Source organism: Carcharhinus amblyrhynchos, chromosome 31 (genome assembly GCF_965287045.1).
Source record: "Carcharhinus amblyrhynchos chromosome 31, sCarAmb.v2.hapA, whole genome shotgun sequence".
Taxonomy (NCBI): domain Eukaryota; kingdom Metazoa; phylum Chordata; class Chondrichthyes; order Carcharhiniformes; family Carcharhinidae; genus Carcharhinus; species Carcharhinus amblyrhynchos.
In genome coordinates, this window is record NC_137354.1 from 6,442,918 (window position 1) to 6,587,096 (window position 144,179).

Genomic DNA, 144,179 nt, shown 5'->3' on the forward strand with positions numbered 1-144,179 from the left:
AAATGTACCCTCTCCAGCAAAGTTAAGGCTAGTTGTCTGAGGTTATTGTCCTAATCTAATTCCTGGAATTGTACTCATCACTCTTCCTCTGTGGAGAGCCAAGTGGGTACGCACAACTGGCTGAGGGATGATAACAGACAGCAACCTGGTGACCTGTCAATGTCCGTGGGAGCGAGTTGGCCTCCTGCGCAGTTACAGGTCTAAAATAAAGTAAGGCTCATAACTTCCAAGAAGAGAACTATTAAAGCCAAGTTCCTGCCTCTGATCGGCGTCTCTGCCTGTTTTCGTGCAAGAGGCCAAGACACAAGAGGACTCAACTGTGTTTCCTTCCATATCCAAATAGCCCTGCAGAATCCCTATCCATGCACACCCACGAGGAATGGTCTAACCCTAACCCCAACTTGAATAAACACTTTTGGTGGAGGGGGCAAGCGGTCAGCAATTGAAAATGAAAACAGAGAAATATCAAAGTAATTCTGCTGTTTTCTTGAAATATTTTCGGTCTTTGGGATGCTCCAGAGCAGTACTGAGGGGGTGCTGCACATTTAGAGGCGCTGTCTTTCAGAGGAGATCCTAAACCGAGGCCTTGTCTGGCCTCTCAGGCGGCTGTAGAAGAGCCACCATCTAGAACAAGAATAAGGAAATTTTTCTTGTTGTCTTGACCAACATTCATGTCTCAGTAAACATCACTTCAGATAATCTGGTCATTACCACACTGCTGTTTGTGGGATCTTGCTGCGTGCAAATGATTGCTATCTTTCCTACATTACCAGAGTGCCTGCACTTCATAAGTACTCCATTGGCTGGAAAGTGTTTGGGGATTTCCTGGTTATGAAGGGCACTGGGGAGATGCGTGTCTTTCTTATTTATGTAGAAAGGTTCCTAACAGTCTCACAGAGGCACACAGATCACGGAATGAGACTACAGGTTTCTGCTGTGAGGTTATTTCACAAGGTAAAATCAGTCGGGCATTAAGTTTAAAATTTGGCAAATCATGTTGCAGCTTTATAGAATCTTAGTTAGGTTGCACTTGGAATATAGTGTTCAATTCTGGGCGCCACACTACCAGAAGGATGTGGAGGCTTTGGCGAGGGTACAGAAAAGATTCACCAGGATGTTGCCTGGTATGGAGGGCATTAGCTATGAGGAGAGGTTGGAGAAACTTAGTTTGTTCTCACTGGAACAACAGAGGTTGAGGGGTGACCTGGTAGAAGTCTACAAGATTATGAGAGGCACGGACAGAGTGGATAGTCAGAGGCTTTTTCCCAGGGTGGAAGAGTCAATTACTAGGGGACACAGGTTTAAGGTGCGAGGGGCAAGGTTTAAAGGAGATGTATGAGGCAGGTTTTTTACACAGAGAGTGGTGAGTGCCTGGAACTTGATGTTGGGGGAGGAGTGGAAGCGGATATGATAGTGACTTTTAAGAGGGGTTTTGATAAATACATGAATAGGATGGGAATGGAGGGGTATGGTCCTCGGAAGGGTAAGGAGTTTTAGTTCAGACTGACAGCATGGTCAGTGCAGGCTTGGAGGGCTGAAGGACCTGTTCCTGTTCTGCAATTTTCTTTATTCTTTATAACACAGGCAGATATGGACAAAGGCCATTCAGGATAAATAATTCAGGAGAAATTTACAGTACCTTACATTATTACCCTAGAATGTTTACCTTAATCATTCAGAATCTCTTCCGACTGAAGATCACTTTATGTACAGAGGGCTTTCCAACATCACTCCTACATCTGTGGTTGGAAGCCTTTTTCCCTAAAGCCCAAGTCATGAAGACATCCTCTGTGACAGCGATTGTATTATCCCACCTCCCTCTCTCTGTCCCTCCTACTTCCCTCCCTCTGTCCCTCCTTCCTTCTGTCCCTCCCTCTCTCCTTCATTCCCTCTCTCCCTCACTCTCTCTGTCCCTCCCTCCCTCTGTCCATTCTTCTGTCCCTTCCTCCCTCTGCCCCTCCCTCTCTTCCTCCCTCCCTCTGTCCCTCCCTTTCTCCCTCCCTCCTTCTGTCCCTGCCTTCCTCCCTCACTCTCTCTGTCCCTCCGTCCCTCTGCCCCTCCATCCTTGTATCCCAACCTATCTGTCTGTACCCAGCACATCTCCACCAGGGAAGCCCTCCAAAGATCTATCATCTGTCCGTTCCTTTCCTTGATATATATGCTGCTCCTTGGCAAAACCATCCATCTGTCGACACGGTGATGGATTCCATTAGAACGCCAGTGACAAATAGCTCAAATCCCCACCGCTTTTCTTGCCAACTGCTTCTCTGTGTGCCTGTCTGACACCCAGCCTCAGATGAGTCACAATTTTCTTCAGCTCAGTCTACACCCTCACAATGAACTGCATGCTTCTTTTCCAGGTACTCTCTCAGGGTAAACTGTACAGTTTGGGTCCTCTTTAATGACTGTGCCAGGGCGGTATGGTGGCACGGTGGTTAGCACTGCTGCCTCACAGTGCCAGAGACCCGGGTTCGATTCCGGCCTTGGGGTCACTGTCTGTGTGGAGTTTGCACTTTCTCCCCATGCCTGCCTGGGTTTCTTTAGGGTGCTCCAGTTTCCTCCCACAGTTCAAAGATGTGCAGGTTAGATGGATGGGCCATGCTAAATTGCCCCTTAGTGTCCCAAGATGTGTAGGATTAGCGGGGTAAATACTTGGGGTTATGGGGAACAGGTCTGGGTGGGATTGCCCCTTACAACCAGGAGGATTACGTGGGGTTACAAAGGTAGGGCCTGCCCGGGTGGGATTGTTTTTGGTGCAGACTCGATGGGCCGAATGGCCTCCTTCTGCACTGTAGGGATTCTATGACCCAATGAATCAGTGCAAGGAAATTCAAATTAACTGTGAGCAACCATCGTTGGGATCATTTAGTTCCACTTTCACTATCTTACCTGCCTCTAGCTCTATCTAGACCCCTCCACTGCCTACATCCTCATACAGACATTTCCTACTCTCACCTTGCCGATCTTTCATTCTCTCTCTTTTAGGGATGCCCACTGTGGCTAAATGTACTTCTGGAGGTTCATCACATGACCAGTCTCCACATTCCAGCCATTGGTTGGCCAACACATCCATCGTTGTGCTGTCCTATACCAATTGGAAAGCAAAGAAACTCACCACTCATTCGGAAGGTGCTCGGATGGCAGTAAATCTTTATCTCTCTGGTAAAGAGAAATAGTCAGAGAAAATATTTTAAATCTTTTCTAATATCCCGATGATTTTTATGTAAGGGTCACGCACAGCAGTGCCCCGAAGATTGATCTTAAATTCCTGGGGATGCCAGGAAGGCATTGGCAACCTTACTCATTGTGCAAGTTCCAACATGTCCACAGCTTTATTGTTCAAATTACACAGAGATCTCTTTCACCCTGGATCCATGCTGATCTTCACTCAATGCACTAGATTAAAAACCTGCTATAACTCTCCAATCTCCTTCAGTCATAGAGTCATAGAATCCTACAGTGCAGAAGGAGGCCATTTGACCACAATCCCACCCAGATCCTATCTCATAACCACTTGCATTTATCCTGCTAGTCTGTCTGACACTGAAGGGCAATTTAGCATGGCCAATCCCCCTAACTTGCACATCTTTGGACTGTGGGAGGAAACCAGAGCACTCAGAGGAAACCCATCCAGACACAGGGGGAACATACAAACTCCCCACAGACAGTGACTCAAACTGGGAATTGAACCCAGGTCCCTGGCGTTGTGAGGCAGCAGTGCTAACCACTGTGCCACTGTGCTGCCCAGTCTGATATTGACTTCCAAACACTCCATTGGTCTAACTGCTGATCAAATCATTCTCCTCCAGTACCCCTTCATAAGACAATATTATTTTTTCTCTTCCTATTGACCAATGTTAAAGTTTAAAGTTGTATGTCTGCGATTGCTTAACTGGGATGGTGCACGTTTCAAAGCTCTGAAATTGGCCTGAAGTTTAAGTTTATTTATTAGTGTCACAAGTAGGCTAACATTAACACTGCAAGGAAGTTACTGTGAAAATCTCCTAGTCACCACATTCTGGCACCAGTCTGGGTGCACCAAGGGAGAATTTAGCATGGCCAAGGCACCTAATCAGCATGCCTTTTGGACTGTGGGAGGAAACCGGAGAACCTGGAGGAAACCCATGCAGACACGGGGAGAAGGTGCAGACTTGGCACAGACAGTGACCCAAGCCGGGAATCGAACCCAGGTCCCTGGCCCTGTGAGGCAGCAGCGCTGACCACTGGATCACTGTGTGGAAAGGTCTTTAGTTGCCATGGTGCTTTTATCTTGGAATTCTATCTTTGAACTTTTGTATTTTTAAAACCTATCTCTTCAAATAAATTTTCAGGTCACCTTGCCTTATTCCTTGGGCTATTTCACAATGTTCGAAAGACTATATAAATTCAGTTGTGATAACTGTAATAAGTTTGCAGAGACAGAAGTCTCTTTGCCAAAATCCCTTTATTTACAATCTCTAACAACAGTCCACAGAGTGCTCGCAGTCAGCAGTCTACCTCCAGGGCTGTCAGAGGAACTGGCACTCATGGTTAAGTACAAGACAAAGACTCCCTGATTGGCCTATTAATTGGATCCTTAATCAGGGATTTATCAGTCCAAAAGGCCCATCTCAATGGCCTGATTGAAGTCATTACAATAATTATGGTTTAACTTGAAGTATTGTTCTGGATTTTGCCTTTCTATGGTGCTTATTATTTTATATATGCACCTATGGGGTTATCTCTCAGTTGCCAACATTTAAGGGTGAAGAGCCCAACTTTCCCCATCTTTCCTCATATCTGAATTGTATGGATCAGTCTTGAGTGTCTGTCTCGAGGACTTGAATGTTTCTTATGTGTACCCATGACCAAAGCTGGACACAACACTCTAGATGCTACTGATCATTATTTCATAGAATCCCTACAGTGCCAGAAGGAAGCCATTGGGCCCATTGTGTCTGCACCGACCCTTACGCAGGCTTATCACATAACCACATGTATTTACCCCACTAATATACCAAACCTTGGGCTAATAAGGGGCAACTTAGCATGGCCAATCAATGGAACCTGCACATCTTTGGAGCGAAAATCGGAGCACCCGGAGGAAACCCACGCTGATGCAGGGGACAACACGCAAACTCCACACAGCCAAGGCTGGAATTGAACCGTGGCTGTGAGGTAGCGGTGCTAACCACTGTGCCACCCACACCCTGTACAATTTTAAACGCAGCATCCACTAGGAAAACTGGCCTTTTGTGCTGCTCTCAAATCATTTTGGCAACAATCACTGAAGTGAAAAAGCCCTTTACATTTGCAGAGGGAATTTCTGAACTCGATTGTGACGAAGAAGACACATTGGGATAGTAGAACAAATGAACATCTTCCTTATTTCGAAGAGTGTGGCAGAACTCGGTAAGATTGGGAAGAGTTTCCGAGCATTGCACAAATTAATATTGCGCTGTTGAGTCCTGATGAACACATGGCCCCTTTGCCAAGAATTGCAAGTGCTTTTGGCACTGAGTGACAGTTGGATCAGAATTTCTATAAACTTCAGCTAAAATTGGTCAATTAGCAAATCTTGCCACCACAATTCATTTAGCATTCATTTAGCAAGCCACTCTGTACAAAAACAACGGATAGCAACGAACAGAAACATATACTTTGCACAGAAGGCATTAGAATTCTAATGTGCAACTGATGCCGGGGGAAAATTGGCAGCGAGGATTGGCTGCATTTAGAACATTAAAGGAGAATGATGCTGTGGGGATATTTTGGCCCTGGAGGGAGTGCAGAGGAGGTTTACTAGGCTGATACCGGAGTTGAGGGGATTGAGCTATGAGGAGAGGCTGAATAAACTAGGCTTGTACTCGTTAGAGTTTAGAAGAATGAGGGGAGATCTCATTGAGACGTATAAGATGATGAATGGGATGGATAGGATAGAGGTGGAGAGACTCTTCCCGCTCAAAAAAGACAGTAGGACTAGGGGGCACAGCCTCAAGATAAAGGGGAGGCGGTTTAGAACGGAGTTGAGGAGGAACTTCTTCACTCAAAGGGTGGTGAATCTCTGGAATTCTCTGCCCGTTGAAGTGGTGGAGGCTGCCTCGCTAAATATTTTTAAGAAGCGGGTTGATGGGTTCTTGATAAGAGAGGGGATTAAGGGTTATGGGGAGAGGGCGGGAAAGTGGAACTGAGCCACAACAGATCAGCCATGATCTTATTGAATGGCGGGGCAGGCTCGAAGGGCTAGATGGCCTACTCCTGCTCCTATTTCTTATGTTCTTATGTTCTTATGGGATCTGAAAGGCTGACATGTCATTTTACGTATCCTGCAACTTCCATATTTGAAAAAATTGTACCAGGAGAAAATAATCCTTACAGAAGGTCTCCTTTGCAAAACCTAGGAGACAAACACTTTAATCCAACACTCGAGAGGAACACTCCATCAATGTCAGCAACAGGCAGAAAGATGCATGTAGGGCAACTCGCTGATGTTGGCTGCCATGATGTCAATTTTTTTTACAGGACTAAGGTTCAATCTATCTAAGAACATTTGAAAATAGGGAAAGGTAAAAGGCTACTTGGTCCATGCCAGTAGACTGCATGGTTAGAATTGTCAAGATCGTGTAACCATAGGATCCTACAGTGCAGAAGGAGGCCATTTGGCCCATCAAGTTTGCGCCAATGACAATCCCACCCAGACTCTATCACCACAACCCCGTGCATTTACCCTAACTAGTCCCCCGGACACTAAGGGACAATTTAGCACGCCAAATCCACTTAACCTGCGCATTTTTGGACAGTGGGGAGAAACCAGAGCACCCGGTTTGTTCCATTTTCCTGCCTTCTCCCCATAACTCTGCACATTCTCTCTTTCTAGATAACTGTCTAATTCCTGTTACTTCAATTGAAACTGCCTCCAGCACCCTCTCAGGAAATGGACTCAAGACCACAACCATCTGCTGAATGAAAAACGTTCTTCCTCGTGTTGCTTTCGCTTCTTTATATTGAGTCGATTTTGTGCTCGAGTCTCTGGGGCGGGACGTGAACCTCCTAACCTCTGACTGAGGCAAGAATGCTTATCCCCTGAGTCACTGCTGACACAAAACTACTTCCCAGTCATTGCCATCACTTAGAACAATGAGGTACCACAAGGCGTTCTGGATGTGCAGAAATTTAACAAATGTTAAATGGGGCAGAATGGTGGTACAGTGGTTAGCACTGCTGCCAAGGACCTCGGTTCAACTCCTGGCTTGAGTCACTGTCCGTGTGGAGTTTGCACATTCTCCCTGTGTCAGTGTGGGTTTTCTCCAGGTGCTCCGGTTTCCTTCCACAGCCCAAAGACGTGCGGGTTAGGTGGATTGGCCATGCGTTAGTGTCAGAGGGACTAGTTAGGGTAAATGCATGGGGTTATGGGGATAGGGCCTGGGTGGGATTGTGATTGGTGCAGACATGATGGGCTGAATGGCCTCCTTCCGCACTGTAGGGATTCTATGATTGGAGTTTTGATGTAAGCCGACTTGTGACTAAAAAAAAAACCTTTAGCTTTAATTTTATTTCTACTTGGTGAACATCGATGGAGAGTGAGTCTGCAGGTATACACCAATGCAATGTAGTAATGTGAAACTCAGTTACTGGTCACTGTAACCATTGGAGAGCAGTTGTAAAATAGTTATGCTGCTTGACTGGTAATCCAGAGGCTTGGACTAATGTGATGGAACACTCTCATTTGCCCGCCAGGGTGCAGCTTCAACAACACTCAACAAACTGGACACCGCTCAGGGCAAAGTTACCTGCTTGATACCCTCTGCCACAGGCGCACGTTGGCAGCAGTGTGTACCATCTGCAAGGTGCACTGCAGCCACAGATCAAGGCTCCTTCGCCAACGCCTTCCAAACCAATGATCACGATCTGTGTAAGAAGAAGGGCAGCAGATGCAGGAGAACACTGCCAACTGCAAGTTCCCCTCCAAACCACACGCCATCCTGACTTGTAACTATATCGCCATTGCTTCACTGTCACTGGGTCAGAATCCCGGAATTCTCTTCCAAGTTACACTCTGGGTGCTCCTTTAACAGATGCAATGCAGCAGTTCAGGAAGACGGCTTCCCATCACCTTCTCAAGAACACTTAGGAATGGGCAGTAAATGCAGGCCTATCCAGTGATGCCCACATCCCTTGAATGACTTTAAAAACATGACTTGAGAAAAGAATTCAAATTCCACATGGCATTTGTGTATTGTCTCCAGCCAGGATAGTTAGTGAGATTTTGCAAGCCCAGGCAAGTCATGGGGGTTACAGATAGTGTGACATGAACCCAAGATCCTGGTTGAGGCCGTCCTCATGTGTGCGGAACTTGGCTATCAGTCTCTGCTCACTGACTCTGTGTTGCCGTGTGTCGTGAACGCTGCCTTGGAGAACGCTTACGCGAAGATCAGAGCCTAAATGCCAGTGACTGCTGAAGTGTTCCCCGACTGGAAGGGAACAGTTTTGCCTGGTGATTGTCGAGCGGTGTTCATTCATTCATTGTCGTAGTGTCTGCACGGTCTTCATTTCCAGTCGGGGAACACTTCAGCAGTCACGGGTATTCAGCCTCTGATCTTCGCGTAAGCGTTCTCCAAGGCATCCTTCACGACACACGGCAACACATAGTCAGTGAGCAGAGACTGATAGCCAAGTTCCGCACACATGAGGACAGCCTCAACCGGGATCTTGGGTTCATGTCACACTATCTGTAACCCCCATGATCTTGCCTGGGCTTGCAACATCTCACTAACTGTCCTGTCTGGAGACAATACACATCTCTTTAACCTGTGCTTAACCCTCTCTCATTGTCTGTATCTTTAAGACTTGATTACCTGTAAAGACTCACATTCCAATCATTATCTTGTAAATTGAGTTTGTCTTTATATGCCCTGTTTGTGATCACAAGTCCTCACTCACCTGATGAAGGAGCTTCAGACTCCGAAAGCTGCCAAATAAATCTGTTGGGCTTTAACCTAGTGTTGTGAGACTTGTTACTGTGCTTACCCCAGTCCAACGCCGGCATCTCCACATCATAACTAATAAATTGCCATAAAGACCCATCTGAGTCACCAATGCTGCTTAGGGAAGAAAATCAGTTATCTTCACCTAGAATCATAGAGTCCCTACAGTGCCGAAGGAGCCATTTGGCCCAATGAGTCTGCACTGACCACAATCTCACCCAGGCCCTATCCCTGTAACGCCATGCACTTACCATAGCTAACCCTCCTGACACCAAGAGACAACTTAGCATGGCCAATCCACCTAACCTGCACATCTTTGTGGGAGGAAATCAAAGCACCCGGAGGAAACCCATGCAGACATTGCTTTGATTTTTGGTGTGATTTATTATTGTCGCATATATTAACACACAGTGAAAATTGTTTCTTGCGCGCTATATAAAACATACCGTTCATAGGGAAGAAAACGAGAGCGTGCAGAATGTAGTGTTACAGTCAAAGCTAGGGTGTAGAGAAAGATCAACTTAATGCAAGGTAAGTCCATTCAAAAGTCTGACTGCAGCAGGGAAGCTGTTCTTGAGTCTGTTGGTACGTGACCTCAAACCTTTGTATCTTTTTCCCAAAGGAAGAAGGTGGAAGGGAGAATGTCCGGGGTGTGTGGGGTCCTTAATCATACTGGCTGCTTTGCCAAAGCAGTATGGAGTGTAAACAGAATTGGTGGATGGGAGGCTGGTTTGCGTGATGGGGAGAATGTGCAAAAACTCAATACCGACAGTTACCCAAGGCTGGAATCGAACCTGGGTTCCTGGCACTGTGAGACGGTAGTGCTAACCACCATGCCGCCTGGTGTGGTCTAGATGTGACTCCAGGCCCATGATGATGTGATTGATTCTTAACTTCCCCCTCAGTGTGTGAAATCGCCCAGCAAGCCAGACTGTGATGACAATAAATACTGACCTTACCAAAGATACTTACATCTTCTGAATATGCAGCCATTTTTCACAGCAGCAGCCCCTACTCCTGACCTTAGGGCAGAGGGAAGGTCACTGACGAAGCAGATGAAGGTGTTTGAGCTCATCAGGCCCCAGGGGGACTCCTGCAGTGATATTCTGGGGCTCTGATAACTAACTTCCAACAACAATAACCATCTGTCTTCCTTTGTGTTGAATCAGACTCCAGCCACTGGAGAGTTTCAGCATTGAGCTGGGTTTTAGGAGGGCTCTTTGGTGCCAAACTCTGATTGAATGCTGTCTTGATGTCTTAGTCATCCCTCCTCTGGCATTCAGCTCCTGCGTCTGTATTTAGATCAAAGCTGCATCAAGGTCATCTTTTTCTCCTTGGTGTTATGAAGTCAGTGAGAAACATTGGCTTGGAAAAGAGAACTCTCTTGCTTTTCTTCAAGTAGCATCACAAAATCTTTAATATCTATTTGAGCAGAGACAAATCTGAAACCTTCTGCCCCTGCAGTGCACCTCCAAATTTACTCCCTCATTAGCAGCTTTGCCTTCAGATGCCGAGGGCTTCAGTGGAATTTAACCTCTCTTTTCCTTCAACCTCAAAGGCACGGCACGATGGCACAGTGATTAGCACTGCTGCCTCACAGTGCCAGAGACCTGGGTTTGATTCCTGGCTTGGGTCACTATCGGTGCGGAGTTTGCACGTTCTCTGTGTGGGTTTCCTCGAGGTGTTCTGGTTTCCTCCCAAAGGCGTGCTGGTCAGGTGCATCGACCTGGACAAGTGCCATAGTGTGGTGACTAGGGAAATTTCACAGTAATTTCATAGTAGTTTTAATGTAAGCCTTACTTGTGGCTAATAAATAACCTTTACTTTACAGTCTTTTCTCCTTAAAAACCACTTCTTTGACCAAGCCCTAATATCTCCTTGTGTGGAGATGCCAGCGTTGGACTGGAGTGGGCACAGTAAGTGGGCTCAGGTTAAAGTGCAACAGGTTTATTTGGTAGCACAAGCTTTCGAAGCGCTGCTCCTTCATCAGGTGAGTGCCGGGGGCAGTGCTCCGAAAGCTCGTGCTGGTGTTGTGAGACTCCTTACTATCTCCTTGTGTGGCTTGGACTAGATTCATTTAATACATCTGTGAAGCACCTTGGGGATGTTTTACTGCATTAAAGGCACCATATAAATGCAAGTTGTTGCTGTGGATGTTGGGACAGAAGGTGATTTCAAACATAGGATTTATAGGATTTTCATTCGGGGCTGAAGAAATGCGCTGAAAAGGCAGATAAGGCACTAAGATACAGATCAGCCACACCCACAGAGCAGAAGGAGGCCATTTGGCCCATTCAGTCTGCACTGACTTACTGACAGAGCATCTTACCCGGCCCACATGCCCATAAACCAACCCCCCCCCCCCCCCCCCACCACCACCACCACCACCACACATAACCCTCAGCCCTGCACATTTCCTTTTGCTGGTTCCCTTAACCTACACATCCTGAGACACTAAGGGATAAAATGTAGCATGGCCAATCCACTTAACCTACACATCTTTGGATTGTGGGAGATAACCAGAGCACCCAGAGGAAGCCCACGCAGACACGGGGAGAATGTGCAGACTCCACACAGATAGTGACCCAAGCCAGGAATCAAACCCGGGTCCCTGGCGCTGTGAGGCAGCAGTGCTAACCCACTGTGCCACCCAGATTCATCCAAGATGTATCGACTTGAATGGCGGAGCAGGTTTGAAGGTCTAATTAGCCCACTCGTATTTCTAATAGGCAGGGAGACAGTTCTGTGTATAGGGCAATCCCTGGGCCGCGGCACTTCATCAGTAATGCACCCGAGTGTATGAACTCAAATGCTGCAGCGAGACTCCCTCTTAATTGGGTGACCAAACTGCCCACAACTGAGGCAAGCGAACACATGGGTAAAATTCAGAGTCCCACCCTTTGCGGGAACTGTCCTGGGTGGGGATGGATAACTCATCGGACCTTTTAAAGATCCGATGACCTCAGGCGTGAAGTTCCTTTATCGGGGACGGGGAGCGACCAGGAAATCCTGCCCTCAAATATTCTTCCTTTTGCAAGACAAACTCAGCATCTCAATCAGTGTCGATGGATTTTCGTGTGGCGCAGGGAGAATATTTCAAACAGCTTCAGGCAGAACATCTTAATTTTTTTTTCTCCCTGCCAATTTTCTCTGGCAATTTAAAATATCTTAATAATAGATTCCAGTAAACATCAATCTGAAAACACTAATGGAGCTCCAGGAATTAAGTTGGCTCAACGATTACTGGGGATCTGAAGGTGGCTACAGGCAGCGCTTGGCTCCATTGGAGTCAGACAGATATATTAAACAGATTTTATTGTGCTGAAATGTTGGAAATTGCGCAGAATTAATTAATGTTGACACCGCGATGGTCAGGAAGATACTTTTGCAGATGTTATGCATTTGCCTGAGGGCTGATGGGGTTTGCAGGCAGTCGATGACCTTCGTTCACTGAAGAAATCAACATGGAGACAACACTATTACGAATGTCATATTGTGATCCTTATCTGAGGGAATGGGTTGGCACAGTGTTTATAATACTGGGCTAGCAACTCAAGAGACTGGGAGCCCAGACAGCAAATATAATTCAATAAATCTGATAAAGTGGAGCAACTCCTCCAGTAAAAATCGAAAGTTGCTGCCGTCATAATGAAAAACCCAAGTGGAAAACCAATCAAAAAAAGTAAAGTTTATTTATTAGTCACAAGTAAGGCTTACATTAACACTGCAATGATATTACTGTGAAATTTCCCGAGTCACCACACTCTGGCACCTGTTTGGGTCAATGCACCCTAACTAGCACCTCTTTCAGAATGTGGGAGGAAACCGGAGCACCTGGAGGAAACCCACGCAGACACTGGGAGAACGTGCAAACTCCACACACAATGACCCAAGCTGAGAATCAAACCCAGGTCCCTATGCTACTGTGCCGCCCTGAAAATCACTTTCGGGGAAGGGAACCTCCCCCTCAACTTGATCTTGCATAATCATGGCTCCAGTCCCGAGCTACTTGGTTGATGAATGATCTCACAAGGGGGACTAGAAAACTCATAAATTGTCCTAAAACCAAAAGAGAAAATGCTGGAAAATCTCAGCAGGTCTGACAGCATCTGTAAGGAGAGAAAAGAGCTGACATTGAGTCCAGATGACTCTTTGTCAAAGCTTTGGTCATCTGGACTCGAGACGTCAGCTCTTTTCTCTCCTTACAGATGCTGCCAGGCCTGCTGAGATTTTCCAGCGTATTCTCTTTTGGTTTCAGATTCCAGCATCCGCATAAATGTGTCATAAATTGTCCTCCTGACTCATGGATATGGCCATGACACATTCTCAGAACAAATAAAGAATAACATCTGCCATCTGGCACATCAAAACATGATAACTATTTGAGTACAAACTTGTTCAAAAAAACTGAAGGCCAACTATGACTGTCTTTCAAAGAAAACAATTCTCAGGGATGCGCTGCCACAGGCCACCTGTTGCCCATCCCTGGTAGCCCCAGGGATGAACCTTCTTGGAACCACTGAAGACGCTGGCACAGTGGTAAGCACTGCTGCCCCACAGCGCAGGAACCCGGGTTCGATTCCTGGCTTGGGTCGTTGTCTGTGTGGAGTCTGCACATTCCCCATGTTTGTGTGGGTTTCCTCCCACAGTCTGAAAGATGTGCTGGTTAGGTGCATTGGCCATGCAAACAGGAGCATGGAGACTAGGGGATTATTGTCATTATTTATGGAATTCACTGCCCAGTGACGCAGTTGCGGCTACCTCATTGAATGTTTTTAAGGCAAGAATAGGTAAATTTTTGAACAGTAAAGGAATTAAGGGTGAGCAGACAGCTAAGTGGAGCTGAGTCCACAAAAAGATCAGCCAGAGTCGACAGACCAGATGGTCTACTCCTGCTCCTAGTTCTAATTACAATGTTAATGCATTTCAGTAAGAAATGAACCTTAAAACTTGAAGACTGTGAAGGTCCTCCCACAAAAGTTGGCCAGCTATCTGGGTGCCAGTGTACAGCATTAACATCTGAAGGAACGGGAGTTTAATGAGCATACTCTTCAGAGGTTTAATCTCTCTCCTTTGTTTTCTGAGGTGGAGTTTAGTGGGGTGAGGGAAGTGGCTGAATGGCAGGAGCAGAATCACTTGAAGGCAATTCAATATGTTCACAAAACAAGCCTGAGGCACAGTACTTTCACCTTTCCAGAGCAGTTCAGCTATAACTTCAAAATTAACACACTTAGACCATAACTATTTTTTATCCTCAAATAGCCGGTAATGGGGGAAGGGTCACCAGAGCCACTGGGAATGGCAGAGGAGTGGGCAGCTCCTCAGCGCAACACGCGATTGGTACACTGTTGCAGTGGTCCTGGGTCTGCCCAATTTCTCCTGCCACATTCTCAGACCGCAGGACCTTCTCTTGGACAGTTTTCTTTAAATGTATCCCTCCCCCTCTACTATTCTTTTGCAACTAAGGGCAGCACGGTGGCACAGCGGTTAGCACTGCTGCCTCACAACACCAGGGAACCAGGTTTGATTCCCAGCTTGGGTCACTATCTATGCAGAGTCTGCACGTTCACCCTGTGTCTGCGTGGGTTTCCTCCAGGTGCTCCGGTTTCCGAAAGATATGACGATTAGGTAAATCATAAATAGAATCCCTACAGTGCAGAAGGAGGTCATTCAGTCCATCGAGTCTGTACCGACCAAAATTCCGCCCAGGTCCTATCCCCATAGCCCCACATATTTACCCTGCTAATCCCCCTGACACTTCGAGTCAATTTAGCACGACCAATCCACCTAACCTGCACATCTTTGGACTGTGGGAGGAAACTGGGGCACCTGGAGAAAACCCACACAGTCACAAGGAGAAGGTGCAAACTCCACACAAACAGTCACCCAAGGCCGGAATCAAACCCGGGTCCCTGGCTTTATGAGGCAGCTGTGCCACCATACCGCCCTAAATAGTTCCATTGGCAGTGCTAAATTCTCCCTCAACGTACCCGAACAGGCACCGGAGTGTGGCGACTAGGGGGTTTTCACACTAACTTCATTGCAGTGTTAATGTAAGCCTAATAAAAATAAACTTTAAACTCTCTGGTCGCACCTTACGTGCTATTACCACATTAATTTGCTTTGTACCATCACTCCTTTTGCTATTTAATCAGTTCTACCTCGCATAAATCAGAGCATTTTCTCTCCTGCCCTCCCCCACTCTACCCTTATTCAAAAGCTCTCCGTATCGGATATCTTCTGATTCTTTTGGATACTGACTCGGTTTTATGCCCTGTGGCTGCTGCTTGACTTCCTGTGTGTTTTCAAGCGTTGTCTGTTTTTTTTTAAAAAAAACTTCCTATTTCCAGCCTCCGCATTATTCTTTTTTTGTTTCCACCACTTTTCCCTTGGCTGCTGACAAGAGCGGCAGTGATGACAATAATTATCTCCAATTCGTATGAACTTATCGAACTGCTGAGGGAGGCAGTGTGGCAGCTAGTAACAGCCGCAGAGAGCTCATTTATTTTAAATGCTCCAGCAGATGGTGGCTTGGTTGCAAATTGGATCTAATGATGCATTTAAAATGTAGAATTGCATCGAGAGTTGGTTCTGCAAGAGTGGCCCCTGGCGCTATGAAACCACCCCACTGATATCACAAGGTGGGTTCCATGGCAGCTAGAATGGCATCTATGGCGGTGATTCTTCTACCATAGGGGGATGTGGGCATTGCTGGCAAAGTCAGCATGTGGGCAGCATGGCAGCACAATGGTTAGCACTGCTGCTTCACAGCTCCAGGGACATGGGTTCAACTCCCGGCTTGGGTGACTGTCTGTGTGGAGTTTGCACATTCTCCCCGTGTGTGCGTGGGTTTCCTCCGGGTGCTCCGGTTTCTTCCCACAGTCCAAAGGTGTGCGGGTTAGGTTGACTGGCCATGCTAAATTGCCCCTTAGTGTCCTAAGATGCGTAGGTTAGAGGGATTAGCAGGTAAAATATGTAGGGAAATGGGGGTAGGGCCTGGGTGGGATTGTGGTCGGTGCAGATCCGATGGGCCAAAGGGCCTCTTTCTGCATGGTAGGGTTTCTATGATTTGTTGTCCATCTCTAAGTACACCTGAACTGAACATTTTAGAAGTCTGGAGTTACATGCAGGCCAGACTGGGTAAGGGCAGCACGGTGGCTCAGTGGTTAGCACTTCTGCCTCACAGCACCAGGCATTCAGTTTCAATTCCGGCCTCAGGTCACTGTCTGTGCGGAGTTTGCACGTTCTCCCCGTGTCTGCATGGGTTTCCTCCCACAGTCCAAAGAGGTGCGGGTTAGGTTGATTGGCCATGCTAAATTTCCCCTTAGTGTCAGGGGGATCAGCAGGGTATATATGTCAGACTATGGGGATAGGGCCTGGATGGGACTGCAGTCAGTGCAGACTCAATGGGCTGAATGGCCTCCTTCTGCGCCATGCGGGGTCTTTATGATTCCCTTCCCTAAAGGGCATTAGTGATTTGGATGGATCATTATGACAATCAATGACAATTTCATGGTCACCAGTGCTGAGATTAGCTTTATATTCCAGGTTTTAATTGAATTTAAACTGCACCAGATGCCAATGGTGGGATTTGAACCCATGTCCTCAGAGCATTAGTCTGGAGCCTCTAGATTACTAGTTCAGTGATATTACCACTGCTTTCATCCCTTCTGATTTGGAATTAAACTTTCCATTCTCAGGCCACCAAAAATCAATAACAACTTGTGTTTCTATAATACTTTTAAAATGGTAACGCATCCCAAGGCACTTTGTGAGAGTGTTATCAGAGAGGGTTGGGGGCAGAGATATTAGGTCAGGTGGCCTAAAGCTTGGTCAGAGGTAAATTTTAAGGAGAATCTTTAAGGAAGAGAAAGAGGTAGCGAGGCCGGGAGGTTTAAGGAAGGACTGCCAGAGGTCAGGGCCTAGGCAGCTGAAAACAGAAGGGCCAAAGGTGGAGTGATCAAAATACAGTGTGCATAACAGGTCAAAATGGGAGAATTACCAGGGACTTGGAGTCTCATAGGGCTGCAGGAGGTTACAAGAGATTGTGAGTGGTTAAATCGTGGATAGAGTCTTATACGTCTAGAGCGCAGAAAAAGGCCACTTTGTCTGCACTGGTCAAAGACACTAGGATCCGAAAACAAGCTTGAGAAATGCTACAACTGAGGCATTGCTGGGGCAGAAGCAACACAGCAAAGGTCACATTTCAGGAGCCAGTTTGGAAGCAACAAGTCAGCAGCCTGTGTGTGGCAGCCGTGACCACTTACCCTTGTGGCATTGCATTTGCACTCTCTCTTCCTTGACAATCTCGCTAGATTTTTTTTTCTTAATAAATGAGGATCAAAAAAGCAGGTTTTTGAGTCCAATTTCTATTTAATATTCATAAATCCAACCACCGGAAAGGCAGAGGGAGGAATTGCTCCAAAAGGATAATGTTCTAACTGTAACCAAGGATCCCCTGGATCCCAGTAGACCCAAGGGATCCATCCATTCTAGTCGAAAAAGGTAAGACACTGTCTACTCAATTAGCATTCATATTTCCTAACCATTTTGTCCAGGTGAAATTATATGAGCTTCGAGGTTTGGAATGGGCTATCCTTGGCAGTAAAATTTATTTATTAGTCACAAGTAAGGCTTACATTAACACCGCAATGAAGTTACTGTGAAAATCATCTAGTTACCACACTCCAGCACCTGTTCAGGTACATGGTGGGAGAATTTAGCATGGCCAATGGACCTAAGCAGCACATCTTTTGGACTGTGGGAGAAAACCGGAGCACGCGGAGGAAACCCACGCAGACACGGGGAGAACATGCAAACTCCACACAGACAGTGACTCAAGCCGGGAATCAAACCCGAGTCCCTGACCCTGTGAGGCAGCAGTACTAACCACTGTGCCACCATATCGATGAATAAAGCCTCAATCAATGCACCAAGATTGGATACTACCTTCAGCTTGAGTTTCAAATTTTTTGTGTCACGCAATGTGAAACACAAAAGGACTACGCTGTATGACTATGCAGTGAAACTCCATGTCTATAATTCCTGGTCTTATGGGAACTGTGTTATTAGAACCCTTTATGGGGCTTTGTCAGGGTGGTAGTTGTGGTGGGGGGGTGGGGAGGGCAATGGGTAAATAATATGCACCATTTAAATAATTTTATTTTTCCTCCAGGGAATCTGCAGTACTGTACAGGGCTGAGTTCATCTTTCCAAATAGTTTCCTTGTACATTGTCCTGGATTTTTACAATTGTGTCTGATGTAGGACAAGGAAAAGGAAAAAAAATCCCCAAACAGACTATATTCTGCAGGGAATTACATTGGGCTTTGCTTGTCTGCAGTGATTTATTTGCTACATGATAACCACATCTGCCCGACTCCACTATTAACGTATCACAAACCTGCTGCAACTGTTTGACAGGCAGTTTACAGCCATCAACTGGGGCACTGGGCTAGCACACTGGCCTCTGAAATTTGGTTCTGAATAGAGCCTAGATTGGCAATAGTCCTGAGGAAGCTGCTCCCTGCCTCCTGCCTCTTGGTCACAGAATACTACAGAGCAGAAGAGGCCCTTCGGCCCATTGCATCTACACCTACACATGACCTACCCACCTAATCCCACTTGCCAGTACTTGGCCCATAGTCCTGAATGTTATGATGCGCCAAGTGTTCATCCAGGTGCTTTTTAAAGGATGTGAGGCATCCCACCTCCACCACCCTCCCAGGCAGCGCATTCCAGACCATCTGAGTAAAAAAAGCTTTTCCTCAAATCCCCCCAAAACCTCCCAAGGATCATAAACAAAATGTATTTGTAGCCAGATTCAATTCAGTCCAAATCAAAATTAAAATGTGAATGGGACTCGGAAAGAAAAGGATCACTAGGAGTGGGAGAAAAATGGCAGACTGTTGCAGCAAGCAGTATTCTTCTGAGCTGCACTTTCAGGCAAACAACGTCAAGGGACCTTTACCTCTACACTTGACCATGCTATCCTTGAACTAGGAGTACTTGATTCAAGCAAAGAGAATAAAGTGTTCCTTTTTTTAACATCAGCATCTCGCTCCAAGGTCAGATATATTCACAAGGAATTAGTTCAACATATCACTGCAAAGATTTTACTGTGAAAGATTGGGATGGCTTTTGAAGAAATGCAAGGGTTTCTGATGAGAACAGGTCTTCTCCTACAGTGTCTCATGCATCACCTTCACAGTTCAAGCAGAATGTTCTTGCAAGGTCATCAGTTACCAGCGGCTGAGTTTGTCCAGCCGTGTTGCAGTAAGGCTCACCTTTCCGTAAGGTGAGGGGGGGAGGAATCCAACATTACCAAACGCTAGGAAAAGTTAATGGTGCCAGAAGAAGAGTAGAACCCTGAAGCGTCGGTGGAGAACCTCTGGGAGATGTGTACACAGTCCAGCTCCACCTCTCCGAAGTGGTAATTTTCATATTTCTGCAATGGAAAACAAAAAGTGTTAATATTTTAACCCTACAAGAGGATTTGCATTTTGGGTGCACCGAAGACTATTGTGATGTGGAGGAGGTAGGGGCATATGAACAGGAACTCTGTGCAACTACCCAAGTTCTACAGTCTACACTTAAGAGCCTAGCTTGACACTCTGGTGAAGTACCGAGGGAGTGCTGCACACCTGGAGATAATTTTTTTTGAGATGTGATATGAAACCAAAACCTTGATCTGCAATCTCAGTTGGACATAAGAGATCCCATCCAGAAGGACAGGAGCGTTATCCCAGGTTCCCTGAACAATTTTATTCAAAGAACATTACAGCACATGAACAGGCCCTTCAGTCCTCAAGCCTGTTCCTCAATCAACATTCTAAAAACAGATGATCTGGTCCTTTGCTTCTTGCATCTTGTGAGAGCTTACTATGCACAAATTGGCTGCTGCATTTCCTCCATTACAATAGAGCCTACACTTAAATCACTCTGGGATGTACTGAGATAGTGAAATGCACTAAATAAATGCAATTTCTTTTAATAATCCTTACATTGCTGAATAAATAGAATTTCATATAGTTTGCACAACAGATATTGTGATAGCCCTTAGGGTTTCAAACACAGAATTGAGGTTTACAAAACTGGTTGGCATGGTGACACAATCCTCCCACAGTCCAAAGATGTACAGGTGGTGGGTTGGCCATGTGTAGGATATGAAGATAGGGCAGGCGAGAGGGCATGGCTAAGATTGTCAGAGAGTTGGTGCAGACTCAATGGGCCAAATGGCCTCCTTCTGCTGTGAAAGGATTGTATCTGGATTGGGAGAGGTGTCTCATGAGGAAAGGCTGCACAAGCTAGGCTGTGCTTCTTTTGTTTATACCCAATTCAATCCAATCAAAGTCCAATTCAAAATCTCAGCAAGTGATTTTTGACTTTTTTTCATTTGATTTGATTTATTATTGTCACATGTATTAACATACAGTGAAAAGCATTGTTTCTTGTGTGCTATACAGACAAAGCATAACATTCAGAGAATGAAAGGAGACAGGACAGAATGCAGTGTTACAGTCATAGCCAGGGTGTAGAGAAAGATCAACTTAATGTGAGGTAAGTCCATTCGAGAATCTGACGGCAGCAGGGAAGAAGCTGATCTTGAGTCAGTGGGTATGTAACCTGAGACTTTTGTATCTTTTTCCTGATGGAAGAAGGTGGAAGAGAGAATGTCCTGGGTGCGTGGGGTCCTTAATTATGTTGGCTGCTTTACTGAGGCAGCGAGAAGTGTAGACAGAGATAATGGATGGGAGGCTGGTTTGTGCAAGGATTGGGCTACATTCACATCCTTTTGTAGTTCCTTCTGGTCTTAGGCACAGCAGGAGCAATATCAAACTGTGATACAACCAGAAAGAATGCTTTCTACGGTGCATCTGTAAAAATTGGTGAGAGTCATACCTGACATGCCAAATTTCCTAATCCAAGGTCCAAGCTGACAAGACAGGCTGGCCACTTCCTGTCTTGGGCATGATCTACATGATCCACTCTGATTGGAGCAGGCATTACACCTTCTCCAAGGCTCGATCTCACTCGCATCTTAGCCAAAAGGCCAAGACACCATTTTAAAAAATTGCTTCAAATGAAGCCTCAAGGTAACCTCATAGCTTCAACTAAGTGCAGGATGCCAAAGCTGCACTCAATTTTAGCCAAAAGGCCGGACGAGTAAGAGGCAACATGAGTGACACACATTAGATCCTCAGGGGGCTTAACAGGGTGGACATGGAGAGGATGCTTCCTCGTGTTGGTAAATGTAGAACCCGGGGGGGGGGGGGGGGGGGTGTGTGTTTAAAAGTAAAGACTCACTCTTTTTGTACAGAGACAAGGATTTTTTTTTCTCTCAAAAGACCGTATATCTCTGAAACTCTCTTCCTTCAAAGGTGGTGGAAGCACGGACTTTGAATATTTGTAAGGCAGAGCTAGATTCATTCTTGATCAGCAAGAGAGTGAAAGGTTATCGGACGGGTTGGCAGGAATGCGGGGGTTGAGGTTACAATCAGATCAGCCATGATCTTATTGAACGGCGAGGCATGTTCAAAGGGCCAGGTGGCTTACTCCTGCTCCTTGGTAGTCGGAGGCTCCTCCTCCCATCCCCACATTTCTGTTTTCCTGATGTGGCACACACGTTGAGCACAGTATCTGCAGAGTTTTGGATTTTGCTTGAATCTGTTGATTCACAGGAGTGCCATTTCCCTTGATATTCACTAATAACATTGATTTTCCCAAAGACAGCGCAGTATTCTCTTGCACAGCTGTTTCTCTCTTTTGGAAGAGAGGACAGGCAAGAATATGTCAATATTTTCAGAGGATCCTTTACAATGAAAACCACAACTTCAACAATTAATCCACTGCACCCCAAGGACCTCATTTCACTGCACATCAACTACTGTGACAAGGGGATTGATCCTTACCCTGCTAAACTGCAAGCTTGTACTTTCACACATCAGCCACCCTGAGCAGCTACTCCTATAATCTTACACATACAATATCATAATTTGGTGCATTAATCTTTATTCTTCCAAAATAATAAGATGGCATAGTGGTTAACACTGCTATATCACAGCATCAAGGACCTGTGTTCGATTACCAGCTTGGATCACTGTCTTTGATTTATCACATGTGTTAGTACACAGTGAAAAGTATTGTTACTTGTGTGCTACACAAAGCATACTGTTCACAGAGAAGGAAAGGAGAGTGCAGGATGTGGTGTTACAGTCATAGCTAGGGTCTCTGCAGAATCTACAGGTTCTCCCCGTGTCTGCGTGGGTTTCCTCTGGATGCTCCAGTTTCCACCCAGTCTCAAAAGGCATGCAGGTAAAAGCAAATTACTGCAGATGCTAGAATCTGAAACTAAAAGAGAAAATGCTGGAAAATCTCAGCAGGTCTGGCAGCATCTGTAAGGAAAGAAAAGAGCTGATGTTTCGAATTCAGACAGCCCTTTGTCAAGCACATTCTTCAAACTGCTGTTCTTGCAGCTTTGACAAAGGATCGTCTGGACTCAAAATGTCAGCTCTTTTCTCTCCTTACAGACACTGCCAGACCTACTGAGATTTTCCAGTATTTTCCCTTTTGGTCAAAGACGTGCTGGTTAGGTGCACTGTGCTGAATTCTCCCTCAGTGTACCCAAACAGGCGCTGGAGACTCGGAGATTTTCATAGTAACTTCATTGTAGTGTTAATGTAAACCTACTTGTGACACTAATAAATAAACTTTAAGTTTTAAGCAAATAGGAATTCTGCAAAACACATACAACAAGAAAATGCTGAATATAAGGAGTCTGGAATAAAAGACACATTCACTTACATTTTAACACGATTATTTGAGCTTATCTTAGTTAATTTAAAATGAAGTACATTCCCCTTGGCGATTTCATGAGAAACAAATTATTTTTAGTTGAAATTTTTCTGTTGCTTTGAGCACAATCTCTTGATAAGGCCACTTGGACAGGGCTGATGTTAACCAGCTACAGGCTCAGCAATCAGTTTAGCCAATTATAAGACACAGTTCACATCTGGTATCTCACAGATTCTTCAGAGCCAAGTAGCCCTCATTATAGCAACCCACTTGTAATGTTACGACGAACAACCTCGAGAGTTAGGAATCATGGCCTAGCTAGCTATGCCACAGGAAAACTGAACATCTTACAACGTGGGTGAGGTGTAACAGTCAACATTGCAAAAGATGCCAGGTATAGGGAAAAGGATTTGACAAGTTGTTCAATAAATTCTCAGAATCAACAGAGATTGACATTACCTGGGCAGCTGAGTCTTACTGAACTGGCTCACTACCAGCAACGCAACTCATTGAAAACAAAAACCATTTTGTGGATATGGCAACCCCTTGCAAGTTCAGCATTTATTGCCCATCCCTCACATTCTCCGTGGTCGTACAAGCTCAGCGAAGTGGGTACTTGATATTCTAGTCCAGAGAACAATGAAAAAATAAGGCTATTTATACACTTTGTCACCAAGTGAGAGCACTTTGCTAAATTAATTACTTTTATGGAGTGCAGAGGCCATCGTGTTGGCAAACACGGCAGGCCTTTGGCACCAACAGGAACTCGAGTTAGGAAGGAAGGTTTCTCTGGACAGAAACGCTTGATCGGGATTACGTTGCTCATGGTGCGGAGGAAGTCAAACACCAAAAGGTGCAACAGTCAACATTGTAAAAGCTGCCAGATATAGGGAAAAAGATTTGACAAGATGTTCAATAAATTCTCAAAATCGAAAGGGATTGACATTAGCTGGGCAGCAGCTTCTGGCTAAACTGGCTCACTGACCAAACTTAATAGTCAGACAAATGCATCTTATTTTGTAATGACATGCATTCGCCATTGTGGTATTATTTGATTTGATTTATTGTCACGTATTAACATAGTGAAACATTGTTTCTTGCATGCCACACAAACAAAACATATCATAGAGAAGGAAAGGAGAGGATGCAGAATGTAGTGTTACAGTCGTAGCTAGGATGTAGAGAAAGATCAACTTAATATAAGATAGTTTTATTCAAAAGTCTGACAGCAGCAGGGAAGAAACTGTTCTTGAGTCGGTTGGTACGTGACCCCAGACTTCTGTATCTTTTTCCTGAAGGAAGAAGGTGGAAGAGAGAATGTCCAGGGTGCGTGGGGTCCTCGATTATACTGGATGCTTTGCTGAGGCAGAGGGAAGTGTAGACAGAGTCAATGGATGGAAGACTAGACCAGCAAGAGAGTGAATATTTGCACATCAAATGAGGGATTCCATCAAATAAATTGCTGGCATTCAAAAAGAAGAAGTGGTTCTATGGGAGCTGTGAGAGAAAGACCAGGTGCTGAGGCTCCCTCTGGTGTGATATTTGCTATACCCCCATTGCTGGCCAACACTGACTGTGTCAGACCAAGAGACACCAGGTTTTACAGACAAAAAAAAATCTTACTTTGTGCATTCATGCATTCACCATTATGAGTCAGAAATGATGTTAAGATGAGGAATTTAGGATGACAATTGGTCAGGTGTTAAGATCTCCAGCATAAACTATTAAGGAATCATAGAATCTCTATTGTGCAGAAGAGGCCTTTCAGCCCATGAGTCAGCACCAACTCTCTGACGGTATCTTATTAATGCCCCTCCCCCACCCTATCCCTGAAACCCTACACATTTACCATGGCTAGTCAGTCTAAACTTCGCATCTTTGATCACTAAGAGGCAATATAGCATTGTCAATTCACCTAACCCATACACCTTTGGAGTGTGGGAGGAAACCGGAACACCCAGAGGAAACCCGTGCATCATGGGGAGAACATGCAAACTCCACATAGTCAGTCACCCAAGGCCAGTATCAAACCCGGGTCCTTGGAGCTGTGAGGCAGTAGTGCTAACCACTGTGCCACTGTCCACTCGTAGGATCTTGAGAATGAGGGATATGGTGGAAAGGGAACAGGAATCTCTGGAAAAGAGCTTGTCGGATGAAACAAGCTTTTGCTATCCTGAAATGTTCTTCACCATTTACATTAACTGTGGACCGGCTTCTTTCCAACTGCACTTCTTGACACGAGTACTATAATGTCAGTATCTCAATTTTATTCTGTACTTGGGTTAGTATGATTCATCTATCGCACAGCAGAAAGAAATGAACTCTTTGGCTGGAATTTTGCTGCCCTATCCACCATGGGAACGGGGAGGACAATGGGAAGGGCCATTGACATCGGGCAGAACTTTAGTTTTAGGATGAGCGAGGCTGTAAAATCCTGCCCTTTGCCTCAGCTGCTATTTTAGCTCAGTGTCATTGAAACTCAATGGCACTTCCTGCCTGTAGTGTTTTGGGGCCTGAACAAATCAATAGCTGATTGCTGTTGGTCCAATGCAGTCAGTGTTGGGCCACCAATGGGGAGGGATAGCAAAATTGCACCAGAGGGAGCCTCAGCACCTGGTCTTTCTCACACAGCTCCCATTGATCCACCTTTTTTTTTAATGCCAGCAATTTATTTGATGGAATACTCATTTGATGAGCAAGTACTCACGCTCCTGCAGGCTGGTACCATAATGGTGAATGCATGTCATACAAAATAAGATGCATTTATCTGTCTATGAAGTCTGGTGTCTCGTGGGGCTCTGCCACATTTCAAAAAGCTTCACACTTTTAAACTGACTGCCTCAAACATCAATCATGAAGTCACAACCAAACAAGTACAGAGCACACCATAAACAAGCTTACATAAACATCAGTACGAAGTTAATTGCTCCCACTGTGTGCTATTTTACATGAACTCAACTTCATTCTGGCCTTATCCACCGGGATAATCACCGCTCCACACTGTGATACATTCTACATGTCATGATATAACACTACTGATACTTCAAAGACAGAATCACTTGAATGAGAGTGAGCAGTTTTGTTCTTTCATGGGATATGGGCATGGTTTGCAGGATCAGCATTTATTGCCAATTTCTCTCACGTTTCAAAACTGAACTGCCTTCTTGTACCGTTGCAGTCTGTGTGATGTATATACATCCAGTGTGCTGTTGTGGGGTGGGGAGAGAGTGGGCAGTTCCAGGGTTATTTCAACCCAGTGACAGTGAAGGAATGGAAATATAGTTCCACGATGAGATGACTTGTGACTTGGAGAGGCACCTGGAGGTGGAACTCAGAGTCATAGAGGTTTACAGCACAGAAACAGGCCATTTGGCCCAACTTGGCCATACTGTCCAGTTTTTAAACCACTAAGCTAGTCTCAATTACCCGCATTTGAACCATATCCTTCTATACTCACCTTACCTACGTAACTATCTAAATGCTTTTTAAAAGACAAAATTGGGCAGCACGGTGGTTAGCACTGCTGCATTACAGCGCCAGGGACCTGGGTTTGATTCCCAGCTTGAGTTACTGTATGTGTGGAGTTTGTACATTCTGCTTGTACCTGCGCGGTTTCCTCCAGATGTTCTGGTTTCCTCCCAGTCTGAAAAATGTGCTGGTTAGGTATATTGATCTGAACAGGTGCCAGATTGTGGCGATTAGGGGAATTTCACAGAAACTTCATTGCAGTGTTAACATTAGCTTTACTTGTGACTTTACCTGTACCTGCCTCTACCACTGTCTCTGACAGCTTGTTCCAGACATTTACCACTCAGTGAAACAATTGCCCCTCTGGACCCTTTTGTATCTCTCCTTTCTCATCTTAAACCTATGCCCTCTAGTTGCAGATGCTAGTGTTCCCATGCATCTACCGCTCCTATCGTAGATGATAATAGATTGAGGGTTTGGAAGGTGATGTCAAAGGAGTTTTGGCAAGATGCTGCAATGCATCTTGTAGATTATACAAGCTGCTGTCTTGGTGTGCGATGGTGCAGGGAACTAATACTCAAGGTAGTGGATGGGGTGCCTATCAAGGGGGGCTGTTTTGTCCAGGATGGTGTCAAGCTTCTTGCATCTTGTTGGGGCTGCACTCATCCAGCTAAGGGGACAGTACTCCATCACACTCTTGACTTAAGCTTTGCAGATGGTGGATAGGCTTTGGGGAAAGCAAGCAGGTATGTTATTTGCTGCAGAATTCCCAAACACTGGAGATTGGAAATTTAAACAACAATATGCTGACTGGATCATAACCACTCATGAAGAAACAACAACTAGCAATAGAGTCATAGAAGTTTACAGCATGGAAACAGGCCCTTCGGCCCAACTTGTCTATGCCTTTTTTTGTTAAGCCCCTAAGACAATCCCAATTGCCTGCATTTGGCCCATACCCCTCTGTACCCATCTTACCCATGTAACTGTCTAAATGCTTCTTAAAAGCTAAAATTGTACCCACCTCTACCAATACCTCTGGCAGTTTGTTCCAGGCAATTACCACCCTCTGTATGAAAAAATTGCCCCTCTGGACACTTTTGTATCTCCCCCCTCTTGCCTTAAACCTATGTCCTCTAGTTTTAGACTCCCCTACCTTTGGGAAAGGATATTGACTACCTAGCTGATCTGCACCCCTCATTATTTTATACACTTCTATAATATTACCCCTCAGCCTTCCACCCTCCAGAGAAAAAAGTTCCAGTCTATCCAGCCTCTCCTTATAACTCAAGCCATCAAGTCCCAGTAGCATCCTAGTAAAATGAACAAAGTAATGTTCGATGACAATGGCAAGACAGTCAAGTATGGTGCGCAGAAAGGCTCAAAATGCCTGAATACAGAAGAACAATTTTTATATCTACACTGTACCTAGAACTTGAAATGATTTTCACATAATGAACCACAGAATGGTGGATGTGTTAAGCAACACAGAAAGACATACTTAGCACAGGAGCCCTGCTATCGTGTTGCTGGCCCAGTGTATTCAGTGAGCAAAGCACACCATGTTACTGGATAGCAACAAGCTACAACAATGTCATGCTGCATTCTGGAGCGTGGTAAATCTCTCACAGATGGTGAACTTATCAAGAGTGTTACACAGAGTGGTGCTGACACATTGTTCAGTGACTTTCCCCGGCAAGGACAAAATTAAACAGTGTAGTGGGGAGCAGAAATGCCTCTTGGTCAAAGCGCTGTGAAGGACAATGTCCAGTGCGTACCTAAAAACATCATGGAACAACTCAAGATTGGCCCGCAAAAGGATGTTGTCTGCTCACTGATGGAAGCAACGATGCGATGAAGTAAGCGACTCTCAACTTGCACTTGGTGCAAAATTGTGTGTGGATTAACCAAAGCGGTTCAGTCTACCAGAAAAAATACAAGGAAAGGCCAAAAAATAGAACACTGATGGAGGAAATATTTGTGACTGAAAGGATTGGTTTCCTGGTTTTGTTGAGTCAGGTGGTGAGGCCTCTCTTCAATGCTCACAATCATCCAGCCTGCCTCAGACAGACAATTGTGAGGGACTACGGGAGACATCCTAAAGGCAACACTGGAGATTACAAAGCACACTGTCACTCTAGCTCTGAGTCACCAGCATCGTACGTGGCGGCACAATGGTTAGCACTGCTGCCTCTCAGCGCCAGGGACCCAGGTTCGATTCCTGGCTTCGGTCACTATCTGTACGGAGTTTGCACGTTCTCCCCGTGTCTGCGTGAGTTTCCTCCAGGTGCTTTGGTTTCCACCTACAGTCCGAAAGGCTTGCTGGTTAGGGTGCATTGGCCATGCTAAATTCTCCCTTAGTGTGTCTGAACAGGCGCCACAGTGTGGTGACTAGGGGATTTTCACAGTGACTTCATTACAGTGTGAATGCAAGCCTACTTGTGACAATAATAAATAAATAGTACAAAACTTCGCTCATGCACAAATCGTCTCAGTTGGGTTAGTTAGGGGCAAATGTTTGATTAGCTTGTGGTGCCAGCTTGATTGAGGTAACCATCTTTGGCGGGGGAGAGAGAGGGAGAGAGAGAGGTGAAAGATGATCACAACTGACTTTCTACGGGTTTCCAGCATTCACACTTATTCACTGATTTAATAAGGCATTGCAGTAAACTGGGAAAAAATAACTGCGATTCTGGGAAAAACAACCAGCTGAGAACGGAGCACGAGAAATTTATAACACTGAAAAACATTGTCACAAAAACTGTGTCAAAAATATGATTAGAAGTCAAGTGGTGCAGACAGAAATGTGTGCAGATGTAAATACAGAGCGCTTTAAAATAAAGGGATACACAGTGATAAACTGGATATCATAAACTAATCTTGCACAATGTGTAGACAACATCCAAAGCCTTAAATCCAAGAACAACTCACTCCCTATGTGCCTTCTACAGAGAAAATGTCTACTAGCTACTCAGGCAGGAGTGTAACAGCTTTTCTCTAAGTCCAATAGCGATGCACAAGGGGATAAATAACATGAATATTACCCTGGGGAGATTGTCATTTTTCAATACTCGTTACCTGATCTTGCAGCTGCGCTCTGTCCAATTCCTCAGGGTAATTTCTTGGTTTCTTACACTCACCATGACTCACAAACAGGATTGTACAGCCCACTGCACAGAGTAGCCTAATGTGCATATGTATTAAGGGTGATTTTTTAAAGATTACTTTTAGCATTGCAGTGTTTTGATCGGCAGATTCCACACCCCCAGCACTCATCAAGCGAGATAACTTCATTGGCCTGTGCACATTTGGAGGTTAGAAGATGGACACATACCCAATGATTTTCAGTTTGGCAAAGAAGCAAGAATCATAGAATCCCTACAGTGCAGAAGGAGGCCATTTGGCCCATCGAGCTTGCACCAGCCACAATCACACCCAGGCCTTTTCCCTGTAACTTCACGTGTACCCTGCTAATCCCCCTGACACTAAGGGACAATAATTTAGCATGGCCAAGCCACCTAACGCACGTCTTTTGGACTGCGGGAAGAAACTGGAGCACCCGGAGGAAACCCACGCAGACACAAGGACAACGTGCAGACTCCACACAGACTGTGACCCAAGCCAGGAATTGAACCCGGGTCCCTGGCGCTGGGAGGGAACAGTGCTAACCACTGTGCCACCAGACGACAAGCAGGATGTCCAAATCTCTGCTTCACGGATGCCGGTGAGTGCAACCTGAAGGTCCTAAACATTGACATTAGCACCTGGAAGACAGGAGCTGATGACAGAGGGAAATGGCGCCATTACCAGTGGACTAGTGTATACCACCATGGTGATTAACGGCTACAGCAGCTTGCCAACCAGCACCAACATCATGAGCAATAATCTTTGATTGTTAAAAGGCAAAACATTTTGGAAGCAACTGTTCCTCCACACCAAATCGGGGAGTAACACAAAAGGGTGGCACAGTGGCTATCACTGCTGTCTCATAGCTGGCGACCCAGGTTCAATTCCGGCATCTGTGTGGAGTTTGTACATTCTCCGTGTCTGCATGGGTTTCCTCCGGGTGCTCCAGTTCCTTCCCACACTCCAAAGATGTGCGGGTTAGGTTGCTTGGCCATACTAAAATGATCCTTGTTTAAGGGGGACTAATATGGTAAATACGTGGGGTTATGGGGATAGACGCTGAGTGGGATTGTAGTCGGTGCAGGCCTGATGGGCCGAATGGCCTCCTTCTGCATGGTAGAGATTCTACCTGAGCTGCATTTATGTTCTAAACAATATTATTCAAACGTGGGAGTGGCACAGTGGTTAGCACTGCTGCCTCACAGCGCCAAGGACCTGCATTTGATTCCCAGCTTGGTTCACTGTCTGTGTGGAGTTTACATGTTCTCCCCATGTCTGTGAGAGTTTCTGGTTTCCATCCACAGTCCGAAAGATGTGCTGGTTAGGCGCATTGGCTATGCTAAATTCTCTGTGTACCTGAATGGGCATCGGAGTGTGGCGACTAGGGCATTTTCACAATAACTTCATTGCAGTGTTGATGTAAGCCTACTTGTGACACTAATAAACAAACATTTAAACTTTACAGTAGATGATAACCACTCCAATTACTGTGACAAAGCAGAGAGATTGCCTCAGATGGCCTGGTTCATTCAGCCATCAGCAGAAGTGCAGCATGTGAAGTGACCCCCATCCCCAACAGAACTGGCTGTCTGGCAGGCCCATCATCAGATGGAAGGATGCCGACGATGGCTTTAGCATCACTGCAATGCTGAACGAGGAATCTAATCCGTGTCTTTTAAAGCACTGCACAACCCCAATATTAATCCTTTGAGTTAACGATTGATAGGTGGCTTTTGCAGACTATGGCTCCCCGTTGCACCTCAAACCTAGTGAAAAATAATGGGAGCTTTCACATAATCTTTTATTTGCTTCGGAATGAATCTGCGCTTTCATTATTTGTTTGAATAATATTGTTTGGAATGTAAATGATGACAGTTTAATGCAGCTCAGATGCTTTTGTGTTGCCCCCAGATCTGATGTTGCTCCCAAAATGTTTTGACTTTTAACAAACATTGCTGATGATCCACTTTTACCATCTGCTCCAATTAGCCATGGAAAGGCTGTACAAGGCCAGTATTATGACTATGTAAGAATTCCTTGTTAAGTCTGCACAACAGCTTGATTTTAAACCTTCCGGTTTTTAAACCATTTAAAGAGGAACTGCAATTATTGGGCTTCCGCAAGCAGTGGAATGGCAATCTTAGTTTATCTGCCACGGAATGAAAGATTTCAATCGCTGCCTGAAAACAATCTCCTGCACAATTCTGATTGCTTGATAGGGGTTACTGAACCTGTGTCCTGAAGACACCTTGCACCTCATCAGAAGTACACAGTGGTTAACACTGCTGCCTCACAGCTCCAGGGACCTGGGTTTGATTCCTGGCTTGGGTCACTGTCAGTGCAGAGTTTGCACACTCACCCCATGAGGACATTCTCTCCATGTCTGCGTGGGTTGCCTGCAAGTGCTCTGGTTTCCTCCCACAATCCGAAGATGTGCAGGTTAGGTGGTTTGGCCGTGCTAAATTGTCCATTAGTGTCTTGGGATGTGTAGGTTAGAGGGATTAGCGGGATAAATGTTTAGAGTTGTGGGGCCTGGGGTGGGATTGTTGTCGGTGCAGACTTGATGGGCTGAATGGTTTCCTTCCGCACTGTAGGGAATTCTATGAAGTCTATATTACGAAGTAAGTGCAGGTGGAGGCTGTTTGGTCCAACGAACGTGATTTCCCCATTCAATAAGATCAAGGCTGGTCCGATTGTGGCCGTAACTCCACTTTTCCTGCCTGTTGCCTGGGGTGGCACAGTGGCTAGCATTGCTGCCTCACAGCATCAGGGACCTGGGTTCGATTCCCAGCTTGGGTCACTGTCTGTGCAGAGCTTGCACGCTTGCCCCGTATCTGCGTGGGTTTCCCCCGAGTGCTCCTGTTTCCTCCCACAGTCCGAAAGTCATGCTGGTTAGGTGCATCGGCTGTGCTAAATTCTCCTTCAGTGTACCCAAACAGGCGCCAAAGTGTGACGACTAGGGGATTTTCACAGCAACTTCATTGCAGTGTTACTGTGAGCCTATTTGTGACACTAATAAATAAACTTTGATTCTTTTGTCAAAATCTATCTAACACAGCCTTGAGTATATCCAATGACATTGTCTGTGCTTCTCTCTGTCAAAGAAAATTCCAAAGATGAACAACTTTGAGAGAAAAAGAATCCTCATCTCCATTTTAAGTGGGAGATCCCTATTTTTCAGCTGTGCCCCTAGTTCTGGATTCTCCTACACGAGGAAGGATTCTCTTAGCATCTACCCGATCACGAAAGAAAACAAAGAGCTCTGTGGAGTAGGACTGAAAGGGGGAAATCCTTTACACAATTAGGTTGATTGGCCATGCTAAATTGACCCTAGTGTCGGGAGGGTTAGCAGGGTAAATATGTGGGGTTGTGGGTATAGGGCTGGGTGAGATTGTGGTCGGTGCAGCTTCGATGGGCCAAATGGCCTCCTTCTGCACTGAAGGGATTCTATGAATTCCCATACAGCAAGTCCAGAATCTTGGCTCGGATAACTCAAAGGACGCATCGCCATCCCTCCCACCCTCTGGCTGTGCTCATGCAACCATCTGCACATCAGAGAATAGCAGAACAGGCTGAATGCCCACCCACTCCGATTGGTGAACAGCAGAGAACTGGGGAGAAACTTAAAAGAAAATAAATTAAACAGTGACGCTTGAGACAATCAGAAAGAAGACAACTTGTTCATTGTGCGAACGTGCATTTAAATCGTGGCCTTCATGTCAAAACATCACCATAGTATTTTGTACGAGTACAGAGACCATTACACAAGTAAATACGGCAGTGATCGTTCTACAAACATGTCACAAGATGAATGATCAATTAATACTCTCCCTGGTGATTTGAGGCAAGAGGCGAAGGCTGATCAGAAATTGGGACAACACCACACTCCCCTTTGAATCGAAGTCTAGGATCTTTAATATCCAACTTCACAGGCATTTCCATAGAATCATAGAATCCCTACAGTGCAGGAAGCCATTCGGCCCATCAAATCTACATCAACTGTAATTCTGCCCAGTCTCTATCCTTGTAACCCCACGTACTTACCCTAGCTATTCCCCCGATACTAAGGGGCAATTTAGCGTGGCCAATCGACCTAACCTGCATATCTTTCGGACTGTGGGAGGAAACCGGAGCACCCGGAGAAAACCCGCAGACACGGGAGAACGTGCAGACTCCACACAGACCCAAGCCGGGAATTGAACCCAGGTCAGTGACGCTGTGAGGCAGCGCTGCTAACCACTGTGCCACCCTTTAACTGAATTTAATGTCTTATTTGAAGAAAGGCGCCTTTGACAGGGCAGCACTCCCTCTGGATCACGGCAGCTAAGTTTATCAGCTCAAAGCCTGTTATGCAGCTTAAACTCTGAATTTACTGACTCTGAGACAAGACCCATCACACCAAGCTGACGTTCCTTACAACTCAAACAATGGACCATTCTTCACTGTTCACATTGTCAGATGTGGTTTTCATTGATGGTTCTGCTGCTAAAATGCATGTTTTCTGAGTTGATGTCTATAGAAATACTTGCATTTATGCAGCATCTTTCATAACTTCACAACTCCATAAAGCGAAACCAACGAAGTGCTCTCGAAATGTTGTAACGTCGGAAATGTGCCACTCAATTAATATACAGCAAGCTCCCACAAATGGCAATGACCAGAAAATATCGTTGGGTGAAGTAGTGTCGATTGAGGGGAGAAATGTTGGCCAGATCACTGGGCAGAATTCTTCTGCCCTTCTTCAGAATATTGTCACAGGATGTTTCATGTTCACTTGAGCAGGTCCCCGGTTTGACATCTCACCTGAAAGATGGAACTTCCATCAGCTCAAGTCTCTGGAGTCACTAAGGTTCTATAAAGCTGCAAGTCATGGTGCGGCTTTATAGAACTTCAGTTAGGCTGGAGTTGGAATATAGTGTTCAATTCTGGTTGCCACACTACCAGAAAGATGGAGGTTTTGGAGAAGTACAAAAAAGATTTACCAGGATGTTGCTTGGTGTGGAGGGCATTAACTATGAGGAGAGGTTGGAGAAATTCAGTTTGTTCTCACTGGAATGATGGAGGTTGAGGGGTGACATGACAGAAGTCTACAAGGTTATGAGGGGCACGGACAGAGTGGATAATCAAAAGCTTTTTCCCCAAGGTGGAAGAGTCAGTTACTAGGAAGCATAGGTTTAAGGTACGAGGGGCAAAGCTTAAAAGGAGATGGACGAGGCAAGTTTTGTTTTTTTTTACACAGAGGGTGGTGGGTGCCTGGAACTCGCTGCCGGCGGAGGTAGTGGAAGCAGATACGATAGTGATATGAGGGATATGGTCCCTGGAAGAGTAAACCTCAGGTTTTAGTTCAGACAGGCAGCATGGTCGGTGCAGGTTGAAAGGCTGAAGGGCCTGTTCCTGTGCTGTAATTGTCTTTGTTCCTTGAGTGGGAATTGAACCTGCAACTTTCTGATCTGAAAGCAGAAATGCTACCCACTGAGCCATGATTGGCATATATGTCTAAACATGTGTGTGTGTGTGTGTGTGTGTGTGTGTGTGTGTGTGTGTGTGTGGGTGTGGGGGGGGTGGAATTTTGAATATTGTATACTTAACAGAATTGAAGTGGTGAAGAAAGCATTGAGAATCGATTAATGGACACTAACCGGAGGCAAAAATCAGCAAAACCCAGACGTTTTACCTGGGACCTACCTGTTTTGTGTGGCTCACTACTAAAGCTGTCGGAGTATCCACCTGTAAGCCCAACTGGGAGCTGTTCAGAATATTTTTCATATTGCAGTTCACATTCTATAATTGTGCCAAGTAAGGAAATGGGATTTATTTTCCCAATTGCAGTCTGTGACCAAGTTACTAACCTTCAATACATTTCTTGCATCAAAGGACTCTCTTTCACGCAAATTCTGCTTGCCTGGCGTGGCATTGGCTCGGCCTTCCACTAGAAATCGATAAAGGTTTGTGTTATTCAAAGATGATCACAGCTCCAAAATAGGGGGCTGTAAAGACTATTGCACAAAGCAAATGAATGCAGCTCAGAATTATCAGTGGATCTCACATTTGCTGCCCGTCCCCGCCATGTAAAACTCAGATGCTGTGCCACCAGTATTGATATCCCAAATAGCCCTTCATGTTCGGCCCAAAATATATTTCATGTATACATTTTATAAAGATAGGTAACTGTGCAAATTTGACATTACGCAAAGTTCAATTTCTTTTATTGCTGTACGTGGCACACTTTAAGCATGATGAGGTACCTCTCTGCGGGTTTCCTCCGGGTGTTCCGGTTTCCACCAACAGACCAAAGAAGTGCAGTTTAGGTGGACTGACCAGGTTAAGTTGCCCCATAGTGTCCCAAAATGCTAGGTTAGGGGCATTAGTGGGGTAAACATAGAAGATAGATCAGGAGGCCGCCATTTGGCCCTTCAAGCCTGCTCTGCCATTCACCATGATCGCGGCTGATTGCCCAACTCAATAGCCTGCTTTCTCCCAATAACAAAGAACAAAAAAAATTACAGCACAGGAACAGGCCCTTCAACCCCTCCAAGCCTGCACCGACTACGCTGCCCAATTTAATTAAAACCCTCTACCCTTCCGGGGACCATTTCCCTCTGTTCCCATCCTATTCGTGAACTTGTCAAGACTTCCCTTAAATGTCACTACCTTCACCTGGTAACAAGTTCCAGGCACCCACTACTCTGTGTAAAAAAATCTGTCTCATACATCTTCTCTAAACCTTGTCCCTCGCACTTTAAACCTATGCCCCCTTGTAATTGACTCATCCATCCTGGGAAAAAGCTTCTGAATATCCATTCTGTCTATGACTCTCTCAGTCTCGTAGACTTCCATCAGGTCTCCCCGCAACCTCCATCGCTTCAGTGAGAACAAACCAAGTTTCTCCAACCTCTCCAACTACTCTTCATAGCTAATGGCTTCCATACCAGGCAACATCCTAGAAAATCTTTTCTGTACTCTCTCCAAAGCCTCCACATCCTTCTGGTGGTATGGCGACCAGAATTGAACGCTATATTCTAAGTGTAGTCTAACTAAGGTTCTATAAAGCTGCAACAGGACTTGCCAATTTTTAAACTCAATACCCCGGCCAATGAAGGCAAGCATGCCACATGCCTTCCTGACTACCTTCTCCACCACCTTCTCCACCTGCATTGCCACTTTCAGTGACCTGTGTACCTGGACACCCAGATCCCTTTGCCTATCAATACTCTTAAGGGTTCTGCCACTTACTGTATATTTCTTATCTGTATTAGACCTTCCAAAATGCATTACCTCACATTTGTCCAGATTAAACTCCATCTGCCGTCTGTCCGCCCAAGTCTCCAACTGGTCTATATCCTGCTGTATCCTCTGATGGTCCTCATCGCTATCTGCAAATCTACCAACGTTTGTGTCGTCTGCAAACTTACTAATCAAACCAGTTACATTTTCCTCCAAATCATTTATATATATTACAAACAGCAAATAACCTTGGATACTGTTCTCCCTAAATGTTTATCTAGCCACCTCTTTTTATTTTGCTGCAACAAACGGGTATCAACAAAATTGGCATGGGGCAGGCACGCACACAAGAGTTGCCACAGTGCCAAAGTGTGGTGCTCAATACATTCAATATTTTGGCATCAATTACTTCCTGTGGTAATGAAGTCCACAGGCTCACCACTCTTTGGGTGAAGAAATATCTCCTTATCTCCATCTTAAGTGGTCTACTCCAAATCCTTAGACTGACACTCCTGGTTCTGTATTCCCCCACCATCAGGAGTATCCTCCCTGCATCTACCCTGTCTAGTGCTGTTAGAATTTTACAAGCCTCTATGAGATCCCCTTGTTTGAACTCCAGTGAAAACAATCCTAACCTAGTCAATCTCTGCTCATACATCAGCCCCGCCATCCCTGGAATCAGCCTGGTAAACCTTCGCTGCAGTCAGTCGAGAGCAAAAACATCCTTCCTCAGAAAAGGAGATCAAAACTGCACACAATATTCCAGGTGTGGCCTAGTACGTGGGATTACGGGGATAGGATCGGGGGAGGGGGAGTGGGCCTGGGTAAGATGCTCTGTCGAGGGTCAGTGCAGACTTGATGGGCCGAATGGCCTCCTTCTGTACTGCAGAGATTGTATGATGAATTGCAGTCTATATTTACATCATGCATTGCATGCCAGACACACAGCGTTAAAGTACTGCTTCCCGCCCCTTACAAAACTATGGGAGAAGTGCCTTTCCCCATTGAGCTATTGCAACAGCTCCCCAAGCATTAGTGCATCCTTCAGCATGTTGTTTTGGATCTTGGAATGAGCTGGTTGGCACGACTCCATCACGGGCAGCTTTCTGCATTGGAAGACATTGTTATCGACGTCCCAGCTCCTTTTACCCCTGTGCCAACTATCCCCCTGCCTCCTGCAGGCGTCAGTTCCTACGGCAGGATGGCATCAACAGGTGTTGCTCACCCTGCAGCTGCTCACTCAAACTGATCAATCTTCAGCAGTGAATTACGTCAATGTGGGCTTATTGCAACTCTGAAACCACCCTGAGCAACCACAGACTGGGCGAGAGAGAGACCACACTAATCTTATCAGAAACCCAACAGAAAATAAGTCTCATACCAGATAAAAAGGGGATTAAGATTTCATTTGTTTGTTGGGGACCTAATATAAATAAGCAGCTCAACACTGATATTAGCACCCTGCTCACCTGCACAATTCCAACATCCCCTCCCCCCTACTAACCCTTCGCCCTCTCCAGTAAACCCCAGAACAAAAGATTGTGTGTCTTATCTATGTGCATACATTGTACCGGAGGAGCTGAAGGCACATATTTTAGACCATGTTAACCTCCTTAATACACGTACCTCCTGAACTGTGCATCACACCAAAGGCTATTGTGAAACAGTTTTGGAATTTCAGCCAGTTTAGGCACAAATGAAGTGCAGAAAGTAGATTTGGATCAGCTTATGTGCAAGAATCTGTAGCAATAAGAGGATGGTTCCCTCTTTTTAGCATTTTTCATGCAACCCTAAGTACTTTGTCTTTTTGCATTTGAGATTTCACTGTCGATCAAGTTTTTTTTAAAAGTTTATTTATTAGTCACAAGCAAGACTTCCATTAACACTGCAATGGAGTTACTGTGAAATTCCACTAAATGCCGCACTCTAGCACCTGTTCAGGTCAATGCATCTAACAAGCACTTCTTTCAGACTGTGGGGGGAAATCAGGAGATTCTGGAGGAGAATGTGCAAACTCCACAGTGACCCAAGCCAGGAATCGAACACAGACCCTGGGGCTGTGAGGCAGCAGTGCTCACCATTGTGCTGCCCATAAGGAGGCAGGTTAACATTTTGAGTGTGGGATCCACATCAAAACTGAGGCTGGGATGGCAAGTGCACTGCTCAGTCGGAAACTGAAGAAAATTGCTAGGAAATGGAGAAAGAGCAAGGGATGGAGACCAGCTGGATTGCTCTTCAAAAGACTAAACACACAATCAATGGGCTGAATGGCCTCCTTCAGTGCTGTATTATTCCATGATTCTAGACCTGAAACATTAACTTGCCTTTCCTAACTGTAGATGTTGATGCTAGTGTTGTGAAGCATCTTTATAGCAGTAGTCTTAATTCTAATGGATTAATATCATGATCGACACAGCATGTTTTTAAAGAAAATATCATTAGTCTCAGAAGCAGGCTTACATTAACACCACAATGAAGTTACTGTGAAAATCCCCTTGTCGCCACACTCCGGCGCCTGTTCGGGTACACTGAGGGAGAATTTAGTGTGGCCAACGCACCTAACCAGCACATCTTTCGGACTATGGGAGGAAACCGGAGCACTTGGAGGAAAACCACGTAGACACGGAGAGAATGTGCTAATTTCGCTCATGATGCGCAGATGTCAGTGTTGGATTGGGGTAAACGTGGTAAAAAGTCTCACAACACCAGGTTAAAGTCCAAAAGGTTTATTTGATAGCAAATGTCACTAGCTTTTGCGGCTTTGCCCCTTCGTCAGGTGAGTGGGGAGTTCTGATCATAAACAGGGCATATAAAGGCACACAGGTTACAGAATACTGATTAGAATGAACTCGCATTCTAATGGGTATTCTGTAAACTGAGTGCGTGCCTTTATATGCCCTGTTTGTGATCAGAACTCTCAACTCACCTGACAAAGGGGCAAAGCCCCGAAAGCTAGTGATGTCTGCTGCCAAATAAACCTTTTGGACTTTATCCTGGCGTTGTGAGATTTCTTACCAAACTTCACACAGACAGTGACCCAAGCTGGGAATCAAACCCAGGTCCCTGGCGCTATGAGGCAGCAGTGCTAACCCACTGTGCTGTCCTATAGTATATTGGTATGTTTAGATTCTTCAGGTGAATAGATGACTACCGGTCACACTGTGTGCAAATCGGTGGTGCGAAGTGCTGTGTGTGGGAAATCTGATGAGTGTTTCACATATACCTGTTGGGTCCCTTCTGAAAAGGGTGTTCATCAAAGTTGCATGGAGTTTCACCTTGTCCCATTCCTTCTCCATCAGCCCCGAGGCGACAAAACTCTCCAACAGCCCATCTGCAATCAGCTGCAATCTACACACAAAGAAATAATAGATTCAAGAGAAACAATGGGAACATGCACCAAACCTGGTCGATGACAGATTCATATTTCACAGCAGCACAGTTCACCTACTATCGTATCTGATCAGGTTTTGTTTCAAGGTGTTCTCTGCTCCCCCCTCACCCCCAATTCTGCTAGCGGCTCAGAAGGAGAATCATTGAATTCCTATAGTGCCGAAGGAGGCCATTTAGCCCATTGAGCCTTCACTGACAACAATCCCACCCAGGCCCTACTACCGTAACCCCACGTGTACCTCGCTAACCCCTCTAACCTATGCATCCTGGAACACCAAGGGGCAATTTAGCATGGTTAGTATACCCACCCCACGCATCTTTGGACTGTGGGAGGAAACCGGAGCATCCAGAGGAAGACCACGCAGATGCGGGAAGAATGTGCAACTTCACACAAACAGTAACCCAAGGCTCCTGAGGGCATGCTGATTTGATCTGATTTATTATTGTCACATGTATTAGCATACAGTGAAAAGTATTGTTTCTTGCACGCTATACAGACAAAGCATACCATTTATAGAGAAGGAAAGAGTGCAGAATGTAGTGTTACAGTCATAGCTAGGGTGTAGAGAAAGATCAACTTAAAGCGAGGTAGGTCCATTCAAAAGTCTGATAGCAGCAGGGAAGAAGATATTCTCGAGTCGGTTGATACGTGACAGACTTTTGTATCTTTTTCCCGATGGAAGAAGGTAGAACAGAGAACGTCCTGGGTCATTGTTTATGCTGGCTGCTTTTCCAAGGCAGCAGGAAATGTAGACAAAGTCAATGGATGAAAGGCTGGTTTGTGTGATGGATTGGGCTACATTCACGACCTTTTGTAGTTCCTTGCAGTTTTGGGCAGAGTAGGAGCCATACCAAACTGTGATACAACCAGAAAGAATGTTTTCTATGGTGCATCTGTAAAAGTTGGAGAGAGTTGCAGCTGACATGCCAGATTTCCTTAGACTTTTGAGAAAGTAGAGGTGTTGGTGGGCTTTCTTAACTGGAGTGTCGGCATGGGGCTCCAAATCCATGATCATAACCATCTAGAAAGATAAGGTTAATAGGTGCATGGGACACCCCCACCTACAAGTTCCATTCTACATCACAGACTATCCTGAGCTGGAAAGCCATCACTATTCCTTCACTGCTGCTGGTGCAAAAATCCTGAAACTGGCTCTGAAACAGCAGTGTGGGTACTTACCCCATTCAGATTTCAGTGGATGAAGAAGGTGGCTCACCACCACTTTTCATAGAATCACCCCTACAGTGCAGGAGGCCATTCAGCCCATCAAGCCTGCGCCGACCACAATACCACCCAGGCCCTAGCCCCATAACTCCATGCATTTATCCTAGCTATTTCCTCCTTAACACTAAGGAGCAATTTATTATGGTTAATCCACCTAACCTGCACATCTTTGGACTGTGGGAGGAAACCGGAGCACCCGGAGGAAACCCACGCAGACACGGGGAGAACCTGCAAACTCCACACAGACAGTGACCCAAGCCGGGAATACAACCCGGGTCTCTGGTGCTGTGAGGCAGCGGTGCTAACCACTGTGCTGCCCTCAAGGGAAGTTAGGAATGGGCAATAAATGTTGGTTTTGCAAATAATGCACTTTACAAACATAAATCATTATATGCAGTACCAATCTCAGAGGCATTCCAAACAACGTGATTAGAACAGTCTGTCAGGAACACGAGTTAAGTTGCTTTCAGTAGAGAAGGGTTTTGCCTTGAACTACAGCGAACCCAATCAAAGTCGGAATACACCGAGTACAACTGATGTCAGTAACTTGATCTTGTGGGCGGATGAAGGTAGGAGGCTATTTTTACACTGCGGTGAGTTACAGCAGGCCAACCAGCCCCTGAGTAATTCTGAGTCCCAAATCGAAACCCAGCAATATCTCCTGCCATCTGGCATGCAAGGATGGGCAAGCAGCAATACCAAAACCACATGGGACTGCAGCCAACCTGACTTACAGTGCCACCTTGCAGAAATCCCTGGAATAGAGGGAGATTCTGATCTGTAAGGCATGTGAAGCAGCACAGCTATTAGGTCCCCTGCGTAGGTAACAATTACTTCCATTTTCCATGTAAATAAGCAACTATAAACAGGATGCCTTTAACACTGCCTGACCCATCATTCACAGTATTACACTGGGGAGCTAGTGCTAAAACGCATCTTTTGCTTTGTCCAGTAATGCATTTGGCTGGAGCATTAAATTATTGTAAGAGTGACCTCTCCACCAAAATTACAAGCAACCATCTTAACAGCTATTCAGAACAAATGCCTCTCGGATCTGGGATGTCACCCAACTAAGTGGATACAGTGTCCCCCCAATGTAAAATGGTTCCAACCATAAGCACAGATATTTCAGGAGTTATCTCACAGGAAAGAATCATTTCGAAGAGTTGGTGCTGATTCATTTGCCGAATGGGCTTCTTCTGCATTGTACTAATTTTATGGTTGTGAAAAACGCTATAGAAATCCAAATCTTTCCTTTCTTTCTTTCATCATGGTCTCAGAAAAGTCCAAATGAATTACCTTGTAACGCAGTGGCTGCTATCCAGGAGAACCCAGCCATAATATCATAGAATCACTGAATTGTACAGCACAGGAATAGTCCATTCTGACCAGCCCAACTGTGGCAGCTATCCAATTACTGCACTCTTTTCCCAGAGTCCTGCAAATCTTTTCCTGTTCCCTCTGGCAAATTATTATTTGATCTGCTTCCACCACCCTTTCAGGCAGCATAGGCCAGATCATAAGCACTTTCGCTGCAATTGCCGCAACAAGGTTTTCCCAATAGCTACAATATGAATAGTTGCTTTTTTCCCCTTTGGAGCTATTGATTGCTGCAGGTCCGCTGGACACATTAGGGCATATTTGATTACTGGGTGGGAGAAAGGAGAAGGGAGACTGTATTTATTTTAATATCCACGGTCTAAAGAGGGAAGTAATCTCAACTCTGTCTTCCCCAGAAACTCACCTGATGAAGGAGTGGCACACCAAAAGCTTGTTCTACAAAATAAACCTATTGGATTTTAACCTGGTGTTGTGAGACTTCTTATTGTGCTTATAGTGATAGAATGAACCATCAGATTCTACCTCACTTACTTGTCCGTTCCATTCTTAATTTGAATCTTCCCGTAAAGCACATCGACCATACTTGGGTCATCATTCATGTATTCAATCCCCTCCATCCTCACGACGAGCGGCTTTCCATCAGTAAGTTTACTGGAAGAGACGCATCATGCAAGGCAGTCAGAGGACAAGTAAAGCATTTGCCACAGTTAAAGCCACAGCAACTACTGAAAGACTGGGTTACCAGATTTAACCAACAGAGTTACACCATGAGGGCATCAGAAAACAAAATATATAAAACACAACATGCTAAAGCAAGCCATGACTTGTTTAATGTGCTCTATCTGAACACAGGCAGAAGATTTGATTTGATTTATTGTCACATCTATTAGTATACAGTGAAAAGTATTGTTTCATGCGCTATATAGACAGAGTATACCTTTCATAGAGAAGGAACTGAGGAGAGTGCAGAATGTAGTGTTACAGTCATAGCTAGGATGTAGAGAAAGATCAACCTAATGTGAGGTAGGTGCACTGAAAAATCTGACAGCAGCAGGAAGGAGCTGTTCTTGAGTTAGTTAGTATGTGAACCCAGACTTTTGTTTCTTTTCCCAACAGCAGAAGGTGGGAGAGAGAACATCCAGGGTGTGTGGGGTCCTTGATTCAAATGGGAAAAGGTAATTTGTCCTTCAATGTCTTTGACTTCATTGTCTTACCTGGTAGATCAACTCAATTATCTACTATTGAATATTTTATAATACCCATTTTAATTTCCTTTACAGTAATTTAAGTTTTCATCTTCTACTGATTAACATTGGAATAGTATTCAAAGTTCTCTTCCCCCACCCTCACCTTAACCAATGCCATGTTATATGATTAATGACTTTTAAGGTTCACTCCTTCAACTTTTGTCTTAAGTGCCAATCTTGGACAATGGTATCACCTTCAGAGTTAAAAAGCTGTGGGTTCAATAGATGTGAGCACACAATCCAGGCTGACACTCCAGTGCAGTAGGAAGAGGGTGCTGCGTTGCTGGAGGTGTCATGTTTCAGATGAGATATTAAATCGAGGCCCAATCTGCCCTCTTAAGAGGGGCTTAAAGTTCCAATAGTGATATTTGAAGAAAAGCAGGGGGAGTACTTCCTGATATTATAGAACCATGCAATCCCTATAGTGCAGAAGGAGGCCATTCGGCCCATTGAATCTGCACCAACTCTCTGGAAGAGCATTTTAACTAGGCACCCCCACCCCCCACAATCCCTGTAAAGCTGCAATTTACTAATTCACTTACCTACGCATCTTTGGACACTAAGCGGAAATTTAGCATGGCCAATCCATCCAACCTGCACATTTTTGGACTGTTTAAAAGTTTATTTATTGACAATATTAGGCTTACGTTAACACTGCAGTGAAGTTACTACAAAAATCCCCTAGTCGCTACACTCCTGTTCGGATACACTGAGGGAGAATTTAGCATGGCATCTAACCAGCACATCTTTCTGACTGTGGGAGGAAACCAAAGCACCCGGAGGAAACCCACGTGGACATGGGGAGAATGTGCAAACTCCACACAGACATTCACTCAAACCAGGAATCATACCCAGGTCCCTGATGCTGTGAGGCAGCACTTTGTCAATGTGCCACTCGTATGTCCTGGGCAATATTTATTGCTCAACGAACTCCACTAAAAAATGTAAATATAAAATGCTAGGAAATCTCAGCAGGTCTGACAGTGTCTGTGGGGACAGAATAGAGCCAACATTTTGATGACTCTGACATCAGAACCATCCAGACTCGAAACGTTGGCTCTACTCTCTCTCCAGAGATGCTGTCAGACCTGCTATGATTTTCCAGTATTTTCTGCTTTTGTTTCAGATTCCAGCACCTCTGGTAATTTGCTTTTATCACTAAAGGACAGACAATTAGGTCATTATCAAATTGCTGTTTAATGGGAGCTTGCTATGTGCAAATTGGCCACTACATTTTCTACATTGCAACAGTGATTATATCACTGTTGCAATGTTTCATTATCTCAGGGAACATCCTGAGATAATGAAAGGTGCCATTCTTTCTGGTTGTATCACAGCTTGGTATGGGCTCCTGCTCTGCCCAAGACCACAAGAAACTACAAAAGGTTGTGAATGTAGCCTGATCCATCATGCAAACAAGCCTCCTATCCATTACTTCCTGTTGCCTCAAAAGCAGCCGGCATAAGTAAAGACTCCACGCACCCCAGACATTCGCTCTTCCACCTTCTTCCATTGGGAAAAAGATACAAAAGTCTGAACTCACGTACCAACCAACTTAAAGGACAGTTTACTCCCTGCTGCCATCAGATTTTTGAAAGGACCTATCTCGCGTTAAGTTGATCTTTCTCTACACCCTCGCTATGACTGTAACACTACATTCTGCACCTTCTCCTTTCCTTCTCTATAAATGGTATGCTTTGTCTGTATAGCACACAAGAAACAATACTTTTCACTAATACGTGTGACAATAATAAATCAAATCAAAGTCATGTTAATACATGTTTATCTTCACCTCTACTCGGGTGCTATCTACTCTTTCTCAGCATCTTTCCTTTACAGTTGAAAACATGCTTACTGCAGTTCAGTTCACTCTCTGCAATGCATATACAGCCACTCAAAAGGATTGCAGTCAATGGCAAGTACAAAAGACATGCACATCTTTGAAACATTTTCTTGTACGTGTTATTATGGATCACAGAATTTACAACACAAAGGTAGCTAGCTATCTGTCTTACAACAAAGCTGGCGATAGATCTTCAAAGGCTTTGTCTATTCTGATTATGTCTTCTTGTCTTTTCTCCATAACCTTTTTATATTCTTGCTGTTCGTACGCTTATCTAATTCCCCTTGAAAGATTGGCCTGATATGTATGCTCAGTTGGTTAATGTCTGGTGCTTATACTCAGTGGGATCACCATAAAGATCTTCAAGGTGTGTCCATATAGATTAAGCCACTGGTGTTGAAACCCTAAAGGATTTCTATTCTGAAGCCTTTTTAAGATGTGGTGCTGGTGGAGGTGGAGTCTCTGCCCTTCCAAGATCATAAAGCATAGGAACAAAATTAGACCACTCGGCCCATCGAGTCTGCTCCGCCATTCAATCATGGCTGATATTTTTCTCATCCCCAATACCCCTGATTAATCAAGAACCTATCTATTTCTGCCTTAAAGACATTCAATGACCTGGCCTCCACAGCCCTCTGCAGCAAAGAGTTCCACAGATTCACCATTCCCTGGGTGAAGAAATTCCTCCTCATCTGTTTTAAAGGATGGTCCCTTTAGCCTGAGGTTGTGCTCTCTGGTTCTAGTTTTTCCTACTAGTCCATTCTATCCAGGCCTTGCAGTATCCTATAAGTTTCAATAAGATCCCCCCTCATCTTTCTAAACTCTGAGTACAGACTCAAGAATTCTCAACCATTCCCCATACAACAAGCTCTTCATTCCAGGGATCATTCTTGTGAACCTCCTCTGGATCCTTTCCAAGGCGAGCACGTTCTTCCTTAGATACAGGGCCCAAAAACTGCTCACAATACTCCAAATGGGGTCTGACCAGAGCCTTTTGCAGCCTCAGAAGTACATCCCTGTTCTTGTTATTCTAGACCTCACGACATGAATTAAATCTCATGGGACCCACAGTGAGGTATCTAAATGGATACAAAATTGGCTTCTTGACAGAAGCCAGAGGGTGGTTATAGAGCATTGTTTTGCAAACTGGAGGCCTGTGACCAGCGGTGTGCCTCAGGGATCAGTGCTGGGTCCACCGTTATTTGTCATTCATATTAATGAGTTGGATGAGAATATAGGAGGCATGGATAGTAAGTTTGCAATGACATCAAGATTGGTGGAGAAAGTTATTTCCAATTGCAACAGGATCATGAACAATTGGGCCAGTGGGCTGACGAATGGCAGATGGAGTTTAATTCAGACAAATGCAAGGTGATGCATTTTGGTAGATTGAACCAGGGCAGGACTTATTCAGTTAATGGTAGGGTGTTGGGGCGAGTTACAGAACAAAGAGATCTAGGGGTACATGATTCCTTGAAAGTGGAGTCACAGGTGGACAGAGTGGTGAAGAAGACATTTGGCATGCTTGATTTCATCGGTCAGAACATTGAATATAGGAGTTGGGATGTCTTGGTGAAGTTTTACAAGGAAGTGGTAAGGCTACACTTGGAATTCTATGTGCAATTCTGGTCACCCTATTATAGAAAGGATATTATTAAACTAGAAAGAGTGCAGAAAAGATTTACTAGGATGTTGCCAGGACTTGATGGATTGAGTTATAAGGAGAGGCTGGATAGACAGATATTTTTTCCTCTGGAGCATAAGAGGCTGAGGGGTGATCTTATAGAGGTCTACAAAATAATGAGGGGCACAGATCAGCTGGATAGTCAATATCTTTTCCCAAAGGTAGGGGCGTCTAAAACTAGATGGCATAGGTTTAAGGTGAGGAGAGAGACACGTAAGTGTCCAGAGAGGCAATTTTTTCCACAGAGTGGTAAGCATTTAGATAGTTACATGGGTGTGATGGGTATAGAGGGATATGGGCCAAGTGGAGGCAACTGGGATTAGCTTAGGGGTTTTAAAAACAAAAGGGGGCGGCATGGACAAGATGGGCCGAAGGGCCTGATTCCATGCTGTAAACCTCTATGACTCTGAGTGCTAACACTGCATTTGCTCAATGTCAGATCGGCTGTGGGCGCTTTGGAGTGTACCAATGTTATAAAAGATGTTGTACAAACATTAGATTTCTCTTTAGTTATGAGTAAACCTACATCTGCTTACAATCGATGGATGTTCAGTCGATGCCACCAACAGGGAAAGAGCTGCACAGGCAGAAGAAACAGGATTGAAGCTTTCTGCAGGACTCCCCCTGCAGAAAGCTTGAATAGATTTTGGGCTGATACAGAAACGCTGACACACAGACCACACCCCAGACAGAATAGATTGCATTGTTCAGCGACATTGTCCTTTACAAAAATAAGCAAAAGCGTTGCACAAAATAAAATGTGCTGCAAAGGAATTTAAAGGCTGCGACTCAATCTATGAGATGTGCTGACGTACCATTTGGATTGAAAGTTCACTGAATTTGGAACAGCTCTGTGCATTTCTAAACTTGTAGCCTTCAGCCCCCCTCAGGATAATCCTGTGGTCTCACTCACCATATTTGAATCCTCCGTTTGCCATTCAACATTTAAGATAACCTGTCCTGGGTCAGTATGATATTTTCCAACTTCATTCTGACTATCCCAGGTTTGAAACGCTCCAATTATCAAAGACTGCGGGCATGATGCACTCTTCCTCCTTAACTCCTCTGTCATTGCTAGTTCTGGCTGCTCCATTCCTCTTGTGCACCTCCCTTCCACCTTTGAGGCACTGCTCTCTGCTCCCTACCTAAAGCACTGCTGAACACTACATTGGCTCCAATCACAGAATCCCTACAGGAGGCAGCTATTTGGTCCATCAAGTTTGCACCGGCAACTATTCCACTCAGGCCCTATCACCATGACCCCGTGTATTTACCCTGCCAGACCCTCCAACACTAAGGGGCAATTTGGCATGGCCAATCCAACTAACTTGCACATCTGGGACTGTGGGAGGAAACCAGAGCACCAGGAGGAAACCCACGCAGACATGAATAGGATGGGAATAAAAGGATATGGTCCCCGGAAGGGTAGGGGGTTTTAGTTCAGTGGGGCAACATGGTCGGCGCAGGCTTGGAGGGCCAAAGGGCCTGTTCCTATGCTGTAATTTTCTTTGTTCTTCGTTCAGACATTGGGAGAATGTGCAAACTGCACCTAAGACTGGAATTGAACCTGAGTCCTTGGCGTTATGAGGCAGCTGTACTAACCACTGTGCCACCCAAAGGTTTCTTTTTATGCAGAACCCGTTTAACAATGCATCTGAAGTACAGCACCTTTGACAGTTCAGCACTCCCTTACCACTGCACTCATCTGTTAGCCTAGACTACATGTTCCAAGTCTGGAGTGGGATTGAATCTGCAATCTACTGACCTGGAGGTGAAAATGCCACCAAATGACAATTGAAATTAAAAAGCGAAGCACGAGGGAAAGCAGGAAACTCAGGCAATTGAAATACTTTTATTTAAAATACCTGAAGACACTAAAGAAGTGATGTGGGTGGTACAGTGGTTAGCATCCAAGTTCAAGTCCAGCCTATGGTGACTGTGGAGTTTGCACATTCACCCTGTGTCTGTGTGGGGTTTTCTTTGAGTGCTCTGGTTTCCTCCCACAGTCCAAAGGTGTGCAGGTTAGGTGGATTGGTCATACTAAATTGCCCGTCCCAAGATATGTAGATTAAGGGGATTAGTGTGGCAAATATGTTTGGTTATGGGAATAGGGCCTGGGTGTGATACTTCGTCTGAGAGTCAGTGCAGACTCAGTGGGCAGAATGGCCTCCTTCTGCACTGTAGTGATTCTATGATAGAGAAAGACTAAAGGTGAGATTTAATTGGATTGAAAGTAATTGTCTTAAAATGTTGCGAAGCTGTTCCTCGAGACAAATGTATGAGAAATGGGTAAAACTGTGCTTAACCTACTGCACGGTTAACATTAATTACTTCACTTCTCGTTAGCGCTCATCATGTAAACCGCACGATGCTTGCCTAACAAACATCAATCCAAGAGTGCATCATCATCTCCTGAGAGATACTGTTCCAATCTTTAAATGGCCTTGGAAAGAAACTATTTAAAACTGTTTACTCAAGCAGGAGACTGAATACATTGGCACTCATTTATATTCATGTCCTCTGGTGACTCTCAGCAGGCTTTGTTGCTTTATTACCGTTCACACAACAGAGTAGTGAATATGCAACAGAAACACGAGGATGAATGTAGGGCATGTTCCTCCAAAGCTCTTAAAGAACTAAACACAACAGGAAAATTGGACATATTTATATTCCTGCACCTGTAGATTTCTCTTCTCTTCCTGACCCTCCTCAAGCAAAATACAGACGATCCAACCTCTGTCAGCCCGGACAAAGAAGCAGTTCACCTATCCCCTGCCAACACCTTAGCTGGCTATACAACTCAAGCCTCACCCTCTGATAATCTCCTCCACCATCCCCAAACCACACAGCTCCCTGCATAAGACATAGAAGCAGAACTACATCACTCAGGCCATCGAGTCTGCTCTGCCATTCAATCATGGCTGATATTTTTCTTAGCCCCATTCTCCTACCTTTCCCCATAACCCCTGATGCCCTTATTAATCAAGAACCTATCTATCTCTGCCTTAAAGACACTCAATGAGCTGGCCTCCACAGCCATCTGTGGCAAAGAGTTCCATAGATTCATCACTCTCTGGCTGAAGAAATTCCCCCTCATCTGTTTTAAAGGATCGTCCCTTTAGCCTGAGGTTGTGCCCTCTGGTTCTAGATTTTCCCTACGAGTGGAAACATCCTCTCCACTTCCACTCTATCCAGGCCTCTCAGCATCCTGTAAGTCTCAATAAGATCCCCCCCAATCTTTCTAAACTCCAACCAGTACAGACCCAGAGTCCTCAACTGTTCCTCATACCATAAGCTTTTCATTAAATATGGGGCCCAAAACTGCTCTCACTACTCCAAATGGGGTCTGCCCAGAGCCTTATACAGTCTCAGAAATATATCACTGCTCTTGTATTCTAGCCCTCTCGACATGAATGCTAACATTGCATTTGCCTTTCCGAACAGCAGAGTGAACCTGCACGTTAACCTTAAGAGAATCTTGAACAAGGATTCCCAAGTCCCTTTGTGTTTCTAATTTCCTAAGCATTTTTCCATTTAGAAAATAGTCTCTGCCTCCATTCCTCCCTCCAAAGTGCATAACCTCACAATTTTCCACATTGTATTCCATCTGCCATTTGTTTGCCCACTCTTCCATTTGAATGGTGTCCTCAACTTGCTCCTCAAATGGTGTTCCAACAGAGATTTACCACCTGGGGGTTATTTGTGAAGCCAGTATTCAGTGAGAGGAATGGTTTGAAAGCTGCAAAAGATTATTTGCATGTATGCATTTGGAGGAGGAGAAATCATTCGCTAGGTCACAGAATCACAATCTATATTGCAGAAGGCGGCCATTTGGCCCATCGAGCCTGCACCGGCAGCAATCCCACCTAGCCCCTTCTGCAGCCCTCTTGCTTCCTCAATACTTTGTCTCTCTACATATTTAAGGTTTTGTGGACAGGGTGGGATGGGCAGAGGTAAATAATCCATCCAGATTTAAAACAACTAGCGACTGTTGGAAATCTAAAAATATAAAATATGCAGCAAGCCTGGCAGCATCTGAGAAATGGAAAGACAGGCTAAAATTTTCTCTTTTCAGATGCTAACCAATCTCCTGATTTTCATTTCTTATGTCTGCAATTACCTAAAATGCATGATTTTTTTACAAAGCAATTTCCCCAAGTTGCGTTAACAATTTGTTTTGTGTTACATTAGCACCCGGGAATCTGTAAAGCTCTCCTCTCAAGAGGATTAATGGAGGTATGCAAACCAAGATTCTGTAAAACCTGTCACGAGTGAAGCCAGCTAGCAGCTCATCCGTACTGTATGCACAAACCTTCTTTGTTAAATAATCAGTCATTCTTTCTCACTAAAACAAAGGCCCGATTTGTTCTTGGCTTAGGTCAGCCCTGGTGCAATCATGCCTGCTTTAAAGGGGAAATCAATCTCTGTGGCTGTAACAACATTATGCATCACTGAGTGTCCCAGCGCACTGATGTACTCCAAGTTCCTGCAAGCACCTTCATACATGCACTAGGTATCTGGGACAGTATTAATTTTTTTTGTGAAGTTTAAAGTCTCTAAAGTTTATTTATTAGTGTTACAAGTAGGCTTACATTAACATTGCAATGAAGTTACTGTGAAAATCCCCTAGTCACCTCACTCTGATGCCTGTTTGGGTACACTGAGGGAGAATTTAGCATGGCCAAAGCACCTAACCAGCATGTCTTCCAGAGCGTGGGAGGAAACCGGAGCACCCAGAGAAAAACCACGCAGACACAGGGAGAACGTGCGGAGTCTGCACAGACAGTGACCCAAGCCGGAAATTGAACCTGGGTCCCCGGTGCTGTGAGGCAGCAGTGCTAACCACTGTCGTCCCTGATATTTTCAGGTAGTTCCACAAAAAGAAGAGTTTAAAAACCATTGATATAAAGCCAACCTTTGTGCACTCCCTGTAATGACTTCGTTATAGCATACAGGAATGTGGATAACATGGCCCTGAATTGTTTAAAAGCAACTTACTGCAGAGGTTGGAATCTGAAGCCAAAAGAGAAAATGCTGGAAAATCTCAGCAGGTCTGGCAGCATCTGTAAGGAGACAGAAGGGCTGACGTTTCAAGTCTGACTTTGACAAAGGGTCATCTGGACTCAAAACATCAGCTCTTTTCTCTCCTTACAGATGCTGCCAGATCTGCTGAGATTTTCCAGCATTTTCTGTCTTGAATGGTTTAACATTATCCCATCGTTTTCAAGGGAACTTGCACATTTACTTGTCACCACACATCTTAGTCCCGATAGTCGTACTGTGACTCTGCCACCCTCATCAAGCTGAGCCAATCTAGATGGAAGGGAAAAGGGAATCTCTGAAGTTACAGGGTGGAGTGGTGCAGAGCTTTAATTGAGTATTTAATGACATCTAGTGGCAACTAGATCAGGCCACTTGTGACAGGCAGACATGGAGGGTCCTCCGTCTCAATAATTGTGACTCTACAAGACCATCTGTGAAATGCTGCTTGTGTGCTTAAAGCAGGGACTCTGAATGGATGAGCAGTGCTGAAGCTCAGACTGACATTGGTAAGGATCCTTGAGTTACTTTGCTGAAGGAATGAGACGCAGATTGAAATATTTTCAGAAACAGTAAGTAGTCTCACAACACCAGTTAGTCAACAGATTTATTTGGCACGAGTTTTCGGCACGCTGTTCCTTCATCAGGTGAGTGCAGGATTTGATTCACAAACAGGATTATATATAGGCACATATAGGAGTTAAGACAATTAACACTCTTTAACCTGTGCTTAACCCTCTCTCCACTCGCATTGTCTGTGCTTTTAAAGACTTGATTATCTGTTAAGACTCATATTCCAACCATTACCTTGTAATTGAGTTTGTGTCTGTATATGCCCTGTTTGTGAAACAAGTTCTGCACTCACCCTATGAAGATGCAGCGCTCTGAAAGCTCGTGCTACCAAATAAACCTGTTGGACTTTAACCTGGTATTGTAAGACTACTTACTGTGCCTATCCCAGTCCAATGCCGGCAACTCCACATCCAGATTTTCAGAAACTTACACCTGTGCTTTTGAATACTTATTTAAACCTTTCTTGCCTTGGCAGTTGGAGCAGAGAAGGGGAGTGAAGACAACAGTCGGACAGCTACCTAAGACATCTTTGCAAGTTGACCCTGGGGTGGCACGGTGGTTAGCACTGATGCCTTACAGCACCAGGAATCCAGGTTCAATTCCAGCGTCGGATGACTGTGTGCAGTTTACACTTTCTCCCCATGTCTGTGTGGGTTTCCTCCAGGTGCTCCAGTTTCCTCCCACAGTCCAAAGATACATGGGTTAGGTTGATTGACCACGCTAAGTTGGCCCTTCATGTCAGGGGGAATTAGTAGAGTAAATATGTGGAGTTATGGGAATTAGGGCCTGGATGGGATTGTTGTCAGGACAGACTTGATGGGCCAAATGGTACTGTAGGCATTCTATGCCTCACAGTGACAGGGATCTGGGTTCAATTCCTGGCTTGGGCCACTGTCTGTGTGGAAACTGCACGTTCTCACATGAGACCTTCCACCAGTGTTCCAGTTTCCTCCCATAATCTAAAGATGTGCGGGTTAGGTGGATTGGCCAGGCTAAATTGCCCCTTACTGTCAGGGGGATTAGAAGGATAACTATATGAGGTTACGGGGATAGGGGTAAGTGGGATTGTTGCCAGTGCAGGCTCAATGGGCCAAATGGCCTCGTTCTCCACTATAGATTCTATGACATAGTGAATGATTTCTCCTCCTCCAAATAAATATGTGCAAATAATGTTTTGCAGCTTTCAAACCATTCCTCTCACTGTATACTGTCTTCCCAACTAACCCCAGGTGGTCAATCTCTGTTGGAACACAGCAGCAAGCTGAGGAACACCATTCAGATGGAAGCGTGACAGAAGCTTGCTGAAACTGACTGGGGCTTTACTCACCTGACGAAATCCTCCTTGCATTTCTGCAGCAGCTCACAGGCTTTGGTGATCTCTTGCTCATTAAGCAGGGCGAGTGTTCCGATCGTCAGATGGAGCTTTGCTGGGTTCTGGAAAATACTGCTGTCAATCCCACGGTCCTGGAAGAGGAATTTACTTTAGCAAAAAAGCTGAATTTGCACATTGTTCCATCCTCTGGACGACGCGGCAAATTAGCAAGGAGGCATGGGGAGTAGTCATAGAAATCCTTACAATGCAGAAGGAGACCATTCTGCCCATCGAGACTGCACTAACTCTCCAACAGGGTATCTTACCCAGGCACTGTCCCTGTAACCACACATATTTATCATGGCTAATCACCCTAACTTATACATCTTTAGACACAAAGGGGCAATTTAGCATGGCCGATCCACCTAACCTGCACATCTTAGGACTGTGGGAGGAAACTGGAGCACCTGGAGGAAACCCACGCAGGCAGGGAGAGAGCATGCAGACTCCATACAAACTCCCAAGCCAGGAATCGAACCTGGGATCCTGGTGCTGAGAGGCAGCAATGCTAATCATTGTACTGCTGTACCACCCAATAGTAGTGAGTATTACACACCAGAAAGCTGATCAACATTTCAGAAGATGCAACAAATGGCAGGATTCATTGAAGTGTAATTATTACTGTATTATCTGGAATGTTTGCTGTAATCGCACCCCTTTCTAACATTATAACAATGACTATTCTTCAGAAGTACATTATTTGCTGTAAAATGCTTTGGCATGTCAGAAAGACGCTATATAAATGCAAGTCTCTCTCTTTAGGAAGCTCCTAGGTACAAATTACTAACTGCATTGTGGAACTGATGGGTTGACCTAATTGAGTTCCAACTGAGAACTGGATCCTTAGCCAGATGGTGAAGTATGAAACTAGACGCAATTCCTTTTCTTGATAGCTTTTATTTTTGGAATGCAACACTACTTTCTGTCTGCCTCGTATCCAGTAATACACTCAGGTCTTGCGGTCCCTCATTTCATACATCCGAAAAGAATCAATTAAAACAAATAAACACACACTCAAACAAACAGCCCCTTAAAGGAGCACTGCAATGAAAACAGTTACAAAGTAATCTTAACAAACACTCCTGGGTTGATGGTGCGCTCCAGCCCCTACAGTGTCCACTGGGCTTCAAGCATACTGATGGACATTGAGTGGTCCGTCCCCAGGGATGTCTGGATGCAAACGTGACTGTGGGAACAATGGATAGTCGGGTCAAACAACCCTCTCAACTGCCCGTTGCCTGGATCTATTAATGATCCAGCAGCAGACTTACTTGAAGGACCTCTATCCTGCCCCATACCCCGCCCTGCTCTCTGCACCAGGTAGCTGGGAGCGAAAGTGTAGCCTGAAAGCTGGGTGCAGGCCCTCAAATAAGCAAAAAGGAACCGCAGCCTCGCAAAACCTATGTAAATGTGGAACGATTTTTGATTTGATTTATTATTGTCACATGTATTAACATACAGTGAAAAGTATTGTTTCTTGAGCGCTATACAGAGAAAAAGATACCATTCATAGAGCAGGAAACAGAGTGCAGAATGTAGTGTTACAGTCGTGTAAGAGTTAGAATGAAGTTTCAGAAGCATAGAACAAGAGTAAAAGATAGAATTAGAAGATATGCTGGGCACAGTTTGCAAGAAGTCGCCTCGCTCCAACGCCATCTTGGAATTGAAACATGGACTCCTCAAGGCAGCAGAAAAGACAAGTGGCCCAGGAATCTGTAACCTTTTGTTGCAAGGGACCACTGTATGCAACATCTTCCAAGTCAAATCCCCAATGGAAAAGGGGGCTAACACATTGAGAGCCATCCACTGAGGCCTCCCCCTCGCCACCATCAGGACAGAACGCCATGGTCTGCAGTCTTCCTTTAATTGTGCTCAAGATACTTCATCACTCTATGCCCTCCACTTGTTTATCCCTACCCTTAATAATAATACAATTAACATAACATTAACATAGAGTTCTTCATCAACGTGCAGTGTTAATACTGGTCGTTAATGGGCTTTGAGAGGTTGGGATGGAGGAATTGTGAAGTAATTAATTAATTGACTAAAAATGTCTAGTCAATGACAATTGTGTTAGGAGTATTAGAAGCATTTCTATCATGCTATTTGTCCAACCACTGTGTTGCTTATCAGCAGTACAAGATGAACAGAATGAGACGTGGGGTATGGGTTGTAAAGTTTTTAGCAACAGCAATAGAACAGAGCAGTGAAGCAACCTCCAGGAGATTTTGCCATTGTTACACACCCAATCACCAGGCCTCTGAGCAGATGGTTATCTGCAACAATCCGAGCTTAACTCTATGGTCTGGCCACAACGTCTGAACCAGTAAGGAAATGTCACACCTTTTCTTGCTTTATTATTGTCATATGTATTAGTATACAATGAAAAATATTGTTTTATGTGTGCTATACAAAGCATACCATTCATAGAGAAGGAGAGATGCAGAATATAGTGTTATAGTCATAGCTAGGGTGTAGAGAAAGATCAACTTAATGCGAGGTAGGTCCATTCAAAAGTCTGACAGCAGCAGGGAAGAAGCTGTTCTTGAGTCGATTAGTACGTGACCTCAGACTTTTATATCTTTTTCCCAATGGAAAAAGGTGGAAGAGAGAATGTCTAGGGTGCGTGGGGCCCTTAATTATGCTGGCTGTTTTTCTGAGGCAAATGGGAAGTGTAGATAGAGTCAATGGATGGGAGGTTGGTTTGCGTGATGGATTGGGCTACATTCACGACCTTTTGTAGTTTCTTGCAGTCTTTGGCAGAGCAGGAGCCATACCAAGCTGTGATACACCAGAAAGAATGTTTTCTATGATGCATCTGTAAAAGTTTGGGGGAGGGGCATGGGTGGTCAGGACAGGTTGTAGGTGATCTGGTCATCTAAAAACTTGACGCTCTCGACCCTTTCTACTTCGTCCCCATTGATGTAGACAGGGACATGTTGTTCACTATGCTTCCTGAAGTCGATGACAACCTCCTTCGTTTTGTTGACATTGAGGGCGAGATTGTTGTTGTTGCACCAGTTCACCAGGTTCTCTACCTCATTTTTGTGCTTTGGATGGAAAGAACGTGACAGAACCCACGGATAGAAAGAGAAGCAAAAGAGAGCAGTGGGAGATTTGCAGAGGGATAGAAGGAAAGAGGTGAAACAGAAACAAAGAGAGGAAGAAAGAGAGCACGCAAGTGACAGCCTGTTTGTCTATCCTCAGGAGTGCAAATTAAAGCAGAAAACCCACTCGGAAAACAGCTGTATTGCTGAAGCTAGCTCTCCTTCCTCACTCAGTAAATACAGTGCAATTAAATTGCCACCTGATCGCAATGACCTCTTTAGATCAATGTTACTCAAACAGCTCTGTGCAATGGTCTCTCTGAAATATTAATGCACTACTGTTTTAATTTCTGAAAGATGGTTTTAGCCACCCAGAGGAAAGCCGCTGTCGTACTGCAGAAATATCAGAAAAATCTAAATTCAAAATAGGTTGATGCAAGTCAAACACTCCAGATCCCTCTGGGATCCTCTTAAGGACCTGCCAAGGGTCCAGAGACCCTGGATTGCTGTAGATGTTGCTCGTTCCTCCAGAGAACCCCCGTTTTCTTCAATCCTATCCGTACGGGTTTCAGGTTGCAATTAGAATGCTGACACAAGTATGAAATGGGACCTCAGGCTACATGGCTGTGATCATTCCTGGTTGCACAACATAAGCTCCAGGCCTCCTGTCAATTTGGTTCAGGTGACACTAATAGAGTGGCCTCAGGGCAGGTCCAGATCAATTTTACACTATGTAGCCAAGTCTGAAATGCTTGCTTCATAAAGATTACACTCTTTTGACTGAATTGAAGGATTGCATTGGTTCAGTGCCTTGGCTTAATTAATCACATTGCTCTTTGGGATCGATAAAAGCTTTGATCAGTTGTAATAATTTGCGTATTTGAATGTTCACATCTTTCTTGATTGAGCTTTGATATAATTGTGTCACTGCCAGTTGTTAATTGGGTACACTAACAGAGCGCCCATGGTGTGGCTCGCATGTAGTTTGGAAAGCAGCTGTGACATTTAATTGCCTTGCATGTCCTCGAAGCCCACTACTCAGGCATGCCTTGTGTCTAAATCAGCTGATGAAGGAGTGGTGCTCCGAAAGCTCATGCCACTAAATAAACCTGTTGGACTTTAGCCTGGTGTGTGAGACTATTTACCAAACTATGTAGGTCAGAGGGCAATTGTCACCTTGTATGATTCATGCCTCCACTCATCGACTGGCTTTCTTTCTAATTACAAGAGTCTTTGAACCATGTGTAGGTTCTCAGATAGGGATGCCAATCCTTATGAGAGATTGCGGCAGCACCGTAGTTAGCATAGCTGCTTCACAGCGCCAGGGACCCGGGTTCGATTCCCGGCTCGGGTCATTGTCTGTATAGAGTTTGCACATTCTCCCCGTGTCTGCGTGGGTTTCCTCCGGGTGCTCCCGTTTCCTCCCACAGTCTGAAAGATGTGCTCGTTAGGTGCATTGACCTGAACAGGCGCCGGAATGTGGCGGCTAGGGGAATTTCACAGTAACGTAAGCCTTACTTGTGATACTAATAAATAAACTTTAAAAATATTTTCTGTTTTTATTTCAAATTTCTGTTTTTGCTTCACTAGTACTTCACTGGTTATAAGTCACTGCAGAAAATCCTGATATCAGTGTCAGTTCTTTTTAAAGTATCTTCAGCCAGCTGGTACTCAAAAGGATAGCTATGCAGCCTGCCAGGAACACCTTTCTTGCAGGTATCAGCCTGGTTCATCAAGCCCATATCCTTTCCTATACCCAACTCCCTTGGGCAGAGGTACTGTAATGCTTCTTCCCACCCCTCAGCCTCAGCGACGTACCTGGGAGCACTCATCCAGCACTTGCTCTTTGAACTTCACAAACTGCTCCTGGATTGTGGGGTGATTTATAGCAAAGGACAGGAAATGAGTGAAGGGCTGCTTCCTGCGGAAACTCTCCAACATCACCTCGATCCGGGTCTGTGCTGACGCGACAGCTGCTCGCTGCTGCCCAGTGATGACTGGAAACAAGAAAAAGTTGAAATTAAATTTCTCCTTCTAGCACCATGAATCAGTCTCTGCTCAGCTACAGCACAGAGCTGCCTCTGCATAACATCATGTATCCCAGGCCTAAGTCGCAACTGCAGTGGCTGCATTAGGGCATTTTCCAACAGACTGACTAATTTGACACCAACAGCAGAATAAAGAATAAAGGACAATTACAGCACAAGAACAGGCTCATCAGCACCGACCATGCTGCCCAACTGAACTAAAACCCCTTACCCTTCTGGGGGCCATACCCCTCTATTCCCATCCTATTCATTTATTTGTCAAGACGCCCCTTAAAAGTCACCATCGTATCTGCTTCCACTACCTAGCCTGGCAACGAGTTCCAGGCACCCACCACCCTGGGTGTAAAAGAACTTGCCTCTCCTTTAAGCCTTGCCCCTCACACCTTAAATCTACACCTCCTAGTAACTGACTCTTCCACCTGGGGAAAAAGCTTTGACTATCCACTCTGTCCACGCTCCTCAATCTTGTAGACTTCTATCAGGTCGCCCCTCAACTTCTATCATTCCAGTGAGAACAAACCAAGTTTCTCCAACCTCTCCTCATAGCTAATGCCCTCCATACCAAGCAACATTCTTGTAAATCTTTACTGTACCCTCTCCAAAGCCTCCACGTCCTTCAAAACACTGCATTGAAAATCTCATTTGAGGCAATACATTCAATGACCAGGGTGGTTTTTTTTGGTATTGTTTGGATGGGGAATCGGAAATCAACATTGAAAGAAATTGAATAGTGCCACAGGATCTTCAAACTCTCAAGGCACCAGAAGCAAGGCCTTGATTGACCATCTGACCTGAAGGACCTAGACTGAGGCGTGGCTGGCATGCACAGGTTGGGCTGAAGGGCCTGTTTCCATGCTGTAAACCTCTATGAGTTTAAATCTTTGGGAATGTATTAACACTGTAGAGGTGAAACAGTCACAGATAACATGCTTTGACAAAGGGTCATCTGGATGCGAAATGTCAGCTCTTTTCTCTCTTTGCAGATGCTGCCAGACCTGCTGAGATTTTCCAGCATTTTCTTTTTTGGTTTCATAGACAAGATGCGCTATTTTCACAGTGGGGCTAACACCCATATCTCAACACAGATTGTCTCTGAATCAGAAATAATATTTGTGCGGCACTTTTTAAAATTCATTCCTAGAATATGGACATCATGGGCAGGGCTGATATTTACTGCCCATCTCTAACTGCCCTCGAGATGGTGGTGGGGAGCCACCTTCTTGAATCACTGCAGTTGTCACAGAGCTGGGTGACATGTTGGCATAGTGGTTAGCACTGCCGCCTCAGCTTCAGGGACCCAGGTTCACTTCCCAGCCTCTGTGTGGAGTTTGCATGTTCTCCCCATATCTGTGTGGGTTTCCTCCAAGTGCTCCGGTTTCCTCCCACAGTCCAGGTTAGGTGCATTGGCTATGATAAATTGTCCCTTAGAGTTGCAGGATGTGTAGATTACAGGGATTAGCTGGGCAAATATATGGGATTATGGGGATAGGGCCTGAGTGGGATTGTGGTCGCCGCAGACTCGATGGGCTGAATGGCCTCCTTCTGCACTGTAGGCTGTCTATGACTGACTTCTATGAGCTGTTCTGTCGGAGGTGCCTGACTCACAGAAAACACAGTCTCTGATCTACTTTTGTGTTTAGGTAGCTGGTTCAAATAATTTCTGGTTGATGGTGGTCTTCGGAATGCTGAAGGTGGGAGATTTGACTGTGGCAATGCAGAATGTCGAGGACAGGAGGTCAGACTCTCTCTTGTTGGAGGTGGTCATTTCCTGGAAATTGTATGGCGGCGCTAATGCTACTTGTCACTTATCAGTCCAAGTCTGAATATCTTGCTGCATGCAGGTACGGACAGCTTAATAACGCGTACAAAAACAGAAGTGTGTCTCCTTTTACAACTTAATAAGCATTTCATGTACTAATAAGACACTCCCTTTGGGCATCTGCTAAAGCTCACCGATTTCTCCCTCTATTCCAGGTTTGGGTATTGTTATAGACGTTCGTGTCTCAGTCTCCAGTCTCCGTTTAGTCTCCCCTTTCTTCCCAATTATGTGTCTGTGGAAAAAGAAAAGTTATGTTTTTAATCGGACAAAACATATTTCACGGTGGGGATGATAGCACCTTTGCTTTTGGAATAAATGAAACAGTCAAGAAGTTTTTTGCTAGATCTCATTTTGAAGACATTAAATCCTCAGACAGGACAAATGTCAAGTATTTGCCTTTCAGCAAGTGACAGATGTTAACCATTTTTTGATAGATTTTTATCAGGCAAACATACCTCACTTTAAAAACTTGACTAATTAATACATTCTGTACAGGAAATCTCTCCTTTATAAAACCGCATCACTTCCACTGAAGAGAATTAGAACCAAAGAACCAAGAAAATTACAGCACAGAAACAGGCCTTTAGGCCCTCCAAGCTTGCACTGATCATGCTACCTGTCTGAACTAAAACCCCTACTCTTCCAGGGACCACATTCCTCTGTTTCCATCTTATTCATGTATTTGCCCAATCGCCCCTTAAAAGTCACTATCTTATCTGCTTCCAGTACCTCTCCCGGAAGTGAGTCCCAGGCATCCACCACCCTTCTTTTTGTGCCAAAAAAAACTTGCCTCGTACATCTCCTTTAAACTTTGCCCCTCACACCTTAAACCTATGCCCCATGTAACTGAATATTCCACCCTGGGAAAATGTTTCTGACTATTTTTCTAACTGGCAAAAAGTTGTACTTATCTAGAGATGAAAGGAGAAGATGGGACAGAGGTAGAATGTAGAAAAGGGGAAGCAAGGGGAGAAAAGGTAAGGGAAAGGGGAACGAAGTCGGGGAAAGAATTGGCGAGGAAGAAAAATGAAGAAAGACAATAAAGAAATAAAAGGTACAGAACAGTAAAAAATAAATAAAATAGAATGAAAACATCAAATTCAACAACTTCAGATGATTTGCTCTACCCCACCTTGGCCCCCCTTTGTTTTCATTCTATTTTAGAATGCTATTAGCAGCCTTTCCCCCTGGTTTCTGTAGCTATGACTCATCTTTCATTCTCTCACCCTGCAGTGTAAATATCTTCTATTTTCTATGCCTGTTAGCTTTGACAAAGGATCATCTGAACTCGAAACATCAGCTCTTTTCTCTCCTTACAGATGCTGCCAGGCCTGCTGAGATGTTCCAGCGTTTTCACAATTGTTGATTGTTGGAAAAACCTATCTGGTTCACTAATGTCCTTTAGGGAAGGAAATCTGCCATCCTTACCCGGTCTGGCCTACATGCGGTTCCAGAGCCACACCAATGTGGTTGACTCTCAACTACCCTCTGAAATGGCCTAGCAAGCCACTCAATTGTAGCAGTGATTCAAGGCAGCAGCTCACCGCCACCTTCTCAAGGGCAAACAGGGATGGGCAATAAACGCCGGCCAGCCATCGATGCCCACGTCCCATGAACGAATAAAAAAAGCCCTGACACTAAAAGGAACACCATCAGTCATCATCACATCCTTATCCTTGGGAATTCTCTCCCCAAACCCTTTGTTATGTCACTCTGTCTTCAAACCTCTCCACTAAACCTAGTCACCTCAAGGAGTCATAGAAATGTACAGTACAAAAGGAGACCCATGGTGCCTGTACTGGTTCTTAGAAGGAGCACCCATGTGTTTGGGCTGTCACTTTGAAAGTTGCTCATAGAACCCCTACAGCACAGGAGGCCACCATTGACTCTGCACAGACCACAATCCCACCCAGGCCTTATTGCTGTAACCCCACATATTTACCCTGCTAATCCCCCTGACACTAGGATCAACTTAGCATGGTCAATCAATCCAACCCACACATCTTCGAACTCTGGAAGGAAACCAGAGCACCTGGAGGAAACCCATGCAGACATGGGGAGAATGTGCAAACTCCACACAGACAGTGACCCAAGGCCAAAATTGAACCCTGGCAGTGTGAGACAGCAGTGCTAACTACTGTACCACTGTGCTGCCCTAAATGTCCAATCCCTCTCCACCCACCCCCTCATCACATAGTTATTTTTGGTTATTGACCCATTTGCCAGGAAGAACTGCTTTCCTCCACCTGCTCTATCAAAATCCCTCACTTTAAAAACCTCAAGTCAGTCACTTCTCAACCTTCCCTGCTCCAAGGAAAACAGTGCTTCTTTTTTCCAACCTCTGAGTTTCCTCATTCCCGGTAACATCCTGGAAAAGCTCCTCTGTACTTAAATCTTTGCTGATTAAGTGTGGTGCCCTAATTTGTCCACAGCACTTGAACTGTGGTCTATCCAGTGAATTGTAAGATTCAGCACAACAGCGTCAACAATAATCTCTCCCTCAACGTCAACAGAACAAAGGAGATTGTTATCAACTTCAGGAAGCATAAAAGAGAACAAGCCCCTGTCTATCTCAACAGAGGCAAAGGAGAAAGGTTCGAGAGCTTTAAGTTTTTAGGTGTCCAGATCACCAAAAACCTGTCCTGGTCCCTCCATGCCGACACTATAGTTAAGAAAGCCCACCAATGGCTCTACTTTCTCAGAAGACTAAGGAAATTTGGCATGTCAGCTATGACTCTCACCAACTTTTACAGATGCACCATAAAAGGCATCCTTTCTGGTCGTATCACAGCTTGGTATGGCTCCTGCTCTGCTCAAGACTGCAAGAAACTACAAAAGGTCGTGAATGTAGCCCAATCCGTCACGCAAACCAGCCTCCCATCCACTGACTCTGTCTACACTTCCCGCTGCCTCAGCAAAGCAGCCAGTATAATTAAGGAACCCCAAGCACCCTTGACATTCTCTCTTCCACCTTCTTCAAGAAAAGGATACAAAAGTCTGAGGTCATATGCCAACCGACTCAAGAACAGCTTCTTCTGTGTTGCTAACAGACTTTTGAATGGACCTACCTTGCAATGAGTTGATCTTTCTCTACACCCTAGCTATGACTGTAACACTACGTTCTGCACTCTCTCTTTTCCAACTCTATGAATGTATGCTTTGTCTATATAGTGCGCAAGAAACAATACTTTTCACTTATGTTAACACATATGACAATAATAAATGCAATCAATTTTGCCTTTCATATTTTATCCCTTCAGCTATTCTCCACCTGTTATCCAGCCCCCCACCCCTACATACACTGTGAAACATCTCAGGGAATGTGAACCTCAAAGCTGCGCTTATTACAGCTGCACATTGCGTAGTACACTGCCACCCAATGGCAACACTGGAAAACACAAACTGTCTCTAACTGGTGTTGGCCAGTTTAATATTTTGTTGCCAAGAACACTTTGATCATTCATAGAATCCCTAGAGTGCAGGAGAAGGCCATGTGATCCATCGAGTCTGCACCAACCAGGCCCCATCACCACAATGCCATGCATTTACCCTAGCTAGCCCCCTAGCACCCCCCTTCCCAACACCAAAGGGCAACTTAGCATAGCCAATCCACCTAACCCAGACTGTGGGAGGAAGCCGGGGCACCCAGGGGAAACCCACACAGACACAGGGAGAGTGTGCCAACTCCACACAGACACTGACTCAAGGTCGGAATCGAACCCAGATCCCTGACGCTGTGAGTCAGCAGTGCTAACCACTGTGTCACTGTGCCAACCTGTTAACGTTCAGGGCCAGTAAGAATATTTTTTTTAGAAACTAGTTGCTAACATTTATTAACTACTACCATTGTTAATAATCTTCCACAGATCTAGAATGAAATTTGGCCGTGCACAAGCAGGCTGAAAGAGAGAAAATAGAGTCCGGTTTATATTTTGGGTACAGACTTCAGTTTACCATTCTATCGTCCTATCCCTACATATGGTAGAGTGTGTGGAAATTAAGTTGTAATTCCAGCTATGGCCAAATATTTAATTCACTTTGTTCCGCAAGATTAAGGATGCTCACTTAGAATAAAACGCCACAGGGTTGCTTTGAAACTATAGTTAAAAGCAGTTTAAAAAATTCAGATGCTGGTGAGAAAAATTAATTTACAAAAATTGTGGAAATTAAGTTATGACAAACTAACTCTGTCGAGTAATGGAAAATGCTTATTAGCAAACAATACCTTCAGTGAGGCCAACGCATGTGTACTCAGGATAAGCGACTAATCGTAACCTTGTGTTAGTTTCATAAACACTGTTCCCAGCCTTGGCCACAGGATGAAAATAAGACCCTTTCAATAACAGTTTCAAAGAGCAGATACGGTGAACTGCTACATTTTCTATATGAATCAACAGAACACCTTTCAATGCTCTGCGCTATATTATGTTCTCATTTGTGCACAAATAATTAAAGATTGAAAGTCTAAGTACTCTTAATGCCTGGTATTGTTTGTACCCAGGTATTCGACAAGAGAAAGGTGTTGCCCTTTGTATTCACGTATCTAGGCTATCAAAGCGTGCTGTGTGTGAATGAATTACTGGGAGGTTCAGTGGCATGCTGGTAAATACATTGCGTATTTTGTGTGTTAGCTTGAAAACTAATTAACCTGTTTAAGCCCTTAAGATGTGGGAGCAGAATAGGTCATTCGGCCCATCAAGTCTGCTCCACCTACTCAATGAGATCATAATTACTCTGTTTCTGGCACCAGCCAGGACTGACCAGGATACTGGCACAACTCCCTGCTCTACATCAAACAGTTTGTTGGGATCGTTTAAGGTCTCCCCTGTGTGTCCAGGACAGGTGGGGGAAAAAGAACATGGTTTAGTCTGGGGCAAACAGAAACATGCTTATAAATCCCAAATGGTGTGAACTCACTTGTAAAGAACACTGGGCACAGCCATGGCACAGCGATAGCCTCGGTCTGTCTGTTCTATAAGTGCAGAGTCGCAAGGCTCATCCATACAGTCTACAACCCCTGCACAACAAAGAGAGAAATCATTAATGACACCATTGAATCTTGGAGCTCCAATTCACAGCCACAGTTCAGCAACACAGATGCGTATCTGAATCCAAAACAAGACGACATAGGAAACATAAGTGATGGTTGTTCGATCTCTGATAGTGAGATACTTTAGTCAAGATTTGGTTACTTTATTAAAGTTTATTTATTAGTCACAAGTAGGCTTACATTAACAGCGTAATGAAATTACTGTGAAAATTCCCTAGTCGCCACACTCCGGCAACTATTTGGGTACGCTGAGGGAGAATTTAGCATGGCCAATTCACCTAACCCTGCAAGTCTTTTGGACTGTGGGAGGAAACCGGAGCACTCGGAGGAAACCCAAGCATACACGGAGAGAATGTGCAAACTCTGCACAGACAGTGGTGACCCAAGCTGGGAATCAAACCTGGGTCCCTGGCGCTGTGAGACAGCAGTGCTAACCACTGTGCCATCGTATATATTATACCACATAAAATTACACATATATTAAGGAAGACCAATAAAAATTGAAGAGCGGTATGGAAATGTCCAGGAAGAAGGCAGAAAAGTTGCATTCTGTCCCCTTTAACAGTGGACAAAACCATTTTCATGTCATTGTTTTACCCATGTCTATATTCTCCCTGTAAGGAATGGTACAAAAGGTCAGTACATTGGAAAATTCTTACACCGTACTCCACCAATCCTCAGCCTGTTAAAGATAAAGGTTTTAATTAGTTTTCCGCTCAAGTTTTAATTACAACTGAGTCACACTTTTTTTTTAAAGTTGTGCAAGCCTTTCCATTGAAAAACCTTGCGTAACATGTGCAGTGGAGCGACTATTAGTGACTCACTGGGGACTGCTCAATGCTTACGCAGGAGGCAGCATTTGTACAACAGGATGAGAATCTGTGCTCAGCAGCCAAGCTAGTGAGATTGCTGCATTGTAAACTCAAAGCAGGAGATGACAGAACAGCACAAAGAGCTCTCCAGAAATGACAAAACGTCACACATGCATCTCCTGGTTTCAAACTAGGTTTCAATCTGGGCTCTGCAAGGCTCCAGGACATCATCACAATTCTGTTCATCTGTCGACAGGCATATTGCCATTGCAAATGTCTCAAGAATTTTGTTTTTATTTGTTTGATAGTACACTACTCCTGTTGCATACGAACTAAACATTTTCTCTGCAATAACAGGTGACATGATGGTTAGCACTGCTGCCTCACAGCACCAGGGACCCAGGTTCAATTCCAGCCTTGGGTCACTATCTGTGAGGAGTCTGCACGTCCTCCCTGTATTTTCTCCGGTTTCCTCCCACAGTCCAAAGGTTAGGTTGATCGGCCATGGTAAATTGCCCCTAGTGACAGGGGAATTAGCAGGGTAAAAATGCAGGCTTGCAAGGATAGCATCTGGGTGGGACTGTTGTTGGTGCAGGCTCGATGGGCCAAATGGCCTCCTTCTGCACTTTAGGGATTCTATGATTTTATGAACTGCAGAGGTTGCTCTACGGAGGTTAGGACACTGCATCTTCAGGAATATGCCTTTACTAGGGGTTCTCAGGAGCGCACAAGAATTTACAGAGTGTCATGTCCCCAGTATATTCTGAACTTCAGGCTAATTTTTATATCTTAAAAAGTTGAAAACAAAAGGCTACAAAAAGATGGCTACTTGAGGATCACCTGACTTATTCTGGGGATTGAAACCAGTCCCATCTCAAGAGGGAATAAAATGAACCTTGCAGGCCGATGGTGACTCAATGCCTTTCCTTAAACCAATCAAAAGGGTAATTTTGAATTGAATGGGTCATTCAGTTACAAAGAAACCAGCTGTCTCAAACTCTCGAGGTATAAAAGCCCTACACACAGGATGTTGAAACGAGCCAACTACCCGCCTTATTTCGAAAAGGACGTTGGACTTGAAAAAGGTCACATGAAGAGATTATCACGTGATATGGATAAAGGGGAGCCTGTAGATGTACTGTACTTAGATTTACAGAGAGAATTTGATAAGGTGCTACCTCAAAAATGACTGCAGAAGCTAAAAGCTCATGGTGTAGGGCTAATAGATTAAACTGGATTGAAGATTGGTTGGGAAAAAATACAGAGTATGCATAAATGGGTCTTTGTCTGATTGACAGGGTGTGACAAGAGGAGACATGTAGGGGTCTGTGCTGGGGCCTCAATTTACATCAATGTGATGTCAATGAGGTGAACAAAGGCAGAGTAGCTAAATCTGCATGCAATACAAAGATAGCTGAGAAAGTATGTTGTGAAGAAGACAAGGAGTTTACAGATGGATATAGATGGGTTGAGTGAGTGGTCTGGTAGATGGAGTATAAAGTGCGAAAATGTGAGGTTGTTCATTTTGGCAGGAAGAGTAAAAAAGCAGATGTTACTCAAGCAGAGAATGACTGCAGAATTCTGAGGTGCAAAGGGATCTCAGTGTTCTGCTGCATGAGTCAAAGAGTTAGTACGCAGGTATAGCATATATGAGGAAGGCCAATGGAACGGTATGCTTTGTTATGAGGGGAACTTGATTTGATTTGTCACCTGTAATAGTATACAGTGAAAGGCACTGTTCCTTGCGTACTATACAGACAAAACATACTGTTCATAGAGAAAGAAAGGAGTGGAGAATGCAGTGTTAGTCATAGCCAGGGTGGAGAGAAAGATCAACATAATACGTGGCAGATCCATTCAGAAGTCTGATGACCGCAGGGAAGAAGCTGTTCTTGAGTCGGTTGGTACGTGATGTCAGGCTTTTGTATCTTTTTCCCGATGAAAGAAGTGGAAGAGAAAATGTCCAGGATGTGTGGGTCCCTGATTATGCTGGCTGCTTTGACGAACTGATAGGAAGTGTAAACAGAGTTAATGAACGGGATGCTGGTTTGAGTGACGAGCTGAGTAAAAAAGCAAGGATGTTATGCTTCAGTTATACAGGGCATTTGTGAGACGGAATCTCAAATACTGTACACAGTTTTGGACTCCGTTTTTAAGGAAGGATGTAAATACATTGGAGGTGGTTTAGAAGAGGTTTACTAGATTGATAGCTGGAATGAGTGGTTCCTCTTATGAGGATAGGATAGACACGCTGGCCTTGTTTTCACTAGAGTTTAAAAGAGTGAGTGTGTGACTTGACTGAAGTGTATAAGATCCTGAAAGGTCTTGATGAGGTGATGTGAAAAGGATGTTTCCTCTTGTGGACGAGTTCAGAGCTTGGGAGCACTGTCTTAAAATTAGAAGTTGCCCTGATAGGACAGAAAGGAGAATTTTTTTTTCCCCCTCAGAGGATAGTGTGACTTTGGAACTTGCTACACCAAAAGGTAGTAGAGGAGGGGTCATTGAATATTTTTAAGGCAAGGGTAGATAGATTCTTGTTAGACAAGGGAATCAAAGATTACTGGGGTAGATGGGAACGTGGAACTGAACACAAATAGATCCATCATGATCTTATCGAATGGCAGGGCAGGATTGAGGGGCTGAATGGCCTATGTAGAGTCATAGAATCCCTACAGTGCAGAAGGAAGCCATTTGGCCCATCGAGTCTGCACTGCCCATAATCCCATCCAGGCCCTATTCCTGTAACCCCACATATTTACGCTGCTAATCCACTGACACTAGGGTCAATTTGGCATGGATAAACCTAACCTGCACATCAATTTTTCTGACAGTCCAAAGATGTGCGGGTTAGGTGGATAGGCCATGCCTAAATTGTCCCATAGTGTCAGGGGGACTAGCTAGGGTAAATGTATGGGGTTATGGGAATAGGGATGGGTGGGACTGTGGTTGGTGCCACCATGCTGCCCAATTCAGTCCTTCAAACCTGCTCTGTAATTCAATATGATCATAGTTGATGCTCCATCTCAACACCATGTTCCTGCATTCTCCCCATACCCCTTGATACATTTAAAGTCTAGATATCTATTTCCTTCTTAAATATATTCATGACTTAACCTCCACAGCCTTCTGCGGTAGAGAATTCCACAGGTTCACTACCCTCTGAGTGAAGAAATTTCTCATCTCAGTCTTAAATGGTTTCCCTCGTATCCTGAGACTGTAATGGCTTATTCTAGACCTTCTCATTCATAGGAACGAACATCCCTGTAAAATGTCTGTCCAGCTCTGTCAAAATTTTATACTTATCAATGAGATCCTCTCTCATTCTTCTAAATTCTAATGAATACAAATGCAGTTGACCTACTCTCTTCTCGAACGCCAATCCTACCATCCCAGGAATCAGTCTGGTGAACCTTCACTGCTCCCCGGCCATGGCAAATATACTTTCTTAGGTAAGGAGACCAAATCTGCACATAATACTCCAGGTATAGCCTCACCAAGACCCTGTACAGCTGCAGAAAGATATTCTTGTACTCAAGTCCCCTTGCATGAAAACCAACACACCATTTGCCTTCCTAACTGCTTGCTGTATTTGCCTACTTGCTTTCAGTGACTAGTGTCCCTTTGTACATCAACTTTCCCAAACCATCACCATTTAAGTAATACTCTGCATTCCGTTTTCCCTACTGACGTCTCCGCCATGAATTTGTCCATTCACTCAACTTGTCTAAATCACGCTGGAGGCTCTTAACATCCTCCACACCCTTCGTACTGGGATCAACCTAGTAACCCTTCTCTGGACTGCTGAAACAGGTGGCCTGGAAAAGTGGGTTCAGGCTAGAATATTGGACTTATCAATGAAGTGGCTAAATTTGAGAAGACAAGAAATGGTATAGGGGAGGTGTTATTAAGCTGGAAAGAGGGCAGAAGAGATTCACAAGCATGTTGCCAGGACTCAAGCGGCTGAGTTATAGGGAGAGATTGGACAGGCTGGGACTTTCTTCTTTGCAACGTAGAGACAGAGGGATGATCTTATAGAGATGTATAAGATCACGAGAGGCATGGATAGGGTGAAGGCACTCAGTCTTTTTCCCCCAGAGTTGAGGAAATTGAGAACTGGATGGCATAGGTTTTAGTGAGGGGAAAGAACTAATGGGAACCTGAGGAGCAACTTTTTTTAGACAGAGGGTGGAATGAGCTGCCGGGGGAAGTGGTTGAGGCAGGGACATTGATAACATTTAAAAGGCATTTGGACAGATAGGATAGGAAAGGTTTAGAGAGACATGGACCAAATGCAGGCAAATGGGGTTAGCTTAGATGGGCTTTTTGGTCAGCATGGACCAGCTGGGCCAAAGGGCCTCTCTCTGTGTCGCAGACTCTATGATTTGAAACTATATCACGCTTCCATGCAATAATTTGTGTCAATAATTGTTATATGTACTAGGCTTTTATATGGTTACATATTCTTTCACTGGAACAAGCACCAATAGGTTGTTTTCTGACAAGGTTTACAATGGCGTTATAGTCTACATTTATGAATACCTGAGTAAGTAAAGTCGTCCTCTTCCTCATTTTGGTACACCTGCTCTTTGACATGGTTTTTGCGGTAAATCCGGCCCTCAATATTGATCAGTGTCGGACGAAGAACTTCCATTTTATCTTATCTTGCCTCAAGAGTGCAGCCAGGGTGGGTAAAACACAATACGAGTTCTGCTGGCCAATAAAACAAAGTAAATAAGGTTCGCACCACATTAAAAGCTTCACTGTATCTTCAGAGTAATTAAAAGCTATAGAATCCTCAAAAATGTGCTATGGGATATTTTCACACTCGTCAAATGTCACTCATAGATCACATCAGCAAAAGAACCACCTGATCAATAAGAATTTTACAGAACTGAACATAGGAAAATATGAATTAGAAGTAGGCCATTCAGCCCCTCGAGTCTGTTCCACCATTCAATAAAATCATGGCTAATCTGATTGTGACCTCAATCCCACATTCTCAGCTGCCCCCAAGAACCTTTCACCCGTTTGCTTATCACGATCTAATTAGCTCTGCCTTGAAAACATTCAAAGATTGTACTTCCATTGCCTTTTGAGGAAGACAAGCCCCAGAGACTCATACCCTCTGAGGAAATGTACTTCCCATCTCTGCCTTAAATGGACAACCCTGATCTAATATCTCCCTCCATGATTTAGTGTGTAACTTTGTACTGTATGGATCCTGTGAAGTCCCTATGGTACGTCAATGGCATTACATAAAGATTTGTTGTTGTTATTAAAGGTTGCCACAGCAATGCAAATTGTTCAAGGTTACCAAATGATCAAAAGTTGTTGATAAAGGCTGGTAAAGGTCATGACCCTGTCCACATCAATGGGAATGAAGTGAAATTGAGAATTTCAGGCTTTGAGATGTCCAGATCACCAACAACCTCTCCTGGTCTCTCCACAGTGCAGTATAGATGGGTGGCATGGTGGCACAGCAGTTAGCACTGCTGTCTTATAGTGCAGGAACCCAAGTTCAATTCCCAGCTTGGCTCACTGTCTGTGTGAAGTTTGCATGTTTTCCCCATGGCTGCATGGGTTTACTCTGGGTGCTCAGGTTTCCTCCCAGAGTCAGAAAGACATGCTGCTTTATGTGCACTGGCTATGCTAAATTCTCCCTCGATGTACCTGAACAGGCACCGGAGTGACGCAACCAGGGAATTGTCACAGTAACTTCACTGCATGTTAATGTAAGCCTACTTTAAAATTTATGTATTAGTGACACTAATAAATAAACTTTTAGTTAAGAAAGCCCACCAATGCCTCTACTTTCTCAGGCAGCAGAGGAAATTCAGCATGTACGCTCTAACTCTCACCAATTTATACAGATGCACCATAGAAAGCACTACAGCTGGTACGGCTCTGCCCAAGACCACAAGAAACTACTAAAGGTCGTGAATGTAGCCCAATCCATCATGCAAACCAGCCTCCGATTCAATGACTCTGTCTACACTTCCTGCTGCCTCAACAAAACAGCCAGCATAATTAAGGACCTCGTGCACCCTGGACATTCTCTCTTCCACCTTCTTCCATGAGGGAAAAGATACAAAAGTCTGAGGCATACCAACCGACTCAAGAACAGCTTCTTCCCTGCTGCTATCAAACTTTTGAATGGACCTACCTCACATTAAGTTGATCTTTCTCTACACCCTGGCTCTGACTGTAACACTACATTCTGCACTCTCTCCTTTCCTTCTCTATGAACGGTATGTTTTGTCTGTGCAGCGCGCAAGAAACAATACTTTTCACTGTTACGCTAATACATAGGACGATAATAAATCAGATCAATGTTGCTGTTGCTGCATCTCCCCCCGTTAATATTGGCATCCAAAGTTGTTTCACACACCCGCAACACTCCAGCTGCGAGTCCGTCACTCAATTCAGTCCCTTCCGGTGGGTCCGGGTAGGTCCCTTCCGGTGGGTCCGGCTCCTTCTCGGGTCAAACACCAAACCCGCCCGATGTATTTAAAATATGCGTGCCACCCTCTCTAACCGCCCGGACCCTGTTCAATTCACTTCGGAAATGATATTTTGCCCCGCCACAACCGGAGGTTTAAACAAATAAACGCCGCGCCCCTTCTATTTACAAATACGGGGGGTGAACTATAACGAAAATAAATATTCACACCATTCCCTGTAACTTTTTACAGCAACCTGTGTTGTACTTAGATTTCTAAATAATACGCTAAAGATCAAATGTTTGCTGAGTTGAAAATGATTGGTTTATTTCTTAAATTAGCCGTCAGGAAAGGTATACTCCCCTTCCAGGAGAATGGGATCGTCCACCTCGCTCCTCGCTGGGATCGTCGTGAAGTGTGGTAAAAACCGACCTCCTGCCGTAAAATGCGTACCGGCCGGCCATTTCGGTTTATGGCAGCAGGTCCCCACCGCCATGGCCACCTCGGCGTCGTCTTCGTCCTCCTCGGCGGCAGGCGGCGGCGCTTTCGGGGTGTCGGAGCTCACCCCGCCGCGGAAAGTACTCTTCACCTCGCCCAAAGGAGCTGGGGAGCTGCTGGAAGGTGAGGGGCGGCTCGGAGAGAGCGGATGTTGTCCCGGGGTGCCTGACTTTAGCCTCAGTTACCACCCACCTCCTCCAGTTCCCTAATCAGGGTGCATTCGGGCAACCTCTGGTGGAGATGCCAGCGTTGGGCTGGAGTGGGCAAAGTAAGAAGTCTCACAACACCAAGTTAAAGTCAAACAGGTTTATTTGGAATCACGAGGTTTCTGAGCGCTGCTCCTTCATCAGGTGAGTGGGAGTTGGGTTCACAAACAGGGCATGTTATAGACACATACTCAATTTACAAGGGCACCATCCACCAGGCACATACTCCAGTGATTTGGCCAACGCCATCCACCTCCAGGAAAGGACGTCCTGAGGTATGGCACACCGGCGAGACCATGCAGATACCACAACAACAGATGAATGGACAACAATCACCAGGTAGGAGTGCTCCCCTGTTGTTGAGGAATGCCTCAGCAATCAAGGGCGTTCAGCCTCTGATCTTTGGGCAAGCACTTTCCAAGGCGGCCCCTAAGACACACATCAAAGCAGAGTTGCTGAGCAGAAACCGACAGCCCCAACCAGGATCCTGGGCCCGTGTCACACTATATTGCAGGAGTACGTGGCCTGCGCATGGTGTTTGTGTCTTGTAATTGAGTTTGTGTCTATATATGCTGTGTTTGTGAACCCAACTCCCACTCATCTAATGAAGGAGCAATGCTCCAAAAGCTTGTGCTGTTAAATAAATCAGTTGGATTTTAATCTGGTGTTGTGCAACCTCTGGTTGCCAACTCTCCAGGATTGGCTGTGAGTTTCCTGGAATTGAGGATCAAGCCTGCTGTGTGCAACAAAAATCGAGACATTAGGAGATACAGTGGTCTTTTTCAAGCCACGTCACAAGTTTCTCTTCACTAGTTATTCAAAAATATTAATACTTTGAACATTTGTCTTTGCCAGATATATATTTTTAAAAAATGAGAGAGGGAAAAAGATGTTTGGCTGACAACCAAGCATTATCCAATCGGGTAATGAGTCTTGTTTTCTAATTTGTCTCAGAAGGCTGTATATCACAAGGCAAGTGTTGGCCGAATAAATGGCTGAAGTGTAGGATTAAATCGTGTGGCAACACCTCCAGAAATACTTTTAGGCAAACGCCACCTGGAATCTGCTGGGCTTCAACTCAATGTGTGGGGGGACGTTTCACGGCCTCCAGATTTGACTGTTCCCACGCTCCTGTTGTGTCAGAGCCATGGAGGTATATTCGTATCTTGCCTACATATGTATTGTTAGTGCTGGCTAAACCCCCAGCATGACCTACTGACATTGTTGTCCTGATTGTCAAAAATGTAGACAGAATCAATGGATGGGGGGCTAGTTTGCGTGATGGCTTGGGTAATTGAGGGTCCCTGATTTTGATAGTTTCACATCAGCAGGTTATTCCTTTGGCTGCCACAGTCCTAAACACTGTAATTCCCTCCCAAAACCTCTCCACTATTCCTCTGAAATCGCTCTGTACAATCTATCCCTTTGACTGAGCTTTTGGTTACAACCTAACAGTTTGAATGTGTGATGCCGTCAGACACAGTGCATACGATTGGTTCATTGTCCGTAAAACTGCGCTGTTGTAAAATAAACTCTGTCGAAGAATGAAAGTGAAAAATTAATCTAACTATAGATTGAACATTCTGTTTGGGAAAATTTGCTAGTGCGCGGTTATTGCTAAAAGAAGTGTACTGTATTTCATCACTTTGTTTTTGTTTTGACAGATGCCACAGAGAGGTTCCTGTGTGAAGCAGTTTTCAGTTATCAGGTGGCTCACACACTGAGGCAGGTGAAACGAGGTAAAGTGGAACTGGGATTGTATTTCATTTCAAGGTCAACAAATGCTGGCTTTACCAGTGATGCCCATGAAAGAATTCATTAAAAAAAAATCCCCCCCCAAAAAAAACTTGTGATATGGCCTTAACTTCTCTTTCAAAAGAACTTCTTTATTGACTTTTCTTCATATGATTTGATTTACTTTTGTCACATGTATTAATAGACAGTGAAAAGTATGGTTTATTGCGCACTGTACAGACAAAGCATACCATTCCTAGAGAAGGAAAGGAGAGAATGCAGAATGTAGTCTTACAGTCATAGCTAGGGTATAGAGAAAGATTAACTTAATATAAGCTTATAAGAGTTAGAACAGAGTTTTAAAAGCATAGAACGAGAGTAAAAGGTAGAATTAGAGGTTACAATGGGTACATCTCGCAAGAAGTCACGTTGCTCTGCTGCTATCTTGCATGGTAACACAAGGTTTAAAGCTATACAGTGCTTTACCTGTTCTCTCAAAATGCCACAAAGTGATTAATGCAATGGATTAATTTGAATATGTGCTGTGGGCAAATACAGCACGCATGTTACGTCAAGCAGCACTGAGATAAGTAAGCAATTAATCTGTTTCTCTGCACGGGATTTGGGGCGGGGGGGTGATATATTAGCCATAGTTACCAAGAGTGTTGAGAGCTGTCAGATTTCAGAACAAGGTTTTCGGAATTCTGAAAGGCATCCATGTGAGGACTGGTTCTTCAGTGGATGAACTGTAAATCTGTATCTTACCTGCGTCTCCGTCAGCACAAAACTAAACTGAAATCAGTAAAATGTGAGCTTAGCTTTTGTGTCTACATCGAGAAGTTGAGCTGGGTGTCTCTAAGCGTTATCCATGGAAAACAAGAAGCAGCTCTTTAAGGTAACATTAATTTGGCAGCACGGTAGCACAGTGCTTAGCTCTGAGTGCTATCTCTGTGCCAGGGACCTGGGTTCAATTCCAGGCTTGGGTGACTGGAGTTTTCACATTCTCCCTGTGCCTGCGTGGGTTTCCTCCCACACTCCAAAGATGTGTGGGTTAGGTGGATTGGCTATGCTAAATTGCCCCTTAGTGTCAGGGGGACTAGCTAGGATATATAGATGGGGTTACTGGGATAGGGCCTGGGTGGGATTGTTGTCGGTGCAAGCTGGATGGGGTGAATGGTCTCTTTCTGTACTGTAGGGATTTGGTGATAACCACATCAAATGGTGAACTAGTAAGTGAAGCTTTCTTCCGATTATAATTTTATGTATTTCCTCTTTCCCACACAGAGCAACAGTGTTCCCGGATGGAGAAACTGGCCAGTTTGGTTGAGGAGTTGGAGGCTGACGAATGGCGTTATAAACCAATCGAACAGCTGCTGGGATTCACTCCTTCCTCTGGATGAGAGACTGGATTTAGTTAGTCAGTTTGAAAGGTTTATGCTTTCAGCAGATTGCAGCTGGGATATTAAACACAAATTTCTTTTTCTGTAAAAATGTGCACCGGTGAGTGTTTTGAATCCTGTTTTAAATGTACATAATAGATGTGGAGTTCTGTGTTCAGGGGATTTATTTGGGTCATGTAAGACTTTTTTTAAAAATGATGCTTAGGCCTGGTAATAAATTGTTGTTATCAAATTAAATTCTTGGGCTGAATGTTAATTTCAGACTACGGGAATTTAGGTTGGAAAAGAGGAGAATCTGGTGATTTAAAGGGCTAAAAATAGGTATTCCAGTTAAAATATTCCTAACTTGTGTTTGGAAGGCATAATGAGATGATGGTAAATATTTAGCAACCTATTGAGACCAAACTGAGCAATTACAGATCATATTTGAAAGGTGGAGCCATACCTGTAGAGTATTGTGTGCAGTTCTGGAATCCTCATTACAGGAAGGGTGCAGAGGAAATTATGTTGCTTGGGCTGGAGAGTTTTAGTTATGAAGACAGATTGGATTGACTGAGGGTTTTTTTTTCTTGGAGCAGAGGAGACTGGGTGGGGTGGGGTAACAGGACTGTGGTGTATAAAATTATGAGGGACATACACTGATCTCTCCTTGGTGGAGAGATCAGTGACCGGGGGGTCACAGATTGAAGGTAAGGGGCAGGAGGAAAGGCTTTTTCAGCCAGAGCGAGTCTGGAACTCTGAAGCTGAAAGGATGGTGGGGACAGAGATCCTCAGACGTGCACTTGTGACGCCAAGGCATACAAAGCTTTAGACCATGCACTGGAAAATGGGATTAGAATAGCTTGACTGATACAAGTGTGATGGGCTGAAGGGCTATTTCTGCGTTGTATACCTCTGACTCTAAATGCTTGAGCAGGGCATTCTGCAGTGAGTCCTGAGAGTTCATTCTGTTGCCCCATCCGATGTTGTTAATTTGCACTACAGATCACAGCAAGCATGAGCTGGCATTGGGACATCTGGGAGCTTGGTGAACAAGAGGACAATCTATCTCCTTTAACCAATGATATTTTTTGGATAGGGAAACAGAAAAATGACAAGAAAATAAGGTGAATTTGTCAAATTAAGTACAGAAAGGGATAGAGGAGAAAATCTTCTGAGGCATGGGGAGGGTTTTTGTTATGTTAAAGGCACTATGCAAGACCAAGATGATGTTGAAAGATTGGATTCAGAAGAAAATGTGGGAGTTGGAGGTCGAATAATGAAAAAAAGATCTGGGAACAGTTTAATGAGCTTCCAGTGGTTGTTATTCCTTGGAGATTCAAAGTTGAGTAGCATTAGAGAATGCCATTAAAAGAATCCTTCCATTGTTAAATACCAGTGCTAACTTTCTGTGGTGAATTTGTTTTAACAGTGCAAATACAGCTTATTAAAACTCTTAAGGTTAACTGAGCTTTGGTTCATAAAACTAATGCCAGAACATCACATCCAAAAACTATGGAAGCATGGTGGCACAGTGGTTGGCACTGCTGCTTCACAGCACTAGGGTCCCAGGTTCAGTTCCCAACTTGGGTCACTGTCTGAGGAGTTTGCACGTTCTCTCTGTGCCTGCAAGGATTTCCTCCCAGTCTGAAAGATGTGCTAGTTAGGTACGTTGACCCGAACAGGTGCTAGAGTGTGGCGACTAGGGGAATTTCACAGTAACTTCATGGCAGTGTTAATGTAAGCCTTACTTGTGACTAATAAATAAAATAAACTTTAACTTAGTGGTCAGTCACAGCTCTCCATCTTTCTGATCCTGGGCACAGATTGCTGGGTCTTTTTATACGTTAATAGTGGTCTACACATTAACTGTGTGATTATTTTCCCACCAAATTCAGTGTCTTTAAATCCAGTTGTGTCAGCCATTTCAGCTGTGTGGCTCTGTGGCTAGCACTCTTGCCTCTGAGCCACAAGGTGGCAGGTTCAGGTCCCACTCCAAAGACTTGAGCACAAAATCTACGCTGGGACTCAGTGCAGCACCGAGGGAAAGCTGCATTGTCAAAACAATCGTCTTTCTGATGAGACCTCAATCTGAAGTCACTCTGGTGGACATAAAGATCCCACAGCACTATGTCAACAAACAAACAGCAGGGGAACTAGCCCTTCTGTTCTAACCAATAGTTATGGTTTACTCAATATTACTAAAACAGATCTGATCTTTATCATATTGCTGTTTGTCAGATCCTGTTGTTTAACTGTAATAATTAATCTCTCACTGACTAATTTTACTCGGTGTCCAAAACGGACAATACACGTGGACCTGAACCACGGAATAATTTAAATGAATTAAGCTTACTCTTGGAATGCAATCTGAGACAGCAATGTTGAGCTCCAAGTAGTTTCCAGATGGATGACTGCTGTAGGCAATAAAATACAGAGACACGGCATATTTGTCACAGTACAGATTTATTTCTATTGAAGAGCAAAATAAGTTACAACTGATTTCAGCCCTGCATAAAGTACAATGTATATACAACTATAAATAATTTTCAAATCATTAATTCAACACATTTGTCAATTTGCTCCATTAGAAGTGACTAGTGCACATGTACAAACTTGGTTCATGCGTAGTCATATCTCCTGCTTTTCACTGTGCCAGTGTCCTCCCCAGTTGATTGTAGTCTGCACGGGAGGGTGCTGTCCAGGAAACACGAGGCCTCATTACTCCAGTTCATCAATAAAAGTCCAGTGGTGGGGGTTTGCTCATTGGCTGTGAGTATTTTCAGCAGTGCTGCTGGCTAATCAAAATCCAGTCTTAAGACAAATTTCAAGGGTCTTTTTTTAATAAAGTAATCATCATCTCCATCGCTATACCATGAGAGAAGATAGAGGGAAACAGGAGGAATAAAAACATTTGAAAGAGTAATAAACCATAGAAATGATAGAAACCCTACAGTACAGAAGAGGCCATTCGGCCTATCAAGTCTGCATCGACCACAATCCCACCCAGCCCCTACACCATATCCCTACATATTTTACCCACTAATCCCTCTAACCTACGCAACTCAAGACACAAAGGGGCAATTTTAGCACGGCCAACCAATCTAACCTGCACATCTTTGAACTGAGAGAGGAAACTGGAGCACCTGGAGAAAACCCTCGCAGACACAATGAAAATGTGCAAATTCCACACAGACAGTGACCCAAACTGGGAATTGAACCCAGGTTCCTGGAGCTGGGAAGCAGCATTGCTAACCACTATGCTACCATATGCCACTCTTTTGTTTGACAAAAGCCAGTTAGATATATCCTTTATATGATTAAAAAAAAAACCAAAGTTCCATTTCATCATTCTTGCTTGATGTTGAAGGCAGCTCTCCCTCATTCTCCTATTCTTCCCATGACCCCATAGTCTCACTCCAGATCTTTAGTGCAAAAATCAAGGCTGACATTCCAATGCAGTTTTGTTTATTCATTCGTGGGACGTGGGTTTCGCTGGCTGGCCAGCATTCAATGCCCATCCTTAGTTGCCCTTGTTCAGAGGACAGTTGAGAGTCAACAACATTGCTGTGGCTCTGGAGTCACGTGCAGGCCAGACCAGGTAAGGACAGCAGATTTCCTTCCCTGAAGGACATTAGTGAACCAGATGGGCTTTTCCAACAATGTGCTGAGGAAGTGCTGCACTATCAAAGGCACTACCATTTGCTGAGACTTCATCTGCTTCCTCGGGTGGATGTGGAGGATCCCATGGTCTTATTTCAAAAGAAGAACGGGAGAATTCTCCAGAGCGTTATAATCCCCCAATCAGCATCAGTAAAACAGGTTATTTGGTTATTGATGCATTGTTGGGAGCTTACTGTGTGCAAGTGCAAATTATATTACAATAGTGATTGCACTTCAAAGGTTTGTTATCGGCTATAAAACCTTTCATGATGTTCAATAGCTATAGAAAGAACTGTATAAATACAATTTTTTAAAAAATCAGGAACAGTAATGGTAATAAGTCTACTAAGGGGAGATGGTGGCAAATGATCTAGGGCCATGGGTTCAAGTTCTACCACAACAGCTAGTGAAATTTAAATTCAGTTAATAAATCAGTAATCTGGAACTGAAAGCTACTGTGAGTGATGGTAACCCTAACCATGAAACTATCACTGACTGTTGTTAAAAACCCATCTGGTTCACTAGGGCAGCACGGTGGCACACTGGTTAGCACTGCTGCCTCACAGCGCCAAGAACCCAGGTTTGACTCTTGGCTTGGATCACTGTGCGGAGTTTACATGTTCTCCCTGTGTCTGCATGGATTTCCTCCAGGTGCTCCAGTTTTCTCCCACAGTCTGAAAGACATGCTGTTAGATGCATTTATCTGAAAAGGTGCTAGAGTGTGGCAATTAGAGGAATTTCACAGTAACTTCATTGCAGTGCTAATGTAAGCCTTATTTGTGATTAATAAATAAACTTTAACTTTTAACGTCCTTTAGGGATGAAATCCATAACATCTTGCCTGGTCTGGTCTACATGTAACTCTAGACCCACGGCAACATCGTTGATTCTTAATTGCCTCTGAAATTGCCCAGCAAACCACTCAGTTCAAGGGCAATTAGTGCTGGCCTTGTCAGTGACACCTACATTCCATCAAAGAATAAAGTAAAAAATAACTAACAGTTCCAACATAGAGTTATGATCTGAAAATCACAGAGCCGGTGAAGTGGATATGATTAAAACTGCGGGGGGCTGCTTTACATACTCAAGAGACGAGACTGCTATCAAACTATAACTGGCTAATTACAGTTATATCCCTGCACACCACTGGAGATCCACACAGCCTCAGTCCTTCTCAAACTATGCCTAAATCCTTTGGCTTTAACTGCAGTGTTTCAGCAGTGAGAGTCTGCAGCTTGATTTGGAGACTTCTCAATGTGCTAATGAGTTTCTTTATCTGCTGGACAGCCAACTGATCAAAAGAAATGAAGGTAAATGAATGTTGACATTGACAGGACGTACCTGGTCTCTGGTTACTGATGTGGCAGACTCCGTTCTAACCATGCAGGGAAGCCTGAACTTCTGATAGTCTGGCACAGCTCGGGGTGCTCATTTTCTGGGCTCTCTGGTAAAGATCTACGTCACCAAAGTAGCGGGCTCGATACAACAACCCCTCTTCTGTAGAGAGGAAGTAAAAATGTTAGTGGAGAGGAGCAGTTTGTACCACGAACAACCAATGTGATTTTGCAGCAACTCTGGCAGAACAGAATAAATATTTGTATTCGTCTATTGTGCTTTACAGCATCTCAAAACACGATGGAATATTTTAATGTACAGTGACTTGTGTGGGGAATTAGAATAGCCATTTTAGACGCAGTTACAACCCCTTCTAATATTAAGGAGACAAGTTGGTGATGTTGATAAGGGCCAAACATTAATCAAAACACTGCAATAGTTTTATACTTTTCAAATGAAGGTGTGAAGCATTTTACATCAATCAGAATTATTATACAGTAAGATGTGACCTCCATTTAATATGTTTAGCACCTGCAGTTTTACAGTCCCCAGCATTGAAGTCTGCCTGACATGGCTGGAATACTATAAATTACAAGTTCCCATTCAAGTCACAAGACACTCCAACTTGGCTATATATCGGAAATCCTATCTCCCAGTATTTGGAAATACAAAGAAAATTACAGCACAGGAACAGACCCTTCGGCCCCCCAAGCCTGCACAGACTAAACTTCCCAACTTAACTAAAACCTCTTGCATTTCCTGGGACCGTATCTCTCTATTCACATCCTATTTATATATTTGTCAAAACTCCCCTTAAAAGTCACTCGTGTATCCACTTCCACTACCTCTCCTGGCAATGAGTTCCAGGCACGCACCACCCTTTGTGTAAAAAAATCTGATTTGTGCATCTCCTTTAAACCTTGCTCCTCGCACCTTAAACCTAGTAATTGATTGTCCACCCTGACTATCCAATGGTTCACATAGATAGCAGCAGTTCACAACCACCATTTCCAAGGCCAACTCATAAATGCTGGTTCCCTAACATCCCGAGAAGGAAATTAACAAAATGTGATGTTAAAGTAATTACACAGAATTGCAACGTGAATTATAGGATGGTTCATGCAGTCGCGGTTAGCCTACACTTTTTGACTGCACGTTGCTATAAGTTCAGCCTGGCCAGTTCACTCAATGCATAACCTTCCCCCGCCAGTCCCTACAATCACTTACTCTGCTGTTTCTCTTTCCAGCAGTTATTCCGCAAGTTTGCAATGAAATCCTCTTCCACATTCCGTTCCACCAGCTTCAGGTTCTGCCCCGTATATTCCGCTGTAAATTTATCTGCCACAAAATAATGCACCTTCAGTACTTCCGTCGTCCGTCTGTGAATGTGACCAGTGGACCTGAGAACAAACGACAGTTCAAGTTTAGAAAACTCACCACTGGTGCTGTTTTTACAAGAGCGCAACATTACAGACCCTGAAAAACTTGAATAGCAAGATGTCTTGGAGCATCTGTGGAGTAAGAAACAGTTAACAATTTGAGCCTATGACCTCTTATTAGAACTTAATAAAGGTTGTACCACAAAGTATTCTACTTTATAAATAAAGACAAAACTTTTTTTTTTCCACTGTGCACTTTTAGTGGTGTCCTAAAGGATTCTTGGCTAGTTGAAATGATAGCTATCCTGGGACAAAGGATGGTACACAAAGATAATATATATGCACTTGTTATATGATCCCCCTCTTCTCAATGCTCTCTCTGTTCATTGTCTCACTGGTAAATAGTAACAGCAGGTGTGAACTTGCATCCTATTGCTATTTATTGGAACAGCCCGTTGATATTTTATGCATGAATGTATAAGGTTAGAAATTGGGGTCACTGGGGTTGAAAGGGGTGGGGAGGCAGGTGGAGTCTAATATCTCTGTCATTGTGATGAATATTACTGTGGCTCACTCCTGATCTATTCCGACTCAATTCAATGTTTTCTGTGCTGTTTTTTGGAATACTCCAACATTGGCCTCCCCAGCTCCCCAAATGGCAAACTCTCCAAAATTCTGATGCTTGCACTGTCCAATGCTCTGTCTCCCAAAATGTTACACTTAAAACCTTACAATGTCTGTGAATCTCTCCAGAATCTTAAACAACCCCGATTTGGCAAAGCCTTCAGTTGCCTTCTCTGGAGCTCCTTCTCTCAATCCCTCCACCACTCTAATGCTCCAAAACTCACATCCTTTTAACCAAGCCTGCTAGTTTCACCCTTCCCTTACTTACCTACAAAGTGCCTTGGGACTTTGTTTTATATCAGTTGTGCTATATGAATGCAGTTTGTTGGATAGACTCACTGAAACACTTTGCAGGAGGAGGAGGAGGATGGGTAGTAAACCTTTCTTATATAATTTCAGGGTGTGGGATGACCATAAAAGTTCCCAACTTCATGTAACCATTTGAAATCCATGCTCGCACAAAACTCCAAGACCACCTGCATGGACCAAAGAATAAAATGTCCATTAAGACACTGCCACCACTTTACTCTTCAACTCAACTCTTGTGGCCAAATCACCTTGGAAATGTCTCTGCAACCTGCCTGACTCTGCAACCTGCCTGACCAAATTACTTTTAACTCTCTTTCCAGCTTAATTTTACTCTATTAGTAGGCTATTCAAGCTAAAGGTGTGATGTCCTCCTTGACTTTGAACAATAAAGTAGATTTTATCCAGTAATGAATGCATGGTAATGAACTCAAGGTTTTACTTACGGCCTGTAGCTAAGACTGTAGGGAGGGCTCGACACCATCATTTGACTAATGACAGACACAAGAACCAGGATCAGAATTGGCATCAACTGTACAAAGAGTGCCAATCCACCCTGCCAAAGAAAACAGGAATTCAGTTAGATCACACACACAGATCAGTAATGTTTAAATGGTATAAACGTTACATATGTGCAACTTGACACTTACATAAGTAACCGGACACATACATGAGTAACTAGTTAAGATAACGACAGGGTTTGCCTAGCCCACATAAACACAATATTCTTGTGATGCTTCATAATAATCCTGAATTCAATCACAGGATCAGGCTAAACCAGCACCTAGGGCCCATCCATAATTGCTCTCAAGAAGGTGGTGGTGAGCCACCTTCTTCAATCGCTGCAGCCTGTGTGGAGGAGGTACACTCACACTGCTGTTAGGAAGCTCCAGGATTTTAACCCAATGATAGTGAAAGAACGGTGATAGATTACCAAATCAGGATGATCTGTGGTTTGAAGGGGAACTTGCAGGTGTTGCTGTTCCCATGCATCTGCCACCCTTGTCCTTCTAGATGGTAAAGGTTGTGAGTTTACAAGCTGCTGTCACAGGACCTGTCTGGATCCTTCGTGAAATCCAGTAGTTTTAAAAACAAAAATTCTCATAAACCCTCTTGGAGAAATAATTTCACCCAGAGGGCACTGGGGGCTTGGGTCTCACTTGCTAGAAAGAGTGATAAAGTCAGAACCCCACCTCTCACTCTAAGTGCAGAAACCGTCAAAGATACGGACCAAGGGCTGGAAAGTGATATTAGGTTGGATAGCTCTTTTTTCAGCTGGCACAGACTCGGTGAGCTGTTAAGTTTCTGTAATTTATGAAACCCTGTGATCTGGGCCTCACAAGCAAGGCTGACATTTATTGAGCACTTCTTGTTTATGTGGACAGGTTTGACAGAACCGAGTGGCTTGCTCAGTCAGCTGAGTCAATCATACTGGTGTGGGACTGGATTTTATTCCCTAAAGAGATGCAACTAAAGTACCATTTGGATTTCTGAGACAGTCTGATAGCTGCATGGTCACTTACTGAGGCCAGCTTTTTAAAAACTTTGATTTATTATTGTCACACGTGTTAGCATACAGTAAAAAGTATTGTTCCTTGCACACTATACAAAGCATTCATAGAGAAGGAAAGGAGAGAGTGCAGAATGTAAGTTTACAGTCTTACTAGGGTGTAGAGAAAGATCAACTTAATGCGAGGTAAGTCCATTCAAAAGTCTGACAGCAGCAGGGAAGCTGTTTTTGAGTCAGTTGGTACGTGACCTCAGACTTTTGTATCTTTTTCCCGACAGAAGGTGGTGGAAGAGAGAACGTCTGGGCTACGTGGGGTCCTTAATTATGCTGGCTGCTTTTCTGAGACAGTGGCAAGTGTAAATAGTGGATGGGAGGATGGTTTGCGTGATGGATTGGGCTACATTCACAACCTTTTGTAGTTTCTTGCGGTCTTGGGCAGAGCAGGAGCCCATACCAAGCTATGATACAGCCAGAAAGAATGCTATCAATGGTACATCTGTAGAAGTTGGTGAGAGTCATAGCGGACATGCCAAATTTCATTCATCTTCTGAGAAAGTAGAGGTGTTGTTGGGCTAAAACTATTTAAATTCTCAAACTGCTAGACTGACATTCGAACTCAAGTTCTTCGGATCACAGAATTGCACACTCCAACTGAAGCAACTGTGTTCAGTTTGAGGCACTGCATTTACCCTTTTGAGGGGGTTCAGCAGTGATTCACCAGAATGTCACCAGAGCTTAAGTGTTAAGCTACAAGGAAAATATAGGAAAACTGACATGACTGATGCTCTGGAGCCTGCTGATTTATTATACACAAGAGTGTAGTTAAAGTTTTACCTGAGCAACAATTCAGAAGCCAGTTTTTTTAAGCAAATAGAGATTAATGGTCGATGCATTTAAGAACTGTTTAGTTTTTTTTGAATACCCAAATGCTGATTCCCTAGGTTGCACAGCCTACATAATGATACCTCAGTCTCGCAATGAGCTTATGCAAGTCATTATTTCAGGAAGAAAAACAGTTATGCAATTTAAAAGTCTAGACATCAATCTGCGTGCCTGCGTGGGTTTCCTCTGGGTGCTCTGGTTTCCTCCCACAGTCCAACGATGTGCAGAATAGATCGACTGGTCATGCTAAATTGACCCTAGTGTCAGGTGAATTAGCAGGGTAAATATGTGGGGTTTGGGAATAGGGCCTGAATGTGATTGTGATCGGCACAGACTCAAAGGGCCAAATGGCCTCCTTCTGCACTGTAGGGATTCTATGATCTGTATAGGGCATTGGTGAGGCTGCAGCTGGAGTACTGTGTGCAGTTTTGGGCGCCACACCTGCGCAAAGATATTTTGGCCTTGGAGGGAGTGCAGAGGAGGTTTACTAGGCTGATACCGGAGTTGAGGGGGTTGAGCTATGAGGAGAGGCTGAATAAACTAGGCTTGTACTCGTTAGAGTTTAGAAGAATGAGGGGAGATCTCATTGAGACGTATAAGATGATGAATGGGATGGATAGGATAGAGGTGGAGAGACTCTTCCCGCTCAAAAAAGACAGTAGGACTAGGGGGCACAGCCTCAAGATAAAGGGGGGGGCGGTTTAGAACGGAGTTGAGGAGGAACTTCTTCACTCAAAGGGTGGTGAATCTCTGGAATTCTCTGCCCGTTGAAGTGGTGGAGGCTGCCTCGCTAAATATTTTTAAGACACGGGTTGATGGGTTTTTGATAAGAGAGGGGATTAAGGATTATGGGGAGAGGGCGGGAAAGTGGAACTGAGCCACGACAGATCAGCCATGATCTTGTTGAATGGCGGGGCAGGCTCGAAGGGCTAGATGGCCTACTCCTGCTCCTATTTCTTATGTTCTTATGTTATGTAGAGGATTCAAAATAAATATAATTTCCTTGAAACATAATAGCTCAGTGCCTACCAAAATGAAAGAATGCCTGCATTTTTATGGAACACATCTAGAAACTCCCTATAATGTTTCTCAAATAATTCTAAAGTTTTGCTCCTGCTAGTACTGGGGTTTAAAGGATTAAATTAAAACAGACTGCATAAACGTGGCCTGAACTCCCCTCCCTCAAATTTCTTTTGAAGGTTAAGCAATAATCTAACTGAGGTGTTTGAAATGATAAAAAAAATTGACATGGCTGATAAGTAACTTAAGTTACGTAGATAGATTAGAGGGGTTGGGAATGTTTTCCTTGGGAAAGAAAAGATTGAGATTAGATTTGATGGAAGTATTTAAAACCACGAGGGGCCTGGACAGAGCCGATAGGGAAAAAAACCATTCCCATCGGAGGAAAGATGGAGAACGAGAGGGCACAGACTTAAGGCAATTGGTAAAAGAGGCAATAACGACATCAGGAAAAATCTCTTCATGCAGCATATGGCTAGGATATGGAATACACTGCCTGAAAGTGTGGTGGAAGCAGGATCAATCAAACATTTGAAAGCAAATTGGATTATTCTCTGAAAAGGAAGAACGTGCAAGGGTATTTTCTTTTATTCATTTGTGAGATGTGGGCATCTCCGGCTAGCCAGCATTTATTGCCCATCTCTAGTTGTCCTTGAAGCTAGCTGTGACTTTGGAGTCACATGTAGGCCAGATCAGGTAAGGGCAGCAGATTTCCTTCCCTAAAGGGCATTAGTGAACCAGATGGGTTTTCCGACAATCGACAATGTTTCATGGTCATCAGTAGATTCTTAATTCCAGATTTTTTAAAATTGAATTCAAATTCCAGCATCTGCCTCGGTGGGATTCCAACCTGGATCCCCATAACATTAGCAGAGTTTCTGGATTGATAGTCTAGCGATAATATCACGTGGGGAGAGGCTAGGGACACCCACTTGGGAAATGTATCTTCAAAGAGCCTTGGCCTCCTTCTGTGCTGTAACCGTTCTGTGAAATACAAAGAAGCAATTCGCTCTGATGGGGGGTCCATAAAAAGGATCACAATCACCCACAGCCTGAAACAGCACTGGAGTCAGAATCACACACAGCTTTTGGAAGGGAAAGGGATAAAAAATGTGATTCAAAAATCAGTTTTGAAAGTATAGAAAAGCTCAGACAAATAGGACTCGAACGTAGAGCTCCTTCAGATAAGCTGGCACAAACATAATGAGTGTCCTTCTTCAATGCTATGTACTCACATCGCCCTGCTGTTCCCGTCGCTCAGGTCTGTGATATGTGTAACGCATTCGTCCATTACTATATACGTGAACATTGCCTGGGGGAATGTGGAAGAGAAGAGTATGAACAATATGAAAAGATATTCAATCTCCTGAGATGTTCAATGAAATTTGAATGACTACTTCACTATCTTTATAAAATCAATTTAGAAAACAACCTTCCTTAGATTTACAAAGTACTTGCAGCACAGAAACTGGCCTTTCAGTCTCGTAGTACAAGTTTCACACTCGCAACCATTCTCTGTATACAAAGTTTCTCCCTAACAGATTTATTAGTGACTATCTTATTTGATGGTAACTAGTTCTAGTGGTAGAAATATGTGGCTGTCTTAATTATACGTTCCAATTCACCTACCATGCACATTTTTGGACTGTGGGAGGAAACCGGAGTACCCGGAGGAAACCTACACAGAGACGGGGGAGGGGGGGGTGTTGTGAGAAGGTACAAACTCCACACAAACAGTGAGCTAAGTCTGGAATTCAACCGGGGTCCCTGGGCTGTGAGACAGCAGTGCTAACCATGTACCACATTGCTGTACGTATTGGTAGAATATTAGACATATTGCTAGCATCTAATAACACTAAACTCAGAAATGTCTAATAACGCTAAACTCAGAAATGTCAAACAACTGTCAGAATATACAGCTGGGTGCTGCAGAAAACTAAATTTCTGCTCTCAAAGTAGGCCCATTTGAGATGGGACTTGATGGGCTAAAATACTAAAGAATACAGAAGGAGAGCAGGATAAGAAATTGGGAGAGTTCCAACGTGGAGACAGTATCGGCATTAACACGCTGGACCGAACAGCCACCTCCTGCCTCCAAAGTGATTCATTTGCGAATTCAATGAGGAAACAACAGGCTGAAAAAATTGCTGCTTTAGCAGGTTCAAGTTTCTACTTGGATTAAAGAACAATCCCTGGAGAACAATCATTAATAGGCAGGTAAATAAGTGATGAGAGCAAGCTATGAACGAGCAGGGCTATTAGTCGACCAAACCTGCTGAACGGATATTGACTAATTTCTACTTCTAGATAACTCTATTGATGTTGTACTCTGGGATAAATGTTAACCTGGTGATTTTATAGTAGTGACTGAAACCAGTATTCCTAATGATTAAAATACTTTCTCAACTGCAACCAAAACGTACCAGAAGGGAATCCACCACCAAAGAACATGTTGAAGAGATCCTCAGGTGAGATGTCTGCCTCAAAGCCTCTGTGGTAGTCAGAAGTACTGTGAGTGTGCCGGTTGGCAGCCTGTTTCTCATCACCGTACAAGTCGTACTGTTTCCGCTTCTCTGGATTGCTGAGCACTGCATATGCATTCCCAATAGCTGCAGGAAAGGGACAGCGGATAGGGTTATAAGGGTCAGGAAGAAACACAGGACCTTCAAACCAAAATGACTGTTCCCTTCATGCCAGGCCTTAGCACTCACTGTGTCACAACTTGGCAATAAATCATTTTTGCAGAATTTAAGACGTTAGGCTTTCAAAGTACATTTCCTTTCTTACAACCCTACCCCACAGGGCAGTGAATCTTAGAATCCCTACAGTGCAGAAGGAAACCATTCAGCCTGTCGAATCTGCACTGACCGCAATCCCACCCAGGTCCTCTTCCTGTAACCCCAATATTTACCCTGCTAATCCCCCTGACACTAAGGGCCAATTTAGCATGGCCAATGCACCTAACCTGCACATCTTTGGACTGTGGGAGGAAACCAGACCACCCAGAGGAAACCCATGCAGATACAGGGAGAACGTGCAAACTCCACACAGATAGTGACCTGAGACCAGGTTTGAACTATTCACATAAATTGCAAAAAGTTGAGGCCTCAGCACTGATTCTTAGGGCACACCACTCATTATATCTTGCCAACCAGAAAATGACTCATTTATGCCTGCTCACTGTTTCTTGTTAGCTAGCCAATCTTCTATATGCCAGTATGTAACTCCCTACACCACGAGCTTTTATTTTTCACAATAACCCTTAAAGTGGCACTATATCAAATGTGTTCTAGAAATCCAAGAACAGCACATTCATCTGTTCCCCTTTATCCATAGCTTATGTTACTTCTTCAAAGAACTCTAACTAATAAGTTAAGCATGACTTCTTCACAAAATCAAATTGCCTCTGATTACTTCTATTTTTTTAAGTGCACCACTAAAATGTCTTTAATAATAGCTTCTAGCATTTTAGGGACAATGTCTAAGTCTATAACCTCCTCCCCCGACACTGCTATTTAACCTGAGAATATCAGAACATTGTTCCATTGGATGCTTGAAACATCACACAGCAGGTATGAACATGAAAGGGGGTTTTCAGCACATCCTGCCTCAGATAGGTAGGAAGAACCCACAAAACGCCTATCACAGCATCAAACAGTTTTATTGAGCACCTTAAATAAGATAAAATATTGGGAACAGATTAACATCCAGCACCAAGCCATAGGATTACAGGATGGTCTCCATGTGGATTCCCTGCATAACCATCTAGTAATTACCACCTCTGTTGCTGCAGAGCAGAAGCAGAATCAATGCCAAATATTTTGGCCACAAGGAAGGACTCACTTTAGGACTCCCCTTGCGACTGAGCTCTGTTCAGAAAGTTCTTACAGTTTATGAGTTATCAATAGTTGGAAACTGGTCACACATCTGTCCCATGGAACAATGCTCAATGTGAAAACATTGAATGTAAAACACCAGAGTTTAAAAAATGTTAACAATGGGATAGTTTCAAATTGATGTTACCTTTTTGGTATATCCATCTGTGTCTGTTTGGTATGTCTGCTTCTAACACTTTTTGGTATGTCCACTACGAATCTCATCAACTTTTACAGATGCACCAGAGAAAGCATTCTTTCTGGTTGTATCACAGCTTGGTATGGCTCTTACTCTGTCCAAGACCGCAAGAAACTACAAAGGTTCGTGAACAAAGCACAATCCATCACGCAAACTAGCCTCTCACCCATTGACTCCGTCTACACTTCCTACTGCCTCGGCAAAGCAGCCAGCATAACTAAGGACCCCACACACCTCGGACATTCTCTCTCCCACCTTCCTCCACCAGGAAAAAGACACAAAATTCTGAGGTCAGTATCAACCAACTCAAGAACAGCTTCTTCCCTGCTGCTGTCAGACTTTTGAATGGACCTAGCTTGCATTAAGTTGATCTTTCTCTACACACTAGCTATGACTGCAGCACTACATTCTGCACTCTCTCCTTCTCTATGAATGGTATGCTTTATCTACATGGCGCAAAAAACAATACTTTTCACTGTATACTAATACACGTGACAACAATAAATCAAAATCTTTGAACAAACCCTAAACGTGGGGGGATGGATTAACCTCACTTGCTCAGTTTCAAAATTTGTAGCTGAATTGTCTGAACTCTCTAGCGGCAGTCTTTCAAATGGTCCCAGGTTAATGAAGTTAAGCAGCTGTCAATCACATTAAAGTTGCATCACATTCAATAATAAATTGATAATTCGTCACCTTTGAGACATTTCCTCAGAGCAGAAAGTTCTGCAGATTCTGCAGGTCAGGTGGATTGGCCATGTTAAATTGCTGTTCAGTGTCCCAAGATGTATACGTTAGGTGGATAACAGGGTTGGGGGGGGTGGTGGGCTTGGGTGAGATGTTCTGTCAGAGAGTCAATGCAGATTCAATGGGCCGAATGGCCGCCTCCTGCACTGTAGGGATTCTAATCTATGATAATCTCTGTCTTGACTATTTTGAATGTGGCGTGTGTACTGTGTTTGGGAGGTACACGTGACTTGGATCTTTTGTTCCCCATGCTCTCTACCACCTTGCCTCATGTCTGAGTCTATTGAAAGCAAATTATTAAAGGTTGATTACAATTAGTCAACAACCCTCTTTACAGTGACACAGTGGTTAGCACTGCTGCCTCACAGAGTCAGGGACTTGATTCGATTCCCACCTTGGGTCACTGTCTGTGTGGAGTCTGCACGTTCTCCCCGTATCTACATGGGTTTCCTCCGGATGCTCTGGTTTCGCCCCATAGTCCGAAAGACGTGCTGGTTAGCTGCATTGGCTGTGCTAAATTCTCCCTCAGAATGCCCGAACAGGTGCCAGAATGTGGCGGCCAGGGGATTGTCATAGTAGCTTAACTGCAATGTTAATGTAAGCCTTCTTGTGACACTAATAAATAAACTTCCAACTTTACCAAAGCAAAATAGATGGAGTGAGGTCTTCTTTCATCTAAATATTCCTATGTTTCTGATGGTCACAATGAGAGTTTATTTAGAGATGAACAAGACATGCAAAAGTAAAATACTCGTTAAATTAGAAACGTAGAATCCAGCTGTCCACTCTGTCTTATGCTTATTTTTATTTCTCAAAATGGCACTGGAACGAGGCAACTTCTTGCAAGCATAGCTTCTAATTCTATCTTTTCCTCTTGTTCTATGCTTCTATAACTTTATTCTAACTCTTTAAACTCTCTAACAATGCTTTCATGCAATATCTTGCCTGCTGCTGTCAGACTTTCGAATGGACCTACCTTGCATTAAGTTGATCTTTCGCGACACCCCAGCTAGACTAACACTACATTCTGCACTCTCATTTCCTTCTCTATGAATGTATGCGTTGTCTGAATAGCGCGGAAAAAACAACATTCTTCATTGTATGTTAATACATGCGACAGTAATAAATCAAATCAAAATCAATTCCCAGGATCTGTATCTAGTGAACTCTCTTCCTCAAACTGTGTGTGTCCTGGTCTGTAACAAGTGGCAGTATCTGGAAGTATAATGCCCAGTCAAATCAATTCTTTGCCGAACTACTGGAATTGACGTCTAAAACTTGAGTGATAAACTTTTCTTTTTAAAGGTTCACTGTTCTAAAGGAGAGGTTCATCTTAAAGTGTGTATTAATGACCTTGCAAGATCAGTACTGTGGACCAATGCCAGCATTATTCACCTGTTAACACACTCATCTCTGAACAGAAGGCTGTTGCTTCAAACTCCACTCCAGGTACCAGAGCACAGAGTCTTGACAGATGACAATGCAGGGTTAAAGGAATGCCACAAAGTCAGAGGTGCTGTCCTTTGAGGACAAGACATTAAGAAACAGGCCTTGAGTGTCTATTCCGGTGAATGCCTGAATCCCACAATATGAAAAGAACAACTTAAGTCCTCCCCATGCCCCAACTGGTAATCTTCCTTTAATCAAAATCTGAGAAAAATAGATAAATACCCATTCATCTTATCAATGTTTGGTCTTGAAAATTATCGCCGCATTTGTTTCCATTCTATCAGCAACTGCCTTTCATAGTAATTCATTAAAAGATATTTGTGATAAGAAGATGTTGTTATTCCTTTCAACAATAAAGCCCAGTGGATTTACAAACATTCTCTTCCTAACTTTCTCTACCCTAAAGTTTTCCTACCACCAGTTTGATGGCCAAGTGCCAGGCCACCTACCTTTAAATGCTTCTGTAGCTCCTGGAGCCTGGTTCTTGTCAGGGTGAAACTTTAGAGCCAGTTTTCTGTAGGCTTTCTTCAGGTCCTCCTCTGTCGCATCTTTACTTAGTCCAAGGATTTCATAGTAGTCCTTACACTTCTTTATTCTGCACAGCAGACAGAAAATACAGCAACATTTCAGCATCCAATGCACAGTCAATCTGAAGGACTAAATACTTTCGATGGGAATGATACACTTTTGATACGAAGAATGAGAAGACACAAACAAAATGGTACAAATTGAAAGGGAGTGCAAGGACAGAGAAACCTGGGGCAGACGGATACAAGGGGATAATAGGACAAGCTGGAAAGGCTTTTAAAAGAAAAATTTGGGTTCCTTATCTATATAATTATGATTCTATAAACAATACAAAAGAAAGGAAGCTATGCTTAAGTACTACTGCATCTGCATTTCCCTCAATGTACCCAAACATGTGCCAGAGTGGCGACTAAGGGATTTTCACATTAACTTCATTGCAGTGTTAATGTAAGCCTACTTGTGACTAATAATACCAGGCCTTGGAGACGGTGTGGAGGATATTTACTAGAATGGTACCAGGGGTGCAGGATCTTTAGTGATATGGAGATACTCAGGAAGATTGGGTTGATTTTCTCAGAGCAGATGTAAAGGGGAGATTTGATAGAGGTGTTCACAATCTTGAAAGGCTTCAAAAGAGTAAATTGAGAGAAAATGCTGCCATTAACAGAAGGATCGATAAAGGGATAATACAGATTTAAGGTGTTTGACAAAAGAACAGAAGGTGATAATGGTCCAAGAGTTTTACAGCACAGAAAGACAGAATGGGGAAACTATTTTTACGTAGAAAGTTCATATGGTCTGGCACATTCTGCCAAAAAGGGTGCTGGAGACAGATTCAACGGTAACTTTCCAAGGAACAGAATAAATGCTTGAAGGGGAAAATAGTTGCAGGGAAAGGGCAGGGTAATGAGATTAAATAGATAGTTTTTTCAAAAAGTAAAAAAAGTCAGCAGAGACACAATGGGCCAAATGGCCTCCCATGTTATTCTGTAATTTCACATTATGGGCAGGATTCTCCAGTCTCATCCATAGTGATATCCATTGTGGGCAAGAATGGAACACTTGGCATTCCAACCAAAACTCCATTAACTTTCAGCAGTGCCAGAAAATTCCAAACGCAAATGAGGACAGAAGATTTCTGTCAACCGCTTTGATATGAACATTTGAATAGTTTAGATCACCGGAACGGTGAATGAACTGCACTACCTAGAAATCATTTGTGAGTATCACATTCCAACTTTCCTTCTGTCTCTGTGGGAACTATGCCTCCCTGTGCTTGGCATCAGTCTTATCCTTGTTGATGGTAATCAAGGGTTGCATAGTTCTGAAATGCTTCAAAATTCAGACAAACCCTTGTGTTCCAAGTACAAAAATGGATTTGCTCATACAATCCCTATATTGTAGAAGGAGGACATCCGGCCCATTGAGTCTGCATCAACAACAATCCCCATCATCCCACATACTTACCCTGCTAATCCCTCTAACCTACACATCCCGGGACACTAAGGAGCAATTTAGCCAATCCACCTAACCTGCATATCTTTGGAGTGTGGGAGGAAACCAGAGCACCCGGAGGAAACCCATGCAGACATGGGTAGAACGCACAAACTCCACAGAGACAGTGACCCAAGGCTGGAATTGAACATGGGACCCTGGCGCTGTGAGGCAACAGTGCTAACCATTATACCACCAATAGATTGTATCAGGAAGAGGTGCCCCAACAGCCCTGAACCTAGCTTTGAGTACAGAATGCGAACTCCAGAGAGGTAGCCTTTGATAAAGCATCCTGGGTCTCACCTCCCCACTCAACCCCATGAGAAAACCAAAAGACCCAGTGATTAGTTCCTTCTCCCTGGTTATTCTTCCTTCCTCTACCTCTTCACAGCCTCAAGCTGGTCCAGGGTATAGCTTTTTGCCGCCTCTCCTGCTGACTCCCCGGATCCAGAGCTGGGAAACGTGGTCCTTTTTCTTTGATGACATTCTGATGAATTTGTGGACTCTGACTGGGTGAAGTTACCAGACGGATGGCCATTCTGTGTCATGGATTCTATCAAATCTAGGATAAGAGGAAAAAGTGTGATTAGTCAAGTTCAACAGCATAGTGCGCAGTGAGAGACCAGCGATATTTTAATTACTCTGAATAATTATTTGTTCCTATGTTAGATCAAAACAGAAGTAGGAAGAATTTTCTCATTATTTTCTCTCATTTACAAAACCCCAAGATCCTATTCCTAAACACAATATCTGGGGTCTGTTTCCACATCTGTGGTGAGGACATGCATGAAAATCAACATCACAATTCTCTCTATTACCTTGTGTGTTCCCAGAGACACCCTGGAAAGTTTTCTCTGAGACTGAGCCAGAAGTCTATGTTGAGTTAAAAACGATAACACATACTGGCAAAAGCTCATCCAGCTGAAACATTAACTCTGGGCTTTACTCTTCTCTAATGCTGCCTGACCTGCTAAGTATTTCACAAGTTTAAAAAGTGACAGTTATTTGAAGAGGAAAACTATGAAAGGATACATTAAGAAGCAGGGAAATGAGATTAAAGTAAATTGCAGCAATTGAACACCAAGTGCTGGTTGACAGGACAGATTGGTTTCATTCAATGCTGTAGGTTCTGTAACTCGCAAATGCCTGTTTATTTTAACATTCTTATACAATTTGTTATTTAACAAGATTTGGTTAAAGTAGCTGAACAGAGACCTGCAATAATGTACTCATGTTGGGTCTTCTTTGGGCCTGGGCTTCAGGCTTCATTTTGAAAGGTTATCAGGAACAACAATTTTGCAATGAACCCCATTTTAAAAGACAGTGTATTTACCCCACCCATCCAGTCATTCCGGGAAGGCCACTGAGACACCCCTTGTGACAAAATACAGACATTTGTACCAAAACACAATAACAAAATATAAATCATAACAAAAGCAGAAAAATGCTGGAAAATCTCAGCAGGTCTGACAGCTTCTGTGGAGAGAGAACAGAACCAATGTTTTGAGTCTAGATGACCCTTCATTAGAGGTCGGGAGAGAGAGAAGAGCCAATATTTCAATTCTAGATGACTCTGTCAGAACTCTGGCAAAGGGTCATCAGGACACAAAATATTGGTTCTATTCTCTCTCCACAGGTACTGTCAGACCTGCTGAGATTTTCCAGCATTTTTCTGTTTTTGTTTCAGATTTCAGTGTCCGCAGTATATTGCTTTTATAATGAAATATAAATGTCTTATACATCATTAAAAGGATCGCTGTAGTGATTAAGATCTGTACCACTTTACAGAAGATTCATACATACATACACACACAGTTGTACAGCACAGAAAAGGCCCTTTGGCCCATCGAGTCTGCACCGACAATAACTATCATCAAAGTCACCATTTTTCAGCACTTGTTCCATATGCTTGAACGTTTTGATGTTTCAAGTGCTCATCCAAATAATTTTTAAAGGCTGTAAGGTTTCCGGCATCCACTACATTCTCAGGCAGCGCATTCCAGATTCCTAATTAATCTCCTGCCCCTTATCTTAAACCTATGCCCCCTAGTGACTGACCCCTTGGGTATTTTCTCTCTTTCATAGGTGTGGGTGTTACTGACTAAGCCAAATGCTAATTGCCCTTGAAAAGCTGATGGTGTGCCACTTTCTGGAACTGCTGTTGTCTATGGTGTAGGTGCACCCACAGTGCTGTTAGAGGGATGAATTCCAGGCTATTGGCCCAGTGACAGTAAAGGAACGACTATATATTTCCAAATCGTGATGATGTCCACTGTTTGTCATTTATATTAATGCTTTGGATGCGAATATAGAAGGCACGGTCAGTAAGTTTTCCGAGGACACCAAGACTGGTAGCATAGTGGACAGTGAAAAAGGTTATTTCAGATTGCGAGGGGATCCTGATCCATTGGACCAGTGGGCTGACAAATGGCAGATGGAGTTTAATTTAGATAAATGTAAGGTATTGCATTTTGGTAGACTGAACCAGGGTAGGACTTGTTCAGTTAATGGTAGGGCACTGGGGAGAGTTATAGAACAAAGAGATCTGGGGTAGAGGTTCAGAGCTCCTTGAAAGTGGAGTCACAGGTGGACCGAGTGCTGAACAAGGCATTCAGCATGCTTGGTTTCATTGGTCAGAACATTGAATACAGAAGCTGGGACGTCTTGTTGAAGTTGTAAAAGGCATTGGTAAGGCTACACTTGGAATACTGTGTACAGTTCTGGTCACCCTATTATAGAAAGGATATTATTAAACTAGAAAGAGTTCAGAAAAGATTCACTAGGATGCTACCTGGACTTGATGGTTTGAGTAATGAGAAGAGGTTGGATAGACTGGGACTTTTTCCTCTGGAGCGTAGGAGGCTGAGGGGTGATCTTACAGAGGTCTATAAAATAATGAGGGGCATAGATCAGCTAGATTGTCAAAATCTTTTCCCAAAGGTAGGGGAATCTAAAACTAGAGGGCATAGATTTAAGGTAAGAGGGGAGAGATAGAAAAGTGTTCAGTGGGTCAATTTTTTCACACAAAGGGTGGTGAGTGCCTGGAACAAGCTGCCAGAGGTAGTAGTAGAGGTGGGTACAGTATTGTCTTTTGAAAAGCATTTCGACAGTTAAATGGGTAAGATGGATACAGAAGGATATGGGCCAAATGCGGGCAATTGGGACTAACTTTGGGGTTTAAAAACAAAAAGAACGGCATGGACAAGTTAGGCCGAAGGGCCTGTTTCCATGGTGTAAACCTCTATGACTCTACATATAGCTTGGAGGAGAATTTGTGGGTAGTGATGCGGCCTTTATTCTTCTAGGTGGTAAAGGTTGTGGGTTTGGAAAATAATTCCATGATGGAAATAAATTGCTATAATGACTGTAGATTGCTTTTGTGAAGAACTTACAACGGAACAGTTTGTGCTCACTAACCAATACGTAGGAAGAAACCTTTGGTTTATTGGTTGCATTCCTGCTTCTGAGCATCAAGGTGAAGGGTTCGAGCCCCACTCCTGGAAGGTAGAGAATAGAAAATAGTCTCTAAAAACTGGACTGACATCTTGCAGCACATTGCTGCCTGGATGGAAAGATCATTAGCTCAGGAGAAATATTCATGTCTATGATTGTGGAGAGTTGGGTTTGAGTGTGAGCCCAGCCACTCCAGCTAGGCACAGATCAAGAGCACTGAGTCTGAATCATAGAATAGAAACCCTGCAGTGCAGAAGTAGGCCATTCAGCTCATGGAGTATGCATTGACTCACGTAAGATCTTACCAAGCCCACCCCATTACCCGACATATTTACTCCTCTAATCCCCCTAAGCTACACATCTTTGGATACTAAGGGGAAATTTAGCATGGCCACCTTTGGACTGTGGGAGGAAACCTGAGCACCCAGAGGAAATACACGCAGACATGGGGAGAACGTGCAAACTGCACACAGATCGTCATCCAAGGCTGGAATTGAACCCTGCAAATATGAAGCAGTAGTACTAACCACCCTGTGCCCACTGTGCCACCTTGAAGCCCATATCATAGAATCCTTACAGTGCAGAAGGAGGCCAGCTGGCTCATCAAGTCTGCACCAACATTCCAAAAGAGCATCCCAGCGAGGCTCACCCTCCACTCTATCCCTGTAATCCTGCCATTTAGCATGGCTAATCCACCAAACGCATACATCTTTGTATAACTAAGAGGCAATTTAGCATGGCTAATCCACACATCTTTGGAGTGTGGGAGGAAACCAGAGCATCTGGAGGAAACCCACAGAGACACATGAGGAATGTGCAAACTCCACACAGCCAGTGACCCAAGGCTGGAATCAAACCCGTGAGGCTGATGAGGCAGCAGTGCCGTGCTGTAAGTATGGGGTTGATGTCCGTTATGTCGATGGGTGCATACAGCACATCTGCCTCCTCCATCGCAAAGTGCAATTGGGGTTCTTTAGACTTGGCTGAAACCTATCTAAGAGAAGGAACTCCAAAAATAAAAACCTTGAGGAAGGCGACAGCAAACAGACTCAGCTATTCTCCTCTAGCCTTTGCCTGATATGTTAGGCTTGAGGTCAGACCTGCCTTTGAGCAAAATGCAGTTAACAGAGAAATGTGGGATTATTGCTCAGGAGTCCACTGATTTATCGATGCAGACTGAAATAAAAATAAAGCAACACCAGGCAACTATTGTAAAAACAGTTTTTAACAAAATAACATTGAAAAATGGTACATGTGTTACTACCTACTTCCCATTCCTTTAAAAGACATTTGGCTTCCTGCATGCCTCAGTGCTGAGTTCATAGGATGCACAGCCTACATAATGACACCATAGCCTTGCAACCAAGCTGCAGTGAATGCTATTATTTCAGACAAAAACAACTAAAGCACTACATTTCAAAACCTGTTATTAATCTAGACACAGGGTTCAGCAATCTGAGCAGAGCAAATGATTCATTAGTTTCAAGAAAACAAAGTGGTCCAAAACTAACGAAAAATGAATTTTTGGAGTTCCTTCTCTTAGATAGGTTTCAGCCAAGTCTAAAGGGCCCAACTGCACTTTGCAATGGAGGAGGCGGATGTGCTGTATGCACCCATCAACATAACGGACATCAACCCTATACTTACAGCACAGCACTGCTGCCTAATCAGCCTCACAGGTTCGATTCCAGCCTCAGGTCACTGGCTGTGTGGAATTTGCACATTCTTCATGTGTCTCTGTGGGTTTCCTCCGGGTGCTAAGGTTTCCTCCCACACTCCACTTGTACAACATCTTTCTACCTGGGAAGTCATCAGCCATAACAGCAATCTCGCCTCTGAACCAGAAGGTTGTGGATTCAACTCTCACACAACAGAGTTCAGCATGAGAAACTAGGCTGACACTCCAATGCAGTACTGAGGGCGTGCTACACTGTCAGAGAAGCCATTTTTTGGGTGAGTTGTCAAACTGAGATTCTGTCTGCCCTTTCCGGTGAACATAAATGATTCCACGTCTCCACAAGTGTGCTGGTCAATATTTGTCCCTCAAAGTTAAAGTTTATTTATTAATCACAAGTAAAGCTTACATTACACTAAAATGAAATTATTGTGAAAATCCCGTAGTCGCCACACTCTGACGCCTGTTCGGGTACACTGAGGGAGAATTTAGCACAGCCAATGTATCTAACCTGCACATCTTTTGGACTGTGGGAGGAAACCAGAATACACAGAGGAAACCCGTGCAGAAAAGGGGAGAATATGCAAACTCTGCACAGACAGTGACCCAAGATGGGAATCGAACCTGGGTCTCTGGCGCTGAGACAGCAGTACTAACCACTGTGCCACCCTATAAAGTGCATACTGGCCATAACCTAACTGAATGGTGGAATAGGTTCAAGGGGCTGAATGGCCTCCTGCTGTTGCTATGCTTTCATCCTTGCTATTTCTGCCAGTCAAGTCCAAGTGTTGGTCATGTTGTGTGTGACAGCTTCCTGACATCAGTGTAAAAATTATCTTTCACTTGTTTGAACTTGTCCTCCCTCATAATTTAATTTAATTGAAAGTAATATTCTAGATTTAACTTTTCCAAGCCCTTAATTATTCTGTAAACTCTATAAATTATAATTATTCTATAAACTCTTTGAAACACCTCTTTCCAATACTGTATCAGAACCCCAGCTAATGTTACTACTCGACCGTCAGGTCCCAGAGTGGAACCCGATTCGATAGATCATAACTTTTTTTTTGCTCAGAGAGTTTAGTGTGATATGGTGGCACAGTGGTTAGCACTGCTGCCTCACAGTGCCAGAGACTCAGGTTCAATTCCCGGCTTGGGTCACTGTCTGTGTGGAGTTTGCACATTCTTCCCATGTTTGCGTGGAATGCCCTCCGGGTGCTCCTCCCAGTCCAAAAATGTCCAGGTTAGGTGCAATGGCCATGTTAAATTGCCCCTTAGTGTCCCGGGAAGTGTAGGTTAGACAGGTTAGTGAGGTAAATATGTGGGGTTACGGAGATAGGGCCAGGGTAGGAATGCTGTCAGTGCAGACTCAGTGGGCTGAATGACTTCTTTCTGCACTGTGGGGATTCTATGAAATGTGGATGAACAGATTCACAGGACTGCCAATTATGTTTTAACAATAGATTAAAACATTGGTTGAAGGAGTGTTGGCCAGCACATGGAAAGAAATCTCTACTCTTCAACTAGTCCTACGGGGCCTCGGACACCCTTTTGAACAGGCAGGTGGAACTTTTGGTTTAGCATCTCATTCAACAACATTGTGTGGAACTGGATTTAAGTAGGCCAGACCAGTAGAGGTGGTCAGTTCTCTTCCCAGGCAATGGTGAATTTGTTTGGCTTTTCACATCTTTTTCGGTTATCTTCTGAGGCAAGCCAGAATTTGAAATTTCAGTTTGCTACCGTGGGATTTGAACTTAAGGTGTGGGTTACCCATTCATGCTCAAACAAACTGCTGTCTGTTTGAGCATGGAGACTGCTGTCCCCATGCTCAGACACGACCAGTTCCCCTTAAACATGCAGGTAAATGTGGAGATTCCTCCTCCTTTTCAAAATCCTTCTCAAAACTTAACTCTGCTCATATCTTTGTTCACCTGGTGGGCAGCACAGTAGTTAGCACTGCTGCCTCACAGCGCCAAGGACCCAGGTTCAATTCCCAGCCTGGGTCACTGTCTGTGTGGAGTTTGCACGTTCTTCCTGTGTCTGCGTAGGTTTCCTCTGGTTGCTCCAATTTCCTCCACAGTCCAACGATGTGTGGGTCAGGTTGATTGGTTATCTAAATTAACCCAAGTGTCAGGGGATTAGCAGGGTAAAAATGAGGGGTTATGGGAATAGAGTCTGGGTGGGATTGTGCTCAGTGCAGACTCGATGGGCCAAACGGCCTCCTTCTGCACTGTAGGGATTCTATGAATCATCCATCACCTCTCCCAGGATCTGTTCTCATCACAACAGCGTAATCTCTGCAAAGTTTTTAAAATTTATTCTTTCATAAGGTGTGGGTGTCACTGACAAAGGCAGCATTTGTTGTCCACTCCTAATTGCCCTTAAACTGAGTGGCTTGCTAGGCCATTTCAGAGGGTCACAGTCAACCACAATGCTGTAGGTCTGGAGTCACATGTAGGCCAGGCCAGGCAAGGATAGCAGATTTCCCTCCCTAAAGGACATTGGTGAAACGGATGGGTTTTTTCCGACAATTGACAACGGTTTCATGGTCACCTCACCATTACTGAGATTAGCTTTCAATTCCAGATTTACGAATTGAATTTAAATTCCACCAGGTGTCATGCTGGAATTTTTACTCAGTATTACCAGTGCATCAGCTGAGTGTCTGGATTTCTAATCCAGCAACATTACCACCATGCCACTGTCTCCTAAAGTGCTTTGGGATATTGTATAGCATTAAAGGTGCTTTAGAAATGCAATTTGTTGTTATATGAATTTATATCACCACAGTACATGCTGCATTTTAGGCAATTGCATATTTTGCCAGTTCTGCACAAATTCAGTAATAATTTGGATTTTTATATGGCATGGTTGACAAAGCACAACATTCACTGGTGTTTCATGAGGATGGCATTAGACGCTAAGAGGAGACCTGGGGAGATAACCAAATATACATCAGGAATGATAGTGCCTGAAAGCAGTTAAAGATAAAGGATGGGCAAATGTTTAGGGAGAGAGTTCCAGAGTGCTTATGGCAATCCACTTTGATAATTCTGTCAATAACCACCTCTACGCCTAAATAAAAAACCCTTCCTTCTTGCTGGTCAATCTCAAGACTAAGGAGTGAAAATTTGAGTCTGTCTGGTATTCAGCTGGTTTGGCTATCCATCAGCAAATCTAACTGGACCAAACGCTTGCTGAAAACTGTTCGAGTTAATACACCTAACTAGCACATCTTTCAGACTATGTGAGGAAACCAGAGGAAATCCATGCAGACACGGGAAGAATGTGCAGACTCCACACAGATAGTGACCCAAGCCAGGAATCGAACCCGGGTCCCTGGCATTGTGAGGCAGCAGTGCTCACCACTGTGCTGCCATGCTGCTCAAAAGGAACTTTCAAAAGAAACTTTGACAATTATAAGACAAAATGTGATTGGAAAGTAAGATCTTGATGATTTACGGGAGACATCTGAAGGTACACAAGAGTTTAACTGTTCAAATTTATCAAAAGTCACAAACAAGTGCTCACTACCAAGCTTAAATTAGACATTTAATTTCTGGATTGCAGCTTGAAATGACAGTACCCTAGCTCAAGAGTGTCACACTGACATAGGAAGAAGCTGCTCCAAGTTCCAGAGTAATATTGATATTCTGGCATTGTCTTTCATCAGAACAAAGGCCAACGGTTAACAACACTGCTCAGTCAGATGACACTGTTGGCAACATGCTAACAAGTTCCTCAATGTCAGGTGAACATGTCAAACCAGATTTATAATGAGAACCCCCATGTGGAAAAAAAAATCTTAGTATTGCTTCTCGAGAAAGAATGCAGCTTTCATCAGAGCTTGTTGCAACATGAGATCAGATGACTAAGGCACTTCAATCCCATTATGTGGCATTTCCCAGAATCATAGATTCAAACTTTTTCTGCTGATGTTAGGCCACAGCTGATCAGTACCTCAATTCCATTTATCTGCCATTGCTCCAAATCCCCTCACCCGCTTACCTAAGAAAAATCTATCAATTTTGGTCCCAATTGATCCGCACCATCCTTAGCCTTTTAGAGACACAGCTCCAGATTTCCCCTCCCCTTTGTCTGAAAAAAGAAAGCTTCCTGATTTCACTTCTAAATGACCCAGTTCTAATTTTAAGATCATTCCCACGTGTTTTGGATTCTCCTGACAAAACAAATGGTTTCTCGCTGTCTGTGATAATGATTTCTGACACTCCCAACTGCCTTTTAGACATCTCAACTTTCCAGACACTGCATTACTTCAGTTAATTATCCACTAATAAAGAAATACCTTGTGGCCACATATTAAGTTTGCTCTTCATCACTGTACTCTTACAAAAGTTCATAAGATATAGAAGCAGAATTAGGCCATTCGGCCCATCAAGTCTGTTCCACCATTCGATCATGGCTGATATGCTCCTCATCCCCATTTTCCTGCCTTCTCCCCATAACCCTTCAACGCATTACCAATTACAAATAAATCTAACTCCTCCTTAAATTTACTCACTCTCACAGCATCCACCACACTTTGGAGTGGTGAATTCCACAGATTCAGAACCCTTTGGGAAAAGTCGTTTCTCCTCAACTCTGTTTTAAATTTGTTACCCCTTATCCTAAGACTATGACCTCTCGCCCTAGAATGCCCCACCAGCAAAAGCATTCACTCCATGTCTGCTATATCCATACCATTTATCATCTTGCACACAAAAGGTAGACAAGATACAAGGAGTTCCAATTGCCTTTAAGACTTTTGTGTTTTAAAGATTTGTTCTGGACAGTGAACAATGACAATAAATGGACTATGATTAGTCTGACTGCTTCCCAATGCTGGGCTGAGTAACACGAGACAAATGTGCATACTGAAGGATGCTGTGTACATGGTGGTCTCTCCAATGATAACTCAAGTAACCCCACATTCAAGATCTGTTTTCAGAGGGTGTTGGGCAGAGGCTTGGGACATAGCTGTTCAATCAGCAGGGAAGAAAATTGTTTTGATCAAAAACATTATTCTTCTAAAATTTTACAACTCTGGCAAATATTTATCCCTTTTGCCCTCCAGTGGGGTGGGGGTGGTTTTGTTTTCTTTGCAGATTATTGTTTTTCACAAGCAATAGTTAAGATGTGCACACCTCATGTCAGATAACTGTAAGAGCTGCCAGTTTTTTTAGTTTGTGCCATTAGTTGTCCATCCGGGTAATGGTAACACCACGAATTGGCCACATATCGGGCAATGAGGCAACAAGTCCAAGGGTTTCCTCTGGGTGTTCTGGTTTCCTCCCACAGTCCAAAGATGGATTGACCAGATTAAATGTGGGGGGCAATGGGAATAGGACAGAGGAGGTGGGCCTGGGCTCTTTTGGACAGTTAGTGCCCTGTCTGGATTCTATGACATGAGAAGTCCAGCCCAAAGATGTGCAGGTTAGGTTAATTGGGCAATCTAAATTGTCCCTTAATATCACAGGGATTAGCGGGGTAAATAGGTGGGATTACAGGGCCTGGATGGGATTGTTATCGTTGCAGGCTTAATAAGCCAAATGGCCTCCTCCGGCACTGTAGAGATTCTATGATTCTACGTAGTTACAAGAATAACTGCTGATGCAAGGAGTGCTTTGCTGCACTCTATTTCACTTTCATCGTACACCATAGCAGCATAAGGAGTAAAAGCAGGAGTAGGCCACAGTATCCTATAAGCCTGCTCCAACATTCAACGAGATCACGCTGATCTTCTGTTCCTAGTGACCTAGGCCCAAGCGTCTTCAATTGCATCATCAATGACCTTTCTTGCATTAAGAGGTCTGAAATGGGGAAGTTTGCTGATTGTTGCAGTGTTTGGTACCATTCACAACTTCACAGATATTATAGCAATCTGTGCCTGCATGCAGCAAGGATGATGTTCAGATTTTGGCTGAAAGTACCATTTGCACCACACAAATGCCAGGAAATAAAGGTCCCCAATAAGAATTTAACCACCTTTGCTGACATTCAATATCATTACCATCACTGAATCCCCCATCAACATCTTGGGGGCTACCACTGCACAAGAAAAATGGTGTGGAGATGCCTGCGTTGAACTGGGGTAAACACAGTAAAAAGTCTCACAACACCAGGTCCAACCTGTTGGACTATAACCTGGTGTTGTGAAATTTCTTACTGTATTTACCCCAGAAAAATGGACCAGCCCCATAAATACTGTGGCCACAAGAGTAGCTCTGTGGCTAAGAATCCTGTAACTCACCTTCTGACTCCTCAAAGTCTATCTACAAAGCACAAGTTAGAGTGTGATGGAATATACTCCATTTGCCCAATGAGTACAGCTCGAGAAGTTCAACACCATTTAGGAAAAAGCAGACCACTTGATCAGCAGTCCAAATGGCACCTTATACATTTGCTTCCTCCAACCCATTGTAATATCTACAAGATGCACTGCAGCAAATCACCAAGGTTCCTTCAACAGCACCTTCCAAATTCATGACCTCCACCAAGGAGAACGTCAAGGGCTGTAGACCCATGGAACAACTGTCACCTGCAAGTTCCCCTTTAAGTTACACACCATCCTACCTTTGGACAATAATCACTATTCGTTTAGTCACTGGGTCAAAATCCTGGAACTCCCTCCCTAACAGCACTGAGTGTATATACCAAATAGACTGCAGCAGTTCAAGGCAACTGCTCACCACCACTTTCTCAAGGGAAATTAGAATGGGCAATAAATACTGCCTTTACTGGTGACACTCACATCCCATGAATGAATTAAAAAATCCATGTTCCCACACTATCCCAATATCTTTTGATTCCCGTAGTATTCAAAAATCTATCGCTCTCTGTACTGAATACATTCAAGACTGAGCATCAGTCAGTCCCTGACGTAGAGAATTCCAGACACTCTCAAACTTTATTCTTATCTCACTCCTAATTGTCTAGCCCCTTATTCTGAGAGTTTGACCCCAGTTCTGAGACTTTCAGGTGGAAGAACTGTCCCTCCAGCACCTACCTCTAGGAAGCCCCTTAAAAACATAATGTAATTGAGATAATCTCTTGTTCTCCTAAGGAATAGAATTCAATACCCTCATCACTCAGCAGAAGGAAGCCATTCGGGCTATTAAGCCTGCACCAACAACAATCTCTGTCCCTGTAACTGCACATATTTACTCTGCTAATACCCTCGACACTAAGGGTCAATTAAGCATAGCCAATCAACCTAACCCACACATCCTTGAACTGTGGGAGGAAACCCACACAGACCCAACTGCTTCGTCGTGCCCCCTCGGGTAAGATACGACCCAGGTAAGGAATCCTTCAGAATTCCATTTTGGTGACTAGGATATCATTAATGACCCTGCATTTATTTGGAGATTATATGATTATAGTAGCACTGTTGGGGTAACCCTGTGTCAATGTTGAAATCCAATGTGTGACTCTTGAGAGAAGCTTGCTCGAACACTCCCAAAGATGGTTGTAGAACCAACAAGGTAAGGACAGTGCTAGGACTGATATGGGTACAAGTGGCACGGAATACCACCCCAGTATATGGAGCTGTGTACATTTTTTTGAAAGTGGCAGGTACACGTTCAGTGGGGTGATGGCAGAGTGACACTTGTCAAAGTTGGGGTTTGTGTGGGACTCCTTTGAGTCTACATGCAGAAAGCATCTGAACTCTCGCCCCTCTCCGGCCTACATTAATCAGAAGCCCTTTGGCCGTGACTATACTCAAGACCTGGCCTGGGAGGAGGGGGGAACTTCATGTAAGGCGGACCGAGGTGCACCACGGAGATTGTAGTTCCTCCCCGCCCCCTCACAATGGCGCTCCAGGGGCCAGTGAACTACAACTTCCAGCGGGCCTCGACACATGCGCAGACCGCCGCTCGGCCGTCCGCCCGGCAGACAGGCCGCACTCGATCCCGGCGCTCACGCAGCCGGCCCGCCGACGCCGCTCCCACCTTTCACTCTCTGCGACGGGTACAACCTCTGAGCCTTCCGTAAGAACTTGAGCGCCTCTTCCTTGTTTCCATGTCTGAGTGCGTTCAGGCCGATTTCCGTACAGCGTTCCGCCTCATCTCGGTTCCCCTCCATGGTCGGGCTCTGGGGCTCGAACGGCCGCCGCCGGTGGCTCTCGGCGTAGTCACATCGGGATGGCCGGAAACACCCGAAGGTGTTCGGCTTCGGCTCGCCTACGTCACCCAGAGTGACGAAGGTACTCGAGCGTCTAGGGCAACGTCACCGTGAGTGACGGAAACATCCGAGCTGGCCCAGCTCTGGTCCGGGAGGCGCATGCTCACTTGTGACTGTGATGGCTTTTGTTGAAGACATGCTACTATAGGCTACGCATGCGCACCTTTGATGGCGAAGGTTGGAAGCTGCCATCTTAGTACGGGAAGGAGCGATCAGAATCCCTGTAGCGCAAAGACCATTTAGCTCATGGTCCCCGTTGCAAAGATCTGAGTATACAAATCCCATTTTCCAGCAATTGGCCCATAGCCCTGGAGGTTATGGCAATTCAACTGAATATCTAAATACTTCTTAAAACTCTACAGTGCAGAAAGAGGCCATTTGGCCCATGAAGTCTGCAGTGACCACAATCCCACTCAGGCCCTACCCCATTTCCCTACATATTTACCCGCTAATCCTTCTAACCTATACATGAAGGGGCAATTTTAACATGGCAATCAACCTAACCTGCACATCTTTGGACTGAGAGGAAACCAGAGTACCTGGAGGAAATGCACGCAGACACGGGGAGAATGTGCAAACTCTACACAGACATTGACCCAAGCTAGGAATGGAACCCAGGTCCCTGGAGCTGTGAAGCAGCAGTACTAACCACTATGCTAAATGTTATGAGAGTTTCTGATTTAACCACTTTTCTAGACTCTGTCCCCACTCTGGGTGAAAATGTTTCTCCTTAACGCTCCTCTTATCCTAAATCTATGCCCCCTCCTTTAATGGAAAAAGTGCTGCCTTATCTGCCGTATCTATGCCCCTCATAATCTGAAGCATCTCAACCTTTGCTGCGCCAAGGAAAACAGTCCCAGCCTGCAGCTCTGATGAAGGGTCTCTGATCCAAGCTTGAAACATTAGCTCTAATCTCCCTCCACAGATGCTGGTAGTCCTAGGATCATAGAATCCCCTACCGCACAGAAGGAGGCCATTCAGCCCATCGAACCTGCACTGATAACAATCCTGCCCAGGCTCTATCCCCGTAACCATGCATATTTACCCAGCTAATACTCCTGACGTTAAGGGTCAATTTAGCATGGCCAATCAACCTAACCTGCACATCTTTGGACTGTGGGAAGAAACTGGAGCACCCAGAGGAAACCCACATAGACACAAGGAGAATGTGCAAAGTCCACACAGACTGTCACCCAATTCTGGAATTGAACCTGGGTTCCTGGTGCTGTGAGGCAGCAGTGTTAACCACTGTCCCACCATGCTGCCCTCTGATACTGCTAAGATTTTTCAGGACTTTCTGTTTTTGTGTTAGCCCCCAGACTGTCCAATGTTTTCTCAGAGCTCAGACCCTTCAGCCCAGAAAACATCCTGGTAAATCTCCCCCACATCCTCTCCAGTGCAATCACATCCTTCCTATAATGTGGTGACCAGAACTGCACGCAGTACTCCAGTAGTGGCCTAACCAGCATTTTATACAGTTCCAGCATGATCTCCCTGCTCCTGTATTCTTTACCTTGGCTAATAAAGGCATAAAGACTTGCATTTATATAGCCCCTTTCATGAACACTTGATGTGCTGTAACCAACAAGGTACTTTTGAAGTGCAGTCACTGTTGTAAAGTGGGAAGCACAGTAGCCAACCTGTGCACAACAACATTCCACAAACAGCGACACAATGACCAGACAAGCCTTGTGTGATGTTGATTGAGTGATAAATACTGACTGGTATACTAGGCAAAACTCTCCTTGTCTTGTTCAGAATTCTGCCATGGGATCTTTAGTGCCCACACCACCCCAGTTTAATATCTCACCCAAAAGTTGGCACCTCCAGCATTGCAGCACTGTCTTAGTACAGCACTGGTGTGTCAGTCTTGATTTTGTGGTTAAGTGTCCCACAACTGTTAGAGTCAGAGACAAAAGTGCTACCTGCTGAGAAATGGCAGAGTGGGGAGGTACTTTCCAACCTCGCCACGCCTGGCACAGATTTCACCAGTCCTGGAAAATAGCTTTTGGGCCTGAAAATCTCTTTTGCACTCAGTTCCAGATGGTTTACAATCAACCCAGTCCCTTTCTAATGCCACAAGCTGGATTGTGACCAGAAAGGCTGTGAGGTTGATTAACATATTTAAAATAGCATTTAAATACACATAGCCCTTTTGGTGCTGGATTCTCCTGGCTCCCAGAATCTTCCAACCTTCAGACAGGGTGTACGATCGGCAAGAGTCATGACTGGTTTCTGCGAGCGGACACCCAGTCCGATGGCCACCTTGGAGGCCATTGAAGCCCTTGGGTGGTTGGGGACAGTGCTGGGCAGGGCCCACCTGGCACACTGGCAGTGCCCACTGGACACCCTAGCAGTCATGATGTGGAGATGGACTGGAGTAAACACAGTAAGAAGTCTCACAACGCTAGGTTAAAGTCCAACAGGCTTATTTGGTAGCAAAAGCCTCTTTTGCTTTTGCTGCCAAATAAACCTTTTGGACTTTAACCTGGTGTTGTGAGACTTCTTACTGTGTTCACCGTAGCAGTGCCTGATGGGGCCTCCAAACCTTGCCAGTGCACCAGGACAGTGCCAAGTAGGCCTGAGTGGAGGCTATGACGGAGGGGTTGTACATGGGCAGGGGGCATGTCAGGAGGGCTCTGATGCCAGCTATCTGTGTTGGGGGAGAGCATGGGGAAACACGCCACCTATGAAGTGAGGCAGGATCCCAATGTGTGTTTGTGGGGGAGGGAAGGGAGGGGTCTCCCAGTGCACTGAGATTGGGGTACCCTTCCAAATAATACAAAAAACTAAGTGATCAATCATCCAATAATATGTGTGGGAGCCCTCTGTTGGAAAATCAGCTGTCACATTTGATTATACAGAAATATTGACTCAAGAAATACTTCCTGGGCTGTGAAGCACTTTGGGCTATTATAAGGATGTGAAAAGCAATTATATTAGTACAGTTGCTCTCTGCACTTTGGCACAATGATGACAAATAGGGGTCACTATCTGACAGTAATGAAATAATAGACGTGGGAATCATAATAACGCTGACATTCTCACTTCAGACTCAGTGTCTTATTAATTTTTCAAACCCAATCTCATTAATATGGTAAGCCAAACACAAGCAAAAGCAATTCATGTTGGAACTTTATAGCTCCATGTATGGAGGGATAAAACTTGTATCACTATGGGGGAAGAGAAGGAAGTTGGAACTAATAGAACAGCTCTTTCAAAGAACTGGCAAAGGCACGCAGGGCCAAATGGCCACCTTAGAACATAGAACAGTACAGCACAGGAACGGGCCCTTTGGCCCATGATGTTGGGCCGAACATGATGCCAAATTAAACTAATTTCAGAAGGATGTGGGGAAATCTTATAGAAACATATAAAATTATGAAGGGAATAGGTAAGATAGAAGCAGGGAGGTTGTTTCCAGTGGCAGGTGAAACTAGAACTAGGGGGCATGGCCTCAAAATAAGGGGGAGCAGATTTAGCACTGAGTTGAGGAGGAACTTCTTCACCCAAAGGGTTGTGAATCTGTGGAATTCCCTGCCCTGTGAAGCAGCTGAGGCTACCTCATTGACTTTTTAAGGCAAAGATAGATAAATTTATGAACAGTAAAGGAATTAAAAGTTATGATGAGCAAGCAGCTAAGTGGAGCTGAGTCCACAAAAAGATGAGCCATGATCTTATTGAATGGCGGAGCAGGCTCGAGGGGCCAGATGGCCCATTCCTGCTCCGAGTTCTTATGTTCTAATCCCTTCTCCCTGCGCTTGGTCCAGATCCTGCTATTCCTTGCATATTCCTGTGCTTACCTAAAAGCCCCTTAAATACCCCTTTCATATCTGTCTCCACCACCATTCCTGACAGCACACTCCAGACCCCTATCACTCTGTGTGGGGATAAAAAAAACTTGTCCCTCATATCTCCTTTGAACTTCCCCTTCTCAGCTTAAGTGGATGCCCCCTAGTGTTAGACATTGCAACTCTGGGAAAAAGATTCTGATCGTCAACCCCATCAATGCTTCTCATAATTTTATAGGCTTCTATCAGGTCTCCCCTCAGCCTCCATCACTCCAGAGAAAACAACCCTAGTTTGTCCAGCCTCTCCTTATAGCTCATACCTTCAAACTCAGGCAGCATCCTGATCAACCTCTCCTGCACCCTTTCCAAAGCCTCCACATCCTTCCTGTAATGTGGCGACCAGAATTGAATGCTTTTAAGTGCAGTCTAACCAAAGCTTAATAAAGCTGCAACATGACATCCTGACTCTTGTACTCAATGTCCTGACCAATAAAGGCAAGCATGCCGTACACCTTCTTTACCACCCTATCTACTTGTGTGGCCACTTTCAGGGGGCTATGGATTTGAACTGCAAGATCTCTCTGTACGTCATTGCTGTTCAGGGTCCTGCTGCTACCCTTAACATTTGATCTCCCAAAGTGCAGCATCTCTCACTTGTCTGGATTGAACTCTATTACCCATTTCTCTGACCATATCTGCAACTAATCTATATATAATTAATTATGCACTGCAAGTAGAATAGAATCCCTACAGTGCAGAAGGAGGCCATTCAGCCCATCATGTCTGCACCGACCACAACCAAGCCCTACTCCCTTACCCACGCGTATTAACCCTGCTAATCCCTTCAACATGAAGGTCAATTTAACATGCACATCTTTGGACTTTGGGGAGGAAACCAGAGCACCTGGAGGAAACCCACACAGACATGGGGAGAATGTGTGGGGTTTGCACAGACAGTGACCCAAGCTGGGAATCGAACCTGGGTCCCTGACACTGTGAGGCAGCAACGCTAAGCACTGTGCCACCATGCCACTCTGTACAGTTACTGAAAGTAAGCACACAGATACAGCATATATCAACTTCTGCATTATATATCATTCTGTTCTATTCTCCAATTCTGTTAGGGTGATTACCATTGAATTAGTCATTTGGCAATACAGAACTTGAATATTGCTGTAATGAAGAACATGCTGTCAATGTTTTTCACCTAGTACTTATAAGGACAACAATTTGTTGTTCCCCTGTTACACTTTGCTCATTTCTTGCAAGCTAGTCTGATGAGTGCGAGGTGAAGAGCTTGGACGGCACACCTCTTCTTTCAGCAATATCTTTAAATTATTGAGTTGATTTATTATTGTCACGTGTATTAGTATACAATATAAAGCATTGTTTTATATGCGCTATAGAGGCCAAATATACTGTTCATAAAGAAGGAAAAGGAGAGGGTACAGAATGTAGTGTAATGGTCATAGCTTGGAGAAAGATCAACTTAATGCGAGGTAGGTCCATTCAGAAGTCTGATGGCAGCAGGGAAGAGGCTGTCCTTGAGTCGGTTGGTACGTGACTCAGACTTTTGTATCCTTTTCCAGATGGAAGAATGTGGGAGAGAGTATGTGTGGGGTCCATGATTATCATAGAATCCTATAATGCAGAAGGAACCATCGTGTCTACACCGACCTTATTCACACCCAAGCCCTATCCTCATATATTTACCCTAGCTAATCCCCCTGACACCAAGGGGCAATTTAACCTGGCCAATCCACCTAACCTGCACATCTTTGGATTAGGGGAAGAAACCGGAGCACCTGGAAGAAACTCTCTCAAACCCAGGGAGGATGCGGGCTGCTTTTCCAAGGCAGCAGGAAATGTAGATGGAGTCAATTAATGGGAGGCTGTTTACATAATGAACTGGGCTACGTTCACAACCCTTTGTAGTTTCTTGCGGTCTTGGTCTGTGCAGGAGCCATACTATGCTGTGATGTATTGGAAAGGATGCTGTCTATGGTGAATTATTGTATTGATTATAAAGTAACAATGGCAGATTAATTATTATACAGAGCTAATTGCAGTTGCATTAATAGCATTATTATGCATTCATAGCCTTTCAATCACTTGTTTTTCACAAAACTTAATTAATTACTGCACTAATCTGCTTATTATTTTGTATGAGTGCTTTGCTACCATTCAATGCAATACTTCCCATTGAGGTGCTTGAGAAAATGCAGAGCAAACAATGAGGCAGAAAGTGAAGAGAGGAAAATATAGAATACCTCTCAAAACTCCTTGCTTACCGTGGATTAATATGAAGTGGTGTGATTCTAGGCAAATACAGAAACAAAATCCTCCAAGATAAGACCCGTTAATCCTCTAGCACAGTGGTTAGCACTGCTGCCTCACAGCGCCAGGAACTTGGGTTCGATTCCCAGCTCGGGTAACTGTCTGTGTGGAATTTTCACGTTCTCCTCGTGTCTGTGTGGGTTTGCTCCGGTTTCCTCCCACAGTCCAAAGATGTGTGGGTTAGGTGGATTGGCCATGCTAAAATTGCCCCTTAGTGTCAGGGGGGCTAGTTTAGGGTAAATGCATGGGATTATAGACATAGGACCTGGGTGGGATTGTGGTCGGTGCAGACTTGATGGGCCGAATGCCTCCTTCTATGCTCTAGGACTCTAGGATCTAACTGCTGGGCTATGGAATCGTCAGCTAATGTCCTTTTCCGGGACACTTAGGCAACTTCTTTTTATACTTTATTTCAGAGTTGATGTTCATCTTATATAGAGTAATAAGAAAAACTACTGTTGCTTGGATGGTATGGACTTGAATCTTGCTGAAAAGAGAGATGTGCTGCTGAAGATTTTCATCTTGCACTCCTCAGGACAAACACAAGAATGTCAAATTTCAAATGATTGCAACAATTTGTACCACAGGAGAAGATAATGCTGATTGGTTGGCAAGTCAACTCTGGTCAAAGTGTTGCCATTGTGAGGGATCGGTCCAAAAACACTAAGGTATATTATGATGTTAGCCTGGATCCCAACCTTCATTTTGGCATTAGTGTGAGCATGAGGTGTTTCACTCCAGGTGTGTTTCTATTGATCCAATAGGAAGCTTTTAGTAAAGCAAATTTAATTTAACAATACAATTAAAATATAACAAAAAGAATTAGCATAACTTTTACCAATTGGAATACTTAAACATGACAAGGTATATGTCTAAACTGCTAGATTTCTCTATTAGTTCCAATTGAAGCAATATCCCCATAAATATAAACTCCTCTTCACAATCAGTTAGCAAGACACCCAGGCTTATGTGAGTTGCCAGTCCTCCAGCCTCTTAACAGCTTTGGACAGAGGCACCTGTCTTCTGATTCTCAGAGAGCAGCCTCCAGGGAAAGACCTGTCTTCGCACAGCAGAACAACAGAGAGTGACCAGTCTTCAAACAGCAGAACCCCAGAGAGACAGAGATACCTATTTTCTGCCAGGTCAAGACTTCACGTTCCAGAGAGAAGAGGGTGAAAGAGCTGTTGCTCCTTTCACATTCAAATAACAGCTGCTTGTCTCTCTATTAGCCTGGTTCCACACACTCGCATAACTCCTCTTGTTAATCAATCTAATTAAACCCTACTCTGAAACCCCAGGGGACAACCCAAAAAAAAGAACAAAACTGCATTAACTCAGATTAAAACAAACACCCTGATAATTGGGAGCAATTATTCTTCTGCATTCTCAGCACAGGCTGCTGGTTGTAGATAATCAGCATTGTATGTAGAGCTGAAACATAAACTATCCTCTCACAAGAAACATGACACAAATACATTTCTTAAAGGCACAGTATCGTAACAACATGGAGAAAGCAACAAACTGTAGGCTCCCGGATAATTTGAGAGAGGTGCAGGATTTGACAAATTCCTTTTGTTTGCAGAAGATGGGTCACCATGTGTAAGTGTATTCCAGCAAGCATAAATGAACCACATTTCAATTGTAAATTGGGATTAGTGTAGCTATTAGCACCGTTGGGACTGTTCAGTAAGTGTTGCCCAGTCACGGAATCACATCTAACAGTCGGCATTTTGTTTTGGCTTCTGCAAGCGTGGGCTGGCTGAGTAGCAAATGAAATGAACTCTGCGGTGAAGTTTACAAGTCAAATGAGGATTTGTTTACACAGTTCAGCTGTTGTCATGCTTCTATATTACACCTACCAGAATAGAGCAACAGTGCCAGGGAGGAATTAACATGACATGCCACAGAAAACCTGGCTCTGCAAATACTCTCTGGAACAAAATTACTGAGATTGGAAGCACGGTGATGCAACTTGTGCCATCATAGAAAGTTAGAATGCCAAGTTAAGCCTGGTGCAAAGGAAGAACATGCATTTACACAGTGCCTCATCATGTTATCACCCAGCTGGGGCTGGGAGTAGTATCTGTCATCTTTCTCGTGCTGCTCATGTCCAAGAGAGAAAATAACAACACAGCTGTAAAATTGAGCATTAAAATAAGCAAAATACTGCAGTTGTTGGAATCTGAAACAACACAGGTTGCTGCAAAAAAAATCTCTGCAGGCCTCCCAGAATCTGTTAGGAGAGAAAGAAAGTTCATGTTTTGAGTCCTTTGATTCTTCACCAGAACTGAAGTGAGGGAGAATGTGTTAAAGCTAAAATAAAACGGAGGTTTTGAATTTCAGGTTGTAAAGAGTTCACGGTGTCAAGTGAAAGATTTGCATTTCTACAGCACTTTTCTTAACATTGAGACGTCTGAAAGCATTTCACAGCAAGCATAGCCCTCAGGGAAATCAAAGGGAAAACACTGCAGATGCTGGAATCTGAGACAAAAACAGAAAAATGCTGGAAAACCTCAGCAGGTCTAACTGCCAGATTGGTCATGTTAAATTGCTACTTAGAATCATAGAATCCCTGCAGTGCAGAAGGAGGCCATTTGGCCTATCAAGTCTGCACCGACCACAATCCCTCCCAGGCCCTAACCCCATGCATTTACCCTAGCTAGTCACCCGGACACTAAGGGGCAATTTAGCATGGCCAATCCACTTAACCCGCACATCTTTTGGAGTGTGGGAGGAAACTGGAGCACCCAGAGGAAACCCAAGCAGACACGGGGAGAATGTGCAAACCCCACATAGGCAGTGACCCGAGCTGGGAATTGAACCCAGGTCCCTGATGCTGTGAGGCAGCAGTGTTAACCACTGTGCCACCATGCCACCCTTAGGACTAGTTGGATAAATTTATGGGGATAGCACCTGGTAGGGATTGTGGTCGCTGCAGACTTGATGGGCTGAATGGCCTCCTTCTGCACTGTATGATTCTATCTTGGTGAGAGAGTAGAGCCAACATTTTGAGTCTAGATGATCCTTTGTCCGAGTTCTGACAAAGGGTTACCCAGACTCGAAACGTTGGCTCTATTCTCTCTCCTCAGATGCTGTCAGACCCGCTGAGATTTTCCAGCATTTCTCTAGCCCTTAGGGAGGTGTTGTGAGGTCAGAAACAAGGCAGCCAATTGACACACAGCAAGATCCCACAATTGGCAATGAGATAAGTGACCAGGTTTTAAGGGACGGATAATAACCAGGCACCATAGCGAAGACCCCTGCTCTAAAATGATGCCACGGGGTCTTTTACAGCTACATAACAAGAGCGGAACAGCACTCAGCTTACCATTTCATCTGGAAGGATCAGCCCAGATGATATAATGTTTTTTTGGAGAGGAGTAAATGCTGACACAATATCATCATCCTTCAAAACGCACCTCTGGAATCAATGTGACACAGCAAGACTGATTTAAGGATGGAGAATGCACGAGACATTCTGATAGCCTGCCCTGAGCAGGAAGATTAATTTGTTCCTGGGAAATGCATGTCTTTCAACACAACACCCAGAAAAGAACTATAAAATTACTGTTGTGGGATCTTGCTTTGCACGAAATGCTTGCTGTGTCTGCAGGACCACAGCCGGTGTGCGTTCATACTGATGAAAGCAAATTATAAGATGCTGGAATCTGAAACCAAAAGAGAGAATGCTGGAAAATCTCAGCAGGTCTGGCAGCATCTGTAAGGAGGGGAAAGAGCTGATGTTTGGAGCCTAGACACCCCTTTATCAAAGCAAAGGGTCACCTGGACTCAAAACGTCAGCTCTTTTCTCTCCTTACAGGTGCTGCCAGACCAGCTGAGATTTGCCACATTTCCTCTTTTTGGATGCATTCATACAGTTTGTGGTACAGGAAGCAATTGATGGGAATATGAGAGAGGGTGCCTCAGTTGGTTAATTTTGCTTCTTGCCTGCAATCAAACAAAACGATCGTTTATAGAATCCCTACAGTGCAGAAGGAGGCCATTCAGCCCATCGAGTCTGCACTGACAACGATCCCCCCCAGATTCTACCCCGATATATTTACCCTGCTAATCTCATTGACAATTAAGGGGCAATTTTGCATGGCCAATCGCCCTAACCCACAAATACTATAGAATCCCTATAGGATAGAAGGAGGCCATGCGGCCCATCAAGTCTGTACTGATCATAAACCCACCCTATTTCCTGTAACCCCACACAATCCCCCTGACACCAGGGTCAATTTAGCGTGGCCAGTCCGCCTAACCTGCACGTCTTTGGACTGGGGAAGGAAACCGGAGCACCTGGAGAAAACCCACACAGACACGGGGAGAACATGCAAACTCCACACAGACAGTGACCCCAAGCCAGGAGTCGAAACCGGGACCCTCGCAATGAGGCAGCAGTGCTAACCACTGTGCCACTGTGCCATATCAAATCTTTGGGGCTTGATGGCCCTTAGCTTTGAACAGAGGAAGAATGATCACCCAGATGTTGGATCTACAAGAAGGCATTCAAACAGCTGGCTGAGCAACAATAATGAAACAGGGATCGACTTTGTGAAGAGCAATGGGTTAACTGAAATCTACTGGGGGTTATTGACGAGGCTGGCATGTTTGAGCTCAGGCGCAGTGATGTGAGACTTTGGCTATGTGTCTTACAGATTTATGCACTTTCTGAGCAGCCTTCTCCTGATCCACATCCCACCCATTTTCCATAAGACAACCTAGAGGTCCAAAGCTGTGCGGGTTAGGTGGATTGGCCAGACTAATTTGCCCCTTAGTGTCCCAGGATGCATAGGTTAGAAAGTTTAGTGGGGTAAATACATGAGGTTATGGGGAAAGGGCTGGGTGAGATTGTTGTCATTGTAGGCTTGATGGGCCAAATGGCCTCCTTCTGCACAGCAGGGATTCTATGATTCAATGAGGCGGTGAAAAAGGATCAGATTTGTGTGAAAACAAGTAATTGGCCACAACAAAATCTCCACTCCCAGAGTAATGAATTAAGTAGGCCTTTCGATATTGCAGCACGCACACTGCAATAAGATGGCAGGGGTTTATTGAGAAGGATGAAAGGACCTTTACCTTATTCAGGTCAAGTGTCTGGTTATTTGCTGTGAGTGTGGTAATTCATAAAATACTCCTCTAGAGAGAGCTCTAATACAAATGACCAAGATGGAACTTGTTCTCGGTGCACATCTCACTACCATCTGGCATCTCAAAGCACTTTACAGCCAATTAAATGCTTTTGAAGTATAGTCGCTGCTGTAATGTTGGAACTGTGGGCCGGCATGATGGCACAGTGGTTTGCACCACTGCCTTACAGCGCCGCGGATCTGGGTTCGATTCCCAGCTTGGGTCACTTGTGGAGTTTGCACAATATCCTTGCATCTGTGTGAGTTTCCTACCACATTCCAAAGATGCGCAGGTCAGGTTGATTGGCCAGGCTAAATTGATCCTAGTGGGAAGAATGTGCAGATTCTGCACAGAGTGTGACCCAAGCCGGGAATTGAACCTGGGCCCCTGATGCTCTTGGACTGCAGTTCTAACCATTGTGCCACCGTACCGCCTGTTTAGATCTTCAGATTAATCTTTAGATTGTTTGCAGTTCTCATTCGCACAAATCTTTGATTTTTTTTCATTTGATTTATTATTGTCGCATGTATTAACATACAGTGAAAAGTATTGCCTCTTGCACGCTATACAGACAAAGCATACTGTTCATAGAGAAGGAAACAAAGAAGTGCAGAATCTAGTGTTACAGTCATAGCTAAGGTGTAGAGAAAGATCAACTTAATGGAAGGTAGGTCCATTCAAAGGGCAGCAGGGAAGAAGCTGTCCTTGAGTCGGCTGGTACCTGACCTCAAAGTTTTGTATCTTTTTCCCGACGGAAGAAGGCGGAAGGGAGAATGTCGGGGGTGTGTGGGGTCCTTTAATTATACTGGCTGCTTTGCTGAGGCAGCAGCAAGTGTAGACAGAGTCAATGGATGAGAGGCTGGTTTGAGTGATGGATTGGGAATCTCTGTCTTTACTAAATTAACACACGCACCAATCAGAGTGATGCTTTATTGGGTAAAAAGTAGCATCAGCGCAATTTCCATTTCTATTCCTATTCACACTATTTCCTGCACATGATCCATTTTCTGTTCTGATCTCTCTGGGTGTTTATGTAAAGTGTCTTGTGAAGTCCACCTGCATCATAAATACAAGTTGGGGTTGAAAAGGAAGTAAGTAAACTATGATAATACTGTGATAAATCTGAAAGGCTTTTATCTGCGGTGTGGTTGATGTAAGGAACAAATTCAGATCAAAGGCAGAATGCTGCAGATACCGGAGTTCTGATTCACATCAATGTTTGTTGTTTCAATCAAACAGCTCTTTAAAAAGGAAAATGAAAGTTATCTAAATATAAATAAACTGTCCTTCCTCCATCACATTACCACTATACTGCAAGTATCTCATTCCCTCAGACAGAAAAACTAAGCTCCTCACCTCTTGCTGGAGCTGGAATCTTACATAAATATCCTTCCTCCAGTCTCTCTCTCTTCCTGTCAGTCTGCAGAACTTCCCTCCGTCACAACTATGAAGCTGGCACACTGGTTAGCACTGCTGCCTCACAGCGCCAGGAACCTGGGTTCAATTCTCTGCTTGGGTCACTATCTGTGTGGAGTTTGCATGTTCTCCTTTTGATTTTGATTTGATTTATTATTGTCACATGTATTAGTACACAGTGAAAAATATTGTTTCTCTCATGCTATACAGACAAAGCATACCATTCATAGAGAAGGAAAGAGCGAGTGCAGAATTTTACAGTCATATTTAGGGTGTAGAGAAAGATCAACTTTGTGCGAGGTAGGTCCATTCAGAAGTCTGACGGCAGCAGGGAAGAAGCTGTTATTCAGTCGGTTGGTACGTGACCTCAGACTTTTTGAATCTCTTTGTGTCTGTGTGGGCTTCCTCCAGGTGCTCTGGTTTCCTCCCACACTCCAAAGATGTGTGGGTTAGGTTGATTGGCCATGATAAACTGACACTAGTGTGAGGGGGATTAGCAGGGTAATTATGTGGGGTTGCGGGAATAGGGCCTGTGTGGGATTGTGGTTGGTGCAGACTCAATGGGCTGAATGGCCTCCTTTTGCACCATAAGGATTCTATGATTTTAAGCTCAGTTGACCTCAACATCATTCACTGCATATTTGTGGCCTTGCATTTACATTTCACTTTATCAGCTTCATCAATTCCCCTCTGGGCCATTTCAGTATAATTGCCGTCTTCAGTTGAGTGAGTTTAGCAGTGAGGGGTTGGTATAAGCAGCCATGTGGAGATAGTTCAATACCTCCCTCTATAAAGATCTTTAAAAATTCTTTCACGGGATACGGGCATCACTGGCAGGGCCAGCAATTGTCACCCATTCCCCTTATTGCCCTTGAACCACCCTACCAGAACATCTTTGGACTGTAGGAGGAAACCGGAGCACCCGGAGGAAACCCACACAGACATGGGGAGAACATGCAAACTCCACACAGACAGCGACCCAAGGCTGGGAATCGAACCCAGGTCCCTGGCGCTGTGAGGCAGCAGTGCTAACCACTGTGTCACCCAATTATGCCACCAGGCCAACATTACCACTTTGCCATTGTCTCTCCTTGAAGTCATACAGTTTGTCATTATTTACAGGGTGTTTTCATTGTAAACATCCTTATCCTCCCTAACCACAAACTGCACCCAGAAGTGGGTCTCAATAATTATACTTAACCAACAGATCCATACCTTTTCACCTGCTAATAGCTGACTCCAACTCCCACAGATTAATCACTTTACAACGTTCTGGACTCATCACCGAGCTTAATAATTTCAAACTGTAACCCTATCGCCATTTGTTCGACAGTTGGTGATGATTCTGCTATTGCCATTTACATCTCTAGATACATCTTTTATTTCTTTTCTTGAACCATCATCAAATCTTTTTGCTCTGTGCCATCATTCTTCTTTTGGTTAATGTCTCCCTGCCTTCCACCCTATCACGTGACTCCCGTGTCGTTCATTCCTTTCCTTTCTCATTTATTGGCCTTGCTTAAAACCTCTTACTTTTCCTAACTTTTTTTTCCAGTTTCAATAAGTGGTCATTTTGACTCTGCTTGTCTCTCCGCGGATGCTGCCAGACCTGCTGAGCATTTCCTATTTTATCCGTGGTATTTTGTTGTGCCTGCGTTAAGATAAATGGCCAGTTGCTCTGGTTTTGCTGTTCGAAGGATGACGCTGGGGAAACTGACCTGTCCTCTTTTAAATTGTACCAAGGGGACCATTGACATTTACCTGCTCAGTGGCTCCATTTTCACCTCTCACTGGGAAGATCGTACCTCCACCCACGTTCTGCTCCTTCAGTGCTAGGCATTCAGGTACAAACTGTAACTCAGTGAGTGATGCAGCTGCATCTTGAGACATAAGCCTGTGGGTTCAAAATCTCTATCTCGAAGCTTTGAGCATACCTTGTTTGTCACATGAGGAACAGAATGGTTGAGGGTCTGTACTCATCGGAGTTTAGAAGGATGAGGGGTAATCTTATTGAAACTTACAGGATACTGCGAGGCCTGGATAGAGTGGACGTGGAGAGGATGTTTCCACTACTGGAAAAAACCGAACCAGAGGGCACAACCTCAGGCTAAAGGGACGATCCATTAAAACAGATGAGGAGGAATTTCTTCGGTCAGAGAGTGGTGAATGTGTGGAACTCTTTGCTGCAGAAGGCTGTGGAGGCCAGGTCATTGAGTGTCTTTCAGGCAGAGGTAGATAGATGGATTCTTGATTAATAAGGGGACCAGAGGTTATGGGGAAAAGGCAGGAGAATGGGGATGAAAAAAACATCAGCCATGATTGAATGGCGGAGCAGATTTGATGGGCTGAGTGGCCTAATTCTGCTCTTGTGTCTTATGGTCAAGGCTGACATTCCTGCTGAAGAACTGCCATGCAGTTTGAGGTGTCATCTTTCTGATTAGGTGTGTGTTATATATTTAAAAGGGTTGATGAGTAGCACTGTTGGCCAAAGCATTCCTGCTGGTATTAGCACTTTTCCATCAGGAAGTGCCAGTAGGTCCATTCAAAGTTCAGCTTAACCTTTCACATCTGCCGCTTCCACCACCGTAGCTGCAGTTCCTTCAAACATGGCAAACCCCAAAGAAAAAACCCCTATGTGTCTTGTGAATGAGTTAGCCCGTTTCAACAAGATTCAGCCAGAATACAAACATAAAAGGGTTGATGGTTGCCGTCTTTCAGATTAAGTATGTTATAATATTTAAAAGGGTTGATGGTTGCTTTAAAAGCTGATCGTGAGATTTGATGGTGATGTCATTAGGGTGTTGCCACAGGCTGCTGTGTTGCTTTCAGTTGGTATTCTGCAGTGTAGACAGCAGCTTTCTCAATAAAACCTGTGTGTTGATTTGAATCTACTCGTACAAACTTTTTTTTTGGTGTAAAATGCACAACCCCTAACAGAGTTGGGACAATAAGGTGTTGAACCCAGACCTCCCTGCCTTGTCAGGTGGGTTTAAAAGATTCATCAGCATGATCCAGGTAAGAGTGTGTTCTCCCCAGCACCCTTGCTAAGGTTTATCATTCAGCCAATTCCTAATAAGAGACAATAGGTCAGATATATTACTGTTGGTGAGAATTTCCTAGTTGGCAAACTGGGTGTCGTGATGCCTGCACCACAATAATGACTACACTTCAAAGATACTTGGCGAGAGGACATTGTTCAGCTTGTGATGCTCAAATCTTGGAGAGGGACTTGATCCTGTGACTTGAATATTTCTGACTAAAGCAACAGTGAAGCGAGCAGATATCACAGAACACAGAACAGTGCAGGAGAGGCTCATCGAGTCTGCACTGATGCATAAAATGTTCTGACCTGCCAGCACTTGGCCCAGAGCCTTCTGGCATTCCAAATACTCATCCAGGGACACAGGTGTGGTCTTCACCCACATTGGACAATCCCATCCCTCTTATTCAGCACTGACTCTCCTTTAGCAGCTGGCATTTCAAAGTAAGTGCCTCAATTTGTTATTCTCTGAGGCAATATGTTTGATTGGAGTCATAAAGCTGGCTTCCACACATTTAGCAGCAACACCCACTTGAAGGGAATGTCCTCCCACCTCATTGAATTTCAGCTGCTGTTATCCGCTGAAGCAGAAAGTTCCTCCACTGACAGCGATCTATTCAGACACAACCAAGCAAGTCACAGCTTTGATTAAAAACCCTAAATCATTTCAATTATTTGTGAGGAGACAGATTCAACAGAGCGTTTTAATTTATCAGTGAAGGTATAGGCCAAATAGACAGAAGATAAGATGTGCAAAGGTCGAGGGGGTAAAAGGATGTACCTGGAATGATGCAGCCCACAATCCAACGTTTGCTTTCAAACTTCTTAGAGGTATGTTGCTTAGACACGCTCCCAGGTACCCCCTTCAATAGACATGCTAGGGATCTCTACCCTGTGCACTAGGCAGTCAAGGATCAGGAATGGAGGGCTTAGAGCGTGAGACTGTAAGATATAGGAGCAGAATTAGGCCATTCGGCCCATTGCTTCTGCTCTGCTTTTCGATCATGGCTGATATGTTTCTCAATCCCATTCTCCCATCTTTTCCCTGTGACCTTTGATCCCCCTACCAATCAAGAATCCACTTCTGTCTTAAATACACTTCATGACCCGGCCTCCACAGCCTCCTCTCTGGCAATGAATTCCACAGATTCACCACCATCCAGCTGAAGAAATTCCTCCTCATCTAGTAATTATCTAAAGAGTCGTCCCTTTATTATGACGCTGTGACCTCAGATCCTAGTCTCACCTACTAATGAAAATATCTTCCCCACGTCCACTCTATCCAGGCCTTTCAGTATTCTGCAAGTTTCAAATTATAACACAATAAGACAGAGCCACCTAGGCCTTGTGAAAGGGAAATCATGGTTGATACATTTATTGGAGTTCTTTGAGGATGTAACAAGCAGGATGGATAAAGGAGGCCATTGAGATCTAGGGTATTTGGATTTGAGAGGTTACTGCATAAAGGCGTTGGGGATGAACTCTGAGCATAGATAGTGGATTGGCTAAATAATAGGAAACAGAGTGGTGTAAATGGGTCATTTTCAGATCAGCAAGCTTTAACTAGTGGAATGCTGCAGGCATCAGCACTGGGGTTTCAACTATTTATGGTTACATTAATGACCTGCGTGAAGGGACTGAATGTATTGCAGCTAAATTTGCAGATGATTCAAAGATAGATAGGAAAACAAGTTGTGAGGAGGGACACAAAGTGGGGGGAATTCATCTACGGAGAACCATTTTACAGGCTTTACGCTGGGCATCATGGCCTCTGCAAGTCTAAAATTTCCACCTCATCCTTCTAAACTCCATTATCGTGTATTTAGGAATTTCATATCTCAAATTTCCAGCGTTGCGTTCATTTAGAATTCTTGTTATCTGCAATCCTTGTGCAGATATAGCTTCCTCTTCCTCAGCCAACTATCGTTCTCTGCTTTACCAAGTCAGGCTCCTGATGAAGCAGAAGGGACACCCAAATTTCCTCGATGACTGTGAGACGGGGCGAAGTACTGACACACAGCAGTGCTGGAGACAGAAATAAGCCACTGACTGCTGCGGCTGCCATGGGAACGTGTAACCAAGGTACCATTAACCTTCTCTGATTGTCAGCCCACACGATGGTTCCCATTAAGAAATGCAAATGTTATTTATCCCTTGTTGTGTCTGAAAAAGTAAGAACTCTGCTCTCTTTGGAATAAATAAGCTGTTGTTGGCGTCTGGTTAATAATTACGGAGGAGTCAACAGTGGTACCAAGTTCTTATTGCTGGGAGAATGTATGCGTATTATGAAGTAAATTTTCATTTCTGCATGATTTTATATTTGTACCATATAAAATTCATACCATATAAAAATGCACTGCAGCAACTCACCAAGGTTCCTTCGACAGAACCTTCCAACACATGACCCCCAGCAAACACGAGAATATTACCACCTGAAAATTTACCACTGTGCCACATACCAACTTGACTTGGAACTACCCACTACCTCATAGAAGCTCTATCCACTTCCTACCCTTTCACACAATATTTATCCATTGCATTAAGAGGGCAAGATATACATCAGCAGGAAAAATATACCCCTAAGAGGCAGGAACTAAAAAACGCCCAAGAACACTTCAGCACTGCAGCTTTACAGAACCTTAGCTAGGCCGCACTTGGAATATTGTGTTCAATTCTGGTCGCCACACTACAAGAAGGATGTGGAGGCTTTGGAGAGGGTACGGAAAAGATTCACCAGGATGTTGCCTGGCATGGAGGGCATTAGCTATGAGGAGAGGTTGGAGAAACTTGGTTTGTTCTCACTGGAACAACAGAAGTTGAGGGGAGACCTGAAATGAGCCTACAAGACTGAGGGGCGTGGACAGAGTGGATAGTCAGAAGCTTTTTCCCAGGTAATTTCCCAGAGTCAATTACTAGGAGGTACAGGTTTAAGGTGCGAGGGGCAAGGTTTAAAGGAGGTGTACGAAGCAAGTTTCTTTACACAGAGAGTGGTGGGTGCCTGGAACTCGCTGCTGGGAGAGATAATGGAAGCAGATAGTGACTTTTAAGGGGCATCTTGACAAATACATGAATAGGATGGGAATAGAGGGGTATTGTCCCCGGAAGGGTAGGGGGTTTTAGTTCAGTCGGGCAGTATGGTCGGTGCAGGCTTGGAGGGCCGAAGGGCCTGTTCCTGTGCTGTAATTTTCTTTGTTCTTTGTTCAACATACTCTGGGAGGTGAGATCACAGATACATGGATAGGAAGGGTTCAGAATGATGTGGGCAAATGCAGCCAAACGGGATCAGCTTAAATGAGCTTTTAGGTTGACGTGGACGAGTTTGGGCTGAAGGGCCTGTCTCTGTGCTGTAGTTTATATGGTTCTATGAACTCCTTCACTGTCATTGGATCAAAATCCTGAAACCTCCTAACAGCACTGTGTGTATTCCTATATTACACAGCTGTTCTTGGCAGCAGCTCACCGCTACCATTTCGAGGGCAATTAGGGATAGACGACAAATTCTGGCCTTTCCCAGCACTGTTTCGAGTCCATACGACTCTTCTTCAAAGCCTTGAAATGTTAACTCTTTTTCTCTCTCTCTCCACAGGCACTGCCTGACCTGCTGAGATTATCCAGCATTTTCTCTTTTTATTTCCGATTTCTAGCATCCGCAGTAACTTGCTTTTATAGGCGGGGTTTTACAGCCTCACTCGAGTGAGACTGGAAAATCCTGCCCGACGTTCCCACTATCCGCCCCTCGCCTGCTCTGATTCTGTGGCAGGTGGGGCGGTAGAATTCTAGCTTTTTTTTTAACCTGTTCCTTTTCTCCCAGATGAACTGCTGGCTCTGGGTGAGATGGGCAAATTGCGTATAGTGACACACAAACTATCACAACAGTGTGGGATAAACTGGGTATTTTCCCACTTGTCATTGTTTGTGTGTAACATGACTGTGCAAGTTCATTATTCTGAAGATTGAGAGCAGGGCAAGTTGAGATACACAAGTGGGGAACACGCACACTTGCTTCTGACTCAACCCAGTTCTTATCTTCCTTCTGAACTCTGCACTCTGCTCAGGTACCTGCCCTGCTGACTGTGCACCCTTCAGTACCTCTGCTGTCCTGTGCCTCTTTCTTAATGTGTGGCACGTGAAGGAATCCACAATCACATTTCCTGCTCTCTGGATAGGGTGTGGTGATGGATTGAAAAAAAAGCCTTGCATTTGTATGGCACGTTTCATGATCCAAAGCACTTTACAGCCAATAAGGTACTTTGGAAGTGTTGTCACTGTTAGCACTGCTGCTTCACAGCTCCAGGGACCTGAGTTCGATTCCTGGCTTGGGTCACTGTCTGTGTGGAATGTGCACATTCTCCTCGTGTCTGCGTGGGTTTCCTCTGGGTGCTCCGGTTTCCTCCCACAGTCCAAAGATGTGCGGGTTAGGTTGACTGGCCATGCTAAAATTGCCCTTAGTGTCCTGAGATGCGTAGGTTAGACGGATTAGTGGGTAAATACGTAGGGATGTGGGGGTAAGGCCTGGGTGGGATTGTGGTTGGTGCAGACTTGATGGGCCGAATGCTCTCTTTCTGAGATGTAGGCTTTCTACTGCTGTAATGTAGGAACAGTAAGAAGTTTAAACACCAGGTTAAAGTCCAACAGGTTTACTTGGAATCATGAGCTTTTGGAGCTCTGCTCCTTCATCAGGTGAGTGGAGAGGTAGGTAAAGTTTATTAGTCACAAGTAGGCTTACATTCACACTGCAATGAAGTTACTGTGAAAATCCCTTATACTTCGGCGCCTGTTTGGGTACACTGAAGACAATTTAGCATAGCTAATCCATCTACCCTGCACATCTTTGGACTGTGGGAGGAAACTGGAGCACCCAGAGGAAACCCACGCAGACATGGGGAGAATGTGCAAACTCCACACAGGCAGTGACCCGAGCCGGGAATCAAACCCGTGTCCCTGGCACTGTGAGACAGCAGTGCTAATTACAGTGCCACCATGCCACTCATCAGGCGAGCTGATGGAGCAGTGCTCTGAAAGCTCGTGATTCCAAATAAACCTGTTGAACTTTAACCTGATGTTGCGAGACTTTTTACTGTCTAGTCCAGTGCTGGCATCTCCACGTAATGTAGGAAAGTGGCAGCCAATTAGCGCACAGCAAGCTCCCACAAACAGCAATTGACAATGACCAGGTAATGTGAATTGTAATGTTGAGAGGTAAACATTGGCCAGGACTCTAGGGGAAGAACTTCCCTGCTTTTCTTTGAGTGCTGATCTTCTACGCCTCACCTGAGAGGGCAGAGACAGGGCCTCGGTTTATTGTCACATCTGAAAGCTGGCGCCTCTGACGATGCAGCACTCCTGCGGTACTGCATTGGAAGTGTCAGCCCTGATCTTTTATCCTTGAACCTACAACTTACAAACTCAGAGGTGAGTGCGCCGCTGACTGAAGCACGGCTGACAGCTAATTCTGCCACTGGTGTGTTTTATGTTGACTTGAAAGCGGTGTGGTGGGAGGGTCTCTTGTACATGGATCATTCATGTATATATGGCAGCTCATTAGCAACATAATTAAGTATTAGCTGCAAAAATGTATACAAAACACCTTTCCTCAGGCAGTGCTGTCAGATCATTGGCAAGATTAACCCATTTCGCTGAGATTTTCCCATTGGATGCCAGGAGTAGGGCAAAGCAAATGTACAAAGGCCACTAAACAGTTAAAATGATCTTGACAGAAGATGGCACCGTAACAATTTATACATCACTATTCCTGTCTGGCATTCTGTACACATCCTCTTTAAGCCTGGGCTCCCTGACTGCAGAATGTTGTATCTAACCACTAACAAGTTGCCTTGGATCAGTGACAAGCTAATCAGTTGGTGGATGGCAGTTGTCTTGTTTTTTTTGTATTTTCCCTTCTTTCTCTGCCTCCCTGCTGTGTTTGACTCCAGGAGACTGGAGCACAAAATCTAGCTGTATGCTCGAACTGAGGGATGTCCTCTGCCCAGTCAGTGACATCATTTTTCATTAAAGCAAAGCACCAACTTGCCCTCTTGGATGAATGTAAACCATCACCTGGCATTATTTCCACAGAGGAGAAGGAGAATTCTTCCTAATGTCACGGCCATCATTTATCCCACAATTAACATCACTAAGAATGGGGTAATGCAGCATAATGGGTGTGTTATTGAACTAATGATCTGGTGAAGTTAGTTAGAACCATAGAAAATTACAGCTCAGAAACAGGCCTTTTGGCCCTTCTTGTCTGTGCTGAACCATTTTTCTGCCTAGTCCCACTGACCTGCACTTGGACCATTTCCCTCCACATCCCTCTCATCCACAAACCCGTCCAAGTTTTTCTTAGATGTTAAAAGTGACCCTGCATTTACCACTTTATCCAGCAGCTCATTCCACACTCGTGAAGAAGCCCCCCCCCCCTCTAATATTCCCTTTTAAACTTTTCTCCTTTCACCTTTGACCTATGCCCTCTGGGTTTTTTTTCTCCCCTAGCCTCAGTGGACAAAGTTAAAATCCCACTGCGGAGTCAGCGTATGAACTAGAAGCAGGAGTAGGCCCTTCGAGCCTGCTGTGCCATTCAGTAAGATCATGGCTGATCTGATTGTAACCTCCCACATTCTTCCCCGGTAACCCTTCACCCCCATTGTAAATCTATCTTCCTCTGTCCTGGAAACGACTCTGCTTCCACTGCCTTTTGAGGAAGGGATTTCCAAAGAGTCGCTATTATCCATTTCTTATCTCTGTCTGAAGTGGGTGGCCCTTGCTTTTAAGCAGTGACCACGAGCTCTAGATTCTCCCACACGACGAAACATCCCCCCACCCCCCCCAACATCCATCCCTCGGGATCTTGTATGTTTTGGTCAAGTCGCCTCTTCCTCTTCTAAACTCCAGTGACACGAGCCCAGCCTGACCAATCTTTCCTCATAAGACAACCCTCCCATTCCTAGCTCTAGATTGGTAAACCTTCACTGAACTGCTTCCAACCTTCCTAAAGTAAGGAGGCCAATACTGTATAGTCCTCCAAGTATGGTCTCATCAGTGTAACCTCCTAGGGATTTCCACAGTAACTTCATTGCACTTATTAATGTTAATGTGACATTAATAAATAAACATTAAACTTTAAAAAACTTACCCTACTTTTGAATTCCATTCCTCTTGCAATAAATGATAACATTCTATTAGTTTTCCTAACTACTTGCTGTACCTACATACAGGCCTTTTGTGATTCATGCACTAGGACACTCGGATCTCTCTTGTTCTGTAATTTCTCACAGTTAGATAATATGCTTTTTATTCTTCCTGCCAAAACGGATAATTTCACATTTTCCCACATTATACTCTGTTTGCCAGATCTTGGCCCACTCACCTGACCTATCTATATCATGGAGCCTCCTTATGACCCCCTTCACAATTTACTTGCCTACCTATCTTTTGTATCATCAGCCAATTGAGCAACCATATCTTCAATCCCTTCAATAACTAGTGAAAAGTTGAGGTCCCAGCACTGATCCCTGTGGCACACCATTCGTTAAATCCCTCTAACCAGACAAAAAAACTAATTTATAGTCACCCTCTTGTTTCGTGTTAGCTAGCCAACCTTCTATCCATGCCAGTATGTTACCCCCTACATCATGAGCCTTTCTTTTTTGCATTGACCTTTGATGTGGCGGCTTATCCGGAAATCCAAATATACTTCCCCTTTATCCCCAACATGCAACTTCCTCAAAGAATTCCAGTAAATTGGTTAAACGTAATTTCCCTTTCACAAAACCATGTCGACTCTGCCTCCAAGAATATATTTTCAATTAATTAAATACATCTGGAATTCTAAAAAACACTAATACCAGTAATGGCTGCCTTGGATCTAAGGCACTGTCATAGAAAATAAAACATCTGGTTCACTGATATCCTTTAAGGAACTAAATCTGCTAACTTTACCCAGTCTGGTCCACACGTGGCTTCAGCCTCGCAGCAACTTGACTCCACCCCCCCACCCCCCGCCTAACATGGCCTCGCAAGTCAATGAGTTATATTGAATAAGGCAGCTCACCACCATCTTCTGAAGGTTAATTTGGGATGGGAGATGACCTTCCCAATGATGGAAACATTTTGTTGATTTGAGTAAAAGGAAACAGGTCACACTATTGTTTGCAAAATTTTTCTGTGCTAAAATTGGTTGCTGCAATTGCTACTTTGATGGGCTGCAAAGGACTTGGGAATGTCTTTAGTTCCAGAAAGCTGCTACAGTCTATGTCTTTCAGTCTTGCACCACTAATTTAAAGTTATTAAAGTAGGACTTACATTAACATTGCGATGAAGTTACTGTGAAATTCCCCTAGTCGCCACAGTCCGGCGCCTGATCGGGTCAATGCACCCTAACCCGCACATCTTTCAAACTGTGGAAAGAAACCAGAGCACCTGGAGGAAACCCACGCGGACATGGGGAGAATGTGCAGTCTCTGCACAGACAGTGCCCCAAGCCAGGAACTGAACCCGGGGTCCCTGATGCTATGAGGCAGCCATGCTTGCCATCATGTCACCCAAATTTGTTTCCCCCATCTGAAGGATACAGCAACTGATTGTCTCTTCTCTTCATTCTTGTGGCTGCAACCGGCAATGTTTTAGTTCATTTCCAGCTCTCTCCACAAGGATCGCTGTAGACCAGTCAGATACCCATGCTGCAGACCTGCCTTTCAATTTCTCTGTGGCTAGAGGGCGGTTAATTGCTTTTACCCAGCCAGCCTCACTTATGGTGAGTAGATCCTAGCAGAACATTTAGGAACTCACGACTGTACAGTCAACTTTTATGCAAGAGAGTTTCACACATTGGTGTGCTTTTGTGAAGTTTTTACGTGTGACCTGTTACAAAATATTGATAAGAAATATTTTGGATGGAACTCCTCTGAACAAGTTTGAAGTCCTAGTCAATCTTCTTTGCTTCAAAGTTGAACAATATCACACAATGTCATTTGACACACAATAATGATTGCTCCACTTTCAGATTTTGTTTTGTGACTGTTACAAAACTGACGATATTCCCTTGGTGATAAAGTCACTATTGGCAAAGTGTGATGATACTGTGCTATTAACATATGTTATGTTTAAGGGGGCACTGCTTTAAGATTCAGTGGTCTGATAAAAGCAGTTTGTCTGGTAGGAACACAGCAGATGCAGGAAAGCAGGATAATTACTCCTTTCAACATGTGTTTATTTAGCTGAAGGCTCAATGATCTCTTCACCAGAGAGGAGGATTCTCAAGGTGTTTTCTTGATTAAAGTAATGGAAAGTCAGGGTCATATAGTCATGTGATACTAGAACTGGGAGGAGCTAGGTTTGTAGCTGAGGAAAACAGCTTTGAGTTTGGTTGCTGGAGAGGGCTGTTTAAAGATAGAAACCTACATGCAGCTCTCTCTACAAACTCTCTCTGGAAGCTCCAAAACTATTAACAAAGGTTAAAGCAAGTATGCCTGGATTTTTAGACTTAAATTGCACCTTAAAATAGTTTAAGAGAAATATTGCTTAATTAGAACTGAATAGTAATAAGTTAGAAGTTAAGAGTTTGTTTCTTGTTTAAAGATTGTTTAGTGGTTAAGAGTTAAACTGTTTCATTTTGTTGGAGGTATATTTAAACTTATAAATAAAGCTTGTTTTTTAAAAAAAAAAATTCCTAATTTGTCAGTGAAATTACACCTGGAATAAAACATTCTTTCCTCACGTTTATGTCAAAATAGAAAAATTGTTGGGGGTTTAGTGCGGATGCAGACTCTCTGATCTGGCACCCTAACAAAAGACAATCTATACTTGTTCAATTCTAATCCTGGAAATAAAGAGGTCCAAACTGGTAGTGAACAGGGTGGGGGGGGCAATGGGAAGGAGGACAATGCTATAAATGTCCAACAGATCAGGCAGTATTTACAGGGGGAAGAGACAGGTTAAGTAGAAACTGTCAGCCAAATTTAGCTTTTGTTTTGTTCTGCACACAGTCTTTCTCTTCCCTCCTCCTCCCATCCCAGGAAGCTAAATTTGCTGCATCTCTGCAGACAAGCATAATGAAACGCTGACCTCGGCAGTGACAGCTCACATTCCAGGGTTTCACTGCTGTTTAGACAGTAGGTGGCACATTTCTACCACAGCCAGAGCTCAGCCTGGGATCATATTCACAGAAAGAAGTCTCACACTGACGATCATATTCACAGAGACAGGTAGAGTCCTGTCATTTAATTCTCTCTCGCTGTTTTTGTAAAACTCTCCTGGAGAGATGAAAAGGAGTAGATTTTAAAAGCAGCTTGGTAACTCTGACTGATATTCCACCAAGTACAAAGCAGTTTATGCCAGTACTTAATTATCTCCATTTGGATTTGCTGTCACTTGTTTCATTTCCTCCTCCCCGGACCAGGTATATAAACAGCCAAAAGCTGCCACTCTCCCCAGTCCTCCCACGCAGCTGCTCTCGTAAGTCTGCTCAAAATGAAATGTACGACTGGGGCAGGGGAAAGGGGAAATTCAGCAGGTGGACACCGAGGAGTTGGAGATGTTCTGCATTCAAAATTCAATTCCCTGTTCCTTTTAATTCCATGATGTGGAGATGCTGGCATTCCCATTAATTCCGTAAGAAGTCTCATAACACCAGGTTAAAGGCCAACCAGTTTATTTGATAGTAAACCCACAAGCTTTCGGAAACGCTGTTCCTTTGTCAGGTGTGTGGAAACAAGAACAGCGTTTCCGAAAGCTTGTGGGTTTACTATCAAATAAACTGGTTGGCCTTTAACCTGGTGTTATGAGACTTCTTACTGTGTTTACCCCAGTCCAACGCCAGCATCTCCACATCATGACTCCCATTAATTCCCACAGACTGAAGCTGTCGATTTCATCTTGGTGTTCTCACACTTAGAGTTTCGACACCAAGACAACAGTAACAAAAGAAACTTCACGTGAAAGTTCTCAGACCCCTTCACATCATTCACAGAGCATCACTCACTCACCTGATGAAGGGGCAGTGCTTTGAAAGCTTGTGCTACCAAATAAACCTGTTGGACTTTAACCTGATGTTGTGAGACTTCTCACTGTGACTGCCCGAGTCCAATGTCAGCATCTCCACATCATCATTCATAGAATCCCTACAGTGCAGAAGGAGGCCATTCAGCACTTTGAGTCTGCACCAACACTCTGACAGAGTATCTTACCCAGACCCTCTCCCCCACTCTATCCCAATAACACCACACATTTCCCACGGCTAATCCCCAAACCTACACACCTTTGGACACTGAAAGGCAACTTAGCATAGCCAATCCACCCAACTTACACATTTTTGGACTGTGGGAGGAAACTGGAGCACCCAGAGGGAACTCACGCAGACACAGGTAGAATGTGTAAACTGTACATGGACATTCAACTAGGTCAAAGCAGGGAATAAGGAATACAATGAGAAGTATGAGTGAGGAACATGTGAGCAGGATAGAGAGGCAGTGGGGAAGGGGTGAGGTTATTAAGGCTGCAGAGAAAATCTCTATAGGGTAACTCTCCCCCTCTCTCTCAGCCAAGTGTCTTCTCCCAGGCATGTACACTAAATTGAGAACTTGTTATCCGGGGAAAATGAGGGAGCTTCACTGCTGTAAAATTACATATTTTATAATGGAGCATGTACCCTATGAACAAGATGAGAAATCAGAATTGTTATTAGCTGCCAGGATATTCCTGGTTAGGGCTTGGCTCAGTGGGTTGCCTTGCACACTTCTATGTGGAAGTTAGCAAAGACTGAAATAATTGACCTTTAATTCAGATCTCTTTCTATCATCGAATGCAACAATCTCAGGTCTTCTGCCAATCTCCTGCTTTTACTTTCTGTTATGGTTCATTTCAGTAGTGCTTCCTCATGTGAATTTCAACCCATCTTTTTCTCCCCCCAGATTCAATTGAAATACTTTTGCACCTTGTTATAATTTGGGTCAGAATCTCCAAAGTGTTTAATGAAGCCTTTTATCCCCACTAGCAAAAGTATGAAATTTTGATTTCTTATCTGCTTCCTGTTTCATCACATGCAGGGCCATTTTAAACATTATCTAATCAATCACCTGCTCTATTCAGCCTTTCCCTAAAATTTGACACAGTTTGATAATGTAGTCTCCGGACGCTCATTCGCCAATTTCTCCTGAATCAATTTAAGTGGTTCCCTTACCTCATGGCCAAAAATCAATTCAAATGGACTGCATTTGGTTGACTCATTAGGTGCATTCCAAGAAGTACAAATGGAATTCCTTTATCCCAATCCTCTGGATAATCTTGACAATAAGCCCTCAACATTGTCTTTAAAGTTTGATGTCGCCAACCTCACCTTTTATTGGAACACTACTCTTCTCACTCTGAATTCTACATATTACCACCTTTTCCTTCCAACCTGCATAACTCCTCATCTCTTACCATCAAAGATTGACCTGTTCCTTAAAATTCTAACTTCATTACCTACTCTTCCTGGTACACGAGTAGATTTTACTCACACAAGTAAATTCTTTAAAGAGATCTGGCACCTTTTTATCAATCAAATCCTGACCAGGTTGTACATTCTTTTGCACCTCTTTCTCTTCAACTGGGCTTTCCTTTTTGCTCCTTTAACAAATCCCATTGGTTTATCTTGTTTTACCACATCAGTCTTCCCAGTTCTTAAACCATCAACACTACAATTTTACATGGCCCAATTTATTACGGTGAAACCATCCAAGACTTTTCATTTCTCTTCCACCCTCCTGTATATCCTTTTTAACCTGAGGTACATGGTCTTTATTATCTCCCACAAGATCTCTACCACCTGAGGACTTTTTTTCCCTCATGGGCTGAAACTGATATCATAAACCAAACTTTGATTTATGAACTAATTCGTAATCATCTGCCATTTCCGCTGCTAACCTCACAGTTTTGACCCTCTATTCTTCCACACGAGTTCTCACTGCATCAGGAAGTGAATTTTTAAACTCCTCCAAAATAATCATTTCTCTAAGAGATTCATAAATCTGATCTATTTTCAAAGCCCTTATCCACCTATCAAAATTACTTTGTTTGATCCTTTCAGCCTCAAGATAAAGGGGGGGCAGTTTAGAACGGAGTTGAGGAGGAACTTCTTCACTCAAAGGGTGGTGAATCTCTGGAATTCTCTGCCCGTTGAAGTGGTGGAGGCTACCTCGCTAAATATTTTTAAGACGCGGGTTGCTGGGTTTTTGATAAGAGAGGGGATTAAGGGTTATGGGGAGAGGGCGGGAATGTGGAACTGAGCCACGACAGATCAGCCATGATCTTATTGAATGGCGGGGCAGGCTCAAAGGGCTAGATGGCCTACTCCTGCTCCTATTTCTTATGTTCTTTCTATGTATGTTTGATTAGGTTTTTTTCCTTAGATTTCTAAACTGTTGTATGTAGGCTTCTGGTACTAGTTCATATGAATGTAAGATAGATTTTTTTCTCTTCATCATACTTCCCAAATACCTTTTTCTAATTGGCATACACACCTCTCACTAGCTCTACCTACCAACTTTATTTGAATCAGCAATACCCATGTCGTCATTTCATTTGTTTAGCCACTTTCTCAAATGAAATGAAAAAGGCTTCTACATCTTTTTCATCAAACTTTGGCAATGCATGAACATATTTAAATAGATCCCCACCAAGTTACAAAGCTCTTGCTCTTTCTCACTGTCCTCATCACTATCCTCAAACTGTACCTCTGCCAGTTTGAACTGAAGTTCATTTTTTTATTGCAAGTTTCCAAAGTTCAAATTCTATCTCTTTTTCCTTTTCTTCTGCCAGGACTATCCTTTCCCTTTCTTTCTTTTTTGCAAGGGCTATCCTTTTCCTTTCTTGTTCCCTTGCAATTCAAACAGTTTCATTTCTTGTGCTTTTTGTTCTCTGCTTTTTCTGGCCTTCCTTTCCTTGGTTTCCACTACTCTCTCTCTCTCTCTCTCTCTCGCTCTCTCCTTTTATTTTGACTTCAAGCTCCTTTAATTCATTTTCTTATTCGAGCTGTTTCATTTGTAATTGAATTCTAGCCATTTCCAATGATTTGGACTGTGTTTCCGATAATTTTAAATGCTGAGCTATTGCCACAATTATCTATCTCTCCCTTCCTTACAGGTAAATCCAACTGCAATGTTCTTGTCAACTCCAAAAACTTTGTTTTAGACACTTTTTGTAAAGTACCCTGCGTGACCTGTTCCAAACCCAGGAACTCATTTGCCTTTGAAAGAGCCATTATTTCAAAAGGCATTCCTAGTTGAACCTGAATACAACACTTGAAAAGAAAACACAAATATACTCACCACTCACTGTCTTTGAGCTCAATAATTCCAAATCAATCAAGGAATATAGATTTTAATCCTGGACAAGCCCTCAGTTGTTATAGTTCAAGTCAGAAACTCCACAGTGCTGTATGAAGTCCACCTGGATCATAACTTTTGCAATTTGAATTTGGCAAGGTGAGCATGACATGTTTCACTTCAGGATCATTCAACTGACCCACTAGGGAGCTTTTATCAAACAAAGTTTATTTAAGTACACAGTTAACATGTATAAAAAGAAAATTAGCAAGAATTTTTGCTAATTAGAAATAAGGGGCAAAAAAACAATGATATTGTGTAACCCTTAATGAATATAGGAAATAATAAACCAAACCCATAAATGAAACCCTTTCCACCGGTTTAACACAGCAAAGACAAGTGCTCACGTGATACTTGAATTTAGTCCTTTGGTTGAATGCTGCAGTTCTCTTGAGGCACACTTATTGACAAGCTTGGACTCAGAACAGCTTCCCAAAACAGGGAGACTCTAGTTAAACCAACCACCAACAGCAGATTTTCTACTCCAGGAAGGCCAGGAACCTTGCTTCCAGCTAACAGCAGGATTTCCAAAATCAGAGAGAGAGAGAGAGAGAAAGAGCAAAACACTTCTTCATAGCTTGATCTCCACCCCCTTCTAAACTAAAACTCCTGCCAGCCACCAAATTAAAAGAGAAACCTTGAATTCACTATGAAGAAAAGAAAAGCTGTCCAAAACACGAGCTCCCAGCAGTCTTCCTCCAAACAATGCAGGGTCATAAAAGGTCCCAGAGTAAAAATAAACAGAACCCCATTTAAGCCATTGAAGTAGCAATAAAAGAATTTCTAGCAGACAGCCCAGCAGCAATGAAAAAAAAAACCATAAAAGTCTGTTTACAACTGCAGAGAACATGATTTTAAAAAAAGTCTCTTAAAGATACATTAATATCACAATGTCTTAGTGTGACACAGCAGTTGCTCCACCTCTGACTGGAAAGCTCTGCAGTAAGTAGTCAAAACTGTCCTATACATCATCAGCAACCAGCCACCCAGGACGTTTATCACAAACACTGTCTGCAGAGACCTCTCAACATTATAAGAGATTCCACCCATCCCAGCCACAGACTGTTTGCCCTTCTACCCACTGGGAGGTGCTACAGATGCACTTCAGCCTGTGCAACCAGGCTCAGGATCAGCTTCTCCCCCAGAGCTGTTACCCAGCTGAACTCCATTCTTTAACATATTCCCAGGCAATGGGAATTGTGTAATATACATGTGTACACTTAATGACTATTGGCACTATTTTATAATGACTACTAGCATTGCTTTTTTCTTTGTATCTTGGGAGCCTGCAAGCTCACTTAAAGTTTATTTATTTATTAGTCACAGTAGGCTTACATTAACACTGCAATGAAGTTACTGTGAAAATCCCCTAGTCGCCACACTCCAGTGCCTGTTTGGGTACACTGAGGGAGAATTTAGCATGGCTGATGCACCCTAACCAGCACGACTGTGGGAGGAAACCAGAGCACCCGGAGGAAACCCAATCAGACACGGGGAGAACATGCAAACTCCGCACAGTGACTCAAGTGGGAATCGAACCCAGATCCCTGGCGCTGTGAGGCAGTAGTGCTAACCACTGTGCCACCCACTTTTTGTATTTGTGCAATATACAATGACAATAAAGTTGAGTTGAATTGAGTTTTAAGGAAGTCTAACATACATCTACATCACCCCATGAGCGCTGACTAGCTGAGTGCTCTCAGAAATTTCTGTTCTGACACATAAAAAGCACAGGGGCAGTTGAGAAGTTCCTACATTACTATAAATATTTCATAGTGCTATGGTAAACTTAAAATCAGCTACTTTACCCTAGCAGCCGAAGAGAATTAACTGGTTAATACTGATGCTGTGTAGGAACAGAGAAATTATTTATAGGCAAAACCTTGGCTTCAAAACACTCACTTGCCAGTCTTCACAAGTGTTCACAGAGATTCAGAGCCACAACACTGGGGTTACCGAGGGTTGGCAAAGCAACAAGCTTGACTTACATCTACAATATCCTATTCTCAGTAAAGTTGAGAAGGGGTTAGGAGGCTTGCTTGTAATAATGAAGGGTTTAGCTATATAGAAAGAAATGGATTCCATTGGCTGACGTGTTCATAATGGGAGGTCACAGATTTATGACTGGCAAAAGAACCAGGAGTGACATGAGGTGAAACCTCCTCTCTCCCTGTGTCTGTACAATCTCCAGAATTTTAGAATCCAGGTTTAGTTTCCTCCAGTACATGGGTGGCCTCATTCAACAAAGTGCACAGCAAAGTCTTATCTAATCACGAGCCTGAGTATTATTAGTGGATGCTAAGGAGAGCCCTGTTGTGCACTGATCGTGACAGAACAACATCTGTAGCTGCAATTCGTCAGAAATAAAAATGTCACCAAGTGATGCTTTGTGATCGAGTGTCCTGGAAACAGTGTATGTGCTTGGGTGCATGTATCGTCTGTGCTTGTGATTTGTGGAGGGATATTTGACGGGTTTTGCCGACACGTTGTGTGATTTTTCTGCATTGGAAGACTGATTAAAGACAGGTGCAAAAACAAATTGTAAGAAGGATATATGCAAAATTGATAACTGAAAGCCGGACCAGAATGAGAGAGAGAGAGAGCACAAAACTGCCTTTCGTTCTCCAGTAGGGACGGTTTGTTACAATACTGATACAACTGGACTCATCACATAAACACAGTGGCTACAAGAGCAAGTCAGAGGCTAGGAATACTGCGGCGAGTAACTCACCTCCTGACTCCCCAAAGCCTGTCTACCATCTACAAGTCAGGGGTGTGATGGAAGATTCCCCACTTGCCTGGATGGGCGCAGCTCCAACAACACTCAAGAAGCTTGACACCATCCAGGACAAAGCAGACCACTTGATTGGCACCACATCTACAAACATCCACTCCCTCCACCACCGACACCCACTAGCAGCAGTGTGTACTATCTACAAAACGCACTGCAGCAATTCACCAAAGACCCTTAAACAGCACCTTCCAAACCCATGACCACTTCTATCTAGAAGGACAAGGGTAGCAGTTACATGGGAAGACCATTACTTGCAAGTCCCCCTCCAAGACACTCACCATCCTGGCTTGGAAATATATCGCCATTTCTTCGCAGTTACTGGGTCAAAATCCTGGAATTCCCTCCCTAACAGCATTGTGGGTCAACCCACAGCATCTGGACTGCAGCGATTCAAGAAAGCAGCTCAACATCACCTTTTAAAGTAAAGTTTATTTATTAGTTACAAGTAAGGCTTATATTAATACTGCAATGAAGTTACTGTGAAATTCCCCTACTTGTCACACTCCACCATATGTTCAGGTCAATGCACCCTAACCAACACATCTTTCAGACTGTGGGAGGAAACCAGAGCACCTGGAGGAAACCCACGCAGGCATGAGGAGAATGTGCAAAATCCACACGGCCAGTCACCAAAGCTGGGAATCAAACCTGAGTCCCTGGCTCTGTGAGACAGCAGTGCTAACCACTATGCCACCAACAAGGGATGGGCAATAAATGCTGTAAGAAGTCTCATAACACTAAGTTAAAGTCCAACAGATTTATTTGGCATGAAACACCACTAGCTTTTGGGGTTTGCCCCTTCGTCAGGTGAGTGGGGAGATCCACTCAACTGACAAAGGGGCAAACCCTGAACGCTAGTGGCGTTTACTACCAAATAAACCTTTTAGACTTTAACCTGGTGTTGTGAGACTTCTTACTGTGTTTACCCCAGTCCAATGCCAGCATCTCCACATCAATAAATGCTGGTCAGCCAGCAATGTCCATGTCCAACAAATGAATAAAAAAAAATTCAACTAAGACCTGGGTATCAATTCTATGATGGACTTGATGGGCCAAATGGTCTCATTCAGCACCACAATGAGTCTATGACTTGAGCTGGGTTACCGCAATGTTTCAATTAACTACAACATAAAGGCAGCCCACACACAAGGTGGGGGTGGGGGGAACGTCTCTCCTGGATAGGAAATCAGAAGCGCAGGCGGGCAGGGAACAATGACACATAATCTTCACTCAGGCAAGTTGGGAGAATGTGTTTTCTACCCAAGGGTTCAGAGGTGCAGTGCAAGTCTGCAAGTCGCAAAACATTGCACCAACCAATACAAATACATACAGGTTTGCACAGGACTGATAGGAAGAGAGAGATCAGCAGACACAGCGAAATGCTGAACTTCATGAACTGAGGAATGCTGTAGTGTTTCTAATATTTAATCATAAAACAGAGCTATTAAAATAGTGTTTATAATTCTGACATTTGCAAGTGCTGTAAATTAGTCCTATGACAAATAACATTCTGTCCTGTTTCAGGCCTTTTAATTCCCACTGAATGAGCAATTAGTTATCTGATTTATAGAATAGAATCATAGAATGCTTACAGTGCAGAAGGAAGCCATTCAGCCCATCGAGCCTGCATCGATAACAATCCCACCCCAGGCCCTATCCCTGT

The 144,179-nt window shown here is 44.1% G+C and overlaps 3 protein-coding genes across 4 annotated transcripts; 1 reads left to right on the top strand and 2 right to left on the bottom strand.

The window, feature by feature from the left end:
• Positions 1-18,108: 18,108 nt before the first annotated feature.
• Positions 18,109-73,596, bottom strand: ascc1 (activating signal cointegrator 1 complex subunit 1). Its single transcript, XM_080215663.1, has 10 exons — positions 73,454-73,596; positions 71,605-71,772; positions 66,121-66,220; positions 61,338-61,435; positions 59,155-59,333; positions 54,245-54,381; positions 43,062-43,181; positions 39,798-39,922; positions 35,200-35,279; positions 18,109-19,409 (listed from the first exon to the last, which is right to left on the bottom strand). The coding sequence occupies exons 2-10, from the start codon at positions 71,714-71,716 to the stop codon at positions 19,293-19,295; spliced, it is 1,068 nt and encodes a 355-aa protein (XP_080071789.1). The 5' UTR covers positions 71,717-71,772; positions 73,454-73,596; the 3' UTR covers positions 18,109-19,292.
• Positions 73,597-73,966: 370 nt separating this feature from the next.
• Positions 73,967-77,580, top strand: anapc16 (anaphase promoting complex subunit 16). Its single transcript, XM_080215927.1, has 3 exons — positions 73,967-74,126; positions 75,874-75,948; positions 77,228-77,580. The coding sequence occupies exons 1-3, from the start codon at positions 74,000-74,002 to the stop codon at positions 77,341-77,343; spliced, it is 318 nt and encodes a 105-aa protein (XP_080072053.1). The 5' UTR covers positions 73,967-73,999; the 3' UTR covers positions 77,344-77,580.
• A 2,191-nt stretch (positions 77,581-79,771) lies between these two features.
• On the bottom strand, positions 79,772-109,623 carry LOC145360586 (dnaJ homolog subfamily B member 12-like). 2 transcript variants are annotated; one of them, XM_080215926.1, is made up of 9 exons: positions 109,414-109,623; positions 96,715-96,895; positions 94,761-94,906; positions 90,465-90,650; positions 89,277-89,353; positions 85,076-85,185; positions 83,548-83,720; positions 82,327-82,482; positions 79,772-80,120 (listed from the first exon to the last, which is right to left on the bottom strand). In XM_080215926.1, the coding sequence occupies exons 1-8, from the start codon at positions 109,544-109,546 to the stop codon at positions 82,361-82,363; spliced, it is 1,128 nt and encodes a 375-aa protein (XP_080072052.1). In that variant the 5' UTR covers positions 109,547-109,623; the 3' UTR covers positions 79,772-80,120; positions 82,327-82,360. The 2 variants fall into 2 exon arrangements, with proteins under 2 accessions (XP_080072052.1, XP_080072051.1); XM_080215925.1 differs by having other exon boundaries at positions 79,772-80,190.
• Positions 109,624-144,179: the final 34,556 nt, after the last annotated feature.

Excerpts from the sequence above, each read along its gene's own strand:
- ascc1 (XM_080215663.1), bottom strand. The coding sequence starts at position 71,716 with ATGGAAGTTCTTCGTCCGACACTGATCAATATTGAGGGCCGGATTTAC. Across the intron at positions 59,334-61,337 it reads TGGAATAGAGGGAGAAATCG|TCATCACTGGGCAGCAGCGA; the intron begins GTGAGCTTTAGC and ends TCTTGTTTCCAG. Across the intron at positions 43,182-54,244 it reads TGCAAGGAGGATTTCGTCAG|TAAACTTACTGATGGAAAGC; the intron begins GTGAGTAAAGCC and ends CGTCTCTTCCAG.
- anapc16 (XM_080215927.1), top strand. The coding sequence starts at position 74,000 with ATGGCCACCTCGGCGTCGTCTTCGTCCTCCTCGGCGGCAGGCGGCGGC. Across the intron at positions 74,127-75,873 it reads AGCTGGGGAGCTGCTGGAAG|ATGCCACAGAGAGGTTCCTG; the intron begins GTGAGGGGCGGC and ends TTGTTTTGACAG. Across the intron at positions 75,949-77,227 it reads ACTGAGGCAGGTGAAACGAG|AGCAACAGTGTTCCCGGATG; the intron begins GTAAAGTGGAAC and ends TTTCCCACACAG.
- LOC145360586 (XM_080215926.1), bottom strand. The coding sequence starts at position 109,546 with ATGGAGGGGAACCGAGATGAGGCGGAACGCTGTACGGAAATCGGCCTG. Across the intron at positions 94,907-96,714 it reads CAGCTTGAGGCTGTGAAGAG|AATAAAGAAGTGTAAGGACT; the intron begins GTAGAGGAAGGA and ends TCTGCTGTGCAG. Across the intron at positions 89,354-90,464 it reads TGGTGGTGGATTCCCTTCTG|GCAATGTTCACGTATATAGT; the intron begins GTACGTTTTGGT and ends ACATTCCCCCAG.